At 43.5% G+C, this 137,292-nt stretch overlaps 6 protein-coding genes and 1 pseudogene across 16 annotated transcripts; 5 read left to right on the top strand and 2 right to left on the bottom strand.

Annotated features, from left to right (window-relative positions):
* Positions 1 to 2,822: 2,822 nt before the first annotated feature.
* On the top strand, positions 2,823 to 17,277 carry LOC128625747 (zinc finger protein 345-like). The gene is made up of 3 exons (XM_037150682.2): positions 2,823 to 3,069; positions 8,175 to 8,301; positions 12,935 to 17,277. Exons 1-3 carry the CDS (start codon positions 3,037 to 3,039, stop codon positions 15,166 to 15,168), a joined length of 2,394 nt encoding a protein of 797 aa, XP_037006577.2. The 5' UTR covers positions 2,823 to 3,036; the 3' UTR covers positions 15,169 to 17,277.
* A 2,841-nt stretch (positions 17,278 to 20,118) lies between these two features.
* Positions 20,119 to 37,172, top strand: LOC119053185 (zinc finger protein 345-like). 2 transcript variants are annotated; one of them, XM_037150676.2, is made up of 4 exons: positions 20,119 to 20,442; positions 22,278 to 22,334; positions 28,019 to 28,145; positions 33,867 to 37,172. In XM_037150676.2, exons 2-4 carry the CDS (start codon positions 22,293 to 22,295, stop codon positions 36,032 to 36,034), a joined length of 2,337 nt encoding a protein of 778 aa, XP_037006571.2. In that variant the 5' UTR covers positions 20,119 to 20,442; positions 22,278 to 22,292; the 3' UTR covers positions 36,035 to 37,172. The 2 variants fall into 2 exon arrangements, with proteins under 2 accessions (XP_037006571.2, XP_037006572.2); XM_037150677.2 differs by lacking the exons at positions 20,119 to 20,442; positions 22,278 to 22,334 and adding an exon at positions 26,518 to 26,660.
* Positions 30,290 to 30,941, bottom strand: LOC119053146 (high mobility group protein B1-like; annotated as a pseudogene).
* A 6,486-nt stretch (positions 37,173 to 43,658) lies between the features above and the next one.
* On the top strand, positions 43,659 to 118,354 carry LOC119053175 (zinc finger protein 256-like). Of its 10 annotated transcripts, XR_008392788.1 has the most exons (4): positions 110,845 to 111,152; positions 112,010 to 112,140; positions 113,757 to 113,959; positions 115,358 to 118,354. XR_008392788.1 is itself a non-coding variant. In XM_053672072.1 (3 exons), the coding sequence occupies exons 1-3, from the start codon at positions 43,819 to 43,821 to the stop codon at positions 114,053 to 114,055; spliced, it is 462 nt and encodes a 153-aa protein (XP_053528047.1). In that variant the 5' UTR covers positions 43,659 to 43,818; the 3' UTR covers positions 114,056 to 115,249. The 10 variants fall into 10 exon arrangements, 5 of the variants coding, with proteins under 5 accessions (XP_053528047.1, XP_037006558.2, XP_053528046.1 ...); XM_053672072.1 differs by lacking the exons at positions 110,845 to 111,152; positions 112,010 to 112,140; positions 115,358 to 118,354 and adding exons at positions 43,659 to 43,854; positions 88,202 to 88,328 and having other exon boundaries at positions 113,757 to 115,249; XM_037150663.2 differs by lacking the exons at positions 110,845 to 111,152; positions 112,010 to 112,140; positions 113,757 to 113,959; positions 115,358 to 118,354 and adding exons at positions 43,659 to 43,854; positions 88,202 to 88,328; positions 93,756 to 98,891.
* LOC119053178 (zinc finger protein 345-like) lies at positions 61,964 to 73,796 on the top strand. Its single transcript, XM_037150671.2, has 3 exons — positions 61,964 to 62,241; positions 63,336 to 63,462; positions 69,280 to 73,796. Exons 1-3 carry the CDS (start codon positions 62,209 to 62,211, stop codon positions 71,412 to 71,414), a joined length of 2,295 nt encoding a protein of 764 aa, XP_037006566.2. The 5' UTR covers positions 61,964 to 62,208; the 3' UTR covers positions 71,415 to 73,796.
* Positions 90,973 to 91,399, top strand: LOC119053182 (60S ribosomal protein L34-like). The gene is made up of 2 exons (XM_053672112.1): positions 90,973 to 91,034; positions 91,111 to 91,399. Exons 1-2 carry the CDS (start codon positions 90,973 to 90,975, stop codon positions 91,397 to 91,399), a joined length of 351 nt encoding a protein of 116 aa, XP_053528087.1.
* A 2,905-nt stretch (positions 118,355 to 121,259) lies between the features above and the next one.
* Positions 121,260 to 135,086, bottom strand: LOC119053177 (zinc finger protein 814-like). The gene is made up of 3 exons (XM_037150670.2): positions 134,607 to 135,086; positions 133,391 to 133,517; positions 121,260 to 126,636 (listed from the first exon to the last, which is right to left on the bottom strand). The coding sequence occupies exons 1-3, from the start codon at positions 134,637 to 134,639 to the stop codon at positions 124,067 to 124,069; spliced, it is 2,730 nt and encodes a 909-aa protein (XP_037006565.2). The 5' UTR covers positions 134,640 to 135,086; the 3' UTR covers positions 121,260 to 124,066.
* Positions 135,087 to 137,292: the final 2,206 nt, after the last annotated feature.

Below are 137,292 nucleotides of genomic sequence, written 5' to 3' on the forward strand. Positions count from 1 at the left end.
AGGGAGGACAGAAGTCTGACTTCTGTCGTTCCTCAGCAATACACTTTGTAAGATCAATGTTGCAGAGGCAGGAGCACAAAGGTGTAAAAGTGCAGATCTGCAGTCTGGGATTGTTGCTCTTGTGACTCAGTCAGTATTTCTGTTGACCTGGGTTGTAATGTCCTTCATTGCTTATCAGTATTGGCTTCTGCTGAGGCAAGACTGACTCCCTGCAGGCAGGAGGAGATTGATAGTGGGTTGAAAATAATGTTGTGAAGCATATTTTGTTTTTTAAATATTTTATTTACTGATATGAGGGAGAGAGAAAGGGAGAGGAAAGAGAGAGAAACATCAATTTGAGTTTTGTGGTTCCACTTATTTATATATTCATCAGTTGACTCTTGTACATGTCCTGAGTGGGATCAAACCTACAACCCTGATGTATCAGGAGGATACTCAAACCTTGAGCTCTCTGGCTCCGCCATATTTTCTTAAAAGAGAGAAACATAGAGATTTAGTTAAATGCAGAACCATTTTCACAGCTTTATTACAGTGTAATTCATATTGAATTAAACTGCTCATACATACAGTATACCATTTGATAAATTTTTTAAAGATTTTATTTATTTACTTTTAGAGAGAAGGGAAGAGAGGGAGAAAGAGAGAGAGAGAAACATTGAAATGAGACAGATCGATCAGTTGTCTCTTGCATGTAACTTGACTGAAGACCGAATCTACAACCCAGGCATGTGCTTTGACTGTGAATCAAACCCACAATGTTTCACTTTGCAGGGGATGCCCAACCTACTGAGCCACACCAGTCAGGGCGCATTTGATAAGTTTTGATGGAGAATTGAACCTATGAAACCATGATCATAGTCATAATAATAACTATATCTGTTACTGTATGTTTACCTATTTTTATGATTTCTTTTGCTGCCCTTCCCTTCTTGCAGATAACCGTTGACTTATATTCTCTTGAAATTGATACCTTGCATTTCATTAAATTTGATGTTTGCAATTATGAAATGTATGTGTTAATACTTTTTAAAGATTTCTCAATGTTGCTATATGAGTAGATCACCTTTTTTTAAGTAATGTTACCTTTGTATATACAAATATTAGTTTGTCACTTCCTTTTTTATGCACATGTGTTATTTCTAGCTATGTTCTTTTTCTTTTCTCAATAAATTAGAATGCAGTGTCTGACTCACAGGGCAGGTTAATATTTAAGTTTTAAAATGACTCACATATTGTCATTTAATCTGTTTTGTTTTGCATTTTTATCAAGAGTGTATGAGGGTTTCAAATTCACACTGTTTATTTAATATCTAATGTTAGCAGGGCCAGTGATTAACCCTGCTAATAATTGCTAAAGGTGTATAAGATAAGCAGTAATTAACCCTGCTAACAATTGCTGAAGGTGTATAAAGATAATTGCTAAAGGTGTATGAAGGTTTCAAATTCACACTGTTTATCTAATATCTAATGTTAGAAGGGCCAGTAATTAACCCTGCTAATAATTGCTAAAGGTGTATAATTTTTGTATTATTAATAAGTCTCTTTATATTTTCTTTTTTGAAATTTAGAAGAAATGCTATTACAAAAGGAAGGAAAGAAATGTCTATATTTTTGAAGGAAGTTAAAAGAAAGTAGTTCTTCTTAATAAGTTGGTTACTTCTGAGTTAAAAAGAGACAAGCTGTGGTTGGTGTGAATTGAGTGCCAGCCTGAGAAACAAAACATTGCCAGTCTGATTCCCAGTCAAGGCACATGCCTGCATTGCAGGCCAGGTCCCCCAGTGAGAGGAGCGCAAGAGGCAACCACGCATTGCTGTTTTTCTCCCTCCTCCATCTCTAAAAATAAATAAATTAAATATTTTGAAAATTAAAAAAATAAAATTACAATAATAATAAAAAGAAATCCTTACCATCCTTTTGTCCACATTGTTATTGTTATCTTGTTAATTGTTGACTGTAACTATCCAGTTCGTAAACTCACAAAAATTCTTAAGGATTGGAAGTTTCTTATCTTAATATAAGATCTAATAAATCATGCAACATGCCATCTAGCAACTTGAAAGGTGCTAAGAATTGCACAAAATAGAGTGATTTTATAGGCAGTAACAGGAGCAGGAAGGGGGATTAGGAGGTTAAAAGAGTGGAATATTTTAGGCAAAGTCACCTTTTCTTAAGGGAAGGTACGGGTCTTATTTGGCAGGATATTTTTGAGCCAGGACACCTTTTCTTTAGGGGGAGAAGACCTGGAAAAATTTTTTTATCATTGAAATTGCCTCTTTCTGTGGGGGATGGAGAGGGTTCTTGAGACACATTCATTACCTTACTGCTTGGCCAGAAAATTTCAAACTGGATGATTAAGATCATGTTTCTGGGAAGGACTGAAACTGCAATTAGCAGGTATTATGCAGTTAATCAGCATCACCAATGCTATTTCGGGCCTGTGGTTTTCTGTTTAAAGATAGCCTGTTGCTCTGAAGCACAGGTAACACATGGACTTACAACTGGCATTGAAGTCGCGGGGAGGTGGGGGGCGAGGTAGTCTTGTGGGCCTGGGCCTTGAACCTATCTTCAGGTAGATAGTGTCAGAATTGAGTTTTTGGTGCAATTAACAAGTAAAGACCTTCCCTCCTGGTAGCAGCCGCGCTTTCCAGGATCTTTCCAGTGCAAACATCCTAATTGCTAAGGTTAGCCAACATCCCGCCCCTTGGCCCTTACATCGCTGAGAACTACATTACCCAGAAGAACGTGCTGTGAGTTGAGCCAATGATAGGTCAGAATAAAAGCATTTCCGTGAGATTCAACCACCTGGCGCCGGGCTTCCGGAACAGTCTTAGTGGCGGTTGTTACTGCAGCTTTGGAGTCCCTGGGCTGTTTTTGAATTGTTAAAGCGGAGAAGTGGGAAGGAGTGGTAGTCGCCGCACGGATACGGATGTGAGGCTCCCTAACAAGCCCGGGGTGTCCCGCTCTGTCGGGACGACAGCGGTGCCTGGCGCCCCCTCCTCTCCCGCTGCTTCCGTCCCGCTTCGCGCACAGAGTCCGATGGCGGCGGCCGCACGGAGGCGCCGGGCTAAGGTGAGTGCGCGTCCCTTGCGCCCTCCGGCCTCATCCCGCGGAGCCCTGCAACCTGGGTGCGGGCTCCCCTCACGTCCTGCAGCCCGGGCCCCGTGGACCACATTTAGGTGGCGGAATGCAAGCCCTCCTGCCGGTGCTACTATTCGGTCAGAAAGAGCAGGATGCGGGATGAGGAGTTTTTTTCTTTGTTCTGCCCCATGAGGGCGCTGCGCACAGAAATACAAGTGAAGGAGGGAGGTGGTCACGGTAACGGTGTGGCAGGTGAGGAAAGCTTTGATGGGACAAGTGGACTAGTGGACGTGATGGTTCTGGAGGCAGAGAAGTAACCGAGGTGAGGTGACACTGAGGGCAAAGCTGCTGCTTGTTCGGTAGGGCAGGATCCACCCCATGTGTGTGCTGGGCTGTGATGGGGTCTGGTGTCTCAGTCTTGCTGGTGGCTAATGTGGTCATTTTTGAGTGTCACTTGGCCTGCCATGGAGACATATCCATGGAGACCATAGAGAGTTTCTCCCGTAACGTAAATGGTGCCGTGAATCGGATCAAAACTGGGGTTTTAAGGAAGGGAAACTGAAAAAGCCAGTGTAAGCAAAAGAGACGGTCAAACCCGTGTAGAAATGTTGGTGAGTTTGCAACAAACTAATGGCAATGTAACATACCCCAATGCGAGCAACAAATGTCGGAAGCCTTCAGGAGTTTAAGATGGAACTTTATTGGCCAAAGTTTCAAAGTTTTACCTGCGCAGGGGCGAACTCTCGGGGTGTCTGGAGACACGGTGCCAAAATGGCTGCAGATGAGAGTCGCGCCTGGCGCTTACAGCCTAGGGTTTTTATTGGGGTGAGCAAGCAAGCAAGCAAATACAGAAGCAGACGTAGCTGTTAGCAGTTGGCTATCTTGAGAGAACACACATGGCTATGTTCTCTGCTTGCAACAATGGATACTTTTCTGCAAAGACAAGGTCATGCACAAGGCGGTTTATCTTGTTTAGCACTCTTTGTACTTTCTGTACTTTCTATCTTCCTTGCTGAGACAGTCTGGAGCCTGCCTCGGGTTCCTCTTGGCTACTTTTATCTAATTCCGGCCCTAACAGCAATCTGGGAAGCAAAAATCTCCATGGATTAAGAAATGCCCTGAAGAGTAGCAGTTTAGTACCTTATTTAATACATTAGACTCAAAGGAGGAGATCTGAGGGTTGAAATCCACTGGTATTAGGTTAAGGAGGAAGGAGAAAGCAAAGCTGGAGGGAAACCCCTAGGATTGGAAGAAAGGTAAAATGACAGACACTTCTTTTACATCCTTGGATACAGGATAGTTAACAGTCAGCAATTAAAAAGGTAACGAGTGGGTTGCCAACCAAAGGGCCAGTTCCATTCCCAGTCAGGGTACATGCCTGGGTTGTGGGCCAGGTCCCCAATACGGGGGGTGTGAGAGGCAACCACACATTGATATTTCCCACCCTCTCTTTCTCTCTAAAAATGAATAAATAAAATCTTTTTTTTTTAACATTTTATTTATTTATCTCTAGAGGGGAAAGGAAATGAAGGGAAGGGAAGAAGAGGAGAGAAACATCAATGTATGGTTGCCTCTTGTGCGTCCCTTGCAGGGAACTGGCCTGCAACCCAGGCATGTGCCCTGACTGGGAATCGAACCATGGTTGTTTGGTTCACAGGCCCGCGCTCAATCCACTGAGCTACAGCAGCCAGGGCTAAATAAAATCTTTTTAAAAAAAGATAACAAGAACAATGAGGGGAATTGTGGTCTGCGTTTGTGCCCAAGCAGTTTGGGGAAAAGGAAGTTACCTTGACATTCCAGAGGTCTGCTATGAATGCAAAAGACAATAGTTAAGGTAAAGGTCAGTTGACCTTTGTTAGGGAAAAATCCTGGCCTAGAACATGGCTACCCTCCATGAACTGCTTAGTTAATAAATTTTAATTTCACACCATCCTTTGTGGTTACTTTAGGTCTCTGAGTTTGTAAGGCTACCTCACAGGCCTCCCCCCCCCAAAGCTTGTCAGGTTAATCTGTGGCCCCTTTTCTTCCACTCCTGTGCTTACGCTGCCTGTCACCACCAGACCCACTAAGTAGAGACAGAGATTGAGTCTTTTTGATGTTTTATTCAGATGGCTGACTAACTGAAAAGAGAGAGGGTTATGTACACTAAAAGACCATCTTACATTTTCGCTCAAGCCAGCCTTTTGATTAGGAAGGGGAAAAATGTAAGTAAGGGATTTGGAATTCAGAGAGGAAAAGTATAGGTAAGGAATTTAGAATTCAGAAAAGAGGTTATCAGATAAAAGCTGCAGCCCCGCCCGCCATTTCCCTAGCCTCCTCTTGTTGTTGACCGGTGATTCTTTATCTATATCCTGGGCAGTGGGATGACTCTCTGTGGAACACAATGGCTCAGATAAACTCTCCATTGTGCAGTCCTGGTGTTACAAAACTGTAAGCTAGCAGACTGTGGCCTGTCCATGTAGCGCCTTGGTGAAGGACGCACCAATTAATGCTGGAAGGAGTAGATTTTTATTTACAACATTTCAACCTTGGGGGAGCTCAGAGACCCTTAGCTTGGAGCCCTCCTTTCACAAAAGACCCAGCACTTCCCATGCTCCCCACCAGGGTACCAGCCAAAAGCCCTCGAAGTTTCCCATGTTCTTATTTTAAGCCCTATGCACAGTTTTTCATTGTCTTTGCATTAAGGTCGCCATTCTTAGGCAGCAGCTCTTTGCTTCAGGATGTGGAATATGTGTCTGTTAGCCTCCATGTAATAATCCAGGAAAGCGTGTGCTGTGTTTTTCTGGATCATGGCAGAACTCAGGAAAGGCAAATCTTAATAGTCAAGGGGAAAATCCAAGTGTTGCTTGTGGTCTGTTGGAGTCAGGGCGGATCATACCTTCAGTTCCTGAAGTTCCCCCATTGGAAGGTTGTGTGGAGAGAGGACATGGTGTCTGCTGAGGGTGAAACCAGAGGTCAGCTGAGTCCGGGTAGTGCTGCCTTTCACTGTGCAGCCAAAAAAGGAGAGACAGGGATTGGATTATAATTGTGCTTTTTTTTTTTAAACATTATTGAAATTTTTTTGCCATTTAAAAAAATTTTAATTGTCGTTCACGTACAGTTTTCTGCCTTTTACTCCCTATAACTGTGCTTTTATTAATATCAGAGTGAGACAGGATAGTGAAAAGCTACCCAGGAAAATTCCTGGGAGAGTGGAATGGGGAAAGAGAAGAAAATTGAACAAGGTGAAGCTGAGCAACTCGCAGCCAGCTGGTGAAATGTAAGACCTTATCGCTCCTTCACAGGGACAATTGAGTGTAAATAAATGGTTCATACCCTCCGTCCATAACCGGAGAATACCTAACCTCCCTGGCTATAAACCACAGGCCCCAGGGGAAGAGAGGAAGAGGAGTTCTGATGCAAACAGAGGGATAACAGCAGAAAAGGCACCCAGTTTGGGAAATAGCTGCTGACTACCCTTTCCGTTCCTGCTTCCTTACTCCTGGAGATTCCCCCTCCCAAATTCTTACGGTTCCCCTGTGTAAGCTCACCTCTGAAAGGAAGGTGAGTATTAGGTTTTTCACCAGCCACCTTTATCAGACCGCTGTCCTCTGTCATTAATAAAAAGCACAGTTATAATTCAATCCCTGTCTGCTTTTTAGCTGAGCGGTGACAGGCAGCCGGAGCCTTGGGCTCGATTGCCCTCTGGTTTCAAGAGGCAGGCAGTCTGACAAGGTGGCCAGTAAAAGCCTTAACATCACTTTCCCTTGAGCTTTCAGAAGCAAGTTTGCAAAGGGAATTTGGGAGGGGGAAGTACTTGGGGGGAACTTGGAAATGCTCTTTCCCTTGGGAGTAAGGGGAGGGAGAGCCGATCAGGGAGTCATGCAGCTTCTTCCCAAGCTGGCTCCCTTTGTTCCCCCGTTTTCTCTCCACTTACGTTCCCTTTCCTCTGTTCCCCAGACACCTGTGTTTTATGGTTGGTGCCAGTGTATCTCACAACTATAATGAGAAGTGTCAAAAAAAAAAGTTCTGGTGCACTTTGTGGAATCTTAATAAAAGTATTTATTACTCACTCCTGAAACATGATGTCAGCCTCCTCATTCCTGGTCAGTTGCTTTAGGATTGCCCTGGGTTGGATGTGCCTTTGTTCTTGTTTAGTGGACCAGTAACTGTAACGATGTCTCAGCCAGAACATAAGGTTAAATATAAACTTGATTAATTGGTTACATAGTCTGTTAGTAGTTCTTTAAGACTCTAATGCTGAGAAAATTGAGCTGGCCCTAAAAAGGATTTTATCTCTATTTCCCAGACCAGGAAGATTTATTCTCTGTTTAGGGAGGAACCATGTATTCTCTGGTTAGGGAGGAGAAGTAGAAACCATTTGCTCTCAAGCCTCCTTGGTTAGGGGACAAAAGGTCTTGGCGATTTGCCACCTGGCTGCAAGGTGATCAAATTGTTTGGCTTTGTTTAACTTTCTTGTCTGAGATTCCCCATTCCACTCGCCCAGGAATTGTCCTAGCTTTTCACTATCTTGTCACAAGGGTCCAGCAAGTACAGAACAGAGTGGAAAGGGGTCACGTTCTCCTGCAATTCATATGGGTTTCTGGGAGGCAAATACTGAGGCCAAAGCCAGATGTATAGAGGAGGCCTTCACAGCAGTGTCTCCACAAATGTGTACCTGTGGGAGCTCAGGTGGGGACTGGAGGTGTCAGAGGGACAATCTACAGAATGATGTGCTTATTGGGAAAAGGTGTGAATTATGGTCCAAGGACCCCAGTGTTGGACACTGAAGGGTGAAGCGTGAACCCACACCTGGGGCTGTGTCTTGTCACAATCTAGAGACCCCCAAAGGGAATTAACAACAGGGTGGATGGGACCCTGCAAGCCAGGACCAGAACTGGATTACATCTCTGTGCCTTCCTGCCTGATGAGGCTGAGGGCCGAACATAGTGAATAAAAAGGGACCTGAGGGTAGGACAGGCATCAGTGGAATTCCTCTGAGGTGTGCAGCTTTGGAGGAGGGTGGGTGTGGGATAGATGTGTGGGGAGGTGGGTTGGGGGCTCTCACACACAAAATGTTAGGGTTTTTTTTTTTTTCCCTCTCTGCATGATAACAGGCCAGCGTGACCTTTGAGGATGTTGCTGTGCACTTCTCCTGGGAGGAATGGAGGCTGCTTGATGAGGCTCAGAGACTCCTGTACCTCCGTGTGATGCTGGAGAACTTTTCACTTATTTCCTCTCTGGGTAAGACCCACAGCCTCACCAGTGACTTGGACTAGACTCTACTCCATCCACCCCAAGACCTTTCTCAGTGCTCAGGTGTGGGCCACAGGCACTGCTTGCTGCCCCAGTTTTCCGGGCAATTGCTGTATTGCTAGGGCTGGTGTGTTTGCACTGCCCTCATCCCTCCCTGCAGTCCCAGTCCTGAACCCTTTTAGGGAAAGACTCAAGGTCAGTACTATTGCATTGAGCTTGGTGGATTCATAGTGCTTGCCCTCTCAGTGTCTGGGTTAATGTGTCCAGATGCACAACACTTATGTATCCCTGGGTTTGACTTTTTTTAATTGTCATTTCTTGCTGTCTACCTGGACCAGGAGTTGCATGTGTTGTCATGGCCATTACTTAATCGAAGTATGGCTTCTTTTTAACACTGTCCATTGCAGTGTGTTGTGTTTAAATATCCCTCCCCTCCCTTCCCTTCTCTTCCTTTCCCTTCCCTCCCTCCTCCCTTCCCTTCCCTTCCTTCCATTCCTTCCTCCCCTTCCTTCCTCCCCTTCCTTACTCCCTTTCTTCCTGATTTTATTTATTTTTAGAGAGAGAGTGAAGGAAAGAGGGAAACATCAATGTGTAGTGCCCCTTACTGGGGACCTGGCCTGCAACCCAGGCATGTGCCCTGACTGGGAATGGAACCAGCGACCCTTTGGTTTGCAGGCCTGTGCTCAATCCACTGAGCCACACCAGCCAGGTCTCTTTGCCCCCCCCCCCAAATATTTTATTTATTTACTTTTAGAGAGAAGAGAAGATAAGGAGGGAGAGAGAGAAGGAGAGAAACATCGATGTGTGAGAGATACATTGATCAGGTGCCTCTTACACACCCCCAACCTGGGACCTGGCTTGCAACCCAGGCACATGCCCTGACTGGGAATCTAACCAACAGCCTTTCAGTTCCCAGGCAGTGCTCAATCCATTGAGCCACACCAACCAGGGCGGAAATGTTTTTTTTTTTTCTTCAAAGTTTTGGAAGAGATTAAGGAGGATTGATATTAATCATTCTTTTCATATTGTGGGGGTGACTTTCCTTGCAAGTCCCCCAGCTGCCACAGATGAAAGTAATCATGACTGAGACATGATGGATTGAGCACCTCTCCTCCCCAAGAAGATCATGATATGATCTTCTTGGGGAGGAGAAGTGGCTATTTTCCCAGAGGAAAAAGGTGTTGAGCTTCCTCCTATAGGGGCTTTTATTGAGTTCTAATACACAGGAATACAGGGCGGCAAGGATCAAACAGTAGATAACATTTCGAAGAAATCTGAGGGCTTACTATGAGTCAGAGTCTGTCAGGAACAGAGTTTTAGGGTTTCCTGCTTGAACCCTTAACATATGAATGAAAGCACTCTTAGCAGAGCAGATTTCACAGGTTTATCAGCAAGTCTTTGTGATGCCAGATTTTCCCCAGGACACGCTCTAGCAAGGCAAGGAGCTGCACCTCTCCCCACAGGTATTCAGGCTTAAGGGGTTAGAGCCAGGAAGTGCTTCTCCCAGAGAACATGGGGACTCGGGCTATGTCAAAGCTGGGGGGCGAGAGTCCATTGCTCTTTGTTGCAGCCCCCTTAGTCCTTCCATGAAGGCCTCCCAAGTGATTGAGTCTGGCTGAGGTTGCCCCCCACTGTGAGGGGTCTTACCTATCACTGACTTCGACCAAGCTTTGGGGGCAGGGAGAGGAACTGAGGCAGCATTTGCTACCAGGGACAGGCTTTGTCTCCTGTGGCTCGAATTCCAGAGGTCGTCCCTCACCCTTAGCCACAAGGGGTCGAGATACAATTCCTAGAACCAGAGAGAGCGGTCTACAGCAACATTTCATAGAATTTACCAGTGAATGTATCTTTTCTTTGTTGGGAGATTTTTTTGATACTGATTTAATTTTTATACTAGTCAGATACTCTGTTTCTTCCTAATTCACTGTTGATCAGTGTATGTCTTCTGGGGTATCTGATTTCGTGGCCTGTCTGATTTCATGGTAGGCTTCTGGGATCCTCTGGCTCTGTGCTCTCAGTTGTAGTTTGTCTTCTTTTATTTCTGAGTTAATTTATTTGCATCTTCCTTCCAGTCTTAAGTTAACCTAGCTAAAGATTTGTCAATTGAATTAATATATTTGGACAAAACAGCCCTTAGACTTACTGGTGTTACTGTTTTTCTACTTTTTATTTTATTTATTTTTTCTTTGATCTTTGTTCTTTGTTCTGCTCTTCTTTTATTACTTCCTTAAGATTTAAGTTTAGGTTGCTTGGAATCTTTCTGTTTTCTTAACAGTGGCATTTATAGCTCTGAATGCTCTTAGAATAACTTCTGCACATTCTATATATTTTCATTTGTCTTACATTTAAATTTTTTTTTCTTTTATTGGTGAGTATGTTTAATGTCCACATATTTGTGAATTTTTCAACTCTCTTTCTGTTACTGATTACTGGTTTTATCCATTGTTTTAGCAAAAGGTAATTGATGGATTTTAGTCTTCCAAAATTTGTTAAGCCTTTTTTTAATTGATTTTTAAATTTTTTAAATTGTTGTTCAAGTACAGTTTTCTGCCTTTTACTCTCTGTTAAGCCTTTTTTATGTAACAGATTTATTTTAGAGACGTTTCTATTTATACTTGAGAAGATTGTGTATTGTGCTGTAATAGGATGAAATGTTCTCTATATGCTGGTTAGATCTGTTTGGACCAAAGTGTGAGTCAATTCAAATATATCTTTATTAAATTCTTGTCTGGCTATCCCCTCATCCTTGAAAGAGGGATGTTGTTGAAGTTTTTTACTAATACTCTGTTGCTATTTTCCTGTATTCAGGTATGGTAGTATTTGCTTAATACTTACTTCAGATCCTTTGATGTGTGTTTGTCTCAATGACCTGTTTTGTCTCTTGTGATAGTTTTTCACATTAACTCTATTCGGTATAGTTAACCCTGCTCTCTTCAATTTTCATTTGTGTGTAACATCTTTCAATCCCTTACTCTTCAGCTGATATGTGTTCTTACTGCTGAAGTTACTCTATGGTAGGCAGGATATAGTTAGGTCTTGTTTATTTGTTTGTTTAATATTTCTTTTAGCCAGTGTCTTTTGATTGGAGAATTTTATTAGGACCTACTATTTTTTTAAAATAAAGATTTTACTTATTTATTTTCAGAGAGAAGGGAAGGGAAGCAGAAAGAGAGGCAGAGAAACATCCATGTGTGGTTGCCTCTCACGTGTCCCCTACTGGGGACCTGGTCTGCAACCCAGGCATATACCCTGACTGGGAATCAAACCGGCAACCCTTTGGTTTGCAGGCCTGCATTCAATCCACTGAGCTACACCATAGTTCATCTAGTTTATTGTTATCTGCCTGCTTGTAGTTTCTTTTTTTCTTTCTTATTTTTCTTTGTAATTGGATGATATGGTGGTATGTTTTTATTTCTTTGTCTTTGATACCTTTTTGCTTTGTGGTTGCCAGAGGCTTATCTCAAACTTCTTACCGTTAAAATGTTCTACTTTAAGCTGATAACAATTTCAATTGTATATAAAACCAATACTCTTATTACCCCCACACACATACACATTTTATGTTTTGATGTCACAATTTGATAACCATTAACAAATTTTAGTATTTTGAATTTGACTTTATATTTACCTTTAGCAGAGTATTTTGTATTTACATGTTACTAATTTGTGTACTTTTATTTCAACTTGAACAACTCACTGGAGCATTTCTTATAGGGTAGGGCAAGTAGTTTTGAAGTCCCTCAGCTTTTCACTGGAAAAGTGCCTCTTCCTCATTTCTGAAAGAGAGCTTTGCTAGTAAAGTACCTTGACTTTTAGATTTGTAGGAGAAACAGTGATTGGTTGCCTCACGTACACCTTCACTGGGGGTCTGGCCCACAAACCGGGCACTGGAATCAAACCAGCACATTTCAGTTCATAGGCCAGTGCTCAATCCACTGAGCCACATAAGCCAAGCCATTGGTTGTTTCTTGTATGTGCCCTGACCTGAGATCAAGCTCACATCATTGGCTCATGTGGACGATGCTGTAATCATCTGAGCTACAAAGCCAGGGCTCCTGTTTCCGCTTTGACACTTTGCTGACTTGTCATTTCTCCTACTTATCACTTCCATTGTGGTTTCCAGCCCCAGGGACATTTCCATCTTGGTTGATCCCACATTTTACCCACTCTCTCCTCCCTCTTTGTGTAGTACCCTTGAACATTGAGGCATAGGTGTTATGCTCTGAGTTGTTCACAAATCTATATATTGACCTTGTATACCAGCTAATATCTTGCATTTGGATAGTAATGTACTTACTTACGTGCTTCTACCCAGCCTGATGTCAGCAGCAGAGAGGGATATGCAGGAAGCTGTTGGCAGAGGAAATGCATTGTAAGCCCCGCCTTTCCTCCATGTGTCATGCCCTGTCCGAGTATCCTTCCCCTGGAGGAGTTCCCATTATATTGTCACTTAAAAGCCCAGTAACATAAAACAGTGAGCCAGTTCTTCAACTGAATGTGCTTGTTTTGAAAAGGATTTTATTTATTCATGCCGACACGTAACATGAGAATATGTGTCGTGGGGTTCTCTCCTGTAATCATCGAGTACTTCTCCAGCATTTATTTATTTATTTTTGTTCAGGTTGCTGCTGTGGAGCAGAGGGTGTGGAGGCACCCACTGAACTGACCGTTTGTGTACGAGCATCACAGGCAAGGAATGCCAGAGCAGCTTCGTCTGCACAGAAGAGCCACCCCTGTGAGAGCTGTGGACCAGTCCTGAGAGACATTTTCAGCTTGTTTGAGCAACACGGAACACAGCAGAGCCCCCCACTGCTGAGGTGTGGGGCATGTTCAAAGCGGTTTCATTTCAGTGCAAAGTGTCACCAGTACCGGGAGCAGCATACGAGACAGAAACCCTTCAGAAGTAGTGTGGACAGGGCCTCATTTGTGAAGAGCTGCAGAATCCATGTGTCAGGGAAGCCCTTTACCTGCGGCGAGGTTGAGAAGGACATCCTGGCCAGCTCAGGACATCAGCAGCAACAGGACACTCATGAAGCTCAGGAGCCAAACACAGGCACCCAGCGGGAAGCAACATTACAAGACAGAAAAAGTCAGTACCCCTCAGAGGAAGGCAAGAAAGCCTTTAACCCCCAACACACACTTATTCAGGACCAGGCTGTTCATACTGGAAGACAGAGTTTTGTGTGCAGTGAATGTGGAAAAACATTCAGGTACAAATCCTCATTTGTCATGCACTGCAGAGGCCACACTAGGAAGAGTTTCCGTGTGTGTGGTGAAAGTGGAAAATCGTTTAGTGAAGCCTCGGCCCTCCATGAGCATCAAAAAATTGATACTGGAGCAAGTCAGTACAAGTGCAGCAAATGTGGAAAATCCTTAAGCCTCAAATCTGTCCTCATTCATCCCAAGGGACAGCAAAATGCAGAAAACAATTACATGTGTAGTGAATGTACTCAGTCATTTAGTCATAACTCAGTGTTTAATCAGTCTCAGAAAGTTCACACTGGAGAAGAACCTTATGAATGCAGTGAATGTGGAAAATCTTTTAACATTAGGTGGAAACTGGTTCGACACCAGAAATCTCACAGACAAGAAAGACCTTATGGGTGTAGCGAGTGTGGGAAATCTTTTAATGATAGGGGGAAACTTGTTCGACATCAGAGAATTCACACAGGAGAAAGGCCACATATGTGCAATATGTGTGGGAAATCTTTCTATCGTCGCTGCAACCTTAAGTATCATGAGCGAAGCCACCTAGGAGAAAAGCCTTACAAGTGTGAATGTGGGAAAGCTTTTACCACTGGCTCGGCCCTCTATTATCATCGGAGAGTTCACACAGGAGAGAGGCCTTATGAGTGCACTGAATGTGGGAAGTCTTTTACCTGGATAAATGCCCTTCAGTGTCATCAGAGAGTTCACACGGGAGAAAGACCTTATGTGTGCGGTGAATGCGGGAAATCTTTTACCAGGATTTATCACTTTCGTTGTCATCAAAGACTTCACACTGGAGAAAGGCCTTATGAGTGCAGTGAATGTGGGAAGTCTTTTGCCTGGATCAAAAGCCTGCATTATCATCAGAGAGTTCACAAAGGAAAAAAGCCTAATGAGTGCAGTGAATGTGGGAAATCTACCTGGAACAAAAGCTTTTGTTATCATCAGAAAGTTGATACAAGAGAAAGGCCTTACAAGTGCAGTGAGTGTGGGAAATCTTTTACCCAGAACAGTAGCCTTCGCTCCCATCAAAAAATTCACACAGGGAAACGGCCTTACAAATGCAGTGATTGTGGGAAGTCTTTTACCTTCCGCCAATACCTTTGTATTCATCAGAGAATACACACAGGAGAAAGGCCTTATGAGTGCAGTGAATGTGGGAAATCTTTTGCCTGTCGCAACTCTCTCACTTATCATCAGAGAGTTCATACAGGAGCAAAGCCTTACAAATGCAGCCAGTGTGGAAAATGTTTTGCCTGTAGTTCCTCTCTCCGTTGCCATGAGAGAGTTCACACAGGAGAAAGGCCTTATAAGTGCAGTGAATGCGAGAAATCTTTTACCAGTAGCTCTGCCCTCCGTTATCATCAGCGAGGCCACACAGGAGAAAAGCCTTATAAGTGCAGTGAATGTGGGAAGTCATTTAGGGATAGTTCCCAATTCATTGTACACTGGAGATATCACACTGGGGAAAGGCCTTATGAGTGCAGTAAATGTAAGAAATTTTTTGTCAGTAGGTCTAAACTTCATTATCATCAGAGAGTTCACACTGGAGAAAAGCCATATCAGTGCAGTGAATGTGGGAAATCTTTCACCTATCATTTCAGACTTCAAAATCATCTGAGAATTCACACTAGAGAAAAGCCTTAAGTGTGCAATTTTCTGTTCATGTAAACAACACAGAGGAAATTCTGTGAAGAGACATTCGTCTGAATTGAAACTTTTACGTATATTCGCAGAGTGTGGAAATTTTCTCTCATTTTCAGTTAGATGGGAAGTGTTTGTAAATATGTCACACTTTCTGACTTGCTCGAGGCTCCTTCTAGGTTGATCGTGTAGCTGCATTCTGTGGCTGTAGTTCTTTCACCTTTACCACAGGGCAGGTGCACAGAGTTTGCATCATTCAACACCTTAATGTGCTCAGGAAGCTGAACTCTGGTCTCACGAGTGTTGTAGCAAAATAGAAATGACTGGAGCCCTCAGGAAGTCATCTTTCTCTTTACTAATAATTTAGGTATGGACTGGGTCCTCTGTTGACCCAGAGAATGTCATGAGTTCGGCACTCAGGCTTGCATAGAAATGTCTACCTATTCCAGAGATGTGTTCATCTCAGATGATGTTTTGATGAGATCTTCCAGCTTATGAACTTGGTACATGCCTTCTTCACATTGTTTTGGCTTGCACAATAATTCAGGACTTATTTTTATTTTTTAGGATCTTATTTACTTGATTTTCAAGAAAGGGAAAGAGAGGGAGAGAGTATTAATGTGAGAGAGAAACATTGATCAGTTGCCTCTTGCACACACCTGAATGGAGGGACTGAACCGCAACTTAGGCATGTGCCCTGACTGGGAATAGAACCTACCACCCTTTGCATTATGGGACAACACCTAACCAACTGAGCTACACTGGTCATGACCAGGCCTTAATGTTGAAGTTTTATTTAAATTTTGGATATTCCTTTTACGGGGTAGTTTATAAACTGATTCAGGCTCTGAAACTATGAAGAGGTGAACAATTTTTTTAGGGTCTCAAATTTTCTCTGGTTGTAAGTTTTTTTTTTCCCTTACCCACAGCAGATACCAGAGATTCTACCAGCACTGTGGAGGGTATATCTTTTTCTCAGGTCTACAGAAAGTCATGTGCCCTGACGTCCACAACTCATTGGGCTATAGTAGGGTCAGCGGTTGAAAGAAAAGCTGGGTCCGTGGAAAACCAGAGTTAGTGCCGAAACGGTGGCCTATTAGGGATTGGAGGAGACTGCAGCCAGCTAGATGGAATGTGCCTCTTCTAAACATGCACCCAGAATTGTTTCTGTGATCCGGACTGCATGAGTGTCCACAGATCTGAGGAACGCCAGGCATCATTATCTTCTGTAGATATATTGCTTTTTCTCACAGTGATATCTTGCTGACATCACCATGAGAAAAAAAAACAAAAGATTTTGTGGATTCCCATAGCTACTCAATGAAGTCTGCCTCAAAGTTATTACTACGCAACAGGAAAGGAGAAGAGCTGGGTGGAGGGACCTGTACTCAAGGGTTATTATTCTCGATACAGCATTCTTGTGGACCGAGGTGCAGATATTCATTACTCACCATATTTGATGCCATCGAGGTAATACTGAGCCCTAGAGGGCCTGAGGAAAGAGATGGTGCAGTCAATGTAGAGTGGTCAAGCCTATTTTCCAAAACAATTGTAATACAAATTTTGTTGTAATCTTGAGTCATTTTTAAAATTTCACTACCAACTTACATGCACTCCCTGCATATATATAAAGTATACAATTTGAGCCCTGGCTGGTGTAGCTCAGTGGATTGAGCGCTGGCGTGCGAACCAGACAATCGCGTTTCGATTCCCAGTCAGGGCACATGCCTGGGCTGCAGGCCAGTTCCCAGCAGGGGACACATGAAAGGCAACCATACATTGATGTTTCTCTCCCTCTCTCCTTCCCTTCCCCTCTAAAGATAAATAAGTAAAATCTTATTTTAAAAAAATAAAGTATACAATTTGATAAGTTTTGATGCAGGTATGAACTCATGAAACCATCATCATAGTCCTGATAGTGACCACATCTGTCTTTCATTGCTCACCAGCTGCCACTGAGACTGGGCAGACATTGCTCGGACCCAAGAGCTTGTGGTGTCAATGTAGAGTTTTATAGTATATTTTCTGAAAAGAGTGGGAAGCTTAGGTGTTTATTTTGAATTGTTTTTAACAGGAAGGAATAAGTGACATGCAATAAAACATGAAAGTTTACATTTTTGTTAAGTATTTCCATGTATAACATACCTGTGAACAGGTCATACCCATGACAATGACCATCTGTCACTCGCATGTGCCTTTGTGTTTTCTCTGTAATCCCTTTGTGTGATCCCTTTGTGTAATCTTTGTGTGATTTCTCTGTAATCCCTCTGCGTAGCCTTTTCTAACATCACAGCAACCATCGATTTTTTTATAGGTTAGATTGAGTTTTCTAGACTTTCATGTGGTTGTGATTAAAAAGTGTTTATTCTTGGGACTTCCGCCAAGATGAAGGCATAGGTGGATACGCCGTGCTTTCTCACACAACCAAGTTTAGAGACAACTAAATATTAGCAACAGAAAACACAGCCAAGAACACAGAAAATGGAACTTTTCAGAAGTCTGTTAACAAATTCTTCAGCCTAACCGGTAAGGGGTGAAACCAGCAGCTGGTGGAGCGGGGTAGCACAGGAAAACTCGGCCAGATGGACTCAGGTGCGCGGAATCCAGGCGCAGGGTTGGACCTGGTGGGCAACTCAGTGAGCTACCGTGGGGAAACAGTGAGGGAGCAGGGCTGTGGGTTGACTGGGGTCGCAAATTCGTGTGTGCATAGACAAGCGAGGGAGTGGGTGATTGGACGGGAGCCTGCAGCCCCAGCAGCAAGCTGCGGCAGAGGGAGCTGACATTTCCCTGCTCTGACACCGCCTCCACATACAGCGTCACAACCCAGCGACCTGGGAGTCCAAGGCTCCGCTCCTCATACTTAACGGGAGCAAACATACCAAATATGGCTCAAGAAGATCTCAAAGCCCCAGAGCCTATAAATCTAAGCAATGAAGAAATAGCAAAACTCTCAGACGCACAGTTTAAAACACTGGTGATGGGGACTTCCACCAAGATGGAGGCATAGGTGGATTTGCTGTGCCTTCTCACACAACCAAGTTTAGAGACAACTAAATATTAGCAACAGAAAACACAGCCAGAACACAGAATATTGAACTTTTCGGAATTCTGTTAACAAATTCTTCAGCCTGACCGGTAAGGGGCGAAACCCAGCAGGTGGCAGAGCAGGGTAGCACAGGAAAACTTGGTCAGACGAACTCAGGTGTGCGGAATCCAGGCCCAGGGTGGAACCTAGTAAGCGACCGAGCGACCAAGCGAGCAACCGCGGGGAAACAGCGAGGGAGCAGGGCTGCGGGTTGACTGTGGTTGCGCATTTGTGTGCGGATAGACAAGCGAGGGAGTGGGCAATTGGACCAGGACCCAGCAGGTCCCTGCAGCAAGCAGCAGGGAGGGCGCCACCATTTCCTTGCTCTGACCCCACCTCCACATACAGCGTCATAACCCAGCGACTCTGAGTGGCCCGGCCCTGCTGAACCACCTAAGGCTCTGCTCCTCACCCAGTGGCACTAAACAGCAGAGGGGGCCGCCATTTACCTGCTCTGACCACGCCCCCACATACAGCATCACAATCCAGCGACCGGGGAGTCCAAGGCTCCGCTCCTCGTACTTAATGGGCTCAAACAGACCAAAAATGGCACAAGAAGATCTCAAAGCCCCAGAGCCTATAAATCTAAGTGATGAAGAAATAGCACAACTCTCAGACGCACAGTTTAAAACACTGGTCATCAGGATCCTCACAGAACTGGTTGATTATAGCCACAAATTAGACAAATATATGAAGGCGAAACTAATTGAAATGAATGGCATTGCATAGGAAACCAATAGCGATGGAAAGGAAACTGGGACTCAAATCAATGGAGTGGACCAGAAGAAAGCAAATAATGGCCAAACAGAAAAGAGTCAAGAAGCAAGAATTCAAAGAAATGAGGAGAGTCTTAGGAACCTCCAGGACATCTTTAAATGCTCCAACATCCGAATTATAGGGGTACCAGAAGGGGCGAAGGCACAGCCACCAGTGGAAAACTTATTTGAACAAATAATAAAGGAGAATTTCTTCAGTCTGGCAAAGGCAATAGACTTCCAGGAAATCCAGGAAGCTCAGAGAGTCCCAAAGAAGTTGGACCCAAGAAGGAACACACCAAGGCACATCATCATTACATTAGCCAAAATTAAAATGAAGGAGAGAATCCTAGAAGCAGCAAGAGCTAAGGGGACAGTCACCTACAAAGGAGTCCCCATCAGACTGTCACCTGATTTCTCAGAAGAGACCTTACAGGCAAGAAGGGGCTGGAAAGAGGTATTCCAAGTCATGAAATTCAAAGACCTACAACCAAGATTGCTCTATCCAGCAAAACTTTCACTTAGAATGGCAGGACAGATAAAGTGCTTCTCAGATAAGATCAAATTCAAAGAGTTTATCATCACCAAGCCCTTATTATATGAAATGTTAAAGGGACTTATCTATGAAAAAGAAGTTAAAGAAACATGAACAGTGAAAGGACAGCAAACTCACAGTTATTAACAACCACACCTAAAACAAAAGCAAACTAAGAGGACAGCTAGATCAGGAGTGGAAACATAGAAATGAAGGTCTCAAGGAGGGTTAGCAACAGGGGAGTGGGAGGAGGAGAAGGGGGGAGAAGGTACAGAAAATAAGTAGCATAGACAGTAGATAGAAAATAGATGGGGGGGGCAAGAATAGTATGGGAAATACAGAATCTAAAGAACTTGAGACACATGATCATAAACTAAAGGGGGGGTAATGGGGGGAATAGAACAACTGTAATGACATAATCAAAAAAAAGTTTTATTCTTTCTCCATTCTCATGCCTGTTTTTTGAGGCACTGTTGTTTGTGAGTATTATTTTGTTTTCTGGCTATGTACCACTATCTGTTTGGGGCAATTGCCAATAAAGCTGATCTGGACTCTTTTTTTTTTTTCTTTACAATTAAAAATGTTTATTGACTTTAGAGAAAAAAACATCTCTTGATTGCCTCTTGCATGCACCGTGCCTGGGGCTTGAACTGGCACATTCCTGCCAGTAATTCATATGGTCGATCTTTAATGTTAGCCCTTTTAGTTACTGAGTAGTGCTATCTTGGTGTGGTTTTGATCACACTTGCCTAGGGATTAGTGGTTTTGAGCTTTTTTTTTCTTTAAATCCTCACCCAAGTTTATGTTTATTGATTTTAGAGAGACCAGAAAGGAGACAGAGAGAAACATCAATTGCTTGCCTCGCTTATATGCCCCAACCTGGGATCAAACCCACAACCTAGGTATGTGCCCAGAATGGGAATCCAGCATGCACTTTTTGTTGTACAGGATGATGCTCTAGTTAACTGAGCTCTTTTTCATGTGTTTAGTTGCCACCTGTATATCTTCTTCAGTACAATTTCTCTTTGTATCATTGGCTTTTTTTCCTTTGTAAGTTATATTTCCCTTATTTACAAAGAAGGTCTCAAAACAACAAACACATGTTAAAAGTTTAATGAAATCTTATAGAGCATCATTATTATTTTTCTGTTTGGTTCATTGTTTTTTGTTTGTTTTTAATTTTCAGTTGGGGGAAGAGAGGGAGAGAAACTTCTTTCAGTTGCCTCTCATGCCCCTAACTGGGGACCTGGCTTGCAACCCAGGCATGTGCCCTGACCAGGAATAGAACTAGTGACCTTTCAGTTTGCAGGCTAGCACTCAATTCACTCAGCCACACCACCCATGGCTTGGTTCATTGTTTTCAAATTTTCTTATTTTTCCCAAACTTTTTGTGCCGTGTCCAATGTCATGGCCATAAACACCATACATGCTTAGATTTTAGCCTGCATAGTTACAATTTTCATCACAGAAGTCCAGGCTTCTTCTAATACAATAGACCTGACCCTCTTTTTAGTGTTTGCCCAAAGCATAAGTTCTCACACTAGGAAAGCAATGTGTGCAGAAGAAGAGGAAAGATTCTGTGTTCTGTGGTGTTAGCTCAAAAGCTAAACTAAGTGCCTACAGGAGGAGACTTTGAAATCCCCAGGCAGAGGACAGGTGGGGTTGTCAGCTGGCTGGAGGGGCAGAGGCTCCATGGTCTGGAGACGAGTCCAGAGGACCAGGATGGAGAGAGCTGTTTGAACACCTGGGGTCATGGGGACTCCCAGAGGCCTCACCTAAGTATCAGGGCACACACTTTGTTTTGAGTCCCTGCCTCCAGCCCCACCCGTACCTTTTAAGGAGTTTTCATCTGAAAACTCCAAGTGCTTTTTATCTTTTTCTCTCTGTAATTATTGGTCTCCAGATATTTACCTCCCGTGCATTTTATCACCACTCGGGGGCACTTTTCCAGATCCCCTGGTCTCAGGAAGATATACTGGGCATGGGTCATTGCTGGTCTCTCCTGCCCCCAGTGGGGCCTCTGAGGAAGATAGGCCTTGGAGCAGCCAGAGAGAATTCTCTGGGCACCTGGTGTAGAAGACCCACTGTGCCTATGATGTGAGTGCCCAGAGGGGACACCTAGAGGGAGTCACACCCTGCAGATCTGATTTGGAAGGGACCTTCCTGGACAAGGTCCCCTTTCTCCCTCTGGAGGCTGATCTCCCACTGCTCATTTCTGAGGCAATGGCATCGGGATGTGCAAAAGTCAGACTCCAAACCCTCAGCAATTCAGTTTCCAAAAGGTTAGGGCAGAAAACGTCACTGCAGATTGATGAACTAAAGTGACGTCTTATTGTCCTAAAAAAAAAAACCATATAGAAATGTACATGAATCCCGCACATATGCAACAGTCTATGCATGTGCACAAAGCTAGATAAACACTAGCAAACATTGTTTTTCTCCAAGATGTACAATGGTTAAAGGTGCTTTTCATATTCCATGTTTATAAAGAAGTAGTAATCCACTAATAAACAGTAACAATGTGGCCATCCTATACTTTAACTTTTTTCTCGTTCACAACATGCCCGGGGTTGGGGGGTGGGCTGGGATGGGGTTGAGGGCAGAAAACTACTTGACTGACAATTAAAAAAATAAAAATAAACCATGCCCTGCTAAACTAGCAACCTCAGCTGTGAAATTTTGCAGCTGTATAGGGGACTCCGGTTAATCACACGAATCTCTGGTGCCCTGTTCACAGAAACCAGAACAAGAGATGGAGGTGTCTCAAAACACTGACTCAGACCCTGCTCCAAAAGTGAGTGAATAGGTTTGGGGCTAAGGAGTTGCATTTCTTTCTTTTTAAAAGGTTTTATTTACTTCTTTTTAGAAAAGGGAAGGGAGGGAGAGAAACATCAATGTGTAGTTGCCTCTTCTGTGCCCCCTGTTGGGAACCTGGCCCACAACCCAGGCATATGCATGGGAATCAAACTGGTGACCCTTTGGTTCCCAGGCCAGCACTCAGTCCACTGAGCTACACCAGCCAGGTTCAACTAGACTTTTACAAATGAGGCAACTCCTTACAATACAGGCAATCCAATCATGTTCTTGCTTTGCTTTCCTTCTGCTCAACAAAAGCCTTTCCTCCCCCTGTCTATTTTCTACCTATCATTTATGCTACTTATTCCCTATACCTTTTCCCCCTCTCTTCTCCTCCCACTCCCCCACTGATAACCCTCCATGTTATCTCCATTTCTGTGGATCTGTTCCTGTTCTAGTTGTCTGCTTAGTTTTGTTTTTTTTCTTTTTGTTTGGTTTGGTTGTTAATAGCTGTGAGCTTATTGTGATTTTACTGTTCATATTTTTATCTTCTTTTTCTTAAATAAGTCCCTATAATATTTCATATAATAAGGGCTGTGTGATGAGGAATTCCTTTAATTTGACCTTATCTGGGAAGCACTTTATCTGCCCTTCCATTCTAAATGATAGCTTTGCTGGATACAGTAATCTTGGATGTAGGTGCTTGCCTTTCATGACTTCAAATACTTCTTTCCAGTCCCTTCTTGCCTGCAAGGGTTTTTTTGTTGTTGTTTTGGGTTTTGTTTTTTTTTTTCTAGAAATCAGCTGACAGTCTTATGGGAACTCCTTTGTAGGTAACTGTCTCCTTTTGCTGCTTTTAAGACTCTCTCCTTATCTTTAGTCTTGGGTAATGTAATTATAATGTGCCTTGGTGTGTTCCTCCTTGGATCCAACTTCTTTGGGACTCTCTGAGCTTCCTGGACTTCCTGAAAGTCTATTTCCTTTGCCAGGTTGGGGAAGTTCTCCTTTTTTTAAAAAATAAATTTTCAATTTCTTGGTCTTCCTGTTCTCTTTCTGGCACCTGTATGATTTGGATTTGGAATGGTTAAAGGTGTCCTGGCGGTTCCTAAGCCTCTCCTTTTTATTTATTTATTTATTTATTTATTTATTTTTGAATTCTTGTTTCTTCATTCTGTTCTGGTTGAATATTTCTTTCTTCCTTCTGGTCTACACCATTGATTTGAGTGCTGGTTTCCTTCCCATCACTGCTGGTTCTCTGTACATTTTCCTTTATTTCACTTAGCATAGCCTTCACTTTTACCATCTAATTTGCTACCATATTCCACCAATTCTGTGAGCATCCTGATTACCAGAGTTTTGAACTGCACATTTGATAGGCTGGTTATCTCTTCATAGCTCAGTTGTATTTTTTCTGGAGCTTTGATCTGTTCTTCCATTTGGGCCATTTTTTTTTTCTCCACTCCTGTTACATAGTAAGGGGCAGAGCCTTAGGTGTTTACCAGAGTGGGGCAACCCACATCGCTGCATTGTGATGCTGTATGTGGGGGAGGGTCTGAGAGGGAACAGTGCTGCTTGCTCCATTCTCTGCCAGTTTTCAGTCACTTCCCCCATTACCCACAATCAAATTGGGCCCTTCTGGTGTTGATTCCCAGGTGGGTGGGTTTATACACATTCTAGGACCCTGTGGGTCTCTCCAGTGAACTCTCCTGTGAGACTGGGAGTTTCTCTTGCTGCTGCCTCAACACCCACATGTGTTTTCAGTCAGAGGTTTGATGCTGTATTTTGCTGCCCTGGAACCCTGGGTTGTGCAGTCTGTCTTGCTCCCCAGTTGTTCCTCCCGGTTTGTCTGCACGCAAATGTGGGACTGCCCAGTCTGCTAGCCAGCTGCTATCTTGTTTCTTCTTTAACTTTTTGGTTGTTGGACTTCCATACAGTTTGGTTTTCTGTCAGTTCTGGTTGTTTTTTGTTTTTAAATTTACTGTTGTCCTTCTTTTGGTTCTTCAAGGAGGCACAGTGTGTCTATTTATGCCTCCATCTTGGCCAGAAAAGTTCCAAAATTTTTAAGTACGGGTCATTTTAAAGAGAATAATAATCATGCTCACAGCTCATTTCTCCTAAGCACAGACTGGACATCGAATTACTTACAAGCACAGTTCAAACTCCACACATTGAATTGTAACATGGGCACAATCCTTTAGCTTGGAGATTCTTTACAGTCCTGATTATCTTGCTATTTGTATTATACAATATTTTATTGGCATGTTTTTAAAGAATGTCGTGGTTTCACTAAACCCATAAATTTTAACAACCACCTTCATCAAAGACATGTTAGTAAAATATACTCCATTTGTAACTTCCACTTGGAAAATGTCAAATATGCACACCCAACAATTGTTCTAAAGACACTAAGGTTCACTCGGAAACTAAATAAAACTCTTTATCTTCATGCTCTTCATTTCATGGGGAACAAAGTTTTTAGAGCGAACATCAGGAGGCACAGTGTATTCACTCTCTGATTAGACCAAGAACATTGCAGACAGGTGTTGAAGACACACGGAGGGGAGATATTATGCAGCCCTGAAGGAAGTGGGTGAGGTGTCGCCATGCCTTTTAGTCCCCCACAACATATTCCATCGGGCTATTTTGTTCCAACTTCAAAAAGAAATGTTTTTAGCCCTGGCTGGCATAGCTCAGTGGGTTGAGTGTGGGCCTGCGAACCAGAGGATCGCGGTTCAATTCCCAGTCAGGGCACATGCCTGGGTTGCAGGCCAATTCCCAGCAGGGGACACATGAGAGGCAACCATACTATGATATTTCTCTCCCTCTCTCCTTCCCTTCCCCTCTAAAGATAAATAAATAAAACATTTTTAAAAATCACCAGGTAATGCTCTAGTAAAAAAAATGAAAAAAGAAATGTTTTTGTCCATTGCCTTTATTACTGAATATTCTCCATATGGTCTTACTTTTTAAAAGATTGTGACATGGGAATATGGTTACGTAGCAAATTTATATTTGCTGCCAAGATGTTGCCATTTTTGCATCCATGAAGGTTTGGAAAGTAGGCATCTGAACCTGAGATAATGGTTTTGGATTCAACCATGTAATGTTCTCGCTGGAAATAATGAACATTGTTCTTGTAAATGCAATGACTGTTTCCATGGAGACCAGACATTATTTCTGGAAGTGGTAGGCTGTAAGCAAACTACAGAAAGTTACTAATGTTGGTCAAAACAAAACAAAACAAAAAGATTATGTTTCTTAGGAAAATGTTTTTAAAAATTATGTTTCTGGAACAGGTTGAAAATGCTACAATGTCAGGCATTGGACTAGGCTTTGTAGCACGAGTGATGCCATTTGTGCCTGTGGTTTTATTATTATTATTATTATTTATTGGTTTAGAGAGAGAGAGAGAGTCATTGATTTGTTGTTCCATTTATTTATGCATACATTGACTAATTCTTTTATTTGCCCTGACTGGGGATTGAACCTGCAATTTTGGCATATTAGGATGATGTTCCAACCAACTATGTAACCAGCCAGGACTGACCGGCGGTTTTCTGCTGTGCCCTGGCTGGATAGCTCGCTTGGATGTATCATTGTTTCTTATACCAAAAGGTTGGGCATTTGATTCCCAGTCAGGGCAAGTACTGACCTTGGTTGCAAGTTTGATCTTCTGTCAAGGCACATCCGGGAAGCAACTGATTGATATTTCTCTTTCTCTCCAATCCTCTCTCTCTAAAAAATTAATAAAATTATCCTTCCGTGAAGATTTGTCAAATAACAAATAAAACCAGAGCCCTTGGTTCTGAAGCACAGATAACACCTGGACTTGCAGGTATCTGCAAGTATCTGATGGGGTGGGGCGGGGTGGCCGGCCACAGTCTTGTGGGACTGAGCCCTGAAGGTATCTTGAGATAGATAAATAGTGCAACAGTTGAGTTTTTGGTGCAATTAACAACAAGCAGAGACCTTCCCTCCAGGCACCAGTAGTGCTTTAAAGGAGCCTCCCAGCGCAAACACCCTAGTTGCTCAGGTTGGAGAACTCCCTTCTCTGTGGACTATAGAGCTCTGGAAACTACACTACCCATAAAATCCTGTGCTGAGTTGGGGCGATTACAGATTAGGATGAAATTTCCGTGAGATTCACTGAATTGGGGCGGGACTTCCGGGGCTCTCTTACATTGACCCTTATTGCGGGTGTGAGGTACGGCACACCGGCTGTGACCCCGTAGACCTCTCCTGAGCCCCTTCCTCTGCGAACTCTCCCTCCAAGCTCTGCCCACACAGTCGGATGGCAGCTGCCAAGCTGAGGCGTCCTGCTGAGGTGAGCGTACACCTCCCACACCCTGCCCCCCTCACTACCCATAGTCCTGCAGCCCGAGTGCGGGGCACCTGTCAGGTCTTGCAGCCCAGGTCCCATGGACCGCGTTTAGGTGGCGGAATGCAAGCCCTCCTGCTGGTGCTGCTATTCGGTCAGAAAGAGCAGGGTGCGGGATGAGGAGTTTTTTCTTTGTTCTGCCCCTGATGAGGGCGCTGTGCACAGAAATACAAGTGAAGGAGGGAGGTGGTCACCGTAACGGTGTGGCAGGTGAGGAAAGCTTTGATGGGACAAGTGGACGAATGGACGTGATGGTTCTGGAGGCAGAGAAGTAACCGAGGTGAGGTGACACTGAGGGCAAAGCTGCTGCTTGTTCGGTAGGGCAGGATCCACCCCGTGTGTGTGCTGGGCTGTGATGGGGTCTGGTGTCTCAGTCTTGCTGGTGGCTAATGTGGTCATTTTTGAGTGTCACTTGCCTGGCATGGAGACATGTCCATGGAGACCATAGAGAGTTTCTCCCGCAACGTAAATGGTGCCGTGAATCGGATCAAAACTGGGGTTTTAAGGAAGGGAAACTGGAAAAGCCATTGTCAGCAAAAGAGACGGTCAAACCCGTGTAGAATTGTTGGTGAGTTTGTTTGCGACAAACTAATGGCAATCGCTGGGGGTGGGGGGTCTCAGTCCTGTTGGTGGCTAAGGTCTGGGGCAAATATAGTCACTTTTGAGTGTCACTGGGCCTGGCACGGAGACCATCACAACCTGGGTTTTAAAGCGGAGAGAACCCCGTGTGGCTGCTGAGTACAGCACACCAGTGGAAGGGGGTCTTGGGCATCTGAAGTTCACATGTGCTTCTGGGAGGCGAATACTGAAACCAGGGCCAGATATATAGAGGAGACCTTCAAAGCAGCATCTCCACCAATGCGTACCTGTGGGAGCTCAGGTGGGGACTGGAGGTGTCAAAGGGACAATCTACAGAATGATGTGCTTATTGAGAAAAGGTGTGAATTATGGTCCAAGGAATCTAGTGTTGGGCACTGAAGGGTGAAGCATGAGGCAGCACTTGGCTGCAGCAAGATTGGGGTCTCACAATCTAGAGACCCCCAAAAGGAATGAATGACAGGGTGCATGGGACCCTGCAAGCCAGGACCAGAACTGGATTACATCTCTGTGCCTTCCTGCCTGATGAGGCTGAGGGCCGAACATAATGAATAAAAAGAGACCTGAGGGTAGGACAGGCATCAGTGGAATTCCTCTGAGGTGTGCAGCTTTGGAGGAGGGTGGGTGTGGGATAGATGTGTGGGGAGGTGGGCTGTGGGCTCTCACACACAGAATGTTCATGTTTTTTTTTTCTCTCCCCATAACAGGCCAGCGTGACCTTTGAGGATGTTGCTGTGCACTTCTCCTGGGAGGAATGGAGGCTGCTTGATGAGGCTCAGAGACGCCTGTACCTCCGTGTGATGCTGGAGAACTTTTCACTTATTTCCTCTCTGGGTAAGACCCACAGCCTCACCAGTGACTTGGACTAGACTCTACTCCATCCACCCCAAGACCTTTCTCAGTGCTCAGGTGTGGGCCACAGGCACTGCTTGCTGCCCCAGTTTTCCGGGCAGTTGCTGTATTGCTAGGGCTGGTGTGTTTGCACTGCCCTCATCCCTCCCTGCAGTCCCAGTCCTGAACCCTTTTAGGGAAAGACTCAAGGTCAGTACAATTGCATTGAGCTTGGTGGATTCACAGTGCTTGCCCTCTCGGTGTCTCGGTTAATGTGTCCAGATCCACAACACTTATGCATCCTAGGGTTTGCTTTCTTCTTTAGCTGTCATTTCCTCCTGCCTACCTGGGCCAGGAGTTGCATTTGTTGTCATGGTTATTACTTAATTGAACCACGAACTTTTTTTAATGCTTGCACAGTGTGTAGTGTTTAAATCTGTTTTCCTTTTTTTAAAGCCTTATTGAGATATAGACTTGTATATATTAAAGTGTACCAATACTGAATTTAAATATATAGTGAAATAATTACCACTGTGAAGTTAAAATAAGGTTAATCACCATCCAAATTTAACTTATTATTATTGTTTTTTAATCCTCACCCAAGGAAATATTGTTTAGTGATTTTAATGCAAGGGGAAGGGACACAGAGAGAAAAATGTCAATGTGAGAGAATCATACTGTTGGCCCCCGTGTTTGCTTCAACTAGGGGATTGAACCCACAAACTGATGAGGAATCAAATTTGCAAATTTGTGGTGTATAGTATGATGCCCAAACAAACTGTACCATGTGGTCAGGTCATTATTTTTTAATACTAAGAATGTTTAAGGTCTACTCTCTATAAATTTCAACTATATAACATTATTATGCTCATAAATATCCTCAGAACTCATAACGGAATGTTTGTACCTTTGACAGGTTCCCATTTTCCCCTACATCACACAGATCCTGGCACTTTATTCTTTTTCTATAATCTTGGCATATTTGTTGGGGTATTTTGTTTGTTTGTTTTTTACATTTCAGCTGTAGTGTACACACATTTCTTTATATATGTTCCTTCATCAACCCTTACCTCTGCTCATTTGTCAGGTGAGAGGTAATATTATTGTACTTATGATTTGCTTTTTTCTGTTTATTTGTGAGGAAGAACATATTTTATATAGTTTGACCATTTTTAGATTCCTTTTTAGATTTTTTTATATAAAAGTTGTATTTTTTCGAAGCATTCAGAATGTCAATGAAACATCTGAACTTTTTTTGCAATTACAGAGTTCTATTCCATTAACAAAACAATTATTTCTTCTAAGGTACCTTACAAACAACTGAAGATGAAAACACTACCATCTCCATGTGTAACCTATTAGTGCCACACACCAAGAAGTACCTGCTTCAAGTTTCCATGCCAATTTAGAACCCCCATGTTGTATCAGACAAGGATAGTGGCTATTAAAAATACCACCGGAATGGTGGTTCAATTCCCCATCCGGGCACATGCCTACGTTACAGGCCAGGTCCTCAGTAGAGGTTCGGTGAAAGGCAAAGAAACATGGATGTTTCTTTTTCTCCCTCTCTTTTTCCCTCCCTTCCCTTCTGTCTATAAAAATAAATAAAATCTACCCTGGCTGGTGTAGCTCAGTGGATTGACCGTGGGCCTGCGAACCAGACAATTGCAGTTCGATTCCCAGTCAGGGCACATGCCTGGGTTGCAGGCCAGTTCCCAGCAGGGGACGCACGAGAGGCAACCATACACTGATGTTTCTCCTCCTCTCTCCTTCCCTTCCCCTCTAAAGATAAATAAAAATGTAAAATAAATAAATAAATAAAATCTTTTAAAGAATAAAAATTAAATCTTTAAAAAAATAAAGATTTCACCAGTCAGGGCACATGCCTGGGTTGCAGGCAGGATCCCTGCAGGCCAGTTCCCTGCAGGGGACACACAAAAGGCAACCATACATTGATGTTTCTCTCCCTCTCTCCTTCCCTTACCTTCTAAAGATAAATAAATAAAATCTTAAAAAAAAAAAAAAAAGATTTCATTAAAAAAAATAGTCCTGTCCTGGTGGTATCTAAAGACATATTCAGTAATGTGTTAACCATACAAAAACAGACTATGTATAGTTTAAAAACAAATCTTACGCAGCTTTACATTTCAATTTTTTTTCTTTAAAAAGAGTGAATTGTGTATAGGGACATTAAATGCTTTATAAACAAGAAAAATGAACTGCTCTAGAACCAACTTCTTCACCATTATCGTCATCTCCTCATCTCTTTTATCTTCCTCATCTTCTTCCTTTTCCATATTTTTCTTGCTTTTTTCAGTCTTGGTGACTTCTTTTTTACCGCATCAGGTTTTTTTTTAGCTCAGTATGTAGCAATAGTCTTTTTGTACTTCATCTTCAGCTTGGTCACCTTATTTTTAGTAAGGCTGCTCGCCACCTGTAGCACTATTATCCCACGTGTCTCCCAGCTTCTCTGCAGCATCACCAATGGACAGGTCAGGATGCTCTCCTGTGATTTTGGGTGATACTCAGAACAAACAAGAAGAAGGCTAAAAGAGGCCTCTTGGGGACATTGGGATCCTTGAATTCCTTCCTTGTTTCCCCTATAGGAGGGATATAAGGCCTGATTTCTTTTTCATAATGGGCCTTGTCTGCCTTTGGCATGTCTTCAAATTTCCTTCTTCTTTGGTAGACATAGTCTTGACTGAAGCTCTTGTGTTCCTTGTGGTGAGTTTGCACAAAGAAAGCACATGTTGATGTTTTTCCTCTTGGCTTCTTAGGCTCTCCTTTGCCCAAGTTTAATTACTTTTCCTCAGCAGGCACACCATCACCCAAGTGCCTACCTGGCCCACACTTGCCCTGACACTGTTGCTATGGAGCTCAAGGTATTGCAATGGCTGTCTATTCTTCGATCTTTATGCAGATCCAAAAATATTTACTCAGGTTCTTTGCCTATTTTTTAATTGGATTATTATTATTATTATTTGCTATTGAGTTGGATGGGCATCTTATATATTTTAGATAACTACCCTTATGAGACAGTATTTGCAAATATTTTCTCTCATTTTATTGCTTGCTTTCTTTGCTATGCAGAACCTTTTTAGTTTGATGTAGTCTGGTTCATTGATTTTTGCCTTTGTTGTCTACTTTTGGTTCATCAAAAAAATCACTGCCAACACCAATGTCAAGAAGCCTTTTGTTTTTCCAAGGAGTTTTACATTTTTATGTGTTACATGTAAGATATTAACATATTTTGAGTTAATTTTTGTGAGTAGGGTAAGGTAGGACTCCAGTGCCTTTTCTTGCAGGTACATATCCGGTTTTGTCAACACCATTAGTCGCAGAACCCACTTTTTCCTTATTGTGTGTTGTTGGTGTGCTTGTCAAAGGGTAGTTGACCACATATGTGAGTTTATTTCTGTGCTGTCCATATTCTCTTTCTTAGGTCTGTGTGTCTATTTGTGTCTGTTTTGATTACCGTTGTTTTATAATATAGTTTAAGTCCTGAGGTATGACGCCCCTGACTCTGTCATTTGATCATCTTGCTCACAATTGGTTTGACTATACAGAGCATTTAGGTTGAATTTTAGAATTCTTTTTCTATTTCTGGCAAAAATACCATTGGATTTTGGAAAAGGTTGCACTGAATCATTAGGTTGCTCCAATTAGTACAGATAATTTAATAATTCTTCAAATCCAAGGACACAGGATGGCTTTTTATTAATTTGTTACTTTTCTTAGTTTCTTTCATCCCTGTCTTATAGGTTTTAGAGTCCAGATCACTTATCTTGTTGATGAACTCTATTCCTGTTTTACTGTTTTTAATCTTATTTGGTAAATGAGATTGATTTCTTAATTTCTTAGTGAGATATTTTGCTGTTAGTGCACAGATCAGCTGATTTTTGTATGTGGCTTGGGTTCTACAAATTTACCAGGCTTATTCATTCTGGCATTTTTGTGTGTGTGTGTGTGTGTGTGTGTGTGTGTGTGTGTGTAGGTTTTAGGATTCCCTTTATATGAGATCATGTCATCTGTAAATACTGGAAGTTTTACTGTTTTTAAATTTTGAGAGCTTCATTTTTCTTTCCTGCCTTCTTGTTTGAGCTAGAACATCCAGTACTATTTGAAAAACCATGGTCAGGGTGTGCATCCTTCACACCCTAAGACTGTTCCCAATCTTAGAGAAAAAGTGGTTACCTTGTCACTGTTGAATATGCTGGTAGCTGTGGGTTATCATGTACGGCCCTTTTGATACTGAAGTACATACCTTCCATACCTAATGGGATTTATTTATTGATTTCTTTTAGAGCAAGAGAGTAAGAGAGAGAGAAAAAAAGCATAGATGTATTGTTCCACTTTTTTATGCATTCACTGGTTGCTCCTTGTACATGCCCTGACAGATTATGAAACTCACACGTCTGGCTTATGTGTCTGATGATCTAGACAACTGAGAGTCTTGGCCAAAGCCTTATTATTATTTTTATTTGTGTGGTTAGTGCTCTTTCTCCTCCTCCACTGTGTTGCAGTTGTATCCTTTTTTTAAATTATTTATTTATTTATTTTTAGAGAGAGGGGAAGGGAGAGAGAAAGAAAGGGAGAGAAACATCCAAATGTGAGAGGTATATTGGTGGTTGCTTCTCGCACACCACCAACTGGGGACCTGGCCCTCAACACAGTCACGTGCCCTGACTGGGAATCAAACCGAAGACCTTTTGGTCCAAAAGCCGCAACTCAGTGTATTCGGCCACACCAGTCAGAGCTGCAGTTCTGTCTTAATGGCACTCTTGAGCCGTCAAAGGATCAATTTGGTTTGTAGATAACTGTCTTAGTATTTCGTTGTTGGTAACGAAGGCTAGTTTCTTTCGCCATCATGCTGGCATGACTCACTTAGACTTATTTTCTGGGTACATTGTATGCTGTGTTGCTCTGACAGATTCCTGGCCATTTGGTCTTGCTGGTTTTTTCTTGTATCATTTGTGTTCTGTTTAGCTGCTCTGCTAGGACCTTTGGGGAAGTGTCACCAGATGGGTATCTCCTCAGCCACAGCAAAGTATGCTGACAGCCGTGGAGGTCATGAAGTCTGGACCTTGTTCAAATCATACCAGGAACCTGTCTTCATTCAACCAGAGTTTTCATGTCATTGCCAGAAGCCACACCATTCTATACTTTCTTTTCCTGCTTAGATACTTTACCAGCCTCTCAGTTCCACTACTGGTCACTTCCACTGTGATTTCCAGCCCGGGGATATTTCCACCTCCATTGATTCCACATTTTACCCCCTCCTTCACCCCTCTTTCTGTAGTACTCTTCAACATTGTCACTTGTGTTGTGCTCTGAGATGTTCACAAATCTGTGTATTGACCTTAGCAGCTAATATCTTGCAATTGGATAGTAATGAACTTACATGCACGCTGCTACCCAGCCTCGCGTCAGCAGCAGAGGAGGATGTGCAGGAAGCCGTTGGCAGAGGAAATGCATTGTAAGCCCCGCCTCTCCTCCACGTGTCATGCCCTGTCCGAGTGTCCTTCCCCCGGCAGGGTTTCCGTTATTTTGTTACTTAGAAGCCTAGCACCATACAACAGTGAACCAGTTCTTCCACTGAACTTTCTCATTTTGAAGAATATTTCGTGTATTCTTGTTTACATGTGACACCTAAGTATGTGTGAGCTGTAGTTCAACTACTGTTCCCTGTAGTTGAAGTAATTCACCACCGTTATTTTTGTTCAGGTTGCTGCTGTGGAGCAGAGGATGTAGAAGTGTCACAGGCAAGGAATGCCAAGGCAGCTTCGTCTCCACAGAAGAGCCACCCCTGTGAGAGCTGTGGACCAGTCCTGAGAGACATTTTCAGCTTGTTTGAGCAACACGGAACGCAGCAGAGCCCGAACATGCTGTGGTGTGGGGCGTGTGCAAAGCGGTTTCATTTCAGTGCAAAGTGTCACCGACATCGGGACATGCACATGAGACAGACACCCTTCAGAAGTAGTGTGGACAGGGCCTCATTTGTGAAGAGCTGCAGAATCCGTGTGTCAGGGAAGCCCTTTACCTGCGGCGAGGTTGAGAAGGACATCCTGGCCAGCTCAGGACATCAGCAGCAACAGGACACTCATGAAGCTCAGGAGCCAAACACAGGCACCCAGCGGGAAGCAACATTACAAGACAGAAAAAGTCAGTACCCCTCAGGGGAAGGCAAGAAAGCCTCTAACCCCCAACACACACTTATTCAGGACCAGGCTGTTCATACTGGAAGACAGAGTTTTGTGTGCAGTGAATGTGGAAAAACATTCAGGTACAAATCCTCATTTGTCATGCACTGCAGAGGCCACACTGGAAAGAGTTTCCGTGTGTGTGGTGAAAGTGGAAAATCGTTTAGCGAAGCCTCGGCCCTCCATGAGCATCAAAAAATTGATACTGGAGCAAGTCAGTACAAGTGCAGCAAATGTGGAAAATCCTTAAGCCTCAAATCTGTCCTCATTCATCCCAGGGGACAGCAAAATGCAGAAAACAATTACATGTGTAGTGAATGTACTCAGTCATTTAGTCATAACTCAGTGTTTAATCAATCTCAGAGAGTTCAAAGTGTAGAAAAACCTTATAAGTGTACTGACTGTGAAAAATCTTTTATCTCTGTTGCTGCTCTCAGTTATCATCAAAGCTCTCACACAGGAGAAAGGCCTTATGAGTGTAGTGAATGTGGGAAATCTTTTCCCAGGATTTATAACTTTCGTTGTCATCAAAGACTTCACTCTGGCGAAAGACCTTATGAGTGCAGTGAATGTGGGAAATGTTTCACCTGGAAAGGAAGCCTTCATTATCATCAGAGAGTGCACACAGGAGAAAGGCCTAATGAGTGCAGTGAATGTGGGAAATCTTTTAACACTAACTCTGCTCTCCATTGTCATCAGAGAGTTCACACAGGAAAAAAGCCTTATGCATGCAGTGAATGTGGCAAATCTTTTACCCGGAATAACAGCCTTCGTTATCATCAAAAAATTCACACAGGCCAAAGGCCTTATGAATGCAATAAATGTGGAAAATCTTTTACCTCCCGCCAAAACCTTTGTTTTCATCAGAGAGTGCACACAGGAGAAAGGCCTTATGAGTGCAATGAATGTGGGAAATCCTTTACCCGTCCGCACACCCTTTATTATCATCAGAGAGTTCATACAGGAACAGAGACTTACAAATGTAGTCAGTGTGGAAAATCTTTTGCTTGTAGTTCTAACCTTCGTTGTCATGAGAGAGTTCACACAGGAGAAAGGCCTTATGAATGCAGAGAATGTGAGAAATCTTTTGCAAGTAGCTCTGCCCTCCGTTTTCATCAGCGAGGTCACACAGGAGAAAAGCCTTATGAGTGCAGTGAATGTGGGAAGTCATTTAGGGGTAGTTCCCAATTAAATCTACACTGCAGAGTTCACACAGGAGAAAGGCCTTATGAGTGTGGTGAATGTGGGAAATCTTTTATCAGTAATTCTAAACTTCATTATCATCAGAGCGTCCATACAGGAGATAGGCCTTATGAGTGCAGTGAATGTGGAAAGTCATTTAGGCGTAGTTTCCAGTTAAGTCTACACCAGAGAGTTCACACAGGAGAAAGGCCTTATGAGTGCAGTGAATGTGAGAAATCTTTTACCAGTAGCTCCGCCCTCCGCTATCATCAGCGAGGACACACAGGAGAAAGGCCTTATGAGTGCGGTGAATGTGGAAAGTCGTTCAGGGATACTGCCCAATTCAGTCGACACCGGAGAGGTCACACTGGAGAAAGGCCTTATGAGTGCAGTGAATGTGGGAAATCTTTTATTACCAGGTCTAAACTTTATTATCATCAGAGAATTCACACTGGAGAAAAACAATGTGCTGGGAATGTACAAGTTTCTGTTCTGCGTAAGAACACTTGAGGAAATTTTGAGCGGCCATCTGACTTCAAACTCATATATGAATATGCACAGTGGGGAGATTTCCCATAGGTTTCATTTATATGGGAACTGTGTGTAAATATGTTGCACTTTCTGACTTACCCACGGCTATTTGTAGGTGTATGTTGCAGCTACATTCTGTGGTCCACAGAGTTTGCATCATTCAACACCCTAATGTGTTCAGGGAAGCTGACCTCTGGTCTCATGAATATTGTAGCAAAATAGAAATGACTGGAGCCTCTGGGGGCTTAGCTTTTTCTTATAGGACTCATTTGGACATGGAAGTGTATCCGTGTGTTTGTTGACCCTGAGAATATTGTGAGTACCGCTTGCATAGAGATGACTAATTTTTCAGGGACATTTTCATCTCATGTGATACTTGTGATGAGGTTTTTCAGTTTCTAGTTCACAAACTTGGGAAGTGCCTGCTGCGCATTGCTTTGACATGTACAATAATCAAGGCCATATTGTTTTAAGTTTCTTTAATTTTGGTGGTTCTTTTACAGGGTAGTTCATAAACTGATTTGGGGTCTATAAACATGAAGAGGTGAACAACTTTTCAGGGGTCTTAATCTTTCTCTGCTTGTGTAGGGCTTGTATGATGGCAGAAAAGAACTGCCCAATTTTGGCCAAATCTGCATAGCTGTCCACAGCCTCCTAGGAAGGACCGAAAAGGGCTTTCTGGTCCTGATTTGGGTGCCCTGTGTTTTAGGAGTCTTTAAGATGACTGAGGAGAAGACAGGTGGAGAATCTCAGGCACTCGTGAGAGTAGCATGATTACTGTTGAGAGTATGTCTTCCCCGGGTCGACAGAAAGTCATGTGTTCTGACGTCCACAATTCATTGGGCTAGAGTCACTGAAAGGACAAAAACAAGAGCTCTCTACCAGCACTTGCTATTTCTCTTCCCTTGAGTCTGCCAGATGCAATTAACTGTTGTTTCTCTGAGGCTCTTTTTTTTAATCTTTTGTAATTTTTTATTTTTAAATATGTTTTATTAATTATGCCATTACAGTTGTTCTATTTCCCCCTTCATTCCCCTCCACCCTGCACACCCCTCCCCCACCATTCCCCCCCTTTAGTTTATGACCACGTGTCTTAAGTTCTTTCTTTCTTTCTTTCTTTCTTTCTTTCTTTCTTTCTTTCTTTCTTTCTTTCTTTTTACACAGGGCTAGTTCTTTAGATTCTGTATTTTCCATACTATTCTTGCCCTCCCCCCCTGTCTATTTTCTACCTACCATCTATGCTACTTATTTTCTGTACCTTCTCCCCCCTTCTCCTCCTCCCACTCCGCTGTTGCTAACCCTCCATGTGATCTTCATTTCTATGGCCCTGTCTGAGCCTCTTTTATCAGGACTGAATAGATTACTGAAAAATATCCCTCACACAAATGTTTTAAAACTTATGCAAACAAGACACGCAAGACCAGAGCACCTGAACCCTGAACCCAAAGATAACAGCAATACAAACTGAAGCTGCGCAGTCAGCCTGAAACCTGATTTACAACCACTTGTCATGTCTACCCAGCTACAGCTCCCTTCCCTTTATCACTGAATAACAACTTAAAGCCCCTCCATTTCCCTGCTGGCGTATCTCTTCTCACCAGCCCCTTTCCTTCTCGAAAAGTAAATAAAAGCTTTTCTCTCTGTGCTTTCTACCCTGTTAATTCTTTCACAGCCCACATCACTGGCCACCCCAACAGTCACTAGTTGGAAGACTGGATCCAGGGAAAACCACAGTTGGTGCAGAAAGAGTGTTTATTAGGGATTGGAGGGGACTGCGGCCAGCTAGATGGAATGTGCCTCTTCCAGATGTGCATCCAGAATTGTTTCTGTGACTGTGACTGTGTGTGAGTGTACACAGATCTGAGGAACCCCAGACATCCTTATCTTGTGTAGCTGACATCACTGTGAGGAAAAAAAAAAATGATCAAAAGGTTTTGTGGATTCCCGTAGCTACTCAGTGATGTCCGCCTCAAAGTCATTACTACATAGCAGGAAAAAAAGAAGACGGGGACCTGTACTCCAGGGGTGTGGTTCTTGACACAGGCAGCATTCTTGTGGACTGAGGTGCAGATGTTCATTACTCACCATATTTGATGCCATCGAGGCAATACTGAGCCCTAGAGGGCCTGAGGAAAGAGATGGAGTCAATGTAGAGTGGTCAAGCCTATTTTCCAAAAATGATAGGGATATAATGTTTGTTTTAATTTTGAGCCATTATTCTAAAAATTTATTTTTTTTCTTTGAGGACAAGGGAAAAAGAAAGAGGGAGAGAAACATTGATCTCTTATAGGTTGCCAGTTGCCTCTTGCCTTTTGCAAGCACCCAACTGGGGACCTGACCCGCAACCCAGGCATGTGCCCTGACTGGGAATCAAACTGGTGTCATTTTTATTTCACAGGCTGGCACTCCATCCACTGAGCCACATATACTACCTACATGTATTTAAAGCACACAATTTGATAAGTTTTGACATAAGTATGAACCTGTGAAACCATCCTCATAGTCCTGATAGTGACCACATCTGTCCATTGCTCATTAGCTGCCACTGAGGCCCCATGGACCTCAGTAGGACAGAAGAACTTGTGGAGTAAATACAGAGTTACCATAGCTTATTCTCAAAAATTGTGGAAAATCTCTGTCTTTGTTTTGTTTGTAATCCTCACCCAAGCATATGTTTATTGATTTTAGAGAGAGAGGAAGGGAGGGAGAGAGAGAGAAACATCCATGTGAGAGAGAAACATTGATAGGTTGCCTCCCATATGTGCCCCAGCTGAGAATTGAACCCACGACCTTTTGGTGTACAAGACGACGCTCCAACCCAGTCCAGGGCTCATGTTGCCTGTCACTGCTCAGCCAAAAAGCAGTGAGAATGATTGGATTGTCATCGAGCTTTTATTAACGTCAGATGCCAGCAGTCTGAGAAGGAGGCAGGTAAAAACCCTAACATCCACCTTCCCTTGAGCTTTCAGAAGAAAGTTTATGTGGGGGAAACTGTGAAATTGGGAGGGTGAACATTCTAGAGGGTGTACAGATGTTGTAGTCATGCTGTTTCTCTGGGGAAGGGGCACTGACAAGGGAGTCAGGCAGCTTCCTCCCAGGCTGGCTCCCACGTATCTCTCCCTTTGCATTAGGATTTCTCTCTTCCCCTTGGCCTTCCCCGCGGCCAGGGAGGTTATGTATTCTCTCCAGAGTGAGTTAAGGTTTTGGCATTCGCCAGCTGACTATTCATTGCTTGGTCTGGCCTTGTTTAATGTTATTATTTCAGTTTTTCCATTCCACTTTCCCAGGAATGGAAAAGCTTCTTAGTATCCTGTCTCAATTTTACTTCAGTTACACCTGTCCTTCCACGCCCATTTATTCCTCAGAAACCTCAGCTACCTGCCGGGTTATCCTCTCTTCCCAGCCCTGCTAGGTGCCCAAGCTAGACATGCACTTGTGGCACCCACCCTCCCTTCCTGATGGACTATTAGCATTACCATCATGTCCAGATTTCCTCCAAATAATACTAAGAGCTCCCCTGCTCCCCACACTGTCCAGCACTGTTGTAGATGGGTCCATCTGAAAGCCCCTCCCACGGTACCAGGCCTGTGGGTCCAGCTGTCCACTGAATTTTTGCACTCAGGTTTTCTATCACTAGTAACACTCAAACCTGTGGAGAATTTCAATGAATTTACTTGAGGCAAACTGACAGCTGTTGTCTGGAAAGAAAGCTTCAACAGAATGAGAAACTGCTTCGGAGAATGGTAGTTATGCACCTTATTTTCCACATTTCAATCAAAGGAAGAGGTGGAAGTGGGTTACATAAATCCACTGGTGATAGATGACAGAGGCAGGAGAAAGCAAAGGGGAAAAATCTCTGGGATTGGACAAAAAGCAAAATGATAGACATACACTTCCTTCACATAGGTGGGTACGGAATAGTTAACGGTCAACAGATAACGTAACAATGGTGATGAAGGGATCTGTGATCTCTGGTGTGGTGCCTCTGCTTTGAAGGGTCTGGAAAAAGAGAAATTACTTTGTTTTTGCAAAGGCATGTGTATCAGGTAATGTATCCTAGCTGAGAAAAGACAACAGAGAGGCTTAGTTTAGGTAAAGTATGACCTTCGTTAGGAAAGATTTTGCTCTAGGACATGACAATCTGCTATAAACTGATTTTATTTTATTTATTCATTTATTAAAAAGACTTTATGTATTTTTTATTTTTTAGAGAGAGGAGAAGGGAGGAAGAAAAAGGGAAAGAAACATCAATGTGCAAGAGGTAAATTAATAGGTTGCCTCTCGCGGGCCCCTCAAATGGGGGCCTGGCCCACAACCCAGACATGTGCCCTGACTAGGAGTTGAACCAGTGACATTTTGGCTCACAGGCCAGTGCTCAATCACTGAGCCACACTAGCCAGGGCCATGCTGGTATTTCTGAATGTTTTGAGAATAAAAGTCCTTTTAAGACTTGTTAACTTTTGTCAACATCCTCTAGTATTTCCCTGGAACTATCCATGCCACTGTTTGTAAATAACTACATAGACATGTTGATACGTTTCTGAAACGTGCATTTGAAACTTCTGATATAACCTCAACTCTCCATTAAGAACTGTACCTGCAATGAGTGGAAAATGATAAACACATGCCAGCAAAGGTATGAGATCATGGGCTTAAGACGCCCTTTTCATCTCAGTGTTCAGAGGCACCCTTCACACATGTCCTGTGACTGTGATAGTCATCCACCAACTCATACCAAAATAGCGTGATTTTAGTCACTCTCCATCCTCTCCATTTGAGATAGATGTCTGTTCCTGAAACAAAATTGAGTTCATTCAGCCCACTATGTCCATGGGTTTCACATCCTTGGATCAACCTTAGATGAAAAATATCCCTAAAAAATGTTACCTTCTTGCTGATGTATGTTCTAGGTAGTATGCCTATGATGGTGGTGTGCTTGTGTGTGTCCTGAACATACACAGACTTTTTTCTAGTTAGTTATTTAAAGGATTTTACTTATTTTTAGAGAGGGGAAGGAAGGGAGAAACAGAGGGAGAGAAACATCGGTGTGTGGTTGCCTTTCATGCGCTCCCTACTGGAGACCTGACTCACGACCCAGGCATGTGCCCTGACTGGGAAACAAAATGGTGACAGTTTGGTTCACAGGCTGCCACTCAATTCACTCAGCCACACCAGCCAGGACTCTAGTCATTATTTTTAAAAATATAATATAAATTCTATGTAAATAGTTTTTATATGGGGGAATTATAAAAAACTCTGTAGAATTTATATTGCATCACATATTATAGGTAGTATAGAAGATTATAATATACAGAAAGATATAGGTAGGCTATATATAAATCCAATGCCATTTTATATATGGGACTTGAACATCCACAGACTTTGGTATGTGCAGAGTCTTTGACCCAATCTCTGGTGGATACTGAGGAACAACTGTATATCTAAGAATGTGGAGTAAGGCCCTGGCTGGTATAGCTCAGTGGATTGAGCGTGGGCATCCAAATCAGAGGGTCACTGGTTCAATTACTAGTCAAGGGCACATGCCTAAGTTGCAGGCCAGGTCCCCAGTGGGGGAGGCATGTGAGAAGCAACCACATATTGTTCCTATCCCTCTCTTTCTCCTTCCCTTCCCCTCCCTCTAAGAATAAATGAAATTTAAAAAAAAAAGAATATGGAGTAAGAAATATTATATGTACAATAATGTTCTTCAATAGGTACACATTGACTCAATAGGAAAGAGATGTTTCTATGGTAACTGGAGGTAGAATGAGTCATCATAATAAATTCCAATGCTATAGAGGACTTGTTTTTTTATCTTCACCCAAGAACATTGTTTTCATTGCTTTTTAGAGAGAGAGAGAGGAGATATAGACAATGAAGTGACAAGGGAATTGAAGCCACAACTTGGGTATTCCCTGACCTGGAATAAAATCCATGACCTTTGGTCTACTGGAAGATGCTTCAACCAACTGAGCCACAGCTTCTATGGTGAGAATTTTTATAAAAGTTTATTTGAGTCAATATTATAAAATATGCCTGGGAGACAGATCTCAACTGATTCCTAGAATAAGGGCTTTTTCATTTCTTTATGCTGTTGAAATTAAGGAGGGAATGTAAGGACAATGACATGGAGTTCAAGGACAGCAAAGTGGGAATTGGATTACAGGAAAGTTAACAAAATCGTGTGCTCCTTGAGAGTTTATGTTTCCTTCAGCATTATTACTTCTGGTATTTCAAAGGTGTCTTAATCTAGATGAACAAGAACAATTAACTGGGTTTCCCTATAACCTTTCAGTGAAATTTCGGTCCTAGGGTGTGACTACCCACCATGCGATGCCCAGTTAGGAATTTATGATCAGAATACCCAGAAAGGCTCTTTACCATAAACTCTCTTTTTTGGAGCACTTACTGCTGTTTGTTCACCTAATTCAGAATATCCCTCTTTTCTTCTCCCAGCCAAGCTCTGTATGGAGTCATTTCCATTGCTTTTAGCCAATCATAAAAAAAAAGACATTATTAATCTTATACTACATGCATTTGAAGAGCCATAGCAATAACAATGTGTCCAGGTGCTACAGATGGACACGGGGCTGAGGTTATTGGTGGTTGCAAAAAAAGAATTGAATGGACTACACAAACAGAATTAACTGAAGCAAGTGAGATTTATTAAGAAAAAGTACGCTTCCCAAGATACCTGAGTGGGCCATCTCTGACCAGAGAATGGCTCCCTTCTGCCAAAGGGGTGTAGGCTTATAGGGCATGTTGTGAGTGGCTGCCGCGCGTTGAAAAGCCAGAAGTGTCAAAGGCTATCAGAGCACAGATAAATCGGATAAGCAGCTCTGTGGGTGTCAGCAAGCCTAGTCCCAGAGACTTCTGCAGCTCTGTGGGTGTCAGCAAGCCTAGTCCCAGAGACTTCTTTCCTCTCTATTTTTTTAGAGGGTAAGGGAAGGAGAGAGGGAGAGAAATATCAATGTATGGTTGCCTTTTGTATGTCCCCTGCTGGGAACTGGCCTGCAGGGAACCGGCCTGCAACCCAGGCATGTGCCCTGACTGGGAATCAAACCGCGATTGTTTAGTTGGCAGGCCCGCGCTCAATCCACTGAGCTACACCAGCCAGGGCTCTACGCCTGGACTATTTATATGTGCGAGTGACCCTATAGAAGGATATAGAGAATGACTCTATACATAGGTATGCCCATTTAGATCAGCAGATTTGAGACCATCTCAAATATTTTTTTTAATTATATTTTATTGATTATGCTATTATGGTTGTCCCAATTTTGATCTGCGAGCGGGTGAACTTCACGAATCATTAAATTGTGTCTTTGGCTTCAGTAATCAGTAAGCAAAGCCTCTCTCTGCAGGTAAGAATACATAACTTTTGCGTGACTCCTGGCATAGCAAACATTTTAGTGGCCCAGGATGAAGAACTCTTTCCTAGAGGCCTCTAGATCCCTGGGAACGACATTACCCAGAAGGCATGGCGCTGCGTTGATCCAACGAAAGAGTAGGAAACAGTATTTCTTGAGATTTCAGTTATTGGGAGGGACTTCCGTTGTCCTTCCTCTGGCAGTATTTTTTCCCTCAAGAGCTTCACGGGACAGGATTGTCAGACCTCGGAGGCGAAAAGGAGTCGTGCCCCTTCACACGCGGGTGGAAGGACCTACCACGCTCCACCCGTTAAGGTAACAGGCACCTGGGACTAAAGGGACCGAAGTCCCCGGCACCCCATCCGCACCTCCCAGCTCCGCCCACAGAGTCCGATGGCGGCCGCGGGCGCGCTGCGGCGCCCCGCGGAGGTGAGTGCACGTCCCCCCTCACCTGGAGGGGAGGGGAGGGTTCTGTCCCCTCTCACCTCACCCAGCACTGCAGCCCAGGAGTACCGTCTGTCGTCCTGCAGGCTGGGCCTCGGAGTCCAGGACATGAGGGAGGCTGAGTGGAGACAGGGGAGTTGTGGCTACTGAGGGGACAGCAAGTACAGTGCAGAGGGGACCGGGGTTGTTCATACCTGAAACTTACATGGCCTTCTGAGCGCCTAAATATGAAGTGAAGGTCAGAGGCCAGCAGGGAGGACTGCAGAGTCTCACCGGGCTTTCCCCAGCTGTGGGGCCCGGCAGAGGATGGGGCTGTGCTGGATGGTGTTTGAGTCTCCCCAGCACTCTCTCTGGGTGCCCTGGGCCGCCCGCCGGGTGAGTGGAGGGAGAGGCCTGTGATGCAGGGCAGGGCGGTCGCAGAGCTGTGGGGGTGGGACTGTGGGAAGCGAGGGTGTTAGAAGGTGGTGTGTACACAGTGTCGTGCACACGTGTAGGTCGTGTGAGGTGATGGCCCCAAGGCCTTGGGGTGGGACCAGGTGAAGCAGGAGCCCATTTTTGCTGTGTCCAGTGGGTACAGCCTGGGAGACCCCTGGAGGGAATTGCTCTGCAGGAGGGATGGGGCCCTGAGGTACGGCCCACAGCTTGGATGAGGTGTGTCCCCACTGCCTGTTGCTGAGGGCTGAACACAGTCATTATGGGACTGTAAGAGATGAGCAGACATCCCTGTCACTAGGGCCTGGTGTCTCCTTTCTTTGGGGGAGCCCTGGAGGAGGATGAGCAGGGGGAAGATGTGTGAGATGGTGGACTGTGAGGTTCTCAGAAAGACAAAGTTTATGGTTTCCTCTGTCCCCATCTTGACAGGCCATCGTGACCTTTGAGGACATTGCTGTGCACTTCTCCTGGGAAGAATGGAGGCTCCTTGATGAGGCTCAGAGACGCCTGTACCTCGATGTGATGCTGGAGAACTTTGCACTTACATCCTCTCTGGGTAAGACTTGTACAGTTTCACCAGTGACGTGGACTGGGCTCTGGCCTGTCTCACCCTCCTCTCCCCAGAGGGTGCTTTGTCCTTCTCACATGTGGACCACAGGCCCTGCTTCCTTCTCCAGCCTGCTGTGTTTCTAGGGCTGGGTAGCTGCACTGCCCTTTTCTCATAGGGAAGGACTGCAATGAGCCTAAATGCATTCCACCATGCGTGCCCCTCCCTAGTCGGATCTTTGTGTCCAAATCCCTGGTACTTGTTTTGACCCCTTTGTTTAGCTGACATTTCCCAGGGCCTCCCTGTGCCAAGAATCTCAGGCCTTTTCGTTATCACCATTTACCTGAATCATGGTCTCTTTTCAAGTTCCTTTTGCACAGTTTTTGGAGTTTTCTGTAGATATCTTTTCTTTCTGTTTTTGTTCCAGCATTGCTGATATGTACAATGGTATATATTTGAGGCATAAAATGTGACCACTTGCTATATGTAAATATTGTGTATTAATTGTGAAATCAAGTTAATGAACACTTTCCTCACCTGGTATGATCACTTTTTTTTGGTAATAGCACTTAAAATATACTTTCCTAGTAAATTGTATGTGTAAAATAACAGTATTATTAATTGGAGTTGCAAGGTTTTACATTAGATCCTCAGAACTTATTCATCTTATAAGTGAAGTTTTGTATCTTTTGACTGATAACTACCTATGTCCCCCTTTCCCTGACCTTCATTCTACTATTCTGCGAGTTCAACTTTTTTTCCAAAGATTTAATTTTTATTTTATAACAAGGGGGAGAGAGAGGGAGAGAAACATCAATGTGGGAAATGACCATCAATCTGTTGCCTCTCACAAGCCTCCAACTGGCTTCCTGGCCCACAACCCAGGCATGTGCCCTGACTGGGAATCGAACCCAGGACATATTGGTTTGTAGATTGGCACTCAGTCCACTGAGTCACATCAGCCAGGGAGAGTTCAGCTTCTTTTTGTTTAGGCTCCACTTCTAAATGGTATCATACGGTATTTATCTTTCTGTGACTGGCTTATTTAATTTAGCATAAGGGTGTCCAGGTTCATTCAACTGGTCACAGACAGCAGGATTTCTTTTCTTTTTAAAATTTTTCTTATTTTGTTAAATTCTCTTTATTTATTTATTTAATTTTCAGGGGAATTTTCTTTATTAAGGCTAAATAGTATTTGAAAGGTGGGTGTGTGTGAAGGAACATTTTAGTTTGGATGCAGTTCTACTCAGTTAAAGATATCTTTTCCTCTGTTACTTTTGATGTCATATCCAAAAAAATCTTTGACCAGGACACTATCAAGTTTCACCTGAACAACTCTTGTTAGTATTTCTGGTAAGACGAGCTGAGGCATGATGGAATTTTTCAGCTGTTTTTAACCTAGAGAAGTGTTTATTTCTCCTACATTTCGGAAGGATAGCTTCCCAGAAGTATTCTCATTTGGAATTTTTTCTTCAATATTTTAAATTTATCACCCGTCTTTCCAGGTGTGCAGTTTCTGTTGATAAATTTACTTGTACCTCATTGAGGTTCTCTGTATGCAATGAATTCATTTTTTTTTTCAGCTTTCAAAATTCTGTTTTTGATTTTTGAAAGGTTCATCATAAAGTGTCTCAGTGAAGATCTCTTTGTTTTGAATTTGTTTGTGGACCTGTGAGCATCATGAACTTTTCATCATGTCAACATCTCTCCTGATTTGGGAAATTGTCAGCCTTTCTTCCTTTCTTTTTCTTTTTCTTCTTCTTCTTTTTTTTTTTTAGAGAGAAAGGGGAAAGGGAAAAAGAAGAGAGGGAGAGAAATGGTGATGTGAGAGAAAAACATTTGTTTGTTGTATCTCTCTTTTTTAAAGATTTTATTTATTTATCTTTAGAGGGGAAGGGAAGGAGATAGGGAGAGAAATATCAATGTATGGTTGCCTCTTATGCGCCCCCTGCTGGGAACTGGCCTGCAACACAGGCACGTGGCCTGACTGGGAATCGAACCGAGATCGTGTGGTTCGCAGGCCCGCGCTCAATCCACTGAGCTATACTAGCCAGGGCTGTTTGTTGTATCTCTTATATTCCCCGATCAATAACAAAACCAGCAACCTGGGCACGTGCCCTCACATGGAATCAAACTTGTGAACTTTCACTTTGCAGGATGGTACCCAACCAAATGACACACAATAGTCAGGGTTCAGCCATTATTTTCTTAAATAATTTCCTGACCCTTTCTCCCTCACTTCTTCTTCTAGCACTCCCATATCACCAATATTATTTCCCTTGATGACTTCCCATAAATTATGTAGTCTTTCCAGTCTTTTTTCTCCCTTCGACTGGATGATTTGCAATGACCCGATGCTTGGTCACATCAGAAATTTTTCTCCTGCTTCAGTAACTTGCCATTGACATTCTGCATTGTACTTTTCATTTCATTCTTTGTATTTTGGGGGTCCTGAGTTTTTTTTCAAACTCTTTTAAAAATAATTTTTTTGTCTCTGAACTTGGTGTGTTCATGTATTGTTTTCTTGATTTTTTGGAGTTTTCTCTCTGTGTTCTCTTAGTCCTTGGTGAACTTCTGTAAAACAGTTATTTTGATTTCTATATCTAGAACTTTGTTGGCTTCACTTGGTGGAAACTTACTCTGCTGTTTTGGTGATACCATGGTTCCATGATTCTTTATGTTGCTTATAGTCTTTTCATGATGTCTTTCATTCAACAGATCAGTCATCCCTCCTGTCTTTAACCACTTTTTTCTCAGTGTAGAAAGGTCTCTCCATTGGGTTGGTTGCTATGTCATTGGACTGCCAAAGTGTGGCAGTTCTGTCTCTGGGAAGGGACCAGGTATATTGCCACCAAGCAGCTGTGTGAGCTGAGGTCAAGAATGGCAAATATAGTAGGGAATCTCAATGCCAAGGCAGCAAGGTTAACGCCCAGCTATTTAGTCATGTTGAAGCTATATGTGGTATGAATCAGGACTGTGTTCTGATCATACCAGAAACATTTTCCATTTTACGAGTGTTTTTGTCATGCCCACTTTGCTGACTAGTCCATTTTAGTACTTTGTCATCTTTATTCTCATTTTTAGCCCATAAAGAATCTCCACCTTTCTGGACTTCGTATCTCACACATTTTTCTCATCTATCTTTTTATTTCTCTGTGACATCAGTCCACAATGTGCATCCTTACATTGGCCTTGAATGACAGCTACTCTACTGCAGTTGGTTTTTCCTGTGTTTGGACAAGTGCTTCTACATAGCCTCACATCACCAGCCATAAAGGTTTTACAGGAAATCTGGCAGATAAAGAAGTTTTAGAACATGCTTCTCTTCTTTGTATTATATATTACACTTGTGTTTTCTCTCTGGTCTACACCAGGAGCCACTTCATCAACCAGATTTTAACTCCCCTGATGGAAAACCATTCCATAGGCTCATTTCTAGATGTGACAAATGCATATCCTGGGTGATATTGCTCCAGTCTCATAGTCAACATGTCCTTCACCACCATTTATTTATATTCAGGTTGCTGCTCTGGACCAGAGGATGTAGAAGCCCCCTTTGAACAGAGTGTTTCTGTGGGAGTGTCACAGGCCAGCACCTCCAGGGCAGCTCTGTCTTCCCTGAAGGCCCACTTCTGTCAGACTTGTGGTCCAGTCTTGAGAGACATATTCCAGTTGGCTGAGCACCAAGAAACACCACACAGCCAAAAAGTGTTTACATGTGGGGTGTGTATGAAACAATTTAATTTTAGTGCAAACCTCCAAACACACCAGAAGCAGCACCTGGGAGAGAAACCCTTGAGAAGCAATATGGATACAAGCTTGTTTGTGAAGAGCTGTGAATTCCGTGCATCAGAGAAGCCCTTTACTTGTGACAAAGTTGGGAAGCACTTCCTGTCCACCTCAGAACATCTGCAGCAGCAGACTACTCAGGCCGGGGAGGAGCCCAACAAAATCACCCAGAGTGGGGCAACGGTGCAGAAGAGAAAAACTCGTTCCAGCCTGGGAGAATGTAGAAAAGCCTTCAGCCACATAAATTCACATGCTCCAAGGCAGGATGTTCCCACTGGAAGACAGTGTTTTCTGTGCCCTGAATGCGGGAAAGCATTCAAGTATCAGTCCTCATTAGTTGTTCACCAGAGGCTTCACATCGGTGAAAGACATCATGTGTGTAACAAATGTGGCAAGTCTTTTAGGGAAAATTCAACCCTGAGTCAACATCAAAGAATTCATCATGGGGCAAGGCAGTATACATGCTGCAAATGTGGGAAGTCCTTTAACAAAAAATTTGTCCTCCTATATTCCAGGAGTAGTCATAATAGAAAAACGTGGGACTTGTGCCATGAATGTGCACAGTCTTGTAGCCATAGATCCATCCTTATTAGACAACGGACTGTTCACTCTGGAGAACAGCATTACGAGTGCACGCAATGTGGGAAAGTCTTTAGACGAAAATTTTGCCTTATTGTGCATATGAGAGTTCACTGTGGAGAAAAGCCTTATCAGTGTAGTGACTGTGGGAAATGTTTTACCAATAGCTCTGTCTTTCGTTATCATAAGAAAGTACACACTGGAGCAAGGCCTTATCAGTGCAGTGAATGTGGAAAATGTTTTGCATTTGGTTCTAATTTCAGTGCTCATCAGAGAGTACACACAGGAGAAAGACCTTATCAGTGCAGTGACTGTGGGAAATCCTATTTCCGAAGGCATCACCTTCTTACACACCAGAGAGTTCACACTGGAGAAAGGCCTTATCGGTGTAATGAATGCGGGAAATGTTTTACCACTAGCTCTGGCTTTTATTGTCATAAGAAAGTTCACACTGGAGAAAGACCTTATCAATGTCATGAATGTGGGAAATCTTTTGCGTTTGCTTTCATCCTTAGTAATCATCAGAGAGTACATACAGGGGAGAGACCTTATCAGTGCAGTGAATGTGGAAAATCATTTATTCAAAGACATCACCTTCTTCTGCACCAGAGAGTTCACACAGGAGAAAAGCCTTATCAGTGTAGTATATGTAGGAAATGTTTTACTACTAGCTCTGTGTTTCATTATCATAAGAGGGTTCACACTGGAGAAAGGCCTTATCAGTGCAGTGAATGTGGAAGATCTTTTGCATTTGGTTCCAACCTTAGGGCTCATCAGAGAGTACACACAGGAGAAAGACCTTATCAGTGCAGTGACTGTGGGAAATCCTTTTTCCGAAGGCATCACCTTCTTACGCACCAGAGAGTTCACACTGGAGAAAGGCCTTATCGGTGTAATGAGTGTGGAAAATCTTTTGTATCTGGTTTTAGTCTCAGAAATCATGAGAGAGTTCACACAGGAGAAAAGCCTTATGAGTGCAGTGTGTGTGGGGTATCTTTCACAACTAAAAGGAAACTTCGTTATCATCAGGAAGTTCACAGTGGAGAAGGGCCTCATGAGTGCCGTGAATGTGGAAAATCTTTTACCTCTCGGTACGCCCTCCGTGATCATCAGAGAAATCATACAAGCAAAAGGCCTTATGAATGTACTAAGTGTGGAAAGTCCTTTACATCAAATTCTAACCTCGTTGCACACTGGAGAGTTCACACTGGAGAAAAGCCTTATCAGTGTACCGAATGTGGGAAATCTTTTTCCTCTGGCTCTGGCCTGCGTTATCATCAAAGTGTTCACACTGGGTTAAGTCCTTATGAGTGTGGTGAATGTGGGAAATCTTTCCCCAGGAGCTCAGCACTCATTCGGCATCAAAGAACTCATACAGGTGAAAGGCCTTATGTGTGCAGTGAGTGTGGGAAATCTTTTATCCAGCGAAATCACCTTCTTGTACATCAGCGAGTTCACACAAGATAAAGGCCTTATGATTGCAACAGAATGGTCAAAATCCTTTAAGGAGAGTTCTCAGTTCAGTTAACACTGGGCAGTTCACACTGGATTAAGGTTTGTAAATGCAAAAATGTAGGAAATCCTTTAGTCATAATCTCATTTTTCTTAACACCATAGACTTTATATTTGAAAATTGTTTTGTGGGTATGGTAATTGTAGAAAATATTTTAACTATTTCTCTGGTGTTTGTTATTATCTGAGGGTTCCCACAAGATGAGGCCTTCCTGTAGCAAAGATCAAAAATCTTTTACTCCCTGGCTGGTATAGCTCGATGGATTAAGCAAGGGCCTGCGAACCAAAAGATCGCAGTTTGATTCCCAGTGAGGGCACATGCCTGGGTTGCAGGCCAGTTCCCAAAAGGGGCTAGTTCCCAGCAGGGGATACATGAGAAGCAACCATACAATGATATTTCTCTCCGTCTCTCCTTCCCTTCCCCTCTAAAGATAAATAAATAAAAAATTTTAAAAAATCTTTTACTCATTCTTGACAGTCTTTTCACCACCATAGGGTTCACCCAGAAGAAAGGCCTTATAAGTGCATGGAATGTAAGAAATCCTTAGAGTTTACCTTATTATACAGTGCAGAATTTATGCTGGAGAAGATCTTACATGTGTCAAGGGAATATGTACTTTTGTTCAGTATGGTGACACTGGAAGAAACCACGAGAAGCCATTCATCTGAATTCGTTCTCATATGTCCAGTTGTCCACAGGTGGGAACATGTTGATGAGTAGTTTCTTCAATTTATTAGTTATCTGTAAATGTGGTAATATGTCTGCTCATATCTTTTTCCTATTTTATGAACTGTTATTTTCCTTTTCTTAATAGGACAGTGATGCAACATATATGTATATTGGAATTTTTCTCATTCTTGAATACACAAGTGACATCTTTGCTTAGTAGATTGTTTTCAATAAAATAAGCGCAAAAACATTTTCCCTCCCTCCCTTCCCCTCTATAATAAAATATTTAAAAAATGTTAATTATTATCTTTTAAAAAATATTTTAGAAGGATTTTATTTATTTATTATTAGATAGATGGGAGGAAGGGAAAAAGAGAGGGAGAGGGAGATCAATGTGTGGTTGCCTCTCATGCATTCCCTACTGGGGACCCAGCCTGCAACCCAGGCATGTGCCCCAGTTGGGAATCAAACCAACGACCCTTTGGTTCACAGGCTGGCACTCAATCCACTGAGCCACACCAGGCAGGTTTTTTTTTTTTAAGATTTTTTTTAAAATTTATTTATCTTTAGAGGGGAAGGGGAGAAGGAGAGAGGGAGAGAAACATCAATGTATGGTTGCCTTTTGTGCACCCCCTGCTGGGAACTGGCCTGCAGGGAACCGGCCTGCAACCCAGGCATGTGCCCTGACTGGGAATCGAACCACGATCCTGTGGTTCGCAGGCCCACACTCAATCCACTGTGCTATACCAGCCAGGGCCAGGGAGGTGTTTGTTAAAATATTTTATTTCTTCATTTTTAGAGATTGAGGAAGGGAGGGAGAAAAGGAGGGGGAGGAACTTTAGTGTAGGAGAGAAACATTGACTGCTTGCCTCTTGCACACCCCAAACCTGGGACCTGGCCTGCAACCCAGGCATGTGTCTCGACTGGCGATTGAACCTGTGACCTTTAGTTTACAGGACTGTGCTCAACCCCTGGAGCCACTCCAATCAGGACTTTTTCCTCTTTTTTTATTGAATTTTTCTTTAATCCACAGGTTGTTCAGTAATATATGGTTTAATGTCTACAGAGTTGTGAACTCTCTAGCTTTTATCCTGTTATTAGTTTCTAGTTTCAAACCCACGTATTCAGATAAAATTTTTTATTTAATTTCAGTCATCTCAAATTTATAAGTGTTTTAACAAAGCCTAGGATCTCTCCTGGAGAATGGTCTCTGTTCACTTGAGGGTGTATATTCTGCTATAATTTGACAAAATGACCTACATATATTTATCATTTTGGTATAAAATGTTCAAATAAAAAAACCTGTTTTTGGAGTCAAATATCTTTACTGATTTTCTGTCTGGATTATCTACCCACACTTGAAAGATGAGTATAGAACTATGCTATTATTATTGTTCCACTGGCTTTCTTTTTCAAAAAAGTTTTACTTACTTGTTTAATTGTTTTAGAGATGGAAAGGGAGGGAGAAACAGAGGGAGAGGAATATGGTTGCATCTTGTATGCACCCAATTGGGGACTGAACCCTCTACCCACGCATGTGTCCTGACTGTGAATTGAACCCATGACTTTTAGCTTTTCAGGACCTTGCTCAACTGTCTGAGCCACACCAGTCAGAGCTCTTTAGCTGTCTTTTTTTTTTTTTTTTCAATCCTCACCAAAGAAAATACTCACTAACCCTGGAGAGAGAAAGGGAGAGGGTGAGAGAGAAGCATCAGTTGTTTACATTCCATTAGCATTCCAACTGGGGATCAAACCCACAACGTGGGTATATGCGCAGACTGGAAATTGAACCTGCAACCTTTTGTTGTACTGAATGAGGCTCCCACAAAACTGAGTCATCAGGCCAAGGCTGTCTTTTCTATAACCTAGTCTGTTAATATTTGCTAAATATAATTAGTTGCATCTATGTTTGGTGCATTACATTTTAATTGTTATATCCTCTTGATGCATCAATTTCTTTTTTTATTATTGATTTTAGAGAGAGTAACATCGATCTGTTGTTTCCCCATTTGTTTATTGATTTATTCTTGTATATGCCCTGACCAAGGATTGAATCCGCAACCTGCTGTATCAGATTATATTCTAAGCAACTGTGCCACCTGGCCAGGGCCTGAATCAATTTATTTACCCTTTCTTTAAAAGAATTAGTTTATTTTTAGAGAGAGGGGGAGGGCGGGTGGAAGAGAGGAAGAGAAACATCAATGTGTGAGAAAAACAGTGATCATTTGCCTCTCATATTCCCCCACCCAGGGAACATGCCTAAAACCCAGGTTGTGACCTGAGCAGGAATCAAACCAGTGACCTTCTGCCTTGCAGGACGATGCCCAACCAACTGAACCACATCAACCTGGGCAATTTGTTTATCTTTATGTAATTATTTTCTGTGTCTTTTGTGACAGGTTTTTAGTTAGTCTATTTTTTCTAGTATAAGTATAGCTACTTGTAAGTATGAGGTACTCTTGACTTTTACTTGCATGGATTATTCTTTTCAATTTCTGTATTTTGAACCTATTTCTGTTTTTAAAGCTGAAGTAAGTTTCTTGCAGGCAATAAATACAGGTGGTTCCAATAAAACCTCCCAGAATTTATTTATACAAAACTGTGTATTCTTACATGTTTAAACTTTAGTCACATCCAGGGTGTTCTCCATTTGATGCAATATACCTATCGAGATGATTTTCCCACTGATCAAAACAGGTTTTGAACTTACCAATTTTGATGCCTTTTAATGCTTCTGCTAGTTTTTGTTTCACCTGTCCACATCAGCAAAGTGTTTCCCTTTGAGGACTTGTTGAATAGGTGAATAGGGAGGGTTGTGGGGCATGGTGGGGTCACGCCATTTTTAGTCAAATACTGCTGAATATTCAGCGTGGTATGGGTAAGTGTGCTCATAAATCACCCATTGTGAAATGGGCAAATGTGTTGAAATCTTTAAAAAATAATTCACTGGAGCCAATTGCAGCCACTCACAACAATGCCAGTTAATACACTGATAGAGAGGGGTTCCTAGAACACTCACCTAGTGGGAGAAGCCTATACCACAAGGGTCCCACCATCCAGAAGATAATTTCAGCTTTCTTGGGTCCCCCCTACTATTTTGGATTTTTTTTTTTAATCTTTAAAAGAGTTTATTTAGCCCTGGCTGGTGTAGCTCAATGGATTGAGCACAGGTCTGCAAACCAAAGCATTGCCAGTTTGATTCCCAGTCGGGGCACATGCCTGAGTTGTAGGCCATGTCCCCAGCAGAAGGTGTGCAAGAGGCAACCACACACTGATGTTTCACTCCCCCTCTTTCTCCCTCCCTTCCCCCTCTCTAAAAATAAATAAATAAAATCTTAAAAAATAAAAACTTACAAAAATGAAAAAAAATTTTTAAATGTGACATGTATCTGGAAATATGGTTATGTGGCAAATTAAATTGGCTGTCAAGGTGTTGAAATGTTTGCATCCATAAAGGTTTGGAAAGTGGGCATCTGAACTTGAGATAATGGTTTTGGATTCAATCATGTAATGTCCTTGCTGGAAAATAATGAACATTCCTCCTCTGAATGCAGTGACTATTGTTCCATGGGGGTGGGAGATTATTTCTGGAAAAAAATGTTATGGAGTGAACAAACTACAGAAAGGTATTAATGTTCACCAAAAAAAAAAAAAAAAGATTATGTTTCCTGGGGGAAAAAAATAAAGTAAAAAAAGGTTTATATTCCTGAGAGAGATTGAAACTGTAATTATATATCAGGTATTGAACTAGGTTTAGAATCATGGGCTTGCAGGATGAGAATGCCATTTTTGCTTGTGGTTTTTGTTTGTTTTTTTTAATTTACTGATTTTATAGACATAGAGAAACATCAATTTGTTGTTGCATTTACTTATGCATTGTTGGTTGATTCTTGTATTTGCCCTGACCAGGATTTGAAAATGCAGTTTTGGCATTATGGTCTAACCAACTCAGTAACCCAGCCAGGGATGATCTGTGGTTTTCCGTTTATAATATCATGTTGTATGGAGACTTTCAGTCAAGATGGAGGCATAAGTAAACATAGCTATCTCCATGCACAACCGAAGCCAAATTACAAGTAAACTACAGAACAACTATCACTCAGAACCATCAGAAAATCAAGCTGTATGGAGGTGGATAACTAAGGAATTAAAGAAACCACATTCATTCAGATGGGCAGGAGGGACAGAGTGGCAGAACAGGCTCGTCCCACACCCACATGTGGTAGATAAAAGTTGGAAGGGACATCTTGGGAGTGAGGGATCCCAGTGCCACACCAGACCACCCAGCGCAGGGTTCCAGTGCCAAGAACATAAGTCCCATAACTTCTGTCTGTAAAAAACAGTGGGGGTTGGGTTGGCAGAAGAAACTGAGGTATTTGTAGGCCTCTGCTCTTAAAGGGCTTTGCACCACACACAGACTTTTTCAGACTCACTCCCTCTGGTCTCCAGCACTGAGGCAGCACCCTCAAGGGCACCAGTGGCAAATGGGGGAGGAACTGAAATGTCTGGCATTAGGATGAGAGCTGGGAGACAGCTTCCTCCTAGACAGAACTGCAGGCAGTGGCCATTTTCCTTTTTTAAGCCCTAACCCACACAGAGATTAAGTGCAGTGGCAATGTATCTGAGACTCCATCAATCTGGTTCACATGGTTTGCCCTACCCTGGTGATTACCTAAGGCTCCAACTGATCCAACTTATGGGCCAACTCAAGATGATAAAAGTGGCTTTTCCATAAGAATGGCTTGGCTGAGTGCACGCTTCAGACCTTCCTAAATCCACCCAAACAAGCAACAGCTGATCCCAACCAACCCCGGACCCTGTACCTCTTGCTATGTGGCTCCAGGGCTGGCACTAGCAGCAGCCATCTGCAGACTGCTTTATAGCTTACACCAAGTGGCCCCAGACAAACTCAAGTGGTAACTAACCTTGGCCTGAACAACCCAGGAAAACCTAGAGCCTGCACACACAGCAGAGAGTTATAGACCGTGATGGAGGACCACCACCCAACCACCTCCACAATCCACAGAAGGAAGTGGTCAGTAGCAAGTGCTCACAGCCAGTCCTACCAGCTGACTGGCATGGGTGAATCCCTCCCATTACCCTGCCAGCAGCAATCAAGACTCAACTATAGCCCTGGCTGGCGTGGCTGAGTGGATCGAGCACAGGCTGTGAAACAAAGGGTCACCCGTTCAATTCCTGGTCAGGGTATGCGTCTGGGTTGTGGGCCAGGTCCCCAGTGGGGGCCACATGGGGGGCAACCACACAATGATATTTCTCTCCCTCTCTTTCTCTCTCCCTTCCCCTCTCTAAAAATAAATAAAATCTCATTTTAGAAACCCCTAGAATGAAAGATTGGGAAACAATTATATATATAAAAGACTTAGCTACAAGAAGAGGGAGTATTTAGCCCACACAAAGGGTGTACCTTGAGTACTCAGCTTGGCTAAAGGTGGAGGCTGAGCCAGTGGATCCTACATGATACCTGCTGTAATAGGCCATGCTACCAAGACATGGAGTCAAAGCAGTTCTACTTAATGCTGGGAAACGTCCTGCCTGGTTTTGGAAGCTGTAACCCCACCAACAGGCAAAAAGTCCCTATGGCTAGGGGAACTTGGGACCACAAGCCACCAAAGAGACAAAACCTTTCCTCCTGGCAGGGGCGCAGCTTCTGCCCCCTTTACTTCATCCTGCTTGGCCCCTGGAGGATGGCTGGATAGTCAATGACGGATAAGATTCCTCAAGAAAGGAACAACCTAAGATAGGCATTCACAAAGGAGCCATCAGGGAAGGACTTAAGAGATTGTGGATAAAGGACAAAAAACCCTCACCTCTCGGCTTTATCATAGCCTGAGTTCTCATTCTATCTGTAGAAGTCTCCTAATCTCTTGGCTGCCTGGCTTCCCCCACCTGATTCAGGCCTGAAACAATGCCAAAGGGAGATGCAGCCCTGTGCTGGAACTGGCGGTTCCTGGAGGGGAGCAATCAAGTCTAAGAAAGAATGCATAAAGTTCTGTGAAAACCGCTTTGCTAAGAATGTCCTCATTTTAAATGTTAAGTATCTGAGCACAAAGTAAGTTTGTTTGGCATCACCCTGTCTACCAGACCCTAATTCAAAAGGCCCTCTGTGATCCCAGAAATGTTATCTGTAAACCATACCTGCTTTCTTTAATATGCATCCCTATGCAAGCTAAACTCAGTAAAAGCCCACTGAGACAGAGGTGAAATGCCTCAGAGAGACTGGAGAGCCTTTCCTCCCCAAGCAGATCATTTCTTGGTAGATTTATTCTCATCCATGGCAGCCAGGGGGAGCTCTGTGGGTGGAGCCGCCCCCCTGCCCCCCCCCCCCCCCCCACAACTTAATACCTAGACTAACACTGGGAGGCTGCCAAAATGAGGAAGCAAAGAAATATGGCCCAAGTGAAAGAACAGAACAAAAGTTTAGAAAAGAATTAAACGGAATGGAGATAAGCCAGCTATCAGATGCAGAGTTTAGAGCACTGGTTATAAGGATCTCAAGAAACACAGTGGGTAGTACTTCAACAGCTTTAAATGATCCAATAAAAAATGAGGATTGAAATAAAGAACAATTTACAGGGAATCAAGAGTGGAGTGCATGAAGCTGAGAATCAAATCAGTGATTCAGATCATAAGAAAGCAAAAGACACCCAAGGAGAACAGCAAGTAGAAAAAAGAATCCCCAAAAATGAGCAGAGTGTAAGGGGCCTCTAGGACATCTTCCAGCATACCAACATTCACATCATAAGGGTACCAGAGGAAGAGAAAGGCAAGAAATTGGAAATTATTTAAAAAAACAAATAAAAGAAAACTTCCTAATTTGGTAAAGAAAATAGACATAGAAGTCCAGGAAGCACAGAGTCCCAAACAAGACAGACAAAAGAGGACCACACCAAGACAAATCATAATTAAATTGCCAAAGATTAAAGATAAAGAGACAATCTCAAAAGCGCCAAGAGAATCTTACCTACAGGGGAGCTCCCATAAGACTGTTCCCTGACTTCTCAAAAGAAACTGCAGACTAGAAAGGACTGGCACAAAGTATTTTTTAAAAGAGTTTATTTATTTATTTTTAGAGAGGGGAAGGCAGGGAGAAAGAGAGGAGACAAACATCATGTGCCTACTACTGGGGAACTGGCCCACAACCCAGGTATGTGCCCTGACTGGGAATTGAACCAGTGACCCTTGGTTCACAGGTTGATGCTTAATCCACTGAGCCACACCAGACAGGGCTGGCAAAAAGTATTTAAAATAATGAAAAGCAAGGACCTACTAACTACTACCCATACTTTATCCAGCAAAGCTATTATTTAGAGTCAAAAGGCAGATAAAATGCTTCACAAACAAGGTAAAGCTAAAGGAGTTCATGACCAAGCTATTATATGAATTTTTTAAATTATATTTTATTGATTATGCTAATACAGTTGTCCTAGTGTTCCTCCTCTGTCCCCCCTCCACCCAGAACCCCCCATATGAAATGTTAAAGGGATTTATTTAGGAAAAAAAGGTCAAAATTATGAACATTAAAATGGTAATGTAAAATGGGAGGGAGGTGGGGAGCAAGGGGCGGGGGAGGCTGGGATGGGAAAAATAGACAAAAAACTGTACTTGAAAAATAACTAAATAATTTTTTTTAAAATGGTAATGTATACATAACTATCAATAATTGAATCTAGGACTTCCGGCCAAGATGGAGGCGTAGGTGGAAACATTGTGCCTCCTGACACAGCCAAGTTTAAAGACAACAAAGTTTTAGTAACAAAAATGCAACCAAAACACAGAAAAACTGAACTGTACAGAAATCTGACAACAATAAACCATTCAGCCAGACCGGTAAGAGGGGCGGAGTCAGCGGCTGGTGGAGCTGAGTCCGACAGGCAAAACCGGCCTGACCAGCCTGACCGACCCAGGAGCGCAGGTGGCAGTTGGCGGATCCCAGGTGTGGGGTGCCAGCAGGCAGACCCAGTGAGGGCTCAAGGCAGCAAGCAGGCTGACCGAGGTCACACATTTGCGCGCAGATAAACCAGGTGAAGAAGCAGGCAGTGGCACAGACCGCACAGGCTAGGGCCCCAGTGCCAGGAGTTAAAGCCTGAAAGCACCAATTGGAAAAACTTTTGGGGTCAAGGTGCCAGGAGAAGCTCCCAGGCTCACAGAGAGTTTGTTGGAGAGACCCACAGGGGCCTGGAGGGTGCACAGGCCCACACACCTGGAAGCCAGCACCAGGGGGGCCCCCCGGTTTGCTTGTGGGAAGCAGCAGAGGGGACTGAAATCCAAGGGAGAGTGGAACAAATGCCATTGCCCCTCTCTGACCCCGCCCCCACATACAGCGTCACAACCCAGCGACTTGGGTGGCCCCACCCGGGTGAACACCTAAGGCTCCGCCCCTCATACGTAATAGGCACGACCTGACCAAAACATTATGCTCAAGCAGAAAAAAAGCTCAAAGGCCCAGAGCCAGTACTTTTAAGCGACCAAGAAATAGCCAACCTATCAGATGCATATAGTTCAAAACACTGGTGATCAGGATGCTCACAGAACTGGTTGATTTTAGTCACAAATTAGAGGAACAAATGAAGGATAAACTAAGTGAAATGAAGGGAAATGCACAGGAAATCAATAGTGATGGGAAGGAAACTGGGACTCAAATCAATGGAGTGGACCAGAAGAAAGCAAATAATGGCCAAACAGAAAAGAATGAAGAATTCAAAAAAATGAGGAGAGGCTTAGGAACCTCCAGGACATCTTTAAACACTCCAACGTCCGAATTATAGAAGTACCAGAAGGGGAAGAAGAAGAAAAAGAAGTAGAAACCTTATTTTAACAAATAATAAAGGAGAATTTCCCCAATCTGGCAAAGGAAATAGACTTCCAGGTAATCCAGGAAGCTCAGAGACTCCCAAAGAAGTTGGACCCAAGAAGGAACACACCAAAGCACATCATAATTACATTAGCCAAGATTAAAATGAAGGAGAGAATCCTAGAAGCAGCAAGAGCTAAGGGGACAGTCACCTACAAAGGAGTTCCCATCAGACTGTCAGCGGATTTCTCAAAAGAGACCTTACAGGCAAGAAGGGGCTGGAAAGAAGTATTCCAAGTCATGAAATCCAAAGACTTACAACCAAGATTGATCTATCCAGCCAACCTTTCATTTAGAATGGAAGGACAGATAAAGTGCTTCTCAGATAAGGTCAAGTTCAAGGAGTTCATCATCACCAAGTCATTATTATATGAAATGTTAAAGGGACTTATCTAAGAAAAAGAATAAATAATAACAGTGAAAGGACAGCAAACTCACAGTTATTAACAACTACACCTAAAACAAAAGCAATCTAGGAGCACAGCTAGATCATGAGCAGAACCATAGAAATGGAGATCACATGGAGGGTTAGCAACAGGGGAGTGGGAGGAGAAAAAGGGGGTAGAAGGTACAAAGAATAAGTAGCATAGACGGTAGGTAGAAAATAGACAGGGGGAGGGCAAGAATAGTATGGGAAATAGAGAATCTAAAGAACTTGTGACACATGAACATAAACATAAACCAAAGGGGGGGTATGGTGGGGGAGGGGGTGTGCAGGGTGGAGGGGAATGAAGAGGGGGAATGGAACAACTCTAATGGCATAATGAATAAAATATATTTTTAAAAGAATAATTGAATCTAAAACAAAACTAAGCAAACAGGAACAGAGACAGAATCATGGATATGGGGAGCATTTTGGAGGGTTGCTGGGGGCAGGGGTTTTGGCGAAAAGGGAAAGAGATTAAGAAATACAAATTGGTAGCTACGGAATAGGTAGGAGGATGTTAAGAACAGTATAGGAAATGGAGTTGCCAAAGAACTTATATGTATGACCTATGGACATGAACTAAGGTGGAGTGGGGGGACTGCCAGAGTGAGGGCTGGTGCTGCGTGGAGGAGGGCAAAGGGGGAAAATTGGGACTACAGTTATAGCACAACCAATAAAGTATAATAATAATTTTAAAAGCCTGCTGTGTCCTAGCCAGGTGGCTCAAATAGTAGGAGCATGATCCCACACACAAAAGGTTGTGGGTTTGGTTTTTGGCCAACATACTTCCCTTCACTGCAGTTTCTATCCCCGGTCAAGGTACATACTGGACAGAATCGATGAATGTTTCTCTTTCTCTCCCTTCCTACTTAAAAAATTTAAAAAATATAATAAACATATCCTTGGGAGAGGATTACGAAAAATAATAAATAGCATGTTGTTCTGAAGCACAGGTAACAACTGGACTTGCAACTGGTATCCAAATGGTGGGGGCCTGAGCCCTGAACCTGTCTTTGGGTAGATAGCCTCAAAGTTGTGTTTTTTCCCTAATTAGCAACAAGGAAAGACCTTCCGTCGATGTAGCAGCAACGCTTCACAGCATCCTTCCAGTGGCAAACATTCCAGTGATTTAGGGTGAAGAATCCCTACCCTTAGAACTATGCGAACTACATTACCCATAAAACTCTGTGTTGAGTTGAGCCAATGGCAGATCAACAAGAAAGCATTTTCCTGAGATCCATCGACGTAGGGTGGGACTTCTGGCATCTTTGTCCAGGCAACAATTCTTGCTGCCATTCCTGTGAGTGTATTTTACCTTCAGGTGGCTGTGTCGGTCGGTCCGGAGGTGACAAAACGGAGAAAGCGTGAAAGAGACGTGGTCCTCTCCGCACAGCCGCGGAATGACGCTCAGAAACACCGCCACCGTGTGACCTGCGCCCGGGCCCCTGCAAGGACGTCTGTGCTAGGACGCTCTCTCCCGCTGTTCCCGCTGGGCTTGCCCACCGAGTGCTATGGCGGCGGCTCCGGGAAGGCGCCTGGCTGCTGTGAGTGCGCGTTCCGGGCCCTACCCCCTCACCTCCCCGAGCCCTGCAGCCTGGGCTGCGCGTTCAGCACGCTCAGCAGCTCACGCGTGTCGGTGGTGGAATGAATGTAGGTCCTCCTGGCAATGCTAATTGGTCCGAAAGAACAGGCTCCAGAATAAGGGTTTTTTTTTTCCCCTTGCTCTGCCCCTGATGAGAGCCCTTCGCACAGAAATACAAGGAGGGTGGTGGTCACCGTAACAGTGTGGCAGGTGAGGAAGGCTTCGATGGGACGAGTGGACGTGATGGTTCTGGGGACAGAGAAGTAACTGAGATGACTTGACACTGAGGGCAAAGCTGCTGCTTGTTCGCTAGAGCTGGATACTCCCCGCGTATGTGCTGTGCTTGCGAGAGTGAGGGGGTGTCTCAGTCTTGCTGGTGGCTAAGGTCAGGGGCAAATGTGGTCAGTTTTGAGTGTCACTGGGCCTGGCATGGAGACCATCAGGACTGGGATTTTTAGGGAAGGTTGTGTGGAGAGAGCCTGATGTGGCTGCTGAGTACAGCACCCAGTGGAAGGGGGTCATGGGCATCTGAAGTTCACATGTGTTTCTGGGAGGCAAATACTGAAACCAGGGCCAGATGTATAGAGGAGACCTTCAAAGCAGCATCTCCACCAATGCGTACCTGTGGGAGCTCAGGGGGGACTGAAGGTGTCAGAGGGACGATCTACAGAATGATGTGCTTATTGGGAAAAAGTGAGTTATTGTCCCAGAGCCCTAGTGTTGGGCACTGAAGGGTACAGCCTCAGCCCCCATTTGTCGGTGCCTTGTCACAATCTAGAGACCCCCAAAGGGAATTAATGACAGGGTGGATGGGACCCTGCAAGCCAGGACCAGGACTGGATTACATCTCTGTGCCTTCCTGCCTGATGAGGCTGAGGGCCGAACATAATGAATAAAAAGGGACCTGAGGGTAGGACAGGCATCAGGGGAATTCCTCTGAGGTGTGCAGCTTTGGAGGAGGGTGGGTGTGGGATAGATGTGTGGGGCGGTGGGCTGTGGGCTCTCACACACAGAATGTTCATGTTTTTTTTTTTCCCCCTCTCTGCATGATAACAGGCCAGTGTGACCTTTGAGGACATTGCCATGCACTTCTCCTGGGAGGAATGGAGGCTGCTTGATGAGGCTCAAAGACACCTGTACCTCCATGTGATGCTGGAGAACTTCACACTTATATCCTCTCTGGGTAAGACCCACGGCCTCACCACCCCCACCCCACTTAGTATTCGGGTACAGACCATAGGCACTGTTTTCTGGGCAGTTGCTGTATTGCTAGGGCTGGTGTGTTTGCACTGCCCTCTTCCCTCCCTGCAGTCCCAGTCCTGAACCCTTTTAGGGAAGGATTCAAGGTCAGTACTATTGCATTAATGGATTCACCATGCCTGCCCTCTCAGTGTCTGGGTTAATGTGTCAAGATCCACATCACTTCTGTATCTCAGGGTTTGGTTCCCTTTTTAAAAAATAGGGATTTTTATTTATTTATGTTTTAGAGACATGGAAAGGGAAGGAGAACTAGAGGAAGAGAAACATCAGTGTGAGAGAGAAGTATTGATCTCTTTCCTCTTCAACATGCCCCAACCCAGGACCAAACTCACAACCCAGGCATGTGTCCTGACCAGCAATAAAACCTGCAGGCTTTCGCTTTGCTGGACAATACCCAAACCACTGAGCCGTAACAGTCACGGGTGATTCTTTCCTTTGCTGTCATTTCCTCCTGCCTACCAGTGCCAGGAGTTGCAGTTGTTGTCCTGGTCGTTACTCTACTGAACAGTGTGTAGTGTTTAAAGCTGTTTTTCTTTTTTTCTGTCTTGTTGAGATATAAACTTGTATATATTAAAGTATACAATGTCCTGATTTGTGTGTGTATGTATGTATATATATGTGTGTATATATGTGTGTGTGTATAGGTGTGTGTGTGTATGGTGGAATAATTATTGCAGTGAAGTTAATAAAACATCGATCACCATATAAAGTTACCTTATTATTTATTTTTTTTTAAATTTTTTTATTGATTATGCTGTTACAGTTGTTCTATTCCCCCCCTTCATTCCCCTCCACCCTACCTCCCCATCCCCATTACCCCCCTTTAGTTTATCACCATGTGTCTCAAGTTCTTTAGATTCTATATTTCCCATGCTATTCTTGCCCCCCCATCTATTTTCTATCAACTGTCTATGCTACTTATTTTCTGTACCTTCTCCCCCCTTCTCCTCCTCCCACTCCCCTGTTGCTAACCCTCCTTGAGATCTTCATTTCTATGTTTCCACTCCTGATCTAGCTGTCCTTTTAGTTTGCTTTTGTTTTAGGTGTGGTTGTTAATAACTGTGAGTTTGTTGTCCTTCCACTGTTCATGTTTCTTTAACTTCTTTTTCTTAGATAAGTCCCTTTAACATTTCATATAATAAGGGCTTGGTGATGATGAACTCCTTGAATTTGATCTTATCTGAGAAGCACTTTATCTGTCCTTCCATTCTAAATGAAAGTTTTGCTGGATAGAGCAATCTTGGTTGTAGGTCTTTGGATTTCATGACTTGGAATACCTCTTTCCAGCCCCTTCTTGCCTGTAAGGTCTCTTTTGAGAAATCAGCTGACAGTCTGATGGGAACTCCTTTATAGGTGACTGTCCCCTTAGCTCTTGCTGCTTCTAGGATTCTCTCCTTCATTTTAATTTTGGCTAATGTAATTATGATGTGCTTTGGTGTGTTTCTTCTTGGGTCCAACTTCTTTGGGACTCTCTGAGCTTCCTGGATTTCCTGGAAGTCTATTTCCTTTGCCAGATTGGGGAAATTCTCCTTTATTATTTGTTCAAATAAGTTTTCCACTGGTGGCTGTTCCTTTCCCCCTTCTGGTACCCCTATAATTAGGATGTTGGAGCGTTTAAAGATGTCCTGGAGATTCCTAAGACTCTCCTCATTTCTTTGAATTCTTGCTTCTTGACTCTTTTCTCTTTGGCCATTATTTGCTTTCTTCTGGTCCACTCCATTGATTTGAGTCCCAGTTTCCTTTTCATCGCTATTGGTTTCCTATGTAATTCCATTCATTTCAATTAGTTTCGCCTTCATATATTTGTCTAATTTGTGGCTATAATCAACCAGTTCTGTGAGGATCCTGATGACCAGTGTTTTAAACTGTGCGTCTGAGAGTTTTGCTATTTCTTCATCACTTAGATTTATAGGTTCCGGGGCTTTGAGCTCGTCTTGAGCCATTTTTGGTCTGTTCGTGCCCTTTAAGTGTGAGGAGCGGAGCCTTGGACTCCCAGGTCGCTGGGTTGTGATGCTGTATGTGGGGGCGTGGTCAGAGCGGGGAAATGGCGGCACCCTCTGCTGTTTTGCACCGCTGGGTAGGAGAGGAGCCTTAGGTGGTTCACCAGGGCCGGGCCACTCAGAGTCGCTGGGTTATGACGCTGTATGTGGAGGTGGGGTCAGAGCAGGGAAATGGTGGCACCCTCCCTGCCGCTTGCCACGGGGACCCGCGCTCCCGGGTCCAATCACCCACTCCCTCGCTTGTCTATCCGTGCACAAATGCGCGACCACAGTCAACCCGCAGCCCTGCTGTCCTCGTTGCCTCCCCGCGGTCACTTGCTTGGTCGCTCGCTCGGTCACTCACTAGGTCCAACCCTGCGCCTGGATTCCGCACGCCTGAGTCCCTCTGACCGAGCCCTCCTGTGCAACCCCGCTCCACCAGCTGCTTGTTTCGCCCCTTACCAGTCAGACTGAAGAATTTGTTGTTAACAGACTTCCGAAAAGTTCAATTTTCTGTGTTCTGGTTGTGTTTTCTGTTGCTAATATTTAGTTGTCTCTAAACTCGGTTGTGTGAGAAGGCACGAATATCCACCTATGCCTCCATCTTGGTGGAAGTCCAGATTCAATCTATTTATTATTTTTTAACCCTCCATGAGATCTTCATTTCTATGGTTCTGCTCCTGATCTAGCTGTCCTCTTAGTTTGCTTTTGTTTTAGGTGTGGTTGTTAGTAACTGTGAGTTTGCTGTCCTTCCACTGTTCATGTTTCTTTAACTTCTTTTTCTTAGATAAGTCCCTTTAACATTTCATATAATAAGGGCTTGGTGATGATGAACTCCTTGAACTTGATCTTACCTGAGAAGCACTTTATCTGCCCTTCCATTCTAAATGAAAGTTTTGTTGGATAGAGCAATCTCAGATGTACGTCTTTGGTTTTCATGACTTGGAATACTTCTTTCCAGCCCCTTCTTGCCTGTAAGGTCTCTTTTGAGAAATCAGCTGACAGTCTGATGGGGACTCCTTTGTAGGTGACTGTCCCCTTATCTCTTGCTGCTTCTAGGATTCTCTCCTTCATTTTAATCTTGGCTAATGTAATTATGATGTACCTTGGTGTATTTCTTCTTGGGTCCAACTTCTTTGGGACTCTCTGAGCTTCCTGGATTACCTGGAAGTCTCTTGCCTTTGCCCGACTGCCAGACTGGGGAAATTCTCCTTTATTATTTGTTCAAATAAGTTTTCCAACCATGACTGTTCCTCTTCTCCTTCTGGTACCCCTATAATTTGGATGTCGGAACGTCTAAAGATGTCCTGGAAGTTCCTAAGACTCTCCTCATTTTTTTGAATTTTGTTCATATTTTTCTGCTTGGTCATGTTTTTCTCCTTCTGGTCCACTCCCTTGAGTCCCAGTTTTCTTTCCATCACTATTGGCTCCCTGTGCATTTCCTCTCATTTCACTTAGTTTAGCCTTCATTTGTTCCTCTAATTTTTGACTAAAATCAACCAGTTCTGTGAGCATCCTGATCACCAGTGTTTTGAACTGTACATCTGAAAGTTTGGCTATTTCTTGGTCACTTAGAGTTATTGGCTCTGGAGCTTTGAGTTCTTCTTGAGCCATGTTTTGGTCTTTTTGTCCCATTACATATGAGGAGTGGAGCCTTAGGTGTTCACCAGGGTGGGGCCAACCAGGTAGCTGGTTTGTGATGCTGTATGTGGGGGCAGGGTCAGAGAGGGACAGTAGCTCTCTCCTCTGCTGCTTCCCGCCACTGGGGCCTGCATGGTCCATCTCACTGCTCGCTTCTTCACCAGTTTATCTGCGCTCGAATGTGTGACTGCAGTCTGCCCTCAGTGGGTCCGCCCGCTTCTCCACACCTGGGATTTGCCCACGGCTGCTGGCGCACCTGGGTGGTGCGCCTGGGTCAGTCCGGTGAATCTTTCCTGCCCAACCCTGCTCTGCTGCTGGCTCTACCCCTCTTACCAGTTTGGCTGAAGGGTTCGTTGTTGTCAGACTTCCATATAGTTCAATTTTGTGTGGTTTGGCTGCGTTTTTGTTGCTAAAACCTTGTTGTTTTTAAACTTGGTTGTGCGAGAAGGCACAGTGTGTCCACCTACGCCTCCATCTTGGCGGAAGTCTGATTTTTTAGTTTTTTATTGAGATATTTTGTTAGTGCATAGATCAACTGATTTTTGTATGTGGATTATGAGTTCTGCAAATTTGCTGGGCTTGTGTATTCATTCTGTCAGATTTTTGAGCAGATTTTGTTTATATAAGATCATATCATCTACAAACACATAAAGTTTTACTATTTAATTAGGATCTTTTTTATTCTTTTTTGTGCCTTACTGTTCAGGCTAAAACTTTCACTACTATTTTGACAAGCCATGATGACGGTGCACATCCTTCACTTGTTCCTGATCTTACAGAAGAGAATTTAACTTGTCACTGTTATATGTTCTGGTAGCTGTGGGTTATCATATATGGCCTTTTTGATATTGAAATATATACCTTCACCTAATTTTTTAATTTAATGATTAGTTTAGAGACAGAGAATGAGAGTAAGAAGGAGAGAGAGAGAGATCAGTTTATTGTTCCACTTACTTATGTATTCATTGGTTGTTTCTTATATGTACCCTGACCAATAAGCAAACCCCTAACCTTGGTGCATCGGGATGATATTCTAACCATCTGAGCTGCCGGCCAAAACCATATTACTTTTTTATTTGTGTAGTTATATTTTTTGCTCCACTGTGCTCCAGTAGTATCTTAATTGTACTGTTGAGCCCTTCAAGAACCAGTTTTGTTTGTGGATAGCTGTCTTAATGTTTTGTTGTAGGTAACAAAAGCAGTTGGTTTTTGTTGTTGCTTTACTATCATGCTTACATGACTCACCTACATCTCTTTTCTGGGTCTGTTATGTGTGGCATTGTTTTGGGAAAGTGCTGGCCATTCAGTGTTCCTGCTTTTTCCTTTTGTCTTTCATGTTCTGTGTAGCTTTCTTGCTAGGACTTTCTGCACATATCAGAGGATGGATCTCTCCAGCTGTGGCAACGTGGGCTGCCATGGGGTGTGGTTCTGGTGAGTGACAGCTGTGGAGATTGTGAAGTCAGGACCTCGTTCAGATCATACCAGGAACCTGACTTTGTTCATTCAGAGTTTTAGTGTCATTACTAGTAGTCACACCAATTTCTACTCTTCATTTTCCAGCTTTCACAACATGCTTACTTGTCAGTTCTACTACTGGTCACTTCCATTGTGGTTTCCAGCCCCAGAGATATTTCCACCTCCGCTGATTCCACATTTCACCTGTTCTCTCACCCCTCTGTCTGTAGTACCCTTGAACATTGGTGCTCAGGTATTGTGCTCTGAGTTGTTCACAAATCTATGTATTGACCTTGTACAGCAGCTAATATCTTGCAGTTGGACGGTAATGGGCTTGTATATGTGCTTCTACCCAGCCTAATGTCAACAGCAGAGAGGGATATACAGGAAGCTGTTGGCAGAAGAAATGCATTGTAAGCCCTGCCTCTTTTCCGTGTGTCCTGACCTATCCACGTATCCTTCCAGTGGCCTGGTTTCCATTCTTTTGTGACTTACAAGTCCAGTACCATACAGCAAGGAGCCAGTTCTTCAAATGAACATTCTTGTTTTGAAAAGGATTTTATGTATTTGTGCCTACATGTGACATGTGAATATGTGTGATATGGTTCTCTCCTTTCTATAGTCAACAGGTACTTCTGCAGCATTTATTTATTTATTTTGTCCAGGTTGCTGCTGTGGAGCAGAGGACATGGAGGCACCCATTGAAGAGAACATTTGTGTACAAGTGTCACAGGCAAGGAATGCCAAGGCAGCTTCGTCTTCCCAGAAGAGCCACCCCTGTGAGAGTTGTGGGCCTGTGCTGAGAGACATTTTTACCTTGGTTGAGCTTCAGGGAACACAACAGAGCCCACCACTGCTGAGGTGTGGGGCATGTGCAAAACGATTTTATTTTAGTGCAAAGTGTCACCAGCACCAGGATGTGCACATGCGACAGAAACCCTTCAGTAGTGTGGACAGGGCCTCATTTGTGAAGAGCTGCGGAATCCACGTGTCAGGGAAGCCCTTCACCTCTGGCAAGGTTTCGAAGGACTTTCTGGCCAGCTCGGGACATCAGCAGCAACAGGACACTCATAAAGCGCAGGAGCCAAACACAGGCACCCAGTGGGAAACAGCGTTACAAAGCACAAAAAGTCATTACACTTTGGAAGAAGGCAAGAAAGCCTTTAGCCCCCAACACACACTTGTGGACCAGGGTGTTCATACTGGGAGGCAGAGTTTTGTGTGCAATGAATGTGGAAAAACATTCAGGTACAAATCCTCATTTGTTACTCACTGCAGAGGCCACACTGGAAAAAGTTTCCGTGTGTGTGGTGAAAGTGGAAAATCATTTAGTGAAACCTCAACCTTCCAACGGCATCAAAAAATTCATACTGGAGCAAGGCAGTTCGAGTGCAGCAAATGTGGAAAATCCTTAAGCCTCAAATCTGTCATTCATTCATGGAAACGGCACAGTGGACAAGCAAATTACATGTGCAGTGAATGTGTACAATCTTTTAGTCATAATCAATATCAGAGAGTTCACACTGGAGGAAAGCCTTACAAGTGTAATGACTGCGAAAAATCTTTTACCTCTGTTGCTGCTCTCAGTTACCATCAGAGAGTTCACACTGGAGAAAGGCCTTATGGGTGTAGTGAATGTGGAAAGTCTTTTATCACTTTTATTGCCCTTTGTTATCATCAGAAAGTTCACACTGGAGAAAGGCATTATGACTGCAGTGAGTGTGGGAAATCTTTTAACAATAGATGGAAACTTGTTCGACACCAGAAAACTCACACAGGAGAAAAGCCTTATGTATGCAGTATATGTGGCAAATCTTTTACTAATAGCTTTACCCTTAAGTATCATGAGCAAGGCCACCTAGGAAAAAGGCCTTACGAGTGCAGCGAATGTCAGAAATCCTTTACCACTAGCTCTGCCCTTCGATATCATCATAGTGTTCACTCGGGAAAAAGACCTTATGAATGCAATGAATGTGGGAAATCTTTTATCTCGCGATCTACCTTTCAATATCATCTGAAAACACATTCAGGAGAAAAGCCTTATAAGTGCAGTGAATGTGGGAAATCTTTTACCAGGAACTATGGTCTTCATTGTCATCAGAGTGTTCACACTGGAGAAAAGCCTTATGAGTGCAGTGAATGTGGGAAATCTTTTACCAGGATCAATGGTCTTCATTGTCATCAGAGAATTCACACTGGAGAAAGACCTTATGAGTGCAGTGAATGTGGAAAGTCTTTTACCACAAGCAGTAGCCTTGCAAAACATCGGAGAGTTCATCCTGGAGGAAGGCCGTTTGAGTGCAGTGAATGTGAGAAATCTTTTGCCAGTAGTGATACCTTCTGTTCTCATGAGATGGTTCACAAAAGAGAAAAGCCTTTTAAGTGCAGTCAGTGTGGAAAATCGTTTTCCTCTGGTTCCACTCTCCGTTATCATCAGAGAGTTCACACAGGAGAAAGGCCTTATGAGTGCAGTGAATGTGGGAAATTTTTCATTTATAGTTCCAAACTTCGTTATCATCAGCGACTTCACACTGGTGAAAGGCCTTATAAGTGCGGTGAATGTGGAAAATCTTTTATCTATAGTTCCAAACTTCGTTGTCATCAGCGACTTCACACAGGAGAAAGGCCTTATGAGTGCAGTGAATGTGGGAAATCTTTTATCTATAGTTCCCTATTGCGTTATCATCAGCGAGTTCACACTGGTGAAAGACCTTATGAGTGCAGTGAATGTGGGAAAACTTTTATCTCTAGTTCCAAACTTCGTTATCATCAGAGAGTTCACACTAGGAAAAAGCCTTAAATGTGTTGGTAATGTTCACTTTTCTGTTCAATGTAACAACCGTGGAGGAAGCTCTGAGGAGCCATCTGTCTAAAAAGAAACTTACATAAGCACAGTGTGGTGATTCCCCAGAATTTTTGTTTATATGAGAAGCGTGTGTAAATATGTTGCATTTTCTAACTTACCCATGTTTTCTGACTTGCTCTTTCGAGTTTTATGTTACAGCTACGTAACATACGTTCTGCTACGTTCTGTGGCTATAGTCCTTTCATTTTTACCACAGTGCACGTCCACAGAGTTTACATCACTCAACACCCTAATGTGCTCAGGGAAGCTGACCTCTGGTTTCATGTATCTGGTTGGAAATAGAAATGCCTGGAGCCCTTAGCAGGTCAATTTCCCATTATGAATAATTTGGTCATGGACCTTGGTCCATATGCTGACCTCGAAAATATGATTTGTGCACTCAGTTTGCATAGAAATGACACCCTGTTTCAGGGATGTGTTCATCTCATGTAACACTTATGATGAGGTTTTTCAGCTTCCAGATCATGATTTTGGGAAGTGCCTGCTGCACATTGCTTTGGCTTGTACAATAATTGAGGCCTTAATCTTTTAATTCTTTTTAATCTTGGTTATTTTTATTGTACAAGTTAGTTTATAAACTGATTCGGGCTCTGCAAGCATGAGGACAACTTTTTTAAATTTACTTTTTAGAGAAGAAGGAAGGGGAAATAATGGGAGAAAAATGTCAGTAGGAGAGAGAAACATTGATTAGTTGCCTTATAAGCACCCCAGACCAAACCCACAATTCAAACCTATGCTCTGACCAAAAAAGGAAGCAGCAACCTTTCAATTTGCATCACAACAACCAACCAACTAAGCCACACTGGTCAGAACATGGGGTGAACACCTTTTTAAGGGTCTCAGACTTTCTCTGCTTCTGGAGTGACTATGATGGCAGAAAGTAACTTTCCTGTTTTGACCAAATTTGCATGGCTGTCCACAGATCTCTAGAAAGGACTGAAGGGCTTTCTGGCCCTCATGTAGATGCCATGTACTTTAGGAGTCTTAGAGATGACCCTGAGGAGAAGACAGGTATGAGAACCTCAAGTACTTACGAAAGTAGCATGATTTCTTTTTCCCCACAGCAGATATCACAGATGATACCACCACTGTCGATGGGATATTTTTAGGTCTACAGAGTCATGTCCCCTGACATCCAAAATTTTCTGTGCTAGGGGCATTTGTTGAAAGACTGGGTACAGGGACAACAATAGTTAGTGCAGAAACAGTGGCCTATCAGGGACTGGGGGAGACGTCAGCCACCTAGATGGAATGTGCATCCAGAAATGTTTCTGTGACTGTGACTGCGTGATGAGTGTACACAGATCTGAGGAACCCTAGGTATGGTTATCATGTGTAGTTGAGGTCATTGTCAGAAAAAAATAAAAATAATCAAAAGGCTTCCTGGGTTCCTGTACCCTGACAGTGATGTCTGCCTCAAAGTCATTACTACACATCAGGAAAGAATAAGAGGGAGACTTATACCCCAGACATGTGGTTCTTGACACAGGCAGCATTCTTGTTGACTCAGGTGAAAATGTTCATTACTCATCATATTTGATGCCATCGAGGCAATACTGAGCCCTAGAGGGCTGAAGAAAGAGATGGTGAAGTCAATATAGGCTGGTCAATCTGATTTTCTGAAAAGATTTGGCCACTTAATCTTTTTTTTTTTTATTGATTATGCTGTTACAGTTGTTCTATTCCCCCTTTATTCCCCTCCACCCTACCCCTCATCCCCACCATTACCCCCCCTTTAGTTTATGACCATGTGTCTCAAGTCCTTTAGATTCTATATTTCCCATGCTATTCTTGCCCCCCCCAATCTATTTTCTATCTACTGTCTATGCTACTTATTTTCTGTACCTTCTCCCCTCTTCTCCTCCTCCCACTCCCCTGTTGCTAACCCTCCTTGAGATCTTCATTTCTATGTTTCCACTCCTGATCTAGCTGTCCTTTTAGTTTGCTTTCATTTTAGGTGTGGTTGTTAATAACTGTGAGTTTGTTGTCCTTTCACTGTTCATGTTTCTTTAACTTCTTTTTCTTACATAAGTCCCTTTAACATTTCATATAATAAGGGCTTGGTGATGATGAACTCCTTGAATTTGATCTTATCTGAGAAGCACTTTATCTGTCCTTCCATTCTAAATGAAAGTTTTGCTGGATAGAGCAATCTTGGATGTAGGTCTTTAGATTTCATGACTTGGAATACCTCTTCCCAGCCCCTTCTTGCCTGTAAGGTCTCTTTTGAGAAATCAGCTGACAGTCTGATGGGGACTCCTTTATAGGTGACTGTCCCCTTAGCTCTTGCTGCTTCTAGGATTCTCTCCTTCATTTGAATCTTGGCTAATGTAATTATGATGTGCCTTGGTGTGTTCCTTCTTGGGTCCAACTTCTTTGGGACTCTCTGAGCTTCCTAGATTTCCTGGAAGTCTATTTGCTTTGCCAGATTGGGGAAATTCTCCTTTATTATTTGTTCAAATAAGTTTTCCACTGGTGGCTGTTCCTTTCCCCCCTTCTGGTACCCCTATAATTCGGATGTTGGAGCGTTTAAAGATGTCCTGGAGGTTCCTAAGACTCTCCTCATTTCTCTGAATTCTTGCTTCTTGACTCTTTTCTGTTTGGCCATTATTTGCTTTCTTCTGGTCCACTCCATTGATTTGAGTCCCAGTTTCCTTTTCATTGCTATTGGTTTCCTGTGCAATTCCATTCATTTCAATTAGTTTCGCCTTCATATATTTGTCTAATTTGTCGGTATAATCAACTAGTTCTGTGAGGATCCTGATCACCAATGTTTTAAACTGTGCGTCTGTGAGTTTTGCTATTTCTTCATCGCTTAGATCTATTGGCTCTGGGGCTCTGAGATCCGCCTGCGCCATTCTTGGTCTGTTCGGGCCCTTTAAGTGAGAAGGGGCGCCTTGGATTCCCAGGCCGCTGGGTTGTGACGCTGTATGTGGGGGCGTGGCCAGAGCGGGGAAATGGCGACCCCCTCTGCCGCTTCTCACAGCTGGGTGCGGAGGGAGCAGTGCCTTAGGTGGTTCACCTGGGCCGGGCCACTCAGAGTCGCTGGGGTATGTGGAGGTGGGGTCAGAGCAGGGAAATGGCGGCGCCCTCCACTGCCGCTTGCCGTGGGGACTTGCCGGCCGGGTCCAACCGCCCACTCCCTCGCCTGTCCACCCGCGCACAAATGCTCGACCTCAGTCAACACGCAGCCCCGCTGCCCCGCTGTCTCCCCCGCGGTCGCTCGCTCGGTCGCTCACTAGGTCCAACCCTGCGCCTGGATTCCGCGCGTCTGACCGAGTCCTCCGGTGCAACCCTGCTTCACCAGCCGCTGGTTTCGCCCCTTACCAATCAGGCTGAAGAATTTGTTGTTAACGGACTTCCGAAAAGTTCAATTTTCCGTGTTCTGGCTGTGTTTTCTGTTGCTAATATTTAGTTTTCTCTAATCTTGGTTGTGTGAGAAGGCACGGCACATCCACCTATGCCTCCATCTTGGCGGAAGTCTGGCCACTTAATCTTGAGCCATGTTCAAAAACTTTATTACCAATTTGCATGTAGCTTTTTTGGACCATAAGACGCACCTAGGTTTTAGAGGGGGAAAATTTTTTGAAGCAAAAAATGTGGTAAAATATTTAATAACGTAAATAACATTTCACCAATGTAAATGTAAAGCTACGTTCAGACTGTAAGACACACTCCCATTTTTCTACCAAATTTGGGGAAAAGAAGTGCACTTTATAGTCCAAAAATACTGTACTACCTGCATATATTTGAAGTGTATGATTTGACCAGTTTCGACATAGGTATGAACCTGTGAAACCGTCATCATAGTCCTTATCTGTCCTTCATTGCTCACTAGCTACCTCTGAGGCCAAACCGGCCCCGCTAGGACAGAAGAGCTTGTTGAATCAGTGTAGAATTACCCCAGCTTAGTTTCTGAAAATAGTAGAAAATCTACATTTTTGTTTTCTTTGTAATCCTCACTCAAGGATATGTTTATTGATTTTAGAGAGAGAGAGAAACATATCTTTTGCCTCTGAGAAATGCCCTGGCCAGGGATGAAACCCACAACCTAGGTATGTGCCCTGACTGGGGATCCAATTCACAACCTATTTGTGTAAAGGACAACACTTCAAACAGACGAGCCACTTGTCCAGGGCCTTTTTGAAAAATTTTTATTTATTTTTAGAGTGAAAGGGAGAAAGAAAGGGAGACAAACATCTATTGATTGCCTCCGATGCGCCCCAACCGGGGACCTGTCCCGTAACCCAGGCATGGGCCCTGACTGGGAATCGAACTGGTGACCTTTTAGTTTGTGGGGCATGCCTAGCCCATTGAGCTACACCAGTTAAAGCAGCGATGCTGCCAAAGTCTAATCTAAAATGATAGTTCCTGATTGCATTTCCACCAGCATTTTATGAGAGCCTGCCTCTATTCTTTCATATTTTTGCCAGTACTTCATATAGTCTTTAAGCCCTTTCAGTACATGTAATGCTATCTGTGTGGTTCTAATTACATTTGTCCAAGGGTTTGTGATTTCTGAGCTTTTTTCATCTGCTTCTTTGTCACCTGTATAGCTTCTTTAGTACAATTTCTGTTTATATCACCCATCTTTTTCTCCTTTCTAATTTATGGCTATTTTCCTTCTCATTTGTGAATAATACCCTGAAACAACAAAGACATTAAAATTTTACTCATATAGCATCAGCATCATTTTTCTGTTCAGTGCATTGTTTCTAAATTTTCTTATTTCCCTCAAATTGTTTATGTCATGCAGAATGTCATGGCCACAGGTTTTACTCTGCATATTAACCATTTCCAACACATAAGTCCAGGGTTCTAGTAATACAATAAATCTAGACCTGCTTTGTATTGTTTGCCTATTCCCAAAGTGTAAATTCTCACACTATGAAAGTGACGTGCTCAGAGAAGGAGCTGAAAAATTCTGCTGTGTCCCATTGTGTTGAGCCAAAAGCTAAACCAACTGCCTGCAAGAGGAGACTTTGAAAAACGCCAGGCAGAGAACAGGTGGGGCTGCCAGCTGGCTGGAGTTTGCAGAGGCTCCATAGGCTGGAGACAAGAATCCAAACATGCCCCAATAGAGAGAGCTGTTTGAATATGTGAGGTCTTGGAGATGCTGAGGGGCCTCACTTACCTGTCGGTGCAGACATTCTTTGTTCTAAGTTGCTTCCTCTGACCCAAACCTGGTTTTTTTTTTAAGATTTAATTATTTTATTTTAGACAAGGGAAGGGAGGGAGAAAGAGAGGGAAACATCAGTGTATGGTTGCCTGGCCCACAACCCAGGCATGTGTCCTGACTGGGAATTGAACTGACAACGCTTTGGTTTGCAGGCCGGTGCCCAATCCACTGAGCCACGCCAGCCAGGGCCCATTCCTGTTTTTTAATTTATTTATTTTTATCCTTAACTGAGGACATTTTGTCAGTGATTTTTGAGAGAGACCCAGGAAGAGAGAGAAATATCAATGCAAGAAAAAAGCAGCTATTGGCTGCCGTGCATACACACCTGGACAGGATTGTATGTGTCAAGACAGAACCTAACCAACAACCCAGGCATGTGCCCTGACTGGGAATCAAACCCACAACCCTTTGGCTACATAAAGTCCAACCAACTAAGCCATACCAGCCAAGGTTCCACCCATACCTTCCAAGGAGTTCTCATCTTCTGAATACTCCAGGTGATTTTCTTTTCCTTTCTGTAATTGTTGGTCAGTCGCATGGAAGGTTTTACCTTCCATGCATTTCACCGCACTGCTCTGGGTCACTTTTCCAGATGCCCGGATCCCAGAAAGATGCTCTGGTCACTGGGGTCATTGCTAGTATCCCCTGTCCCCAGTGGGGCCTCTGAGGAGGACAGGCCCTAGAGCAGCTAATGGACGGATGAACCTCTGGGCACCCCAATGTCAGCTTGGTCCACACCAGGTCTCCTTGCCTTCTCATCCCTGAGGGGGAGTCCCTTTTTTTCCGTGGATGCAGATACTTCAAGTCACAGTGCCACAGTGTCCCCTTCAAGGGGACAACAAGGAAGAGGGCCAGCCAGGTGGTGCTTAGGGTGGTGAATGCTGGGACACAACAGTGAAAATCCAGAGACCCACTGTTTTTGTGACGAGGGCTGGCGCACCCTGCAAGCCCCAGTGGACACCTAAAGGGAGTCGCTCCCTCACAGAAGTGACTTAGGGAGAATATTCCTCCCTGAGTTTTTGCTTCTTTGGAGTTTAAGAAGCGGGGAAAAAAAGGGAGAAACACTGATGATTGCCTCTCCTTCCATTCTCCCAACCAGGGATCCACCTGCGACTGAGGCATGTGCCCTGTGGAAATCAAACCAGCAACCTTTCATTTTGCAGGCCAGAGCTCAGTTCACTGGGCCACAACAGTCAGGGCTCTCACCACTTTTTTTAAAAAATACTTTACTGTTATTCTACTACAGTTGTCCCAATTATTCCTCCTCCACCCAGCCCACGCTCTTACCACTCTTTTTTATGTGAAGCATAGCGCAGATCACATAGGGATGGGCAAAAGTCACATCCAGATTTTCAACAATTCAGTTTTCCAAAATATATTGTTAATGCACAAAATCTCAGTGCAGATTGATAAAATATCACTTTATTGTACTAAGATACAATATAGGAACATTTAAAACCCCACACATTCAGCAATCTGCATCTGCAGAAAGTTAAATGGACACTCTTTAAAACATTGTTTTTTCTCTAGGATGTACAATAATTAGTGATGCTTTTCACTTTTGATGTTTATAGTAATCCACTAATAAAAAATAGAAATTTGGACATTCTATACATTTTTTAAATTAAAATCACTTGCCCCGCTAAACCTTTGCAACCTCAGGTGGGAAATTCTGCAGCTGTAAGAGACTCCTATAAATCACATGTATCTCAGGTGCCCTGTTCATAGTCCCACAGCAGAAGGTGGAATTCCCCTTATTCTTCATCAACACCACCTTGATGGTGTCTCAGAATACTGATTCTTGCACCCTGCCTGCAAAGGGAATGGGTAGGTTTGGGTTTGGGGCTGAGAAGCCACATTTCTAATGAGCCCCTAGGTGCTGATGGACTGGTCTGTGCAGCCCCTGAGAAGATTCCTAGGGAAGGCCAGGCTGCTTCCCTTCTGCTCCAGTCCGTGGGGCTGCAGGTGTGCTCACTCGGAGGAGCAGCAGAGCTACGCTTCCTAGTGGACACCCTCAGAGTGTCTGCAGTGAGCCAAGCTGGCTAATGGTGACGAGGGCTTGAGGACCTCCATTGCCTGGGAGCCCTGTGAGGGCTCCAGACACTGAAGCCGCCTAGCAACCTGCTTCTTTGGCTTGGGAATGTGATTAAACATGTAGGCCATTAGGCTAAGCTGGGTCTACTGCTATGCATGGGCAAACTGAAAACCTAATTCAGAGTAGATTCTTGTAAATGTCTCAATGGTAAGAAATTGAGAATGACTGGCCACAGACAGCCAAGTAGGCTTTTTCAAATGAGGCAACTCCTTAACTTGTATGAGCCAATCATTTTCATCCTTTACTTTCCTTCTGCTAAACCAAAGCCTTTCCCGGAGTCTGGTTTGGTGCTGCCTAATTGGACAATTGTTTCCTCAAGTAAAACAATCTATGGTACACATTAACAGGAATCATGACAATGCCTGCAATTCTTAGCACAGGCAGCCACCAGGAAATACCTGGAGAAAGGGGGCAGGACCCGAGACATTGAGCTCTCACGCTGTGCCCAAGCCAAAAAAAAAAAATGCAAGCCAGGTGAGATGCATTAATCTGACCGCAAGATTCCTGACACCCTAACACTCGAGTTCTTTCTTTGAAGTAGGTGATGATGGGGCTGCTGTGGGAGAAATTTTCTGGGAGCAGAGCACACCACTCAGCGCTGGTGTCCTCAGCATAAATGCCAGAAAGTGGACCTTACTAGAGCCATGGTCCAGCTGTGGAGTGACAGAAATGACTGGGGAGGGAGGGAGGACAGAGATGAGCCCAGGATTCTAGGAGGGATGTGAGAGTCTTACCCATGGATACTGTAAGTATGGAGTTCTCCAGCATCTAATCACAGTATGTCAAACTCAGCCTCACCGAGGAGCCATCATTTCTGGTAGAAGTTACTGGCCATGCCCTCAAAGATCATGCTCTGTCGTAATGGAGGTGGTTCATTCTATTAGTAGGATCTCTTCTAAAACCATAAGTTGATACACCCCCCTCCCACAGACACACACATAAACATACACACATCCATCCTCTCTGGTCAACAGCTCCCAATCTCCCTGCTCAAAGAAGATAACAGGCCCCAGTGCCCACTCTGGGGCCACATTGATTACCATCTCAGGGCACAAGAACAGGATGGTGGGCAGAGGCTATTTTGTCTCTGGACCCGACATGTCAGGCCACATATTCTCTTACCATGTAAAACAGTAAACAGACAACATGTTTCCATGTCATTTTGCTTCCATGACACCTGTACTCCCACCTCCATTTATTTCTCAGAAGACTTGGCCACCTGCCAGATGATTCTCTTCCCAACTCCACTAGATGCCCAAGCTAGACATGCACTTGCAGCACCCACCCTCCCTTCCTGATGGACTATTAGCATTACCATCATGTCCGGAATTCCTCCTAATAATATTACTAAGAGCTCTCCTGCTCCACACACTCTCCAGCACTCTTGTAGATGGGTCCATCCAAAAGCCCTTCCCTGTGGGTCCAGATGCCCACTAAACAATTGCGGTTCTTTGTTCTCTGAAATATCGCATACACCGAACATGACCAAAAAGACAACTATTGATAATGCCACAGAAATGTCCTCCCACTGTGGACCACCCATCTCAGTGACAGAACGTCCATCCTTCCAGTAGCTAATACCAGAAATCTGAGTCATTCTTTTTTTGAGTCATTCTTGATGCTTCATTTCTCTCTCACCATCTCAGTCACAAAATCTGGGCTGCCCTATTTTAAAAACTGATATAAAATCCATTTACCTTTCTTCCCTCCACCACAATGGGTCACACCATCAACTCACCTGAATGTCTTGTGAATGGAACCAACCAGAGCATCTGTACAGAGCCCTGGGTGTGGGATTCACACGGGGCCAATCCCTGAGAGCAAGATTCTTGTCCACTGCTGCTGCAGAGACAGGCAGGACCACTGTTCCAGTGCATCTGAAAGGCAGAGCTTCAAACTAAAGAAGATTATTCGTGAGTCATATGATCTCATGAAGTTTGCACTGGGTCAAAGTTTGAACTTGCTTCGGATACAGCATCTTTATTTCTCATTTCCTCTGTTTGGAATGGAAATGGGTATCCTACTCCCATTTCACCAGTGTCTTTTGGAAGCACATAACTTCTACTTTCACAGGTTCATAGCAGGAATGGAAGTTTGTCTCAGGATAAATAGGACCTTGAGTCTCATTCATATCTGACTTAGATCATATTTAGATGAGTCTTTGGACTACTTTATTTAAAAATATATTTTATTGATTATGTTATTACAGCTGTCCCATTTTGCCCCCTTCCCTCCCCTCCACCCTGCACCCCCTCCCACACACATTTCCCACCTTTAGTTCATGTCCATGTGTTACACTTATAAGTTCTTTAGCTTCTACATTTCCCATACAATTCTTGCCCTCCCCCTATTTTCTACCTGCCATCTATGCTACTTATTCTCTGTACCTTTCCCCCTTTCTGCTCCTCCCACTCCATTGTTCATAACCCTCCCTGTGATCTCCACTTCTATGGTTCTGCTCCTGATTTAGTTGTCTGCTTAGTTTGCTTTTGTTTTTGATGTGGTTGTTAATGATCGTGAGTTTGCTGTCATTTTACTGTACATGTTTTTTATCTTCTTTTTCTTAGATAAGTCCCTTTAACATTTCATATAAAAAGGGCTTGGTGATGATGAACTCCTTTAACTTGACCTTATCTGAGAAGCACTTTATCTGCCCTTCCATTCTAAATGATAGCTTTGCTGGATAGAGCAATCTTGGATGTAGGTCTTTGGATTTCGGAATACTTCTTTCCAGCGTCTTCTTGCCTGTAAGGTCTCTTTTGAGAAATCAGGTGACAGTCTGATGGGAACTCCTTTGTAGGTAACTGTCTCCTTATCTCTTGCTGCTTCTAGAATTTTCTCCTTCATTTTAATCTTGAGTAATGTAATTATGATGTGCCTTGGTGTGTTCCTCCCTAAGTCCAACTTCTTTGGGACTCTGAGCTTCCTGGATTTCTTGGAAGTCTATTTCCTTTGCCAGAATGGGGAAGTTCTGCTTTATTATTTGTTTAAATAAGTTTTCGACTTCTTGCTCTTCCTCTTCTCCTTATGGTACCCCTATAACTCGGATGTTGGAATGTTTAAAGATGTCCTGGAGGTTCCTAAGCCACTCCTCATTTTTTTTTTTTAATTCTTCATTCTTCATTCTTTTCTGAATGGTCCACTCCATTGATTTTAGTCCCAGTTTTGTTTTCATCACTGTTGGTTCCTTGTACACTTTCCTTTGTTTCACTTAGTGTAACCTTCATTTTTTTTTCATCTAATTTGCAACCAAATTCAACCAATTCTGTGAGCATCCTGATCACCAGTGTTTTAAACCGTGCATCTGACAGTTTGGCTATCTCTTCATTGCTTAGTTATATTTTTTCTGAAGCTTTGATCTATTCTTTCATTTGGGCCATTTTTTTTTTGTCTTAGCTGGCCTGTTACGTAGTGAGGGGCAGAGCCTTAGGTATTTATCAGGGTGGGGCAACCCAGTCCTTGCGTCATAACCCTGTATGTGGGGCAGGGGTTTGAGAAGGAACAATGGCGCTTGCTCCTCTCTCTGCCAGATTTCAGTCACTTCTCCTGCTTCCCACAAGCAAATTGGGCCCTTCTGATGCTGATTCCCAGATGGGTGTGTTTGTGTACGTTCTAGGACCCTGTGGGTCTCTCCAATGAACTCTCCTGTAAGGCTGGGAGTCTCTCCCGGAACCTCAACCCTGACAGGTGTTTTCAATTGGTGTTTTAAGGCTTTATTTACCCAAGCTGGGGCCCTAGGTTTCAGGGCCTGTCTCACTCCCTGGTTTTGTCTGGTTTATCTGCATGCAAATGTGGGAACACCTGGTCTGCTAGCAGCCTTGTGTGCTGTGCCCCTCCACAACCCATTGCCTTGCAGGGTCCACCAGCTGCCACCTTGTGCACCTGGGATTCCACCAGCCACCACTTTGCCGAGACCCCTCTCCACGTGGCTGCCCGACTCCATCCCTCCTATGGGTCTGGATGAATATGTCTACTTTAACTCCTTGGTTGTCGAACTTCCAAACAGTTCATTTTTCTGTCAGTACTGGTTGTTATTTTGTTTCTAAATTATTGTTGTCCTTATTTTGGTTGTGCAAGGAGGCACAGTGTGTCTATCTACACCTCCATCTTGTCCGGAAGTTCTCCTTGGACTTCTTTATATCGCATTGTAATTTACTGTATAGTCACATAGTTTTTCTTTTATATTTTGTGTCTGTGCTGGTACTAATGTTTCAAGAAAAAAACAAAAAATCTCTGAGGTATTAACTTTCTTCAACAACCTCTGATATTTCCTCAGAATTATTTGTGCCATTGTCTTTGAATAACTACATAAACACATTACTTAGTTTCTGAAACTTTGTGTTTCAAAACCGCTTTGCTTTTTGGTTCATACCCAATCCCCCATGAAGCACTGCACCTGCACCAGCCAAGGTGGAGGCATAGGTGGAAACATTATGCCTCCTTGCACGACCAAATTTAAAGACAACAAAGACAAAACACAACCAAACAGACAGAGAAGTAAACTCTACCAAAGTCCAACAACAACGAACCATTCATCCAGACCAGTAGGAGGGGCAAAGTTGGCAGTGGCGGAGAGGGGTCCCAGCAGGAGAAGGCAGTGGTTGGCAACCCAGGTGGTGCAGGACAAAAACCCAGTAAGGCTCACAAGGCAGCTGGATGACCGCGGACACACATTCGCGTGCATATAAACCAGGCAGATTTAAAAACGGTCAGTGAGACAGACTGCGCAACCCAGGGCCCCAGTGACTGGAAATAAAGCCTAAAAGCACCGATTGGAAAAACTTTTGGGGGTTGAGGTGCCAGGAGAGGCTCCCAGCCTCACAGGAGAGTTTCTTGGAGAGACCCACAGGGTCCTAGAATGGACACAAGCCCACCCGCCCAGGAACCAGCACCAGAAGGGCCCGATTTGCTTGTGGGAAGTGGCAGAAGGGACTGAAATCTGAGAGAGAGCAGAAAAATGCCATTGCTCCCTCTCTGACCCCACCCCCAGTCACAACCCAGGGACTGGGTTGACCAGCTCTGGTGAACACCTAGGCTTTCACTCTCATACCTAACAGGCATGAACAGACCAAAACATTATGGCTCAAGCAGAAGAACAGCTCAAAGCCCCAGAGCCAATACTTCTAAGCACCCAAGAGATAGCCAATCTATCGGATGTGCAGTTCAAAACACTGGTGATCAGGATGCTCACTGAACTGGCTGATTTTAGTCGCAAATTAGATGAAAATATGAAGGCTACACTAAGTGAAATGAAGCAAATTGCACAGGGAGCCAACAGTGATGGAAATAAATCTGGGACTAAAATCAATGGAGTGGACCAGAAGGAAGAAAGAAATGACCAAACAGAAAAGAATGAAGAAGCAAGAATTCAGAAAAATTAGGAGAGGCTTAGGAACCTCCAGGACATCTTTAGACGTTCCAACATTCGAATTATAGAGGGTGCCAGAAGGGGAAGAGGAACAGCAACAAGTGGAAAACTTATTTGAACAAATAATAAACAAGAACTTCCCCAATCTGGCAAAGGAACTAGACTTCCAGGAAGTCCAGGAGGTTTAGAGAGTCCCAAAGAAGTTGGACCCAGGAAGGAACACACCAAGGCATATAATAATTGCATTAGCCAAGATTAAAATGAAGGAGAGAATCCTAGAAGCAGCAAGAGATAAGGGGACAGTCACCTACAAAGGAGTTCCCATCAGACTGTCACCTGATTTCTCAAAAAAGACCTTACAGGCAAGAAGGGTCTGGAAAGAAGTGTTCCAAGTCATGAAATCCAAAGACCTACATCCAAGATTACTCTATCCAACAAAATTTTCATTTAGAATGGAAGGGCAGATAAAGTGCTTCTCAGATAAGGTCAAGTTCAAGGAGTTCATCATCACCAAGCCCTTATTATAGGAAATGTTAAAAGGACTTATCTTAAAAAAAGAAGATAAAAAATATGAACAGCGAAAGGACAGAAAACTCACGATTATTAACAACCACATCTAAAACAAAAGCAAACTAAGCGGACAACTAAATCAGGAGCAGAACCATAGAAATGGAGATCACATGAAGGGCTAGCAACAGGGGAGTGGGAGGAGGAGAAGGGGGGAGAAGGTACAGAGAATAAGTAGCATAGATGGTAGGTAGAAAATAGACAGGGGGAAGGGCAAGAATAATATGGAAAATGTAGAAGCTAAAGAACTTGTGACAGGTGGACATGAACTAAAGGAGGGTAATGGGGGAGGGGGTGTGCAGGGTGGAGGGGAGGGAAGGGGGCAAAATGGGACAACTGTAATGGAATAATCAGTAAAATATATTTAAAAAACCTATTATAGAATAAGAAAAGAACTGCATCTGACATTTATCAAAAATGATAATCACAAGGCTATGAGATCATGGGCTTAAGATGCCCTCTTTATCTCAGTGGTCATATGCTCTGCTTGCACACTTGCTGTGACTATGAAGCTTGTCATCAGCTGACCCATACCAAAATAGCATTAGTTAACTTGTTCTCCATTTAAGAAAGACATCTGCTCATGAAAAAAATCAACCCTCGCTGGTGTGCCTCAGTGGGTTGAGGGTTGGCCTGTGAATCAAAATGTCACTGGTTAGATCCCCTGTCAGGGCACATATCTGGGTTGTGGGCCAGGTCCCTAGTTGGGGGCATGTGAGAAGCAACTGATTGATGGTTCTCTCTCTGACTTTCTCCCTCCCTTCCCCTTTCTCTAAAAAGGAAATAAAAGCTTTAAAATGTTGATCTCTGGCTGGTGTGGCTCAGTAGCCAGTGAAAGTTTACCAATTCAATTCCAAGTCAGGGCACACACCTGGGTTGTGGCCCAGGTTCCCACTTGGGGGCGTGAGAGAGGCAACTGATCTGTGTATCTCCCCCACATCAATGCTCCTCTCCCTCTCTTTCTCCTGCCCTTCCCCTCTTTCTAAAAATCAATCAATAAAACATTTAAGAAAAAATTGAGTACAGTCAGCCCTCATTATTCATGGGTTTTGCATCCTTGGATTCAACTAACCTTCAATGGAAAATATTCTAAAATAAATGTTATGCTCTTCCTGATGTGCTATGTAGTTAGGGCTATGAGGGTTTCATGTTCGTGTGTGTACTAAACATGAACAGATAGTTTTCCTGCCATTATTCCCTCAAAATACAGTTTAACTACTATTTATATAACATTTATATTTCATTGTGTATTACAATTAATTACAATTAATCTAGAGATTATTTAAATTTTACAGGGGATATATGCAAAGACTATGCCATTTTGTATAAAAGACTTGACCATCTACAGATTTTGGTGTCTGCAGGGTCCTGATGGAAACTGAGGAACAACTGTGTATCTTAGATTATGGAGTAAGAAATATTATGTGGATGAAAGTGTTCCTCAATGGGCAGAACTCTACCAGCAAGAGAGAGGTTTTCTATGGGAACCAGAGGTAGAGCTTGTCAACATAAGAAATGTCCAAAGCTGTAGAGAATTTTTATAAGAAATATTTGAGCCAAAATTATGACATATGACATACAGGAGTAACATCTCAACTGCTCCCGAGAATAACAGTTTTGCAATTTTTTTTTTATGCCATTGAAATGAAGGAGGAAACAAACAAAATTACATGAAGTTCTGCGAAAGCAAAGTGAGGATTGGATTACTGGATACCTAACCACATTATGTGCTCTCTTGAGGGTTAATGCTCCCTTCGAGGGCTATTATTCTGGTATTTCAAAGGTGTGTTAACCTCCAGGCACAAGAACAATGGACCGGGCTGCCCTAAAACCTTTCACTAAAAGGTTAGTCCTAGGGTGGGACTATCCACATGCCCTGCCCAGTGAGGAATTTATGACCCGATCAACCTGGGATATCACTTTCCATAGAACCTCTTCCTTTTCCCCTTGCACAAACTTAACGTTGTTCACCTAATTCAGAATATCCATCTTCTGTCTTCTGAGCCATGGCTCTGTACGGAGTCATTTCTCTTGTTTTTGGCCAATCATAGCACAACAAAATAACAAATATTCACCTCAGATTACAGACATTTGCAGAGCAATGACTACGTGTTCAACTATGCCTGTACTACTTTATATGTGAATGACTCTGTAGAAGGATATGCCCTTTTACATCAGGAGATTTGAGAGCATAGTTTTTATATTTTTATCTTCTGGGGGCAGGCTAAAATATTTTTATCTCCTGGGGGCAGGCTGAGCTTCACAGAAAAATAAATGACGTCTGTGGCTGCAGACATTTATTTTGCCTCAGGAAGTAGGAACATCGCTTTTGCTAAATTCCTTGCGTAGCAAACCTGGTAGTAGACCAGGATGGAAAACTCCCTTCTTGCGGCCTCTAGAGACCTGGGAACTACCTTACCCAGAAAACCCGGGGCGGAGTTGAGCCAATGACACATCAGGATGAAAGTTTTTCCTTGCGATCACAACTACTTGGGGCGGGGCTTGCGGCGTCTTCCTTGTGGCGGGCATTTTTTTCAGCTCCCCAGCAGCTTTGGGAACTGAGCTGACGAAACAAGTAGGCGCAAACGCGTTATTATTTTCACCGCCCAGACCCGGGCGTGAGGCTGGGCTATGCCACCCAGATGACCGGTGCCACGGCCGACACTAGGACCACTTTATCTAGGGACCCCTCACCTCTCCCGCCTCTGCCGCCGCTCCCTCCTCACCCTCTGCCCGCGCCAGTCGCGCTCTGCTCTGCTCACTAGTCTGATGGCAGCATCCGCGCTGCCTCGCCCGGCGGAGGTGAGTGCGCGTCCCCTGGGTCTTCCCCAGTCTCACCCCACTGAGCTCTGCAGCCAGGGTGCGGGACGCCTGTCACATCCCTGGGGCACCCCAGGCCCGGAATCCGGGATTGCAAGGGAGGCTGAGTGGAGACAGTAGGGTTGTGGCTACTGAGGGGACAGCAAGTACAATGCAGAGGGGACCGGAGTTGTTCATGTCTGAAATTTACATGGCCTTCTGGGCACCTAAATATGAAGCGAAGGTCAGAGGCCAGCAGGGAGGACTGCAGAGTCTCACCGGGCTTTCCCCGGCTGTGGGGCCCGGCAGAGGATGGGGCTGTGCTGGATGGTGTTTGAGTCTCCCCAGCACTCTCTCTGGGTGCCCTGGGCCGCCCACCGACTGAGTGGAGAGAGAGGCCTGTGATGCAGGGCTGTGGGGGTGGGACTGTGGGAACCAAGGATGTTAGAAGGTGGTGTGTACACAGTGTCGTGCATACGTGTAGGTCGTGTGAGGTGATGGCCCCAAGGCCTTGGGGTGGGACCCCAAGTTCCCTAAGTTGGAACTTAGGGTTCCCTAAGAAGTGAACAGGCATCCCAGTCTCCAGCGCCTGGTATCCCTTCTGCTGCGAGAGCCCTGGAAGAGGATGAGCAGGAGGAAGATGTGTGAGATGGTGGACTGGGAGGTTCTCAGAAAGACAAAGTTTGTGGTTTCCTCTGTCCCCATCTTGACAGGCCATCGTGACCTTTGAGGATGTTGCTGTGCACTTCTCCTGGGAGGAATGGAGGCTCCTTGATGAGGCTCAGAGACGCCTGTACCTCGATGTGATGCTGGAGAACTTTGCACTTACATCCTCTCTGGGTAAGACTTGTACAGTTTCACCAGTGACGTGGACTGGGCTCTGGCCTGTCTCACCCTCCTCTCCCCAGAGGGTGTTGTGTCCTTCTCACATGTGGACCACAGGCCCTGCTTCCTTCTCTAGCCTGCTGTGTTTCTAGGGCTGGGTGTTGCGCTGCCGTCTTCTTTGGGCTGCAGCCCCAATACCTGCTGCAATACCTTCTTCTCTTCCAGACGGATTACATTGACCTTATGCATTCCGTATGCTTCCCCACCCCTTGGGCCAGTCACTGTGTCCACAGCTATAGTAATTGTTTTGATCCCTTCCTTTAGCTGACATTTCCTAGAGCCTCCCTATGCTAGAAATGCCCCAAATCGGGAGTGTTGCCGTCATTACTATTTACCATGGGCTGTTTAAGGCCCTTTTGCATGGTTTTTAGAGTTTTGTTTAGATCTTTTGTCTGTTTTGTTTCAGCATTGCTGATCTGTAAAATGGTGTGTATTCAAAGTGTATGATGTGATGATGGATATAGGTAAATATTGTGAAGTAATTGCCATGATCAAGTTAGTGAACATTTCCCTCACCCAGTATAATCATTTTCGGGATAATAGCACTTAAGATATACTTTCCTAGTAACTTTTAAGTGTACAATAGAGTGTTATTAACTCTAATCACCATGATTTACATTAGATCCTCAGAGCTTATTTATCTCATAACTGAAGGTTTAAACCTTTTGACCAATATCTCCCTTGTGTGCCCTTCCCCAGCCCTGTCATTCTACTCCATTTCTGTAAGTTTAATTCTTTATTTATTTATATTTTACTCATAAGTAATATCCGCCCTGGCTGGTGTGGCTCAGTGAATTGGATGCCTGCCTGAAAAGCAGGGGTCACTGGTTCTATTCCCAGTGACCAGGGCACATGCCTGGACTGTGGGCCAGGTCCCCTGTTGAGGGCACGTGAACACAACCAATCGATGTTTCTGTCATTCATCGATGTTTCTCTCCTTCTTCTCCCTCCCCTTTCCTCTCTAAATAAATAAATAAATTAATTAATGAATAAATACATGAAAGATATTACCTCCTTATTAGTTACACGACTTGTAAATATTTTCTTCCATTTTGTATGTTGCCTTTTCATTTTGTTGATTTTTTTCCCCTTTGCTGTGCAAAAACATTTTAGTTTAATGTAGTTCCACTTGGTTAGTTTAGATTTTTTTCCCCTTGTTCCTTTGGTATCATATCCAAAAATATCATTGCTCAGGCCACTGTCAGGTAACTTATTCTGTATTTTTTCCAAGGGGTTTTACATTTTCATGTCTTATATTTAACTAATCCATTTTGAGTTTATTGTTAGTGGTGAAAGATAGGGGTCCAATTTTATATTTTCACATGTAAGTATGCCGTTTTCCCAGCACTATTGAAAAAGACTATTTTTTTCCCCACTGTGTTCTTGCTGCCTTTGTTAAAGATCAGTTGACCATATGTATACATAGGATGTTGTTTTTTTTTTAAGATTTTATTTATTTATTTTTAGAAATAGGGGAAGGAAGGGAGAAAGAGAGGCAGAAAACAGCGATGTGCTGGAGATACAGTGATCAGTTGTGTCTTGCACTCCCCAAACTGGGGACCTGGCTGGCAACCCAAGCACGTGTTCCAACCGAGAATCAAACCAGCAAGTTTTCAGTTCACAGGCCTGCACTCAGTCTACTGAGCCACACCAGCCAGGGTGGTATGCAATTCTTCTCAGTATATATGCAATTCTTGAATGAGTTCTTGATTCTAATCCATCTCCCTGTATGTCTGCTTTTATGTCAGTATCATACTTTTTTGATTAGTGTAGCTTTGTAATATAGTTTGAAATTAGAAAGTGTGGTACTTTTACTTTTGATCTTGCTCAAGAATGTTGGCCTGGCCGGTGTGGTTCAGTGGGTTGAATGCCAGCCTGTGAACCAAAGGGTCACCTGTTGATTACCAGTCAGAGCACGTGCCTGGGTTGTCGGGCAGGTTCCAGGTGGGGCCCATAAGAAGCAACTACACATTGATGCTTCTCTCCCTCTCTTTCTCCCTCCCTTCCTCCCTCCCTTCCTCTCTCTCTCTAAAAATAAATAAGTAAAATCTTTTTAAAAAAGATTGCTTTGTCTATTTGAGGCCATTTGTTGTTCCATGTGGATTTTAGGATTCCCTTTCTATTTACACAAAAAATTCCATTGGAATTTTAATAGGTATTGCATTGGGTCCATACATTATATATGGTAGTATGGACATTTTAACAATCTTAATTTTCCAGTGCATGAACATAGGATATCTTTCTATTTGTTTGTGTCTTCAGTTTTTTTTTCCTCATTTATGTCTTAATAGGTTTCAGTGTCTAGATCTTTCACCTCCTAGGTTATATTTATGTGTATGTATTTATTGTATTTGATATTTGTTAATGTGATTGCTTTCTTAATTTTTACTTTATTTTTTTCCTTTACCATTTTCCCTATTTCCTCTTCCACCCCCAACTACCCCCTCCACCATTTCTTTCTCTTTTTTTAATAAATTTTTTTTTGGTAGTTACTCCCATTACAATCAGCTGCTGTCAGGGAGTTGCGGCAGCTGAGATCTATCAGATGCAGTCTTTTGAGCTGGCGTGGGGGTAAAGGCTCTGGAGGAAGGTATTCACGATGGTCCAGCGTTTGACATATCGTCGGAGGCTTTCTTCTAATACAGCCTCTAACAAAACTAGGCGCCCATCTGTCCTTCTCTTTCTCCTTCCCTTCCCCTCTCTCAAAAAAGAAAGAAAGAAAGAAAAAAAAAACTAGGTTGTCCCAAACCCCTGGCAATAGAATTGTTTACCTTTATACCAAAGAGGTCGGGAAAGCACCAAAATCTGCACGTGGCGTGTGCCCAGGCCAGCTTCACAGAGTTCATGCTGTGAGACCTAAAGTTCTAACGAGGTTGTCTGACATGGAAAAACATGTCAGCAGGGCCTGTGGTGGATCCACACGTGCTAAATGCGTCTGTGACAGGATCAAGTGTACTTTCCTTATTGAGGAGCAGAGAATTGTTGTCAAAAGTATTGAAGACTCAAGCACAGAATCAGAAAGCTAAATGAAAAAAAATATGAAGCTTTTTTGAGTAATAAAAATAATTAAAAGGCTTAATTTAAAAAGTTTTTTTTTAATACTTTAGAGAGGGGGAAGTGAGGGAGAAAGAGAGGGATTTGAATCATCAGTGTGCAAGACAAATATCGATTGGTCGCTTCTTGTACACTCCCAACTGGGGATCTGGCCCGCAACACAGGCATGTGCCCTGACTGGCAATTAAACCTGTGACCTTCTGTTCATGGACCAGTGCTCAATCCACAGAGCCACACCAGCAAGGGCCAAAGAAGCCAGGGCCTTCTTTCTTGGGTGGGTGGGTGGGTGGGTGGGTGGAGGTGGAAGAAGGTATAGTGGGGATAAATGATAATGAGGAAAAAAACTGAATTTTAAAAAAGTTTTTCTCTGAAGTTGATGTCTTCATGCCTTTCCCTGATTTCCCTGAGTTGTCTCTTTGTTCTCTTGGAGCTCACTAAGCTTCTGTAAAAAATTATTTTGAATTCTTTTTTATTATTGATTTGATTGAGAGAGAGGGAAACAATGATTTGCTGCTCCATTTATTCATGCAGTCATTAGTTTATATTTGTATGTGCCCTGACTAGGGATCGAACCTGCAATCTTGACATACCAGGACTACACACTAACCAACTGAGCTACCCAGCCAGGGTTATTTTGAATTCTTTGTCCAGACTTTGTTGCCTTCACTTGCTGGACACTCACTATGCTCCTTCAGTGCTACCATGATTCTTTGCTTTTTTTGTGTGTTCCTTACAAACTTTTGATGTCTCCACATTTGATGGATCAGTCACCCTTTCCTTCCATTACAGAGTCTTTTGGTGTATAAAGGTCTTCACTTTGGGTTGCTTGTGAGGTCACTGGACTGCCCGTGTGTGGCAGTTTTGGCTCTGACAGCTGAGGTCAACGATGGCAAATGTTTACCGTAGTATTTCTCAACAGCTGAGGCTGCAAGGTGAACTCACAGGCATCTGATAGTGTTGAAGTTGGGTAGGGTATGATGTCAACACTGTTTTCTTTTTATTTTTTTTATTTTTTGAGATTTTATTTATTTATTTTTAGACAGAGGGGAAGGGTGGGAGAAAGAGAGGGAGAGAAACATCAGTGTGTGGTTGCCTCTCAGGCACCCTCCACTGGGGACCTAGCCCACAATCTAAGCATGTGCCCTGACTGGGAATCGAACCAGTGATCCTTTAGTTCACAGGCCAGCACTCAATCCATTGAGCCACACCAGCCAGGGCTCAGCACTGTTTTGATCAAACCAGGACTGTTTTCATTTAAACCATGTTTTGTTGTCATTGCCAGTGCTGAACCACATTTCTTTTTTATTTTTTAAAGATTTTATTTAATTTTAGAGAGGGAGGAAGGGAGGGAGAAAGAGACAAGAGAGAAACAGCAGTGTGAGAAAGAAAAATTGGTTGGTTACCTTTTACATACACCACAATGGAGACCAGGCCCACCATGCCAGGTATGTGCCCTGACTGAGAATAGAACCCCTGACCTTTCACTTTTCAAAATGACGCCCAACTGAGCCACACCAGTCAGGGCTGCACTCCATTTCTAATTTTCTTTCCTTAATATTGCCACTTTGCTAAATAGTTCATTTTATAACTTTGTTACATATACCCTGGCTTGTAGCCCATGGAGAATCTCCTCCTCTTTGGACTGCATATCTCACACATCTCTCTCATCTCTTCCTCTATTGCTCTGTGCTGTTGGTCCGCACATGTCATGAGATTAGCATGCATCCTTACATTGGCCTTGAATGGCAGGTAGTCTGCTGCAATTGATTTTTTTCTGGGTTTGATGTGTTCTACACAGCCTTATGTCACAAGCAGAAATGTTCCTACAGGAATCCTTCCTCCAAGAAACACATTTTATTTTATTTTATTTCAAGATTTATTTATTTTTAGAGAGGGGAAGGGAGAGAGAAAGAGAGGGAAAAAAACTCAATGTGTAGTAGCCTCCCATGCACCCCCCACCAGGGACCTAGCCCACAACCCAGGCATGTGCCCCAACTGGGAACCAAATCAGCAACCGTTTGGTTCATAGACCAGCACTCAATCCACTAAGCAATACCAGACAGGGCCCAATGAACAAATTTTAGAACATGCTTATCTTCTTTGTGTTACACTTTATTCTTGTATCCTTTCCTTGGTGAGAACTTTACATTCTTTTGTCTTAGAGGTGGGTAATGCTCAGGAGCCACTTCCCCACCCACATGTTAACTCCCCTCATTGAAAACCATCCCCTAGACTTACTTACTCCTGATGTAACAAATGTATATTTGTGATGACATTGATCCATTCCGATAGTCAACATGTACTTCACCAGCGTTTATTTGCATTCAGGTGGCTGCTGTGGATCAGAGGATGTAGAAGCCCCCTTTGAACAGAGTGTTTCTGTGGGAGTGTCACAGGCCAGCACCTCCAGGGCAGCTCTGTCTTCCCTGAAGGCCCACTTCTGTCAGACTTGTGGTCCAGTTTTGAGAGACATAGTCCAGTTGGCTGAGCACCGAGGACCACCACACAGCCACACAGTGTTGAGGTGTGGGGTGTGTATGAAACAATTTAATTTTAGTGCAAACCTCCAGACACACCAGGAGCAGCACCTTGGAGCGAAACCCTTGAGAAGCAGTATGGACAGGGCCTTGTTTGTGAAGAGCCATAAATTCCGTATTTCAGAAAAGCCCTTTCTTTGTGATGAAGTTGGGAAGAACTTCCTGGCCACCTCAGAACGTCTACAGCAGCAAATGACTTACACCAGGGAAGAGCCCAACAGAATCACCAAATGTGGGGAAACTATAGAAAAGAGAAGAACTCTTTTGACCTGGAGAGAATGTAAGAAAGTCTTTAGCCCTAGACACACACATGCTCGGGACCGGGACATCCACACCGGAAGACAGTGTTTTGTGTGCCCTGAATGTGGGAAAGCATTTAGGAATCAGTCCTCATTAGTTGTTCACCAGAGAGTTCACACTGGTAAAAATCTTCATGTGTGTGGCAAATGTGGCAAGTCTTTCAGGCTAACCTCAACCCTTAGTCGTCATCGAAGAATTCATTGTCAGGCAAGGCAGTACAAGTGCAGCAAATGTGGAAAGTCCTTTAACCGAAAATTTGTCTTTATTTACCCCTGGAGAAATCATACTAAAAAAATACATGACTTGTGCCATGAATGTGTGCAGTCGTTCAGCCATAGATCCATCCTTATACGACAACGGATGGTTCACTCTGGAGAAAGGCGTTATGAGTGTATGCAATGTGGGAAAGCCTTTAGACGAAAATTTTACCTCATTGTACATATGAGAGTTCACACTGGCACAAGGCCTTACCAGTGTCATGAATGTGGGAAATGTTTTACCAATAGTTCGGTACTTATTTTGCACCAGAAAGTACATACAGGAGAAAGGCCTTTTGAGTGTATTAAGTGTGGGAAATCCTTTTCCAGTAGTTCAGTACTCATTCTACACCAGAGAGTACACACAGGAAAAAGGCCTTATGAGTGCACTGAATGTTGGAAATCCTTTAGCCATGAATCGCACCTCACTCAACACCAGATAGTTCATAGTGCAAGAAAGTCTTACGAATGCAGTGAATGTGGGAAATCTTTTACATCTCGTCCAGGCCTACGTTATCATGAGAGTGTTCACAATGGATCCAGGTCTTATGAGTGTAGTCAGTGTGGAAAATGTTTTACTTCTCGCCCTGGCCTTCGTTATCATCTGAGAGTTCACACTGGAAGAAAGCCCTATAAGTGCATTGAATGTGGGAAATCTTATAGCCAAAGGTCCAACCTCATCCAACATCAGAGAGTTCATACGGGTGAAAGGCCTTATCAGTGTAGTGAGTGTGGGAAATGTTTTACCTCTAGCTCTGCGTTTCATTATCATAAGAAAGTTCACACTGGAGAAAGGCCTTATCAGTGCAATGAATGTGGGAAATCTTTTTTATCTGTTTCCAACCTCAGTAATCATCAGAGAGTACACACAGGAGAGAGACCCTATGAGTGCAGTGAATGTGAGAAATCTTTTATTCAAAGACATCACCTTCTTTTACACCAGAGAATTCATACAGGAGAAATGCCTTATCAGTGTACCGAATGTGGGAAATCTTTTTCAGCTAGTTCCAACCTTAGTAATCATCAGAGAGTACACACAGGAGAGAGACCCTATGAGTGCAGTGACTGTGGGAAATCCTTTATCCAAAGACATCACCTTCTTACACACCAGAGAGTTCACACAGGAGAAAGGCCGTATCTGTGCAATGAATGTGGAAAATCTTTTGCATCTGGTTTTAACCTGAGAAATCATCAGAGAGTTCATACTGGAGAAAAACCTTATGAGTGCAGTGAATGTGGAAAATCCTTTATCCAAAAATGCTACTTTCTTATACACCTAAGAGTTCACACAGGAGAAAGGCCTTATGAGTGCAGTGTATGTGGAATTTCTTTTACCACTAGGAGGAAACTCCGTTATCATCAGGGAGTTCACAGTGGAGAAGGGCCTTATGAATGCCATGAATGTGGAAAATCTTTTACCTCTAGTTATGCTTTCCGTGATCATCAGAGAGTTCATACAAGCCAAAGGCCTTATGAATGTACTGAATGTGGGAAGTCCTTTAGAGCAAATTCTTACCTCATTGAACACTGGAGAGTCCACACTGGAGAAAAGCCTTACCAATGTACTGATTGTGGGAAATCTTTTTCCTCTGGCTCTGGCCTCCGTTATCATCAGAGTATTCACACTGGGTTAAGGCCTTACGAGTGCAGTGAATGTAAGAAATCTTTTCCCAAGAGCTCTGCACTCATTCGCCATCAAAGAACCCACACAGGTGAAAGGCCTTATGTGTGCAGTGAGTGTGGGAAATCATTTATCCAGAGACATCACCTTCTTGTACACCAGCGAGTTCACACGAGATGAAGGCCTTATGGTCCAGCAAATGTGGGAAATCCAGTAAGGATAGTTCCCAGTCCGATTAACACTGGGCAGTTCACACTGTAGAAAGGTATGTGAGTTAAAAAATGTGGGAAATCTCTTTTAGCCATAGATTTTACCTTTCTTAACACCCGAGGCTTCATACTGCAAAATGATTTTATAAGTGTATGGAGTGTAGGAAATGTTTTATTGGGAGTTTGTTATCTGATAATTTACACAGGATGAAGGCCTATTGTGTGGCAAAGGTGAAAAATCCTTTACCCATAGCTTCACAGTCTTTCACCACCAGATAATTTATTCAGGAGAAAGGCCTTATAAGTGCACAGAATGAAGAAAATCCTTAAAGAATTTACCTTATTATACAGTGTAGAATTTACACTGGAGAAAGACCCTAGATGTGCAAGGGAATGTGCACTTTTCTTGCCAGTATAATGACACTAGAATAAACCATGAGAAGCCATCTGTCTGAATTTGATCTCGTACACCCAGTTGTCCACATCTGGGACATTCGCCATAAGTTTAGTTGTGTGGGAATCGTGTGTCTATGCTGTACTTTCTAACCTGCACGGGGCTCTTCACCATTTTCTGTTGTCAAAGTCATTTCAGACTCCCATGTGGCAGGTCCCCACAGTTTGTGTCCAATACCATCCCACTGTGCTGACTTGTGTTCTCTCATGTATTGGAGGAAAAGAGGAGTTTTCCTGAGGTCTTTGGAGTCACATTGGGCAGAAATCCAACCCTTTATTGGCTCAGAGAATATCACATGAGTCTGGCTGGAGGGCCATGTTCTCCCAGGAATTTTTCCAGCTTCCAAGTTACCAACTTGACCTCCTTGCTGCACATTTGCTTTGGTTTGTACAATACTGTTTAATTCCTCACTGGTGTCAGTTCTCTTTTATTTTCTGAGTTCTGTTTAGTGAGTGGTATATTTCATAAACAGAGTTTGGCTCCACGAGTATGAAAAGTGAACATTTTAATGAGGATCCCCAACTTTGTGTTTTTTCCAAGGACATTATAATGGCGAAATACAGCTCACCCATTTTTGCCAAATTTGAATTCTTTCTAGAAAGAACTGCATGGCTTTTTGGTCTTTGTATGAAGCCTAGAAGATATGAATTTTAGGAGATTTAGAAATCACCCTGTGACGCCCTAGCTGCTGTGGCTCAGTGGATTGAACGTGGGCCTGTGAAACACATGATCGCGGTTCCATTCCCAGTCAGGGCACACGCCTGGGTTGCAGGCCAGGTCCGAGCAGGGGACGCACAAAGGCAACCATACGTTGATATTTTTCTCCCTCTCTCCTTCCCCTCCCCTCTAAAGATAAATAAATTAAAATTTAAAAAAAAATCACTCTGTGGAGGAGTCAGATGTGACAATCTCAAGTGCTTCTTGGATCAGCATGAATTTTCTCATTGTTCACAGGGATAACCTCAGGGGATGTTGAAGGGAACCTGTTTCCTAGGTCCTGCAATGAACCATGTGTTCTGATTATTGAATTTCTTTGGTGATGATCACTGGATCATTGGGGTTACTGGAAACTGTAACTGCTACTGAAATGGCACTGGATTTGTAGGGATTGGAGACTTTAGCCAACACAATGGAATGTGCTCGTAAATACACAAGCATTTCTGTAACACTGTGCGGGATAAGTGTGCACACAAATATTAGGATCTCCAAGCATGTTTTGTTTTTTGGATTTTTTAAAAGATTTTATTTATTTTTAGATAGAGAGGGAAAGGAAGGGAGAAAGGGAAGGAGAGAAACATCGATGTGAGAAAGATACATAGATAGGTTACCTCTCACATGCCCCCAACGAGGACCTGGCTGCAACCCAGGAATGTGCCCTCACTGAGAATCAAGCTGGCAACTCTTCGGTTTGCAGGCCAGCACTTAATCCACTGAGCCACACCAGTCAGGGCCAGGTATGTTTATCTGGTGTGCCTGAAGTCTTTGTTATAGAAAATAAATGTTTTATGAATTCTTGTGACGATGCTCACCCAAGGCCATGTTGCACAGGCAGGAAAACAAATGTGCATGTAATAAACTGTGCATATTTAAAGCATCATATTTAATATATTTTTAAAAGATTTTATTTATCTTTAGAGGGGATGGGAAGGAGAGAGGGAGGGAAATATCAATGTACAGTTGCCTCTCGTGCGTCCCCTGCCGGGAACCGGCCTGCAACCCAGGCATGTGCCCCAACTGGGAATCGAACCTCGATACTCTGGTTCGCGGGCCCGAGCTCAATCCACTGAGCTACACCAGCCAGGGCCATATTTGATATTTTGAGATACATATGAAACTGAAAGCATCATCACAGTTATGGGAATGACTTAACCTACCAGTATATTTTTGCCTCTTGTTCTTTTTGAATCTCTCCCTGCACGTCACAGCCCTTTAAATAACTTGACTTACTTTCCCTTAGTATTGATAATTTTGTATTTGCTATAATTTATATGATGGAATCATTAAATGTTTATTTATTTTTTGTTTCCTTTATATTTTTGCTATCTTTGGATATACCACAATTGGTTTATCCATTCCTCTTTTTATGAACATTTGGGGTATTTCCTTTTTTTTTATTATAATAAATGAAGGTTGCATAAACCTATGTGTACAATTCTTTCTGTGAGTGTTTTATTTATCTTTTGTCAGTAATTTATACTTTTTAATGTCTGGGTCTCAGGCGAGTATTAACTTTTGAAGAAACTAACATTGTGATTAACATGATCGCACTTGTCTGCATTCTTATCTTTTTTTTCTCTTTTTAATTATTTATTTATCTTTAGAGGGTAAGGAAAGGAGAGGTGAGAAACATCAATCAATGTATGGTTGCCTCTTGTGAGTCCCCTGCTGGGACCTGGCCTGCAACCCAGGCATGTGCCCTGGCTGGGAATTGAACTGCGATCGTGTGTTTCACAGGCTCACACTCAATTCAGTGAGCTACACCAGCCAGGGCTGCATTTTTATCTTTATGGGAGTTCCATTGCTCCACAACATCATTAATACTTTTTTGTTATTTTTAGTTTAGCTTTTTAAAATAGTTTGTAGTGCTATCTTATTTTGTTTTAATTGCATTTTCTTAAGCTTTCTTGATGAGTAGATTTTCATATGTATTTGCTATGTGTAATGTCTGGTAAAATGTCTGCTGATATCTTTTGCCTATTTTATAGACATTGACTATTTTTCTTTTTTAAGACTTTATTTAATTTTAGAGGGAGGGGAAAGGAGGGATAAAGAGAAGTAGAGAAACATCAATTGCTTCTTGCATGCTCCCAACTGAGGACCTGGCCTGCAACCCAGGCATGTGCCCTGACCTGGAATCGAACTGGTGAGCTTTTAGTTTGCAGGACAGTGCTCAATCCACTGAGCCACACCAGCCAGGGCCATTTTCCTTTTTTTTTTTTAAAGATTTTATTTATTTATCTTTAGACAGAAGGGAAGGGAGGGAGAAAAAGAGGGAGTGAAACATCAGTGTGTGACTGCCTCTCACACCCCCCCACCAGGGACCCAGCCCACAACCCAGGTATGTTCCCTAACTGGAAATTGAACTGTCAACCATTTGGTTGGCAGGCCCACGCTCAATCCACTGAGCTATACCAGCTGGGCTCCATTTGTATCTTAAGTTCAGACATTCAGTAATACTATTATGCCTGGCTTTGTAGCAATTGCTCATTTTCCTGGTGTATAGTTGGTGGACTGGAACAGACAGGGGACCAGACGGCATCTGGATGGTCTGGACATTCAAAGCCTGCGGGAGGCAAATAGGACCACAGTGATGAGACTCCCCAAGTGGCCTGCGTTTGAATCGTAGCTCTCCAACCACCACTTTATTATACATTCGTTGGTTGCTTTTTGTATGTGCCATGAGTCTTGGGTGCCCTGTCCACGGGAACTGTAGAAAGGGACGGACTTCTCCTTATTCTGCACTGACACCACTGATAGTGTCTGAAAACACTGACTCTTGGGCATTGCCCCCAAAGTGAGTGGGTAGGTTTTGGGTTTGGGGCTGAGAAGCCACATTTCTAATGAGCCCCTAGGTGCTGATGGACTGGTCTGTGCAGCCCCTGAGAAGATTCCTAGGGAAGGCCAGGCTGCTTCCCTTCTGCTCCAGTCCGTGGGGCTGCAGGTGTGCTCATTCGGAGGAGCAGCAGAGCTACGCTTCCTAGTGGACACCCTCAGAGTGTGTGCAGTGAGCCAAGCTGGCTAATGGTGACGAGGGCTTGAGGACCTCCACTGCCTGGGAGCCCTGTGAGGGCTCCAGACACTGAAGTTGCCTAGCAACCTGCTTCTTTGGCTTAGAAATATAATTAAACAAGGAGGCCATTAGGCTAAGCTGGGTCCACTGCTATGCCTGAGCAAACTGAAAATCTAATTCAGAGTAAATTCTTGTAAATGTCTCAATGGTAAGAAATCGAAAGAACAACCAATCACAGTCAACTAGGCTTTTTGAAATGAGGCAACTCCTTACATTAGAGCCAGTCCAATCATTTTCTTGCTTTACTTGCCTTCTGCTCAACCAAAGCCTTTCCCGGAGTCTGGTTTGGTGCTGCCTGATTGGACAATTGTTTTCTCAAATAAAATCATCAAAGTTTTAATGTACATGTTTATCTTTAAACAGAGCAGAGCTGCCCTCCTCTTGGTTCCAGAAAAAAAAAAAACCCACAGGGCTCATCCTTGTCAATGATGTTCCTAGAAAGGAGGGCTTCCTGACCTCTGTGTGTTGTCCTGTCACACCCTGTCCCCTCTCGCTGAGATGGGTGCTTGGGGTTGGGTCTCTGCTATCAGGTGTGTGGTGGTGGTTGTTGAGCAAATACAAACAACATCTACTCCAAGGCCAGAAATCCCCTCTATGAGGGGAGTAGGAAGAGCAACATATTTATGATTGAGTAAAGTCAGGTTTGATGTGCATCACAGGCAATCCAGTAAGAAACAGCAAAGACAGACAAATCTCACCCCTCTAAATAGCTAAGCGGATAAAACCTGTACAGGCATGTATTAAAAATAAACAGGGTAGGCATAAAATAGATGGGGAGAGGTGAAGAATGGTGTAGGAAACAGAAGCCAAAAAACTTGTGTGTACAACCCATGGACATGAATGAGGGAGGGGGAACGCCGGAGGGTTGGGGAGTTCGGGGTACAGGAGGGGTGAAAGGGAGAAAAAAATTGGGAAAACTGTGATAGCGTAATCAATAAAATACACTTAAAAATACAAAAACAACTAGTGCCCAAGTAACCAGACGACAGCAGCATTTGCTTACCCTGTTCACCTTAGGCTTCATCCAGAGGAAAGACAAACATCCTTGTGAGAGGATATGGTTTTTGACATTGTAGTCGGCTGAACGTTGAAGTTAGGCTCCTCCCCTCACATGGGCTGCAGAGGTGGAGGAGCTTTCTTTATGTCTGGTTTGCATTTCAAAAAAAACAAAAGGCTGTTCCTATCTTTAAATTTTTAAAGAGATGGTTCAAATGAAATTCAGAGCCACAAAACTGAAGGGAAAAGGAGACCAGCAAACAAAATAACCAGTTTGTGGCTCAGCACACAGCAGAAGGTAGGAAAAACTATGTTACAGAAACCTGAAAAAGGTACTTATCAGAACAGCCCCTTGACCATGTTAACAGTAATCATGACAGTGCTTGCAATTCTTAGCAGCCACCAGGAAATACCTGGAGGTGTTACCACACAGGGAATCTAATCCTGAGCAGAGCTGCATCTGGGGGGTAGTGTTTGGGTTCCTGACGTCGTGCCAAAAAAAAAAATTGCAACATGAGCCCAGATACTATGAGGGTATTAAAGCTGGAGACAGTGAAACAAGAAAGAACTTGGCATCGAAGAAGCAACAGGAGAACCTGCGCGAGCTGCCTTAGCTCACTGGGAAGTCAGGGAAAAGGGGGCCTTGGAGACAGTTTCCGGGCTGACCTGCTGCTGCAAGTCCTGTGGGAGAAAAAAAGGGGGGAGGGGAATGGTGCATACCTGCTCCCCAGAGAAAGACTACCCCCTGGGCTCTTTATCGTGAGGAGTTTGGGCTGTTTTGGTTTTTTTTTTTAATCCTCACCCAGGGACATTTTTCCATTGCTTTTTAGAGAGAGGGAGGACGTGTGACAGAGAAACATTACTATGACAGAGAAACATCAATACGATAGGGAAACATCGATTGGTTGCCTCCCATATGCACCTGGACCAGGAATAGAATCTGCTTTACAGGAGGATACTCCACCAACCGATGAGCCACACGAGCTGCAGCTGTCTTGAGGGTTTTCTTTCTTGCAGTCAGATATCGTAGACAGGTCTCAGGGGAGGGTTGCACAAAATATTCCTCAGTTTTCCGGGTTTGCTTTTTAAGGGTTGTTGTCTCTACTGATTGGTAAGTGCCACAGCAGAGGGTCGTTAGTCATTGCAGCTGGTCCTGGCATTGCCCACCTGGTTTTGTTGCTTTTCTGGGGCTAGATATTTTCTCTGAGGAAGCGCCTTTCTGTATGTAGCTGGAAATTGTTCAGCCACTGTGTTCAGCTTCCCTATTCCACTCGTCCTGGCTTACTAGCCTGTCTCAGAGGAAGGGGACAGAACCTGAAACATTGAACTCTCACACTGTGCCCAGGCCAAGGAATGTCAGCCAGGTGAGAGTCATTAAGCTGAACGCAAGATTCTTGACACCCTAACACTCACTCACCTTCTTTCTTTGAACTAGGTGATGGGGCCGCTGTGGGAGGGATTTTCTGGGAGCAGAGCACACCACTTAGCACTGGTGTCCTCAGCACAAATGCTAGAAAGTGGACCTTACTAGAGCCATGGTCCAGCTGTGGAATGACAGAAATGACTGGGGAGGGAGGGAGGACAGAGATGAGCCCAGGATTCTAGGAGGGAGGGTCTTACCTGTGAATACTGCATCGAATCACAGTACATCAACCTCTGAGCCTCACCGAGGAGCCCCCATTTCTGGTTGAAGTTGCTGGCCATGCCCTCAAAGATCATGCTCTGTCATAATGGAGATGTTTCATTCTATTAGTAGGATCTCTTCTAAAACCATAAGGTGCTATTGCCTCTAAACACATACATCCCTTCTCTGCTCATTCTACTCCCAGATGCAACACCTCAAAGAAATAACTCATCCTGGTGCTTGCTCTAAGCACATGGCTACATTGATCACTGTCTCAGAGAACCAGAGTAAGAAAGAGGGCTGATGCGATGTCTCTGGACCTGACGTGCGGGGCTCCATGTTCTCACCATGTAGAGCAGCAAATAAACAGCAGGACTCCATGTCATTTGCCTTCAATTACACCTTTGCCTCCATGTCCTTCTCATGTCAATTTATTCCTCAGAAGCCTTGGCCACCTGCTGGATTATCCTCTCTTCCCAACCCCACTAGGTGCCTAAGCTAGGCATGCACTTATTCAACAATGAACAGTTTACATTGGAGAGAGGCTTTATGAATGCGCACAATGTGGGAAATCCTTTACACGAAATCTTACCTCATTGTGCTTATGAGAGTTTACACTGCAGCAAGAACTTATGAATGCAGTGAGTGTGGAAAACATTTTACCAATAGTTTAGTACTTATTCTACATTGCAGAATACATAGAGAAGAGTAGGAATCTTTTTACCAGTAGTTCAATACTCATTCTATATCAGAAGAGTACGCACAGGAAAAAGACCTTGTGAGTGCACTGAATGTTGGAAATCCTTTAGCCATGAGTTGGACCTCACTCAACACCAGATAGCTCATGGTGGAAGAAAGTCTTACGAGTGTAATGAATGTGGGAAATCTTTTATCCTCCTAGTATTCCTCCTGTTAGTTTGTAATTATCTTATTTCTCTAGGGTTAGTTTACAAACTAAAAAACAAGATAAAAAGCTACACAATTTTGGAAGACTAGCAGGCTTCTGCCTCAGAGCTTGTCCCCTTCAGAACACCCAAAGAATGATACCCTCTGCCAGGCTGCCTATCTAATATACCGTCCATTAGGAAATGCAGGGAGCTGCAGCACAATCATCCAGGCATCCTCAAGGAAGAGAGAGCCAAAGAGAGAGAGCCAGAGAGCCAGCCTTAGAGGCTGAGAGCCCCTCCTTTATTTCAAATCTAGCCCATAATTCCATGCACTCGGGAGGCATTCATTTTCTCAGCCAAACCTGTCCTAGGCTGCTTACTGTTGCCTTGGGCCATCTCCTCCTAGGGCCCCTCCCCCTTCCACCCCCGTGATCTGATCAGATCTCTAGTAAAACAAGGAAGAGGAAAGGGGTCCCAAATGTCAGCGTTGTTTAAGTCCTGACTCACCAGACACCATCACCTGGGGATTATCTAAGGATGGTCATGTGGGCAGGTAACCATGTGGGCAGGTAACTTAGTGTCAACTTAGTGTCCAGAAGGCAGGTTTACTTTTTATCTCAGCTCTGACTTTTTTTTTTAATTTTTTATTTTTTATTTCTTTAGAGGGGAAGGGAAGGAGAGAGGGAGAGAAACATCAATGTTTGGTTGCCTTTTGTGTGTCCCCTGCTGGGAACTGGCCTGCAGGGGACTGGCCTGCAACCCAGACATGTGCCCTGACTGGGAATTGAACCGCGATCGTGTGGTTCGCAGGCCCGCACTCACTCCACTGAGCTATACCAGCTAGGGCCCTATCTCAGCTCTGAAAGAGACACATTTTAATGAAGTAGTTACTCAGCAGTTGACAGGTAGGTTTTCCTCTCATCGATGATGGGAAGAGACGGTATGATGAAAACAACTCCAGTTCCCACCAGTGTTGTCAGAGAATGTCACTGGAGATAAATTAGGTGGGGGAAGGGAGACTAAAGGTTAACTGATATTTTCTTCTTTTGTTTTAGTACTCACCTGAACTGTGTTCATTGATTTTTAACAGAGAGAAACATTGATTAGTTGCCTCCTATAGGCGTTCTGTCTGGGGAGAAAACCCACAAATTAGGTGTGTGTGCTGACCGGGAATCAAACTTGCAACTTTTTGGTATACAGGACGAAACTCCAACTAACTAGCCAGTGGCCAGGCCTGGGGTTTTTTTCTTTACAAACGTAAAACTTTCACAAACTTTTGTAACTTTCACAACTTTTTGCAAACCGTTCTACAGCTTCCACAAACCTTCTTATTCATTGAGAAATAACCATTCTTAGAAGAACTCTTTTTTTCCTTTTCCTTCAAAAATTACCTCTGTACCTTATTTCTTCTATTATCAAAACCATACAATATCTTTGCAACTCAATTAAAATGTTTAAAAACCTCTATTTTCAATGGTAACCAAAAAGGTAAGCAACTGGCAGATCCAATCACCCTGGAAGGAATAATGAAGAAACTCCATTATTTTCTATACAAGCTCTTAGGGTGGCAGGAGACGCTGGCTGTGAAAGACTTCACAAAGAGAAGAAAATGCAGAGCACAAAGTTTTATTCACTTTCTAAGATTGGAAAGGGGGTAGATGGTGGAGAAATGCACCAGCACCGAAGGGTGGAGGACTTGAGCTTTTATTCGATTGTACAGGGTTGGGGTTGGCTGTGTCTGAGTGTTGCTGCTGGGCTGTTAGGGGTGTTGCAGCACAGAAGGTTTCCTTTGCTTTTGCATAAGCTGCAGTTTGCTCCAATGTCATATTTTGCCTGTGGCTGTGGGGAGTGGTTAGTCACATTCTAGTCTTGCTTTCCAGTAACTTCCAGTCCTGGTGACATAAGCTCAAAAGAGTAAAATGGCAGTCATGTTTAACAAGTTCACAGGCTTGCTCTGCAAATGGTACCATGATAGAAAATGACATCAGCTTTGTCCTTTCACAAACTACTGCTTGTTCATCTAATTCAGAATACTTCATTTCTTTCTTCCCAGCAATGAGTCAGTATGGAGTCATTTCTATAGTTCTTGGCCATTCGTAATAAAACAAAATACAAAATCTACCTCACATGCATTCGAAGGCAGTAACATGTGCCCTGCTATGCCTAAATGTTATGTGTGAATGATTTTATAGAAAGAGCCCGTTCAGATCACAATATTTGAGAGCAGCACAGGCTGACTTCACAGAATATTAAATTATGCCTTTTGCTGCAGGAAATGATGAAGAAAAACCCTCTTAGGAAGTAGAAACACTACTTTTGCTGCATCCCTCCCTTAACAAAGATTTATTTATTTATTTTTTCTTTTGTATTTATTTTTTAAATTGATTATGCTGTTACAGTTGTTCTATTCCCCCCTTCATTCCCCTCCACCCTGCCCCCCCATCCCCACCATTACCCCCCTTTAGTTTATGTCCATGTGTCTCAAGTCCTTTAGGTTTTATATTTCCCATGCTATTCTTGCCCCCCCATCTATTTTCTATCTACTGTCTATGCTACTTATTTTCTGTACCTTCTCCCCCCATCTCCTCCTCCCACTCCCCTGTTGCTAACCCTCCTTGAGATCTTCATTTCTATATTTCCACTCCTGATCTAGCTGTTCTTTTAGTTTGCTTTCGTTTTAGGTGTGGTTGTTAATAACTGTGAGTTTGTTGTTCTTTCACTGTTCATGTTTCTTTAACTTCTTTTCCTTAGATAAGTCCCTTTAACATTTCATATAATAAGGGCTTGGTGATGATGAACTCCTTGAATTTGATCTTATCTGAGAAGCACCTTATCTGTCCTTCCGTTCTAAATGAAAGTTTTGCTGGGTAGAGCAATCTTGGTTGTAGGTCTTTAGATTTCATGACTTGGAATATTTCTTTCCAGCCCCTTCTTGCCTGTAAGGTCTCTTTTGAGAAATCTGCTGACAGTCTGATGGGAACTCCTTTGTAGGTGATTGTCCCCTTAGCTCTTGCTGCTAGGATTCTCTCCTTCATTTTAATTTTGGCTAATGTAATTATGATATGCCTTGGTGTGTTTCTTCTTGAGTCCAACTTTTTTGGTACTCTCTGGGCTTCTTGGATTTCTTGGAAGTCTATTTCCTTTGCCAGATTGGGGAAATTTTCTTTTATTATTTGTTCAAATAATTTTTCCACTGGTGGTTGTGTCTTTCCCCCTTCTGGTACCCCTATAATTCGGATATTGGAGTGTTTAAATATGTCCTGGAGGTTCCTAAGACTCTCCTCATTTCTTTGAATTCTTGCTCCTTGACTCTTTTCTGTTTGGCCATTATTTGCTTTCTTCTGGTCCACTGCATTGATTTGAGTCCCAGTTTCCTTTTCATCTCTATGGGTTTCCTGTGGAATTCCATTCATTTCCCTTAATTTAGCCTTCATATGTTTCTCTAATTTGTGGCTATAATCAACCAGATCTGTGAGGAAGCTGATGGCCAGTGTTTTAAACTGTGCGTCTGAGAGTTTTGCTATTTCTTCGTCGCTTAGATTTATCTCTGGGGCTTTGAGGTCTTCCTGCGACATTTTTGGTCTGTTCTGGCCCTTTAAATGTGAGAAGCGGCGCCTTGGACTCCCAGGTCGCTGGGTTGTGACGCTGTATGTGGGGGCGTGGTCAGAGCGGGGAAATGGCGGAGCCCTGTATCGACTCGGCGCCGCCGCGGCCGGTCCAACCGCCCACTCCCTCGCTAGCTCGCAATGAGGCAACCGCAGTCAACACGCTGCACCGCCTCCCCACTGTCTCCTCCGCAGTCGCTCACCCGGTGGGTCGCTCGGTCGCTCACCAGGTCCAATCCTGCATCTGGAACCTGCGCGTCCGGATTCGCGCATCTGGATTCCGCGCCCGGGTCCGACCAAGCCCTCCTTTGCAACTCCTCACCAGACGCCGGTTTCGCCCCTTACCGGTCAGGCTGAAGAATTTGTTGTTAGCGGACTTCCGAAAAGTTCAGTTTTCCGTGTTCTGGTTATGTTTTCTGATGCTAATATTTAGTTGTCCCTAAACTTGGTTGTGTGAGAAGGTACGGCACGTCCACCTATACCTCCATCTTGGCGGAAGTCCAACAAAGATTTATTTTTAAAAATATTTTAAAAATATATTTTATTGATTATGCCACTAGAGTTGTCCCATTCCCCCCCTTCATTCCCCTCCACCCTGCACACTCCCTTCCCCACCATTCCCCCCTTTAGTTTATGTCCATGTCACAAGTTCTTTAGATTCTATATTTCCCACACTATTTTTGCCCTCCCCCCATCTATTTTCTACCTACCATCTGTGCTACTTATTCTCTGTACTTTCTCCCCCTTCCACTTCCCTGTTGCTAACCCTCCATGTACTCTCTTTTTCTATGGTTCTGCTCCTGATCTAGCTGTCCTCTTAGTTTGCTTTTGTTTTAGGTGTGGTTGTTAATAACTGTGAGTTTGCTGTCTTTTCACTGTTCATATTTTTTATTTTCTTTTTCTTAGATAAGTCCTTTTAACATTTTATATAATAAGGGCTTGGTGATGATGAACTCCTTCAACTTGACCTAATCTGAAAAGCACTTTATCTGTCCTGCCATTCTAAATGAAAGCTTTGCTGGATAGAGCAATCTTGGTTGTAGGTCTTTGGATTTCATGACTTGGAACACTTCTTTCCAGCCCCTTCTTGCCTATAAGGTCTCTTTTGAGAAATCCGCTGACAGTCTGGTGGGAGCTCCTTTGTAGGTGACTGTCCCCTTATCTCTTGCTGCTTCTAGGATTCTCTCCTTCATTTTAATCTTGGGTAATGCAATTATGATGTGCCTTGGTGTGTACCTTCTTGGATCCATCATCTTTGGGACTCTCTGAGCTTCCTGGACTTCCTGGAAGTCTATTTCCTTTGCCAGATTGAGGAAGTTCTCCTTTATTATTTGTTCAAATAAGTTTTCCACTTGTTGCTCTTCCTCTTTCCCTTCTGGTACCCCTATAATTAGAATGTTGGAACGTTTAAAGATGTCCTGGAGGTTCCTAAGCCTCTCCTCATTTTTTTTGAAAAAAATTTTTAAAATTTACCTTTAAAGAGGAAGGGAAAGAGACAGGGAGAGAAACATCAATGCATGGTTGCCTTTCGTGTGTCCCCTCCTGGGAACTGGCCTGCAGGGAACCGGCCTGCAACCCAGGCATGTGCCCTGACTGGGAATCGAACCTCGATTGTCTGGTTTGCAGGCCCATGCTCAATCCACTGAGCTACACCAGCCAGGGCTTGAATTCTTGTTTCTTCATTGTTTTTTGTTTGGTCATTTTTTTTCTTCCTTCTGGTCCACTCCCTTGATTTGAGTCCCAGTTTCTTTTCCATCACTGTTGGTTCCCTGTGCATTTCCCTTCATTTCACTTAGTTTAGCCTTCATTTGTTCCTCTAATTTGTGACTAAAATCAACCAGTTCTGTGAGCATCCTGATCACCAGTGTTTTGAACTGCGCATCTGATAGGTTGCCTATCTCTTGGTCGCTTAGAAGTATAGGCTCTGGGGCTTTGAGCTGTTCTGCTTGAGCCATAATGTTTTGGTCTGTTCGCACCTGTTGTGTTTGAGGAGCGGAGCCTTATATGTTCACCAGGGTGGGGCTACCTAGTCGCTGGGTTGTGACGTTGTATTTGGGGGCGGGGTCAGGGAGGGACAATGGCGTTTGTTCTACTCTCTCTCGGACCTGGGTCCCCTCTGCTGCTTCCCACAAGCAAACCGGGGGCCCCCCTGGTGCTGGCTTCCAGGTGTGTGGGCCTGTGTACCCTCTAGGACCCTGTGGGTCTCTCCAACAAACTCTCCGTGAGCCTGGGAGCTTCTCCCTGCACCTCGACCTCAAACGTTTTTTCAATTGGTGCCTTTAGGCTTTAATTCCCGTTGCTGGGGCCCTAGCCTTTGTGGTCTGTCTCACTGCTCACTGCTTGCTCCTTAGCTTGGTTTATCTGCATGTGAATGTGTGACAGAGGTCAGCCAGCCACCTTGTGCCCTCTCTGGGTCCACCCGTTGCCACCCCACGCCTGGGATCTGCCAACCACTGCCTGTGCTCCTGGGTCGGTCTTGCAGCTTTTTCCTGCCCAACTGCTCTGCCAGCCACTGACTCCGCCCTTCTTACCTGTCTGGTTGAATGGTTTGTTGGTGTCGAACTTCCATATGGTTCCATTTTCTGTGTTTTGCTTGTGTTTTTGTTACTAAATCTTTGTTGTCTTTAAACTTGGTTGTTCAGGGTGGCACAGTGTTTCCACCTACCAGGGTTTATTATTATTATTATTATTAAGATTTTATTTATTTATTTTTAGAGAAGGGAAGGGAGGGAAAATGAGAAACATCAATGTGTGGTTGCTTGTCATGTGCCTCCCAACTGGGGACCTGGCCTGCAACCCAAGCATGTGCGGTGACTGAGAATTGAACTCGAAATGCTTTGGTTCTTGGGCTGGCACTCAATCCGTTGAGCTACACCAGCCAGAGCTATTTTTTTTAAAGGTTTTATTTACTTTTTTAGAGAGGGGGAAGGGAGGGAGAAAGGGAGAGAAACATCAATGTATGAGAGATACATTGATTGGTTGCCTCTCACATGCCCCTAACTGGGGACCTGGCCTGCAACTCCACGGAGCCCCACCAACCAGGGTGTAACCGACATCCTAGTAGGCCAGGATGGAGAATGCTTTCCTTGTGGGCTCTAGAGTTGGAGAACTACAATACCCAGAAGAACCAGCGCTGAGTGAGCCAATGAAAGATCAGCGTGCATGCATTTCCGTGAGATTTCTGCATTTGGAGCGGGACTTCTAGGTACTCGTCATTGCCGCCATATTTTCAGCGCACCAGTGCGAGTCCGTATAAAAGTGAGAGAACTGAGAAAGTGCAAAGGAGTCTTTATCTCAGGTGTACAGACGCAGTGTGAGACTCAGCAAGGCAACCTTGTGACCCTCGCCAAGGCCAGGACAGGAACCCCTGGTTCGGCCCTCCCTCTACATCCGCCCTGCTCTGCAGAGTTCGATGGGGGCGGCCGCGCTGAGGCGCCCGGTCAAGGTAAGCGCACCTCCCCTGGGTCCTGCCCCCTCAGCCCACCTAGCCCTGAAACCAGAGTTCGGGCGTCTGTCACCCCCTGCAGCCCCGGCCCTGGCGTCCGGGACATCAGGGGGCCGAGTGGAGACAGGTGTGTTGTGGCTACTGAGGAGACAGCAAGTACAGTGAAGAGGGGACCGGGGTTATTCGTATATGAAATTTACATGGCCTTCTGGGCACCTAAATATGAGGTGAAGGTCAGAGGCCAGCAGGGAGGACTGCAGAGTCTCACCGGGCTTTCCCCAGCTGTGGGGCCCGGCAGAGGATGGGGCTGTGCTGGATGGTGTTTGAGTCTCCCCAGCACTCTCTCTGGGTGCCCTGGGCCGCCCGCCGGGTGAGTGGAGAGAGAGGCCTGTGATGCAGGGCAGGGCGGTCGCAGAGCTGTGGGGGGTGGGACTGTGGGAAGCGAGGGTGTTAGAAGGTGGTGTGTACACAGTGTCGTGCACACGTGTAGGTCGTGTGAGGTGATGGCCCCAAGGCCTTGGGGTGGGACCAGGTGAAGCAGGAGCCCATTTTTGCTGAGTCCAGTGGGTACAGCCTGGGAGACCCCTGGAGGGAATTGCTCTGCAGGAGGGATGGGGCCCTGAGGTATGGCCCACAGCTTGGATGAGGTGTGTCCCCACTGCCTGTTGCTGAGGGCTGAACACAGTAATTAGGGGATTGTAAGAGATAAGCAGACATCCCTGTCACTAGGGCCTGGTGTCTCCTTTCATTGGGGGAGCCCTGGAGGAGGATGAGCAGGGGGAAGATGTGTGAGATGGTGGACTGGGAGGTTCTCAGAAAAACAAAGTTTATGGTTTCCTCTGTCCTCATCTTGATAGGCCAGTGTGACCTTTGAGGACATTGCTGTGCTTTTCTCCTGGGAGGAACTGAGTCTCCGTGATGGGGCTCAGAGACGCCTGTACCATGATGTGATGATGCTGGAGAACTCGGCATTTAACATCCTCTCCGGGTAGGACTTGGAGTCCGTAAAATGGTATATACAAGGTGTTTGAAATGTAAAATGTGATAGTCTGATATATGTATATTTTGTTAAATAATCCCCATAGTCAAGTTAACAGATGTTTCTGTCATGTGCTATAAACCATTTTTTGCAATAGGGTTTAAGATATACTCTCCCAGCAAGTTTTAAGTGTAAAGTATTATTTATTGTGGGCACTGTGTTTACATTAGATCCTCAAATCTGGATTCATCTTATAGGTTTGTACCTTTTGATTGATAACTTTCCACTTTTCCTTCCCTCAGCCTTGTCAGTCTATTCAGTTTCTGTGAGTCCAAGTTTTTTATTGTTTAGATTCCCCAGCTAAGTGCTATCATATCATATGTCTCTTCTCCAGACTGGCTTATTTTATTTTGCCTGATGCCCTCCAGGTTCATCCAAGTTGTTGCATAAGGCAGTGTTTTCTTTTCTTTGTCTTTTTTTTTTAGTACTTTTAATTTTTTTGGGGGGGGTCAGTAAGCTGAATACTATTGCAAAAGGTTCTGTATGTTTGTAACACCTCTTTTTTATCCGGTTATCCCTGGCTAGACACTTGTGTCTATAGCTTGTGTAATGTGAACAATGGTGAAGTGAACATGAAAATAAACATGTCTCTTTCACATTCTGATTTTATTTCCTTCAGTGTATGCCAGGAAGTCAGATTTGCTGGCTTATACTGTAGGGTTTTTATTTATTTATTTTTGCACATTTTCAGGTGTTTTCATTTAAAAAATATTTTATTTTTGTAGAGAGGGAGAAACAGAGAAACATTCATCTTTTGCCTCTGGGGATCTGGCACACAATGCAGGCATATGCCCTGACCAGGATCTGAACCAGGGACCTATTGGTTTTGAGGCCAGCACTCAGTCCTCTTAGCCACACAGCCAGAGCTCTATATATACCGTTTTTCATAATGCCTTTCAGAGTTTACATTCCCATCAACAGTGTACAGCGTTCCACTCTCTGTACATGTTTGTTAATACTTAACCTCTTGTCTTTTTGGTGATAGTCCTAATAACATGTATGAGGTAATATCTCATTGTTGTTTGGCTCTACAGTCCCCTGCTGATGAATAAGGAAGAGCAATTCCTCATTAAAATTTACCTGTTAGCCACTTAATCAGATTTTTTTTCTCAAATTTTATGTATGTATTCATTAGTATTGATTTTTTTTTAAGATTTTATTTTATTTTTAGAGGGGAAGAGGAGAAAGAGAGAGAAACACCAATATGTGGTTGCCTCTGGCATGCTCCTTGCTGGGGAGTTGGCCTGCAACCCAGGCATGTTTCCTGACTGGGAAATAAACTGACGATCCTTTGGTTTGCAGGCCTGTACTCAACCCACTGAGCTACACCAGCCAAGGCATATCTTCTATTATACCATATTCTTATGTCCTTTTCCTGGTTAGAATGTTACATTCTTTTATGTTAGGAGGTGGGTAATGCTCAGGAGCCATTCCCCAACCACATTTTAACTCCCCTCATTGAAAACCATCCCCTAGACTTACTCCTGATGTAACAAATATACATTTGTGATGACACTGCATTCCTATAGTCAACATGTACTTCACCACCATTTATTTATATTCAGGTTGCTGCTCTGGACCAGAGGATGTAGAAGCCCCCTTTGAACAGAGTGTTTCTGTGGGAATATCACAGGCCGGCACCTCCAGCGCAGCTCTGTCTTCGCTGAAGATCCATTTCTGTCAGACTTGTGGTCCAGTCTTGCAAGACATATTCCAGTTGGACAAGCACCGAGGACCACCACACAGCAAAATAGTGTTCAGATGTGGGGTGTGTATGAAACAATTTAATTGTAGTATAAACCTCCAAACGGGGGACCTGGCCTGCAACCCAGGCATGTGCCCTGACTGCGAATGGAACCAGTGACCTTTTGGTTCACAGGCAGGCACTCAATCCATTGAGCCACACCAGCCAGGGCTAGAATTTTTTAAAGGAGAACTTTGTAAGTGAGCAGGCCTGGTTACTTACCTAGTTGCTATGTCACACAGCTGACAGTATGTTTGTTACCGATGGACATCTTTGAAATTGATGCCCTGACAATCGAAAGCTTATTGCCAGGCCCCGTAGGAAGGGATGAATAGGCAGAGTGCAGATAATTTTTATGCCAGTAAAACACTATGATATAAAGGTGGATAGATGCATATCACTACATTGAAGACTTGTAAGAACTTTAATATCATAATTTGTGGCCCAACTTTTACTTGCATGTTTTGCAGTTTAGTCTCCGAAGTAGTTTACAACTTATTCTTTGGGCCCCCAAACCACCCATAGCATGACTGTGCTGTTCCACAACTAGAACAAAAATGTTCCAAAAACTTTGTATGCTGCTGACAAGCAACACTCCCTGTACTAAAACTGTGACTAAAACTCTTCATTCTGCAGACCCTAACTTGAGTTAGGATGTTGCTAAATGCTTAATTATATACAAGGAAGGACCCCGTCCCCCAACAAAAAACAACCATGGAATTATCTCATGCAGCGTGGCCCCACTGTAGTACAGGCTTTCTGTGCCCAGCTGAGGGTTCTAGGAACCCATCTGTATCAGTATACCAACTGGCACTGTGAGAAGCTGTATTTGGCTTCAGTGAATTTTTTTTTAAGACTCGATGTGTTTGCCCATTTCATGATGGGTGATTTAAGAGCACACCTGCCCACACAGCACTGGGTATTCCGTTTTTGACCAAAACAGCGTGACCCCATACCCCACCCTCCCTATTTACCTATACTCACCCTGAGTGACTTTGTTTTTTGTTTCCCTGGCTTTAAAAAAAAGCCCTCAAAAGGAAATGTTTTGCTGATGTGGAAGAGATAAAACAAAAAACAGAAGCACTGTTAAAAGGCATCAAAATTGACAAGTTCAAAAACTGTTTTGAATTGTGGGAAAAAAAGTCTTGATAGGTGTATTGCATCAAATGGAGAGTACTTTGAAGGTCACTGAAGTTTAAACATATAAGAATAAATACATAATTTTTTATAAATACATTCCAGGTTTTTTTGGGTTCCCCCTGTACAGCTCATTGCTCTTAACTCACAGCTCCACCTGTTAACCATTGGGTCACCCAAACAGCTCCACCTGTTAACCATTGGGTCACCCAAACACTGAAGGTCCAGTTGGCTCTACCAATCAGAAAATGAATGATGTAAGTTTGTGAATTTACTCCCTAACAGCTCATCTCTTTGACTGTCACTACGTTGCAAAATGCATCTTGAGATTCTGGCCAAGATGGAGGAATAGGTAGAAATGCTTCGCTTCCTTGGACAACCAAAAGAAGGTTGACAACAATAAACAACCAGAAGTGCCACAAAGTGAAACTGCACAGAACTTTGATAACCAAGAAGTTAAACATTCACCCAGAGCAGTAGGAGGGGCGGAGATGGGAGACAGGCAGCCAAGTGGACAGGACATGAAGCAAGGCAGCAGACTACAGAGGCCAGGTAGGGCTGGCGGAACAGGAAACTAAAGACTCAAAACTAGTAAAATACTGTGGGGGTTGCTACTGTGGTGGTTAGAGCAGAGTAAGCAAACAGCATTGTTCCTTCTCTGACCTGTCCCTCACAGGCAGCGCTACAACGCAGCAAACAGAGTTGCCCTGCCCTGGCTAATACCTAAGGCTCCACCCCCTTACAACATAACAACTGCAGTGAAACAAAGAAATATGGCCCAAATGAAAGAACAGATCAAAACTCCAGAAGAAGAGCTAAGTGAGGAGGAGACACAACATATCTCATGCAGAGTTCAAAACAGTGGTAATCAGGATGGTCACAGAAATGACTGAGCTCACTCACAAAATGAAGGAAGAAATTAAGGCTCCCCAAAGTGAAATAAAGCAAACTATATAGGGGACCAATAGTAAAGGGAAGGAAACCAAGACTCAAAATGATTTGGAACAAAAGGAACAATAAACATCCAACTGGAAGAGAATGAAGAAACAAAAATTCAAAAATATCAAGAGGCTTAGGAACTTATGAAACACCTTTAAGCACCCTTAACATCTGAATCATAGAAGCACCAGAAGAAGAACGAGAGCAAGAAATTGAAAACTTATTTGAACAAATAACGAAGGAAAACTTACCCGATCTGGTGAAGGAAACAGATTTCCAGGAAGTCCAGAGAGTCTCAAAGAAAATGGACCCGAGGAGGAACACACCACGGCACCTCATAAGTAGGTTAGCCAAGATTAAAGATAAAGAGAGAATCTTAAAAGCACCAAGAGGAAAGGAGTGAGTTATCTACAAAAAAGTGCCCATAAGACTATCAGCTGATTTCTCAAAAGAAACCTTGCAGTCAAGAAGGGGCTAGAAAGAAGTATTTGAAGTCATGAAAGGCAAGAACCTACAGCCAAGAATACTCTATCCAGCAAAGCTATCATTTAGAATGGAAGGGCAGATGAAGTGCTTCCCAGATGAGATAAAGTTAAAGGAGTTCATCATACCAAGCCCTTACATGAAATGTTAAAGGGACTGATGTAAGATGTAGAAGATCAAAAACTAAAAAATAGCCCTAGCTGGTGTAGCTCAGTGGATTGAGCGCAGGCCTGCGAACCAAAGGATCGCAGTTTGATTCCCAGTCAGGGTACATGCCTGGGTTGCAGGCCAGTTCCCAGAAGGGGATGCACAAGAAGCAGCCATACACTGATATTTCTCTACCTCTCTCCTTCCCTTCCCTCTAAAGATAAATAAATAAAATCTTTAAAAAAAAAAAACAAACCTGAAAAGTAAAATGACTACAAAGTCATGACTAGCAACGACTGAATCTAAAACACAAAAACAAAAACTAAGCAAACAACTAGAAAAGGAATATAACCAGAGAAATGGAGATCACATAGAGAGTTTTCAGTGGGGAGGGAGGTACAGGGAATAAGAAGCGTAACTGGTAGGCATAAAATAGGGGGAGATTAAGGATACTATAGAAAACAGTGAAGTCAAAGAACTATGTACAACCCACAGACATGAACCAAAAGGTGGGAGAATGCAGAGTGGAAGGGGGGTTAGAGGGGAGAAAAAAAACTGTGACAAATGGAATAACAATAAAATATACTTAACAAAATAAAAATTAGTTGCTAATAAAAGTTCAATTTATAATAAAAAAAATGCATCTTTAAAAACCCCGTTCCATTCTCCCCACTCAGAGTATGTCTTTCGCTTTTACTGAGGGCTGTGTTCCCTGATTTGCAAATCCAAAAGAATAAACTCCCTTTCAGTTTCACAGAAGGGTCTTCTGGAAGTTTTGTTTACAATACATTTGTCCAAAACAGTAGAATGTACAAGAGTGAACTTTATGTAAACTTGTCTTTGAAGGGTGATGTGTCAGTGTAGGTTTATAAATTGTAAAAAGCTCTCAGGCTGGGGGATATTGGTATTGAGGGAGCCAAACAGGTGTTGGGGCAGAGGTATAGGGAAAATATCTGTAGCTGCTGTTCAAATTTGCTGTGACTGTAAACCTCTAAAAAAATAAACTACTAGAAACAAAATTGCTTAAGTGGCTCTCTGGTTGAGATATATGTAAGATTACTAAAAGGAATTTGAGTGTATGTTAGCATATGTAGTAAGAATTAGTATGCAGGACTTCTGCCAAGATGGAGGCATAGGTGGAGATACCGTGCTTCCTCACACAACCAAGTTTAGAGACAACTAAATAATAGCAACAGAAAACACAGCCAGAACACAGAAAATTGAACTTTTCGGAAGTCTGGTAAGAGGGGCAAAACCAGCAGCTGGCAGAACGGGGTTGCACAGGAAAACTCTGTGAGACGGACTCAGGTGCGTGGAATCCAGGCACAGGGTTGGACCTGGTGGGCAACTCAGCAAGCAATCTCGGGGAAACAGCGAGGGAGCAGGCAATTGGATGAGAGCCAGCAGCCCCAGGGGCAAGCTGTGGCAGAGGGCGCTGCCATTTCCCCACTCATGACCCCGCCTCCACATACAGCATCACAACCCAGCTTCCTGGGAGTCCAAGGCTCCGCTCCTCGTACTTAACGGGCGCGAACAGACCAAAAATGACTCAAGAAGATCTCAAAGCCCCAGTGCCTATAAATCTAAGTGATGAAGAAATAGCAAAACTCTCAGACGCACAGTTTAAAGCACTGGTGATCAGGATCCTCACAGAACTGGTTGACTATAGCCACAAATTAGACAAACATATGAAGGTGAAACTAATTGAAATGAATGGAATTGCACAGGAAACCAATAGCAATGAAAAGGAAACTGGGACTCAAATCAATGGAGTAGACCAGAAGAAAGCAAATAATGGCCAAACAGAAAAGAGTCAAGAAGCAAGAATTCAAAAAAAATTAGGAGAGTCTTAGGAACCTCCAGGACATCTTTAAACGCTCCAACATCCGAATTATAGGGGTACCAGAAGGGGGAAAGAAACTGCCACCAATGGAAAACTTATTTGAACAAATAATAAAGGAGAATTTCCCCAATCTGGCAAAGGCAATAGACTTCCAGGAAATCCAGGAAGTTCAGAGAGTCCCAAAGAAGTTGGACCCAAGAAGAAACACACCAAGGCACATCATAATTATATTAGCCAAAATTAAAATGAAGGAGAGAATCCTAAAAGCAGCAAGAACTAAGGGGACAGTCACCTACAAAGGAGTCCCCATCAGACTGTCAGTGGATTTCTCTAAAGACCCTACAGGCAAGAAGGGGCTGGAAAGAGGTATTCCAAGTCATGAAATCCAAAGACCTACAACCAAGATTGCTCTATCCAGCAAAACTTTCATTTAGAATGGAAGGACAGATAAAGTGCTTCTCAGATAAGATCAAATTCAAGGAGTTCATCATCACCAAGCCCTTATTATATGAAATGTTAAAGGGACTTATCTAAGAAAAAGAAGTTAAAAAAACATGAACAGTGAAAGGACAGCAAACTCACAGTTATTAACAACCACACCTAAAACAAAAGCAAACTAAAAGGACAGCTAGATCAGGAGAGGAAACACAGAAATGAAGGTCTCAAGGAGGGTTAGCAACAGGGGAGTGGGAGGAGGAGAAGGGGGCAGAAGGTACAGAAAATAAGTAGCATAGACAGTAGATAGAAAATAGATGGGGGCGGCAAGAATAGTATGGGAAATATAGAATCCAAAAAACTTGAGACACATGGTGATAAACTAAAGGGGGGTAATGGTGGGGATGGGGGGCTAGGGTGGAGGGGAATGAAGGGGGGGAATAGAACAACTGTAATGGCATAATCAATAAAAATAAATTTAAAAAAAGAATTAGTATGCAAATAAAACTATTCATGAGCGGGTCAGACACAATCGCTGTCAGTGACACAGGCAAGAGAGAAATTTTCCTGTGGAACCAGTGGCAGAGATCTAGCTTGCTCACCTGCTTCATTGCAACCTAATAGTCTTGTCATGGCCCTACATGGAACTTTTTCCTCTTGACCAGGCATACTGACAACACTGCGTAATTCTTCAGGTTACCTACACTTGAAGAGCAATATAACGTTTCCAGCTATGCGTGTACTTACATCTGAATGAGTATGGAAGGATACAGCAGTTTACATAAAGGAATATCTCAGACCTTAGGACTGAGAAATCACAGACCTCATCACACGCTGCTCACACACCCAATGGATCTTGCAGTAGTTGAAGAGCAGCTTTGCCTTCAGTGTCATCTGTTACTCTTCTGCCTCTGGAATTATCATGTCCACTCATACCACTCCAACCTTCCTCACCATGGCCACCTCCCTCCTTCACTTGTATTTATTGCGCAGCACCATGATCAAGTGCAAAGAACAAAAAAACTCCGCATCCCTCACCGAGTTTTTCCTGACCAAGTAGTACAGCTACCAGGATGATGTCCATTCCGCCACCTAAACGCGGTCCACTGTGGCTGGGGCTGCAGTACTTGACTGGCGCTCAGGAACCGGGGCTGCAGGGCTCAGTCGGGGTTAGGGGAGGGCCTGGGTTACAAACTCACCTCAGCTGGGCGCCTCACACAGGCCGCAGCCATCAACTAAGGGCTGAGGGGAAGGATCTGTGTTCAGGAACACGGCCTTCGCACCTTCGCAGTGGCCACTCGGCTGTCCTCTGGGAGCCTCAAACTCGAGTCTGTGTGACAAGGACCACGATTCCTTCGCTCTTTTTCGGATTTGTCACCTCAAAACCGACAGCAGGATTCAAAACCCTGACGCCACACAAGGCAGCAAGTGTGGACGCTAAGAGAGGGACCCGGAAGTCCCGCCCCAAGGAAATGCTTTCAGTGTGGTCCCTTATTGGTTTAACATCGCGCAGGCACTTCTGGGTAATGTAGTTCCCAGAACTTTAGAGGCAATAGAAAAGTTCTCAATCATTGTCCACAAGAATGTTGTAAGGGCCACGACTGGTGTGGCGCAGTGGATTAAGTGCTGGCTTGTGAACCAAAAGGGTTGCTGGTTCAATTTCCAGTCAGGGCACATCTCTGGGTTGTGGGCCAGGTCCCCAGTGTGGAGCACATAAGAGGTAACCGCCCAGATGTTTTTCTCCCTTTCTCCCTCCCTTCCCCTCTCAAAAGTAAATAAATAAAATCTTAAAAAAAAAATAATAATGTTGTAAAGCAGTGATCTTACAGTGATGTACCGATTTCCAGAGCCTTTGCTCATTGTGAACTACAGCCAAAAACAGTTCCTTCTTTCATTAATTTCAGCCTGCTCTCAGAATAAAAAATATTTGAGATGCTCTCAAATCTTTTGATCTAAAATAAAATATCCTTCCATAATTACATACATAGTCTAAGGCATAGCAGGACCTTGTTATTGCTTCCAAATGTGTGTAGTCTTAAGTGTGTACCTGTATTTTGCCTTATGATTAACAAAGAACAGAAATGACTCCATACTGAGCCATGGTTGGAAAGAAAGATGTATACTCTGAATAGCTTTATATAAGCAGCACCAGTTTTGCGCGCACACGCGCACACACACACACACACAAGCTGGGGGGTGGGGCAGACTGTGGAAAGTAACCTCACAGAATGATCTGATCATAATAAACTCCTAACCCTTCACGGTTAGGAGTTTATGCCAGGCCTGAAACTTCTTTAGGGAAAAGTGCTAAGGCAGCCTTGTTTTTTTAATGTGTGCGTAGGTTAATACTCCTTCAGAATACCAAAAAGTGCTGGTAATAGCACTCAATAGCAGCACGAACCCTCAAGAGAGTGTACATTTTTGTTAACTATCCTGTAATCCACTTCACACTTTGCTTTTGCCCAACTCCATGCAGTTTTCCTCTGTACCCTCAATTTCAACTGCATAAAAGTACAAAACTTATTCTCAAAAGCACTAGAGATTTTTCTCCCAGGCATGTCATCATTTTGGCTCACATAAGCTCTTATAACAATTCTCTACAGCTTCAGATGTTCCTCATGTTGACAAGTTCTACTTCTAGTCCCCCCCCAAATTAAAACAAAACAAACAAACAACAAAACAACCCTTCTCTCTTTCCTATAGTCAATAATTATGTCCTGCATATTTAGGGACAAATTTACCCATACATTTCTTCATAAAAAGTGTATTTATTTAAAGGGGGGAAGAGGAAGAAGGTGAAGGGAAGAAATACTGATATGAGAGAAACATGGATCAGTTACCTCATGCTTCCCAGGACGAAACCCAGAACTCTGGCATGTACCATGGCCAGGAATGAAACAGGCAAACTTTCACTTTCCATGGCACACAGCCAACTGAGCCAAATCAGTCAGGGCTACCCATGTAATATTTCTTAACTTATAATCTAAGACAGACACTATCTACAAGGGATAGGTTCCATGACACTGAAAATACCAAAGTCTGGATGCTCAAGTCACTTATATATAATGGCATCAGATTTGTGTATAGCTACATATTTCCTGTAGGCGCTAACAAATTTCTAGATTATAATACACAATGCGATATCAATTTTACATACTTTTTTGTAGTTTTAGAGAATATCGAAAAAACTGTTCATGTTCAGCAAACACAACCATACAACCAATATACAGCTAAACTACATAGTACACATGGGCAAAAATTTGAGTTATTTTAATATTTTCCACTCATGTTTAGTGTAAGAATGTGAAACCCATGGATACAACAGCCCAACTTGACTCTTCTTTAAAGATTTTATTTTTATTTTTAATCATTTTTATAGTTGTCCAGATACAATTACCTCCAATACCCACTACCACTTTCCCTCACCCCACCCATCCCCATTTCCCACCCAATTTATTTATTCCGAGAGCGGAGCAGAGGAAGAAACAGAAAAAAACATCAGATTCTTGCACACCTCAACTGGGGGCCTGGACTGCAAACCAGGCATGTGCCCTGCCTGGCAATCAAACCTGTGATCATTTGGTTCCCAGGCCAGCACTCAATGCACACTGATCCACACCTGCCAGAACTCAATTATTCTTTTTTAAATGACCAAATTCAGCTACACAAAATAACCAGGCCTGGGAGTCCTCAGATATGTCTAGACTGATCAAGCAGTCAAGGTCGCAGAAAAAATTCTGAAGGCATGTTCATCTAGCTGGCTGGAGTTCCTCCAATCCATAATAGGCCACTGTTCGTGGACCAACTATGGTTTTCCCTGAACCCAGTCTCTCAATCAGTAACCCTAGTCCAATGAAATATGGACAGCAGGGCATTTCATTTCCTGTATACCAAAAGAAGATGATTCACTGACAGTTCTGATACAATTTGTGCCATAAGCTCCAGGTAAAGGAAAAATCATGCCACTCTGGTAACTATCTGAGGGTCTCGTATCTGCTGCCTCCTCAGGGCAATCTCTGAGACTCCTCAAACACAATATCCAAATGAGAACCAGAAAGCCCTTCATTACTTCTAGGAAACTTTGGGGGAGAGACAAAAATTTGGTCAAAACTGGCCAGTAATTTTCCACCATCACACAGTCTGTCCACAAGGACAGAATACTTGAGGCCCTAGAAATGTTCACCTCTTTACGCTTGTAGAACCCAAACTGGTTTATAAACTACCCTGTACAGTAAAAAGGACAACCAATTTTAAAGGAGAGCGCTTGGCTGGGTAGCTCAGTTGGTTAGATCACCCCAATATGCCAAGGTTGTGGGTTCAAACCCTTGTCTGGGTACATAAATAATCAACAAATGAATGCATAAATGAGAAAAAACAAATCAGTAATTCTCTCCTCCTTTCTCTAAATATCAGTAAATAAACGTTAAAAATAGCCCTGGCTGGTGTGGCTCAGTAGACTGAGCACGGGTCCATGACCCAGGAGGTTGCTGCTACAGTTCCTGATCAGGGCACATGCCTGAGTTGCAGGTCAGGTCCCAAGTTGGGGGCGTGAGAAAGGCAACTATGATCTATGATCTATGTTTTTCTCCCTCTATTTCTCCCTCCTTCCTTCTCACTAGAAATAAATAAAATCTTTTTCTTTTTAATTGCAAAAATAAAGATTAGTGTGAAATTAAGAGTAAGGCCTGAAATATTGTACAAGCGAAAGCAATGTGCAGCAGGCACTTCCTAGGTTTATGAACTGCTAGCTGGAAAAAGTCATCAGAAGTATCACGTGAGGCCAACAAATCCCCGGGACTCCAAATTAGTCATAAAGGGAAAGCTGACACCTAAGTGCTCACATTATTCCTACTACAATATATGTGAGAACAAGAGGTCAGTTTCCCTCAGCACATTAGGGTGTGAACCGTTGCTATTTCCTAAACCTGCCCGTGGTAAAGTGGAAAAGGCTACAGCCACACAATCTGCACCGTAATCCTAAACCTAAAGAGTCCCAAGCAAGTAAGAAATTACATTTCCAATTTACAAGGAATCTTCTCATTGGGCCAATTCAAATGTAACAGCTTAAATTGAGACAGATGGCTCCTCAGAGTTTCCTCCAAGGCTGTTTGTTACACTGAACAGAAAATTGTACATTCACAACACATTCAAGGCTTTTCTCTAGTGTGAATTCTCTGATGTTGAGAGAGGGTATATTCTTGCTTAAAAAATTTCCCACATTCACTGCACTCATAAGGTCTTTCTTCAGTGTGAACTTTCTGGTGTTTGCTGAATTGGGAACTAGCCCTAAATGACTTTCCACATTCACTGCACTCATAAGGCCTTTCTCCTGTGTGAACTCGCTGATGATAACGAAGGTTAGAACTACTGATAAAAGATTTTCCACATTCACCACACTCATAAGGCCTTTCTCCGCGGTGCACTCGCTCGTGACATTGAAGGGAGTAGCGACAACTAAAAGATTTTCCACATTCACTGCACTCATAAGGCCTTTCTCCAGTGTGAACTCTCTGGTGTCTAACAAGTGATGACTTACTAGTAAAAGATTTTCCACATTCAATGCACTGATATGGCTTTTCACCCCTGTGAAGCCTCTGATGATAACGAAGGCCAGGGGCAGAGGTAAAAGATTTACCACATTCACTACACTTGTAAGACTTTTCTCTATTATGAATTTTCTGATGCACTGAAAGAGAATATTTGATATGAAAGGATTTCCCACATTCACTACACTCATAAGGCCTCTGTCCAGTGTGACCTCTCTGGTGTTTAACAAATTGAGAACTATCTTTAAAAGTTTTTCCACATTCACTGCATTTATATGGTCTTTCTCCAGTATGCATTCTGTGATGATAACGGAGGCTTGAGCTAAAGGTAAAAGATTTCCCACACTCATCGCACTTGTAAGGTCTTTCTCCTGTATGAATTCTCTGATGGTAATTCAGGGTGGAACTAGATGTAAAAGACTTCCCACATTCATGGCATTTATGAGTTCTTCGTCCCAGGTGCCGTCGCTCATGACATCGAAGGGTGGAGCTAGAAGTAAAAGATTTGCCACATAAACTGCACACATACAGCTTTTCTCCAGTGTGAATTCTATGATGGTAATGAAGGGTAGACTTAAAGGAAAAATGTTTTCCACACTCACCGCACTCATAAGGACTATTCCCTGAGTGAACTATCAGGTGTGTAAGAAGGTTATTTCTATGGGCATAAGACTTCCCACATTCTGTACATTCATAAGGCCTTTCTCCAGTGTGAATTCGTTGATGATAACGAAGTTTTGAACGACAGATAAAAGATTTCCCACATTCGCCACATTCATAAGGCCTTTCTCCTGTGTGAATTCTCTGATGATAGCGGAGGGTGGAAGCAGAAGCAAAAGATTTTTCACACTGACTGCATTTGTAAGGCTTTGTTCCTGTATGAACTCTATGATGGTAAGAAAGGCTACTGCTACTGGTGAAAGACTTTCCACATTCATTGCACTCATAACGCCTTTCTCCACTATGAACTCTCTGGTGTTTAGTAAATTGTGACTTATCCTTAAAGGTTTTTCCACATTCGCTACATTCATATGGTCTTTCTCCAGTATGCACTCTGTGATGATAACGGAGGCTTGAAGTAGACATAAAACATTTCCCACATTCATTGCACTTATAAGCTCTTTCTCCTGTATGAACTCTCTGATGATTATTCAGGGTGTACATAGATGTAAAAGATTTCCCACATTCATGGCACCCATAAGGCCTTTTTCCTGTGTGAGAGCTCTGATGATAACTGAGAGCAGCAACAGAAACAAAAGATTTAGAACAATCATTACACTTATAAGGCTTTTCTCCAGTGTGAACTCTCTGATAAGGAGTCAACACTGAACTATGACTAAAAGGTTGTGCACATTCACTGCACACAAAACTGTTTTCTCCATTGTGTGGTCCTGAGGAAGGTATGAGGAAAAATTTGTGGCTTAAGGATTTTCCACATTTGCTGCACTTGTAATGCCTTGCTCCTGTTTGAATTTTTTGATGCTGATGGAAGGTTGAGGTTACACTAAAAAATTTTCCACTTTCACCACACACACGGAAACTTTCTTCAGTGTGGCCTCTGCAGTGTGCAACAAATGAGGATTTGGACCTGAATGTTTTTCCACATTCATTGCACACAAAACACTGTCTTCCAGTATGAACTGCTTGGTCCATCAGTATGTATTGGGGGTTGAAAGCTTTCCTGCCTTCTTCCAAAGTGTAAAGACTTTTTGTGCTTTGTAATGCTGCTTCCAACTGGGTGCCTTTGTTTGGCTCCTTCACTTTATGGGTGCCCTGCTGATGAGTACCCAAGCTAGCCAGGAAGTCCTTCTCAACCTTGACACAGGTAAAGGGCTTCCCTGACACGTGGATTCCGCAGCTCTTCACAAATGAGGCCCTGCTCACACTACTTCTGAAGGGTGTCTGTCCCACATGCTGCTCCTGGTACTGGTGACACTTTGCACTGAAATGAAATGGTTTTGCACATGCCCCACACCTCAGCAGTGCCAGGCTGTGTCGTGCACCCTGCTGCTCTACCAAGTTGAAAATGTCTCTCAAGACGGGCCCACAACTCGCACATGGGTGAGTCTTCTGGGAAGATGAAGCTGTCTTGGGATTCTTGGTTTGTGATACTTGTATAGAAACATTCTGGTTAATGGGTGTCTCCACATCTTTTCTTCCACAACAGCAACCTGAATGTAGAGAAATGCTGGTGAAGTATCTATTAAGAGCAGAGAACCCCAGCACACATGCTTATATGTCACATGGAAGCAAGAATACATGAAATGTTCTTCAAAGTGAGAAAGTTCCACTGAAACACTAGCTGACTGTTGTGTATTATTGGGCCCCTAAGGTTGCAATATCATGGAAACCTCTCCAGGGGAAGGATACCAGGACAGAGCATGACACACAGAAGAGAGGCAGGGCTTACAATGCTTTTCCTCTTCCAACAGCTTCCTGCATATCCCTCTCTGCTGCTAACATTAAGCTGGGTAGAAGCACGCATACAAGCCCATTACCGTCCAATTACAAGATACTAGCTGCTGTACAAGGTCAATATATACATTTGTTGAGTGTCTGGGTGAGTAACACATGAGTGCCAATGTTCAAGAGCACTACAGACAAAGGGGTGAGAGAAAGGGTGAAATGTGGGAATCAATGGAGGTGGAAATATCTCTGGGCTGGAAATCACAGAGGAAGTGACAAGTAGTACAACTGACAAGTCAGCAAAGTGTCAAAGCTGGAAAAGGTAGAAGTAGGTGAGGCTACTGGCAATAATAGCAAAACTGTGGTTGAAAAAAAAGTCACATTTCTGGTATGATCTGGAAAAGGTAGAAGTAAGTGAGGCTACTGGCAATAATAGCAAAACGGTGGTTGAAAAAAAAGTCACATTTCTGGTATGATCTGAACGAGGAACAGACCCAGAAAAGAGATGTAGGTGAGTCATGTCAGCATGATGGTAGAAGAAACCAGCCTTCATTACGAACAAAATATTAAGATAGCTATGCACAGAGAAAATTGGTCCTTGCAGGACTAAAGAGTACCATTAAAATACTACAGCACCATGCCTGGTGTAAATGAATTAGTTTGAGTCATCACACAAACCAAAGGTTGGGGATTCTATTCCCAGTCATGGCATATATCCATTCTGTGGGTTCAGTTTCCAGCTCAACCTTGTTCAAAAGGTAACCAATTGATATTTCTCTCTTACATCGATGTTCTTCTCCCTCCCTTTCCCTATCAGAAAAAAATATACTTTATAAATAATGAAAAAACTTAAAAACAAAAAGACACTATAGCAACACAGTGGAGCACGAAAAGGAGAATATCCACACAAAGAGGTCAGGTGGTGACATCAGCTTAGTGAACACAGACAGAGAAGAAAAACAAATGAGAAAGGCAAGAGCCCAGTGTGCCAGCCACAGGGCAGATGACATTGCATGCCCAATGACATACTCTGCAGGAAGCTCCAGGAGCCTTTGTCACAGAGACCTCCATAACTCTTATTGAAGGTGAGAACCTCCACAGTATGCACAGCAGAGGAGACCCAGTACATGTTGCCATGCACCCAAGCTGCCTGCTTCCCAGAGGATACTAGCAGCCTTAACAATGACGGTACCAAGGGCCATCATCACAGGCGACCTGTAGGACAAGAGTAAGTGAGTTGTCCTTGCTCCCCCTTTCCAGCACCAGGGCAGCCACACCTCCCAACTCCCAGGCCCTAGAGCCACAGCTGCTCCTGGGATGCCTATATTCTAGACCCTGACTCCACAGCCATCAGGTGAGTGCTCAGATCTCAGGCACCAAAGCCATGACCACTGGAGGGCAGCTAGCTTCTCAAGACACCAGAATCACTGTCTCCCTGTGTGTGTGTGTACCTATGTCCTGGTCACAGGCTCCAGAACTGATCAGTGTGTGACTGAATCTCACACAACAATGTCAATTTTCCTGAGGCTAGTCAGTATCTAAGATCCTACTACTGCTTTTCCTCTGAGTCTATTCAGAGTCTAGAATCCAGATTCACACCTACGCTATAGGCACCCAAAGCTTAGACACCAACTGCACCATCACCATGAAGACCCCCTGCATTTGGCATCAAAAGGGAACCACTCAGCCAAAACAGTTCTCAAAAGAGAACAAAGTTGGGAAATCCTCAGAAACCTTCTCTACTGGTGTCAACACCCACAGTCTTACCTATATTGTCTCCCTAATGTTGAGCTCAGGTGACACAGATACAGACACTAAGCTGCTGGGCCTTCTTGTATTGAAAACTGCAACATCCAACTAAGTCCGCACTGTGACACCCACACACAGGTGATGATCTTGCCCTGTAAAACCTTTCCATGAAATCTGCAAAAATTCTTTTCTGTGAAATATACAGTCACCAACACAAGGCTACAAAGTGTACACACACACACACACACACACACGCACACACACACACACAAATCAAGGAAACATGACAATAACCCAAAAAAGGGAACACAGTAACTTATCAATCATCTCAAAGAAATGAAGTTCTGTGAATGATCAGAAGAGGACTTCAAAAGAAAACAACAGAAATTATGGTACTTAAAAATATAATAAATGAAAGGAAAAGAATGGGAGAGACAGCACCAACAGTTTATTGATCCATGAAAGAAGTGATTCAGAAACGGAAAGGTGTTTTAATACCATCCAAAGGAAAAGTAATCACTTCTGCCAAGATGTAGGCGTAGGTGGAAACACTAAGCCTTCTCCCACAGCCAAGTTTAAAAACAACAAAGTCTTAGCAACAAAAACGCAGCCAAACCACAGAAAATCGAACTATACGGAAGTCTGACAACAACGAACCATTCAGCCAAACTGGTAAGAGGGGCAGAGCCAGCAGCAGAGCGGGGTCGGGCAAGAAAGATCCACCGGACTGACCCGGGCACATAACCCAGGCTCACCAGCAGCCGTGGGTGGATCCCAGGTGTGGAGTAGCGGGTGGACCCACTGAGGGTGGACCACGGTCACACATTCAAGCGCAGATACACTGGTGAAGAAGCAAGCAGTGAGATGGACCTTGCAGGCCCAAGCGGCGGGAAGCGGAAGAGGGGACCGCCATTGTCCCTCTTTGACCCTGCCCCCACATACAGCTTCACAAACCAGCTACCTGGGTTGCCCCACCCTGGTGAACACCTAAGGCTCCACTCCTCATATGTAACAGGTGCGAAGAGAGCAAAACATTATGGCTCAAGGAGAACTCAAAGCCTAAGAGCCAATAACTCTGTGACCAAGAAATAGCCAAACTTTCAGATGCACAGTTCAAAAACACTGGTGATCAGGATGCTCACAGAACCGCCTAATTTTAGTCACAAATTAGAGGAACATATGAAGGCTAAACTAATTGAAATGAATGGAACTGCACAGGAAACCAATAGCGATGAAAAGGAAACTGGGACTCAAAGCAAGGGAGTGGACCAGAAGAAAGCAAATAATTGCCAAACAGAAAAGAGTCAAGAAGCAAGAATTCAAAAAAATGAGGAGAGTCTTAGGAACTTCCAGGACATCTTTAAACGCTCCAACATCCGAATTATAGGGGTACCAGAGGGGGAAAGGAACAGCCACCAGTGGAAAACTTATTTGAACAAATAATAAAGGAGAATTTCCCCAATAGACTTCCAGGAAATCCAGGAAGCTCAGAGAGTCCCAAAGAAGTTGGACCCAAGAAGAAACACACCAAAGCACATCATCATTACATTAGCCAAGATTAAAATGAAGGAGAGAATCCTAAAAGCAGCACGAGCAATGGGATAGTCACCTACAAAGGAGTCCCCATCAGACTGTCAGTGGATTTCTCAAAAGAGACCCTACAGGCAAGAAGGGGCTGGAAAGAGGTATTCCAAGTCATGAAATCCAAAGACCTACAACCAAGATTGCTCTATCCAGCAAAACTTTCATTTAGAATGGAAGGACAAATAAAGTGCTTCTCAGATAAGATCAAATTCAAGGAGTTCATCATCACCAAGCCCTTATTATATGAAATGTTAAAGGGACTTATCTAAGAAAAAGAAGTTAAAGAAACATGAACAGTGAAAGGACAACAAACTCACACAGTTATTAAGAACCACACCTAAAACAAAAGCAAACTAAGAGGACAGCTAGATCAGGAGAGGAAACATAGAAATGAAGATCTCAAGGAGGGTTAGCAACAGGGGAGTGGGAGGAGGAAAAGGGGGGTGAAGGTACAGAAAATAAGTAGCATAGACAGTAGATAGAAAATAGATGGGGGGGGCAAGAATAGTATGGGAAATATAGAATCTAAAGAACTTGAGACACATGGTCATAAACTAAAAGGGGGGTAATGGTGGGGACGGGGGGGGTAGGGTGGAGGGGAATGAAGGGGGGAATAGAACAACTGTAATGGCATAATCAATCAATAAAGAAAGAAAGAAATAAAGAAATTTTAAAAAAACCCCAAAACCACACAATGGGGAAACGATAGTTTGTCCAAGAAATAGTGTTGAGCTTTGGCCAGGCAGATCAACTGCCTACAGCAGCATCCTAATGCACCAAGGTTTCAAGTTCAATCCCTGATCAGGAACGAACAAGAATGAACTAATGAATGTATAAATAAGTGGAACAACAAATCGATGTTTCTGCTTTTCTCTCTCATGTCTCCCACCCATTCTTTATGAAAATCAGTAAAATAAATTAAAATAAAATAAAGTGAAAAATTTGTTGAGAAAACTGAAAATATACCTGACACCCCTACTTTACAACTCTCAGAAAAATTAACTCAAAATGTACTAAACTCTCAAATGCAACACATGAAGTAATAAAATTAAATTTAATTTAAAAAAGAAAGCAATGAACAAAACGGAAAGTGAGAATATTTGTAAGGACTGTCTCCTACGGTGTAAATATCCAAAACATATAAGGTCCCATGCAACTTAATAGAAAAAGAAAAATTAAAAAGTTGGCAACAAACTAGAATAATCATTTAATCCAAAAATCTAAAAATGGGCAACAGATATATGGTAAATGTATTTCCTTCCATGTTTTGGCACCAAAAAACATAAAACACGCATACACACGCTTTTCCTCACTAAACAGTAAAATGCAAATCAAACCAAGAATGATATCGCCCCCATCCTGATAACATGGCTATCATTAAAACAGCAGAGAGCATTGTCTGGGGTGGCTCAGTGGATTGAGGGCCCACCTGAAAACCAAAGAGTTGCTGGTTCCATTTCCAGTGAGGGCACATACCTCAGTTGTGGGTCAAGTCTTGGGAAGGGGGCATACGAAAGACAACCAGACACTGATGTTTCTCTCCCTTTCTTCTCCCGCCCATTCCCTCTCTTTAAAAATAAATAAATAAAACCTAAAAAAAAACAAACAAACAAACAAAAAAAAAAAACCCAGAGAGAACTGCAGGTGTACATATAGTAAAACTGCTGTACATATGGTTGAAATGTTAAAAAAAAAATTAAAATTAGGAAAAAACAGTAGAATGCCAGGATCTGGTGTGTACTGGGAAATGGGTACCTGTTGGTTAACAGAGACCAACATTCCTTTAAAAGATTCATTTAAACATTCTTTTAAAAGATGAATGAACTCTGACAATGTAATTAAAAGTGTGGTGACTATACTTAACAATGTCATATACTTAAAATTCAGGAGAGCAGATCTTAAGCATTCTTGGTACAACAAAAAAATTAGGTAATTAAAAAAAAAAGTAATTATAGATAGCCCTGGCTGGTGTGGCTCAGTGGATTGAGCGCGGGCCTGCGAACCAAAGGATTGCAGTTTGATTCCCAGTCAGGGCACATGCCTGGGTCACAGGCCAGTTCCCAGCAGGGGATGCACAAGAAGCAACCACACATTGATATTTCCCTTCCTCTCTCCTTCCCTTCCCCTCTAAAGATAAATAAATAAAATCTTAAAAAAGATATAAATAATTATAGATAACTTCCCTTTCTTTTTTAAAATTTATTTATTATTTTTTAAAAAATACTTTATTTATTTTTAGAGAGAAAGGAAGGGAAGGAGAAAGAGAGGGAGAGAAACATCAATGTGTGGTTGCCTCTCACATGGCCCCCATTGGGGACTTGGCTGCAACCCAGTCATGTGCCCTGACCGGGAATCGAACCAGTGACCCTTTGCTTCACAGGCCCACACTCAATCCACTGAGCTACACCAGCCAGGTCTTAATTTATTTTTTAAAATTTATTTCTTTTTAGAGAGAGAGAGGAAGGGAGGAAGAAAGGGAGGAAAACATAAATGTGTGGTTGCCTCTCATGTGGCCCCCACTGGGGGCTTGACCTGCAACCCAGGCATGTGCCCTGACTGGATGAACCAGCAACCTTTTGGACTGCAGCCCATGCTCAATCCACTGAGGTATACTAGCCAGGGCAAAATAAGGTCATTGTCTATAGTGATGGATGTTGAATTAAGTTCACTATAGCAATTATTTCACAATATGTATAAAATCACCACGTTGTACACTTTAATATATACAAAGTTTATATCTTGGCAAGGCTAGGGGAAAAAAAGGAAAGGGGATCTAAAATATTTTAAGAAAAGTCCATGGTTCAGATAAGTAATAACCATGACAGTACCTGCAACTCCTGGCTAAGGCAGGCAGAAAAAAATAAGAGCTAAAAGGACCCAAACCCTGGGATTCAAAAATGATGTGGATCTGGGCACACAATCCAGACACTGAGAGGGCAAGCACTGTGAATCCACTGAGCTCAATGCAATAGTACTGACCTTGAGTCTTTCCCTAAAAGGGTTCAGGACTGGGACTGCAGGGAGGACTGAGGGTAGTGCAAACACACCAGCCCTAACAATACAGCAATTGCCCGGAAAACTAGGGTAGCAAGCAGTGCCTGTGGCCCACACCTGAGCACTGAGAAAGGTCTTGGGGTGGATGGAGTAGAGTCTAGTCCAAGTCACTGGTGAGGCTGTGGGTCTTACCCAGAGAGGAAATAAGTGAAAAGTTCTCCAGCATCACATGGAGGTACAGGCGTCTCTGAGCCTCATCAAGCAGCCTCCATTCCTCCCAAGAGAAGTGCACAGCAACATCCTCAAAGGTCACGCTGGCCTGTTATCATGGGGAGAGAAAAGAAAAAAACATGAACATTCTATGTGTGAGAGCCCACAGCCCACCGCCCCACACATTTATCCCACACCCACCCTCCTCCAAAGCTGCACACCTCAGAGGAATTCCACTGATGCCTGTCCTACCCTCAGGTCCCTTTTTATTCATTATGTTCAGCCCTCAGCCTCATCAGGCAGGAAGGCACAGAGATGTAATCCAGTTCTGGTCCTGGCTTGTAGGGTCCCATGCACCCTGTTGTTAATTCCCTTTGGGGTCTCTAGATTGTGACAAGACACAGCCCCAGGTGTGGGCTCATTCTTCACCCTTCAGTGCCCAACACTAGGGCCCTGGGAGCATAATTCACACCTTTACTCAATAATCACATCATTCTGTAGATTGTCCCTTTGACGCCTTCAGTCCCCACCTGAGCTCCCACAGGTACACATTTGTGGACACGCTGCTTTGAAAGCCTCCTGTGTATTTCTGGCTCTTGCTTTTCTATTTGCCTCCCTGAAGCACACGTGAACTTCTGATGCCCGTGACCCTTTTTGACTGGCTGTTCTCAGCAGCCACAATGAGCCCTCACCAGTTTAAAACCCCAATACTGATGGTATCCATGCCAGGTACAGTGACAATCAAGTGACATTTGTCCCAGCTTTTGACCACTAACAAGACTGAAACCGCCTTCCCCCGAGACTACAGCACAGCACATACGGGTTGAATCCTGCCGTAGTGAACAAACAGCAACTTTGCCCTCAGTGTCATGTCATCGCAATTACTCTTCTGCCTCCAGAACTATCATGTCCCCTTGTACCATCGGAACCTTCCTCACTTGCCACACAGTTACCGTAACCACCTCCTTCCTTCACTTTTTTTCCTTTGGGTAGGACACTGATGAACTGTAGAGGAAGAAAACAACTCATCCCGCACCCTCTTTTTCCTCAGTAGTACTGCTGCCAGGACGACGTGCATTTCGCAACCTAAACGCGGTCCACCGTGGCTGGGGCTGCAGTACTTGACTGGCGCCCAGGAACCGTGGCTGCAGGGCTCGGTGGGGCGGGGGTTGGGGGAGGGCCTGGGTTACACACTTACCTCAGCTGCGCGCTTCACGCTGCCCGCAGCCATTAACTCCGGGCTGAGGGGAGGGATCTGCGTTCGAGGAGACGGCCTTCTCACCGACCGCCCTGGTGTCCTCTGTAAGCTTCAAGCTTGAGTCTGTGTGACAAGGACCACGACTCCTTCGTTCTCTCGGATTTTTCACCTCAAAAGCGACACACCACGACTCAAAACCGCGACTCCACACACGGCTGCAATATGGCCGCCAGGAGAGAGACCCGGAAGTCCCGCCCCAAGCCGGTGACAAGGAAATGCTTTCTGTCTGGTCCGTCGTTGCTTAAACCTCCCGCAGGCTCTTCTGGGCAATGTAGTTCCGCGAAGCTCAGAAGCGGCAGAATTCTCCATAATTGCCCAGGGATCCTGCAGTGATGTAGCGATTTCCAGAGCCTTTGCTCACTGTGAACTACAGCCAAAAACACAGTTCCTTCTTTCATGAATTTCGGCCTGCTCTCAGAATAAAAAATATTTGAGATGCTCTCAAATCTTTTGATCTAAAAGGAAATACCCTTCCATAGTTACATACATAGTCCAGGCATAACGGGACGTTATTGCCTCCAAATGTGTGTAGTCTTCAGTGTGTACTTGTATTTTGCCTTACGATTAACAAAGAACAACAGAAATTACTCCATACTGAGCCATGGTTGGAAAGATATATACTCCAAATAGCTTTAAATAAGCAGTACCAGTAGTGCACCCCCCCCCCCCCCCCAAATAAAGAGCCCTGGCTGGTGTAGCTCAGTGGACTGAGCACGGGCTGCGAACCAAAGGGTTGCAGGTTCGATTCCCAGTCAGGGCACATGCCTGGGTTGCAGGCCAAGTCCCCCAGTGGGGGGCCACATGAGAGGCAACCACAGAGTGATGTTTCCCTCCCTTGCTCTCTAAAATAAATACCATTGCCCTGGCTGGTGTAGCTCAGTGGATTGAGCGCGGGCCTGCGAACCAGACAATCGCGGTTTGATTCCCAGTCAGGGCACATGCCAGGGTTGCAGGCCGGTTCCCTGCAGGCCAGTTCCCAGCAGGGGACGCACAAAAGGCAACCATACATTGATGTTTCTCTCCCTCTCTCCTTCCCTTCCCCTCTAAAGATAAATAAATAAAATCTTAAAAAATAAAAAATAATAAAAAATAAAATAAATACCAACAAAAGGGGGGAGGGGAACTCTGGAAAGTAACCTCACAGGGTGATCTGATCATAAAGTCCTAACCATAAACAGCATAGTGGGGAGTCACACACCAGGCCTTAAACTTCTTTAGTGGAAAGTGCTAAGACAGCCTTGTCTAAGAATAGTAGAATCTAAAGAACGTGAGACACATGGTCATAAACTAAAGGGGGGGGTAATGGTGGGGATGGGGGGTAGGGTGGAGTGGAATGAAGGGGGGGAATAGAACTGTAATGGCATAATCAATAAAAAAATAAATTAAAAAAAAAGACAGCCTTTTTTTTCCTCCACCCTTGTCTTTTTTTTTTTTTAATTCATACTTTATTCAAATTCCCTTAATTTTTATCTATTGTCATTTTCCTGTTCTGGAATCACATCTAAGATATCACTTACACCTATTTGCCACTTTTTTTAAAAATTTAATTTATTTATCTTTAGAGGGGAAAGGAAGGAGAGAGGGAGAGAAACATCGATGTATGGTTGCCTTTCATGAGTCCCCTGCTGGAAATTGGCCTGCAGGGAACTGGCCTGCAACCCAGGAATATGCCCTGACTGGGAATCGAACCTCAAGTGTGTGGTTCGCAGGCCCGCGCTCAATCCACTGAACTACACCAGCCAGGGCTCCAGACTTGTCTTTTTAATGTGTGTAGGTTAATACTCCTTCAGAATACCAAAAGTACAGGTAATAGCAGTGAATGGGAGCATGAACCCTCAAAGAGAGTGCAAAATTTTATTAACCTGTAATCCCCTACACACTTTGCTTTTGCCCAACTCCATGCACTTGTCCTTCTGTATCCTGTTTCAACCGCATAAAAGTGCAAAACTTATTCTCAAAAGCATTTGAGATTTCCCTCCCAGCTATGTCATCATTTTGGCTCACCAACTGTTACAACTGTCTACAGCTTTAGGTATTTCTGAAGCCATAGACAAGATCTACTTCTAATCCCATTAACAAAAAAAGAAAGAAAAAAACCCTCTCTTCCCTGTAGTCAATGATTATGTCCTGCCCATTCAGGGACAATTTTACCCACATAACATTTCTTTTAAATTTTTTTATTTATTTTTAGAGAAGGGTGAAGAGAAAGGTAAGATGAAGGAAAGAAACAGTGATGTAAGAAATTAAGATTGGTTTACTTCCTGCTTGCCAGGACCAAACCCGCAAGTCTTGCATGTGTCACGCCCAGGACTCAAACTGTCGACTTTTCACTTTCTGTAACCCCCAACCAAGTGACATCTGTCAAGGCTACCCATGTAGTATTTGCTTTATAAGACAGACACTATCTATAAGGGATTGGTTCTATGACTCCGCAAATACCAGTCTGTGGAAGTTCAAGTACCTTATATAAAATGGTGTAAGATCTGCTTATAGCCTACAATGCCCTCTATACATTAACAAATTTCTAGATTACTTATAATACATAACACAATATAAACTTTATATATATTTTAAAGATTTTATTTATTTTTAAACAGAGATGAAGGGAGAGAAACACCAAGGTGTG

Source organism: Artibeus jamaicensis, unplaced genomic scaffold, assembly GCF_021234435.1.
Source record: "Artibeus jamaicensis isolate MK-2021 breed Jamaican fruit bat unplaced genomic scaffold, CSHL_Jam_final contig_723, whole genome shotgun sequence".
NCBI lineage: Eukaryota > Metazoa > Chordata > Mammalia > Chiroptera > Phyllostomidae > Artibeus > Artibeus jamaicensis.

What these genes read in the sequence shown, in the direction of transcription:
- LOC128625747 (XM_037150682.2), top strand. Translation starts at nt 3,037, where the DNA reads ATGGCGGCGGCCGCACGGAGGCGCCGGGCTAAG. An exon ending in CACGGAGGCGCCGGGCTAAG is followed by an intron (nt 3,070 to 8,174) that starts GTGAGTGCGCGT and finishes GCATGATAACAG; the next exon opens with GCCAGCGTGACCTTTGAGGA. An exon ending in TTCACTTATTTCCTCTCTGG is followed by an intron (nt 8,302 to 12,934) that starts GTAAGACCCACA and finishes ATTTTTGTTCAG; the next exon opens with GTTGCTGCTGTGGAGCAGAG.
- LOC119053185 (XM_037150676.2), top strand. Translation starts at nt 22,293, where the DNA reads ATGGAGGTGTCTCAAAACACTGACTCAGACCCTGCTCCAAAA. An exon ending in ACTCAGACCCTGCTCCAAAA is followed by an intron (nt 22,335 to 28,018) that starts GTGAGTGAATAG and finishes TCCCCATAACAG; the next exon opens with GCCAGCGTGACCTTTGAGGA. An exon ending in TTCACTTATTTCCTCTCTGG is followed by an intron (nt 28,146 to 33,866) that starts GTAAGACCCACA and finishes ATTTTTGTTCAG; the next exon opens with GTTGCTGCTGTGGAGCAGAG.
- LOC119053175 (XM_037150663.2), top strand. Translation starts at nt 43,819, where the DNA reads ATGGCGGCCGCGGGCGCGCTGCGGCGCCCCGCGGAG. An exon ending in CGCTGCGGCGCCCCGCGGAG is followed by an intron (nt 43,855 to 88,201) that starts GTGAGTGCACGT and finishes CCATCTTGACAG; the next exon opens with GCCATCGTGACCTTTGAGGA. An exon ending in TGCACTTACATCCTCTCTGG is followed by an intron (nt 88,329 to 93,755) that starts GTAAGACTTGTA and finishes ATTTGCATTCAG; the next exon opens with GTGGCTGCTGTGGATCAGAG.
- LOC119053178 (XM_037150671.2), top strand. Translation starts at nt 62,209, where the DNA reads ATGGCGGCGGCTCCGGGAAGGCGCCTGGCTGCT. An exon ending in CGGGAAGGCGCCTGGCTGCT is followed by an intron (nt 62,242 to 63,335) that starts GTGAGTGCGCGT and finishes GCATGATAACAG; the next exon opens with GCCAGTGTGACCTTTGAGGA. An exon ending in CACACTTATATCCTCTCTGG is followed by an intron (nt 63,463 to 69,279) that starts GTAAGACCCACG and finishes TATTTTGTCCAG; the next exon opens with GTTGCTGCTGTGGAGCAGAG.
- LOC119053182 (XM_053672112.1), top strand. Translation starts at nt 90,973, where the DNA reads ATGGTCCAGCGTTTGACATATCGTCGGAGGCTTTCTTCTAATACAGCC. An exon ending in ACAGCCTCTAACAAAACTAG is followed by an intron (nt 91,035 to 91,110) that starts GCGCCCATCTGT and finishes AAAAAAAACTAG; the next exon opens with GTTGTCCCAAACCCCTGGCA.
- LOC119053177 (XM_037150670.2), bottom strand. Translation starts at nt 134,639, where the DNA reads ATGGCTGCGGGCAGCGTGAAGCGCGCAGCTGAG. An exon ending in GCGTGAAGCGCGCAGCTGAG is followed by an intron (nt 133,518 to 134,606) that starts GTAAGTGTGTAA and finishes CCATGATAACAG; the next exon opens with GCCAGCGTGACCTTTGAGGA. An exon ending in TTCACTTATTTCCTCTCTGG is followed by an intron (nt 126,637 to 133,390) that starts GTAAGACCCACA and finishes CTCTACATTCAG; the next exon opens with GTTGCTGTTGTGGAAGAAAA.